General features: G+C 34.8%; 17 protein-coding genes and 1 non-coding gene across 21 annotated transcripts in view; 9 read left to right on the top strand and 9 right to left on the bottom strand.

Moving 5' to 3' along the window:
• LOC125202921 overlaps positions 1-23 on the top strand; it is a 118-nt gene extending 95 nt beyond the window's left edge. The window contains exon 1 of the small nuclear RNA XR_007173251.1: positions 1-23. This exon is cut by the window's left edge and continues 95 nt beyond it. This is a non-coding gene — a small nuclear RNA (U5 spliceosomal RNA).
• A 27,366-nt stretch (positions 24-27,389) lies between these two features.
• LOC125193315 (bidirectional sugar transporter SWEET13-like) lies at positions 27,390-29,040 on the top strand. Its single transcript, XM_048091085.1, has 6 exons — positions 27,390-27,475; positions 27,638-27,674; positions 27,771-27,984; positions 28,451-28,612; positions 28,693-28,812; positions 28,885-29,040. The coding sequence occupies exons 1-6, from the start codon at positions 27,427-27,429 to the stop codon at positions 29,038-29,040; spliced, it is 738 nt and encodes a 245-aa protein (XP_047947042.1). The 5' UTR covers positions 27,390-27,426.
• Positions 29,041-29,166: 126 nt separating this feature from the next.
• On the bottom strand, positions 29,167-32,163 carry LOC125204699 (probable serine/threonine-protein kinase At1g54610). Of its 2 annotated transcripts, XM_048103412.1 has the most exons (6): positions 31,631-32,163; positions 31,036-31,320; positions 30,402-30,719; positions 30,095-30,322; positions 29,773-29,997; positions 29,167-29,547 (listed from the first exon to the last, which is right to left on the bottom strand). In XM_048103412.1, exons 1-6 carry the CDS (start codon positions 31,874-31,876, stop codon positions 29,320-29,322), a joined length of 1,530 nt encoding a protein of 509 aa, XP_047959369.1. In that variant the 5' UTR covers positions 31,877-32,163; the 3' UTR covers positions 29,167-29,319. The 2 variants fall into 2 exon arrangements, with proteins under 2 accessions (XP_047959369.1, XP_047959377.1); XM_048103420.1 differs by lacking the exon at positions 31,036-31,320.
• An 8,068-nt stretch (positions 32,164-40,231) lies between these two features.
• LOC125205563 (CASP-like protein 1F2) lies at positions 40,232-41,006 on the top strand. Its single transcript, XM_048104595.1, has 3 exons — positions 40,232-40,413; positions 40,490-40,610; positions 40,685-41,006. The coding sequence occupies exons 1-3, from the start codon at positions 40,232-40,234 to the stop codon at positions 40,892-40,894; spliced, it is 513 nt and encodes a 170-aa protein (XP_047960552.1). The 3' UTR covers positions 40,895-41,006.
• A 2,858-nt stretch (positions 41,007-43,864) lies between these two features.
• On the bottom strand, positions 43,865-45,844 carry LOC125202013. The gene has a single exon (XM_048100325.1). It carries the CDS (start codon positions 45,770-45,772, stop codon positions 44,108-44,110), a length of 1,665 nt encoding a protein of 554 aa, XP_047956282.1. The 5' UTR covers positions 45,773-45,844; the 3' UTR covers positions 43,865-44,107.
• A 10,509-nt stretch (positions 45,845-56,353) lies between these two features.
• Positions 56,354-60,145, top strand: LOC125200659 (long chain base biosynthesis protein 2a-like). Its single transcript, XM_048098360.1, has 12 exons — positions 56,354-56,604; positions 56,685-56,750; positions 57,201-57,289; positions 57,519-57,664; positions 57,755-57,879; positions 57,956-58,049; positions 58,163-58,326; positions 58,670-58,831; positions 59,145-59,271; positions 59,363-59,529; positions 59,612-59,719; positions 59,826-60,145. Exons 1-12 carry the CDS (start codon positions 56,482-56,484, stop codon positions 59,922-59,924), a joined length of 1,470 nt encoding a protein of 489 aa, XP_047954317.1. The 5' UTR covers positions 56,354-56,481; the 3' UTR covers positions 59,925-60,145.
• A 1,426-nt stretch (positions 60,146-61,571) lies between these two features.
• On the bottom strand, positions 61,572-62,411 carry LOC125193323. Its single transcript, XM_048091096.1, has one exon. The coding sequence runs from the start codon at positions 62,409-62,411 to the stop codon at positions 61,572-61,574; it is 840 nt and encodes a 279-aa protein (XP_047947053.1).
• Positions 62,412-65,452: 3,041 nt separating this feature from the next.
• Positions 65,453-70,350, top strand: LOC125202023 (V-type proton ATPase subunit C-like). Its single transcript, XM_048100334.1, has 11 exons — positions 65,453-65,676; positions 65,767-65,835; positions 65,919-66,046; positions 66,136-66,235; positions 67,236-67,303; positions 68,369-68,510; positions 68,753-68,869; positions 69,048-69,173; positions 69,383-69,466; positions 69,559-69,638; positions 69,971-70,350. The coding sequence occupies exons 1-11, from the start codon at positions 65,557-65,559 to the stop codon at positions 70,068-70,070; spliced, it is 1,134 nt and encodes a 377-aa protein (XP_047956291.1). The 5' UTR covers positions 65,453-65,556; the 3' UTR covers positions 70,071-70,350.
• Positions 70,351-74,736: 4,386 nt separating this feature from the next.
• Positions 74,737-77,142, bottom strand: LOC125218741 (transcription factor bHLH137-like). The gene is made up of 8 exons (XM_048120482.1): positions 76,804-77,142; positions 76,588-76,710; positions 76,451-76,516; positions 76,241-76,309; positions 76,070-76,156; positions 75,863-75,970; positions 75,617-75,749; positions 74,737-75,117 (listed from the first exon to the last, which is right to left on the bottom strand). The coding sequence occupies exons 1-7, from the start codon at positions 76,990-76,992 to the stop codon at positions 75,657-75,659; spliced, it is 735 nt and encodes a 244-aa protein (XP_047976439.1). The 5' UTR covers positions 76,993-77,142; the 3' UTR covers positions 74,737-75,117; positions 75,617-75,656.
• A 12,436-nt stretch (positions 77,143-89,578) lies between these two features.
• LOC125201089 (poly(A) polymerase I-like) lies at positions 89,579-94,721 on the top strand. Of its 3 annotated transcripts, XR_007172842.1 has the most exons (15): positions 89,579-89,729; positions 89,812-89,878; positions 89,980-90,117; positions 90,730-90,827; positions 91,589-91,672; positions 92,050-92,183; positions 92,264-92,336; positions 92,428-92,473; positions 92,650-92,759; positions 92,854-92,961; positions 93,098-93,157; positions 93,338-93,399; positions 93,481-93,793; positions 93,983-94,352; positions 94,632-94,721. XR_007172842.1 is itself a non-coding variant. In XM_048099007.1 (14 exons), exons 1-14 carry the CDS (start codon positions 89,649-89,651, stop codon positions 94,187-94,189), a joined length of 1,581 nt encoding a protein of 526 aa, XP_047954964.1. In that variant the 5' UTR covers positions 89,579-89,648; the 3' UTR covers positions 94,190-94,423. The 3 variants fall into 3 exon arrangements, 2 of the variants coding, with proteins under 2 accessions (XP_047954964.1, XP_047954965.1); XM_048099007.1 differs by lacking the exon at positions 94,632-94,721 and having other exon boundaries at positions 93,983-94,423; XM_048099008.1 differs by lacking the exon at positions 94,632-94,721 and having other exon boundaries at positions 89,812-89,869; positions 93,983-94,423.
• LOC125201090 (mitochondrial phosphate carrier protein 3, mitochondrial-like) lies at positions 94,717-96,277 on the bottom strand. The gene is made up of 5 exons (XM_048099009.1): positions 95,980-96,277; positions 95,450-95,855; positions 95,162-95,376; positions 94,940-95,064; positions 94,717-94,854 (listed from the first exon to the last, which is right to left on the bottom strand). The coding sequence occupies exons 1-5, from the start codon at positions 96,253-96,255 to the stop codon at positions 94,815-94,817; spliced, it is 1,062 nt and encodes a 353-aa protein (XP_047954966.1). The 5' UTR covers positions 96,256-96,277; the 3' UTR covers positions 94,717-94,814.
• Positions 96,278-98,375: 2,098 nt separating this feature from the next.
• LOC125202542 (protein transport protein Sec24-like At4g32640) lies at positions 98,376-108,393 on the top strand. The gene is made up of 26 exons (XM_048100953.1): positions 98,376-98,492; positions 98,590-98,657; positions 98,759-99,743; positions 100,121-100,333; positions 100,523-100,597; positions 100,742-100,840; positions 101,448-101,559; positions 101,806-101,933; positions 102,702-102,821; positions 103,637-103,717; positions 103,983-104,060; positions 104,147-104,239; positions 104,344-104,398; positions 104,676-104,752; positions 105,037-105,108; positions 105,233-105,316; positions 105,534-105,653; positions 105,741-105,809; positions 106,160-106,237; positions 106,325-106,463; positions 106,675-106,836; positions 107,184-107,329; positions 107,426-107,605; positions 107,721-107,809; positions 107,898-107,929; positions 108,081-108,393. Exons 3-26 carry the CDS (start codon positions 98,841-98,843, stop codon positions 108,185-108,187), a joined length of 3,312 nt encoding a protein of 1,103 aa, XP_047956910.1. The 5' UTR covers positions 98,376-98,492; positions 98,590-98,657; positions 98,759-98,840; the 3' UTR covers positions 108,188-108,393.
• A 1,137-nt stretch (positions 108,394-109,530) lies between these two features.
• On the top strand, positions 109,531-113,592 carry LOC125200981 (potassium transporter 25-like). The gene is made up of 10 exons (XM_048098835.1): positions 109,531-109,707; positions 110,349-110,574; positions 110,646-110,900; positions 110,983-111,033; positions 111,112-111,162; positions 111,254-111,514; positions 111,600-111,652; positions 111,718-111,838; positions 111,918-112,172; positions 112,246-113,592. The coding sequence occupies exons 1-10, from the start codon at positions 109,660-109,662 to the stop codon at positions 113,304-113,306; spliced, it is 2,382 nt and encodes a 793-aa protein (XP_047954792.1). The 5' UTR covers positions 109,531-109,659; the 3' UTR covers positions 113,307-113,592.
• A 110-nt stretch (positions 113,593-113,702) lies between these two features.
• LOC125200982 (dihydropyrimidine dehydrogenase (NADP(+)), chloroplastic-like) lies at positions 113,703-116,309 on the bottom strand. Its single transcript, XM_048098836.1, has 7 exons — positions 115,845-116,309; positions 115,237-115,500; positions 114,988-115,158; positions 114,502-114,614; positions 114,223-114,409; positions 114,044-114,153; positions 113,703-113,941 (listed from the first exon to the last, which is right to left on the bottom strand). Exons 1-7 carry the CDS (start codon positions 116,106-116,108, stop codon positions 113,785-113,787), a joined length of 1,266 nt encoding a protein of 421 aa, XP_047954793.1. The 5' UTR covers positions 116,109-116,309; the 3' UTR covers positions 113,703-113,784.
• Positions 116,310-118,745: 2,436 nt separating this feature from the next.
• LOC125219203 (glucuronoxylan 4-O-methyltransferase 1-like) lies at positions 118,746-120,508 on the bottom strand. The gene is made up of 2 exons (XM_048121120.1): positions 119,951-120,508; positions 118,746-119,208 (listed from the first exon to the last, which is right to left on the bottom strand). The coding sequence occupies exons 1-2, from the start codon at positions 120,460-120,462 to the stop codon at positions 118,863-118,865; spliced, it is 858 nt and encodes a 285-aa protein (XP_047977077.1). The 5' UTR covers positions 120,463-120,508; the 3' UTR covers positions 118,746-118,862.
• A 3,475-nt stretch (positions 120,509-123,983) lies between these two features.
• LOC125219582 lies at positions 123,984-125,180 on the top strand. The gene is made up of 4 exons (XM_048121604.1): positions 123,984-124,263; positions 124,354-124,436; positions 124,792-124,847; positions 124,940-125,180. Exons 1-4 carry the CDS (start codon positions 124,092-124,094, stop codon positions 125,016-125,018), a joined length of 390 nt encoding a protein of 129 aa, XP_047977561.1. The 5' UTR covers positions 123,984-124,091; the 3' UTR covers positions 125,019-125,180.
• Positions 125,181-125,529: 349 nt separating this feature from the next.
• Positions 125,530-127,759, bottom strand: LOC125219566 (loganic acid O-methyltransferase-like). Its single transcript, XM_048121581.1, has 3 exons — positions 127,682-127,759; positions 126,666-126,768; positions 125,530-126,588 (listed from the first exon to the last, which is right to left on the bottom strand). Exons 1-3 carry the CDS (start codon positions 127,711-127,713, stop codon positions 125,635-125,637), a joined length of 1,089 nt encoding a protein of 362 aa, XP_047977538.1. The 5' UTR covers positions 127,714-127,759; the 3' UTR covers positions 125,530-125,634.
• Positions 127,760-127,896: 137 nt separating this feature from the next.
• LOC125219573 (loganic acid O-methyltransferase-like) lies at positions 127,897-129,350 on the bottom strand. The gene is made up of 2 exons (XM_048121593.1): positions 129,163-129,350; positions 127,897-129,083 (listed from the first exon to the last, which is right to left on the bottom strand). The coding sequence occupies exons 1-2, from the start codon at positions 129,229-129,231 to the stop codon at positions 128,127-128,129; spliced, it is 1,026 nt and encodes a 341-aa protein (XP_047977550.1). The 5' UTR covers positions 129,232-129,350; the 3' UTR covers positions 127,897-128,126.
• Positions 129,351-140,672: the final 11,322 nt, after the last annotated feature.

A 140,672-nucleotide genomic window follows, 5' to 3' on the forward strand; every position in this document is an offset into this window, starting at 1 on the left:
AGGGGTGTTTCTGTTAAGGAACTCTCCAGCAATACTAGTTCAAATTTACACAAAAATATACAAACTCGAAAAAAAGAATACTTTTGGAAACTTCAGTTTCACGTCGTTCATGTTCTGATATCTTTGCATCGATTTGCTTGACTAGCTTCTTCATTGTTTGAAGAGTGTTGAAGACCTATTTCATAATTTCCCTTTTCCTGAAACAACACAAAAACAAAATACACTGTTTTTGGCTTTAGTGCTAGTATGTTTCTCGAGTACAAACATAAATATTCTCAAAACTTTTGTCAATGGTTCTTATATCCCCATACATCATCCCTCTTCTCTGTTGGACTGAAGAGCGAGCGCCGGTTGTGAATTGGTTTGTGGAGTGTAATGTCCCACACTGGAAGCGAGAGACACAAGACTAAAAGCTATATATGTAATCATCCTCCATAATCGAACAGTTATGTTGACAAAAATATTGATTTTATAACAAGAAGAGGAAATGCAAGGTAAAAGCTATATTATGTTTGGCAGTTAGAAATATATGTTACTAGAAGTTTAAAAATGCATTACACGATTTAACAGTTTTAATGCTTACGGGTTATGCAAATAATTAAAGGGGCGGTGTTGTTGAGGAGGTTGGATTTTTTGGCCATCTTTGGATTTCAAAGTGTTGGTAACACATGGGTTATTTCCAAACCCAAGATGTAATGGCAACAAGAATCCTAAATTTTTGCAACCACCTTTTCATTATGTATTGGTGTTTGTTTTGGGATATGCACAAGTATTTATCTTTTTTTGGGGAAGTTTGTGCAGCCTATATGAATCCTTTGTATTGGCATCTTGATATAATGCGAAATACCTATTTAATACTCCCTCCGTCCCGCTTTAGCAGTCCCATTGACTTTTCTGTCCTCCTTTTGTAAAAATGATAAAAAATAGTTAAAGTGGAGAAATGGTAAAGTAAGAGATACAATAATGTAGATAAGACTCTTCTCTATATTATTCTCTCTCTTAATTTACCATTTCTCCTTTTTAATTATTTTTTATTATTTTTACAAAAAGATGACAGAAAAGTCAATGGGACTGCTGAAGCGGGACAGAGGGAGTAGTAACTTTGGATTTAAAAGCACCATGATTTAGAGTTTCTTTCTTTAATAAGTGTGAATTTTATATGTTCTAATTATATAATTTTAGATATGTAATTATATATTTTGTGAAATGTGAAAAATAATCATGTAAGTCGTACTTTATGAGGTCTTTAACTTTTTTGAAATTTCGAAGTAATTATCGGTAGAATTTTCGTTTGATACGAGGTGCTTTTTGAACATATTGTTAAGTAGTGTGTAAATTAGGTAGAACTTACTTGAGAGCCAACCTTATAACAGGATTCTTTGCTTGTTTGTACGTCAATCACTTTTGTGAGAAAGTACAAAAGATAGAAAGAATGTAACAATTAGTGGGGGGAAAGAATGGCGAGTGAAACTCTACAATGCTGCATCAAAAGGGGATGTAACAACACTTGTACAGCTACTTGAACAAGATCCATTTCTTATTCATGGAGTCTCGTTTCCATGTTCATGAAATCTTCTGCACATCGCAGCAATGCATGGACAAACCGCCATTGTTGAAGAATTGCTAAAGCTTAGTCCGAGGCTAGCGCGAAGAAGGGCATGTTGAGATCTCACAAAAGTTGTTATCAGTAGCCCCCGAGGCTTGCTGGTGGCGTGACAACCATGATATGAACCCGCTTCATATTGCTGCCATGAAAGGGCATGTTGAGACCATGGAACATCTCCTTCAAGTGAGTTATTTGCCCGCTATGGAGAGGTTGCGTCGTAGAGAGACTGTGCTGCACTTGTGCGTCAAACACGGTCAGCTTATGGTGTTGAAGGTTTTGGTGGACAAGTTGGGAAAGGATATTGTGAATGCAATTGATGAGGATGGGGTAACTATACTACATTTTGCAGTGAGGTGCAGGTAACCATCAATTTGCTTTAACCATTTCACTAATTAATCATACATTATATAATTAAGTACAAGGTTCAATTATATTGATGAAGATACTAATGAGTTACTATTAAATTAAATCACAGATTTTACAGTATTTGGTGGAAAGCAACCACATAAAGAGGCGCACATTTAATTCCACGTACAAAACAGAGCTAGATATCTTGAATGAGAGCCCTCCAAACACTACTACATATATTGTTGGGAGGAATGGCCTAATTCTGAGGCGCAGCAGATAAACAAACCTCCTCAATTGCAAGAATATGATATGAGCACAATATAATAGCAACTAATGTGGACGAATCAATAATATGATAATGAGAAACGATAATGAAAATATCAACACCAAGATTTTACGTGGAAAACTCTCTTCAATGTGAAGAGATAAAAACCACGAGACCCACCGGTCTACCAAATCCACTAACACCAAGGAGAGAATACAACCAAGAAGTTTACAATGATATTTAATCCTTAACAACACAACGAAGGCACTAGATAATCGATATAACTTCAAAATAGATGAAATAAACATTTCAAAAAACTGCAGTCACGTTCAGAAATTTATAACCGGAGATCTAACCGTTCAAATTCAATTTCCTTGGGTCATAATGAAGAACCACGAGTCTTATACCTCCAGTTAAAATTTCAAATTGATCGGACAACGTTTGGACCCCCGATCGAGACAAAACCCGAGACTGTGCAGTGCAGAAACTTGGAGAACACTCTTTTCCCCCTTCTTTCCTTCTACATGTTTTTCTCTCTCTCTCTTCTCTCAATTGTTGCGGCTCCGTGAAAAGAGTCTTGTTACGTTTGTCGCTACCATCAATAAACAAAGTCAAGCCATACATTACCAACTCGACGATGGTGGTGGCGGTTCTGATAGCAACAATGGCATTCCAGAGCACTGTCAACCCAGCAGGCGGCGTGTAGCAGGATGACATGTCACCACACAAGGCTGGTGAAGCCGTGATCGCATATACTCATCCACATATGTACAAAATTATGGTACGTGCAAACATCGTAGCATTCTTTTCATCCATCTTCACAATCCTCTTCATCGCGTTTGGAGGGCCAGCCAGACACACTTGTCTGTTGAGCATCACCTTTCTTGCCATGTGCGTGTCGCTGGCATCTATCATGGTGAGCTATGGAGCATCAATATTGGCGACCAGTCCCAATTCCAAAATAAAATCACGCAACCTTATTGCTCTTATGTTAATCATGGTGTCCATTGCCATCGCTATAGTCATGGTGGTCTCTCTTATTATAGGAATACTTAGTTTTTCGCAAATAGGAAAGATAAACAGGCGAAATCGGGAAGATCTTAGAATCAATCATCTACCCTAACCTATACCATTAGCATCCTCTATTGGATTTTCAAATATTGGAGATCTTCAAGTTCAAGACCATTTCTGAATTTCTTATTATGAATGTTCCATATAGTATGTGCAAGCATGAATCAATGTTTTATTTTATTCAAGATCTTTTATTTGCGAGTGTTATGGATGAATAACTGACATTGATTTATTTGTGTAATAAAACCATATTAGTGGGCTGTCCTGACAAATGTTACATGGCATTTATACAATGTTGAATAGTTGCATAATGATAATTTGAACCTACCTTCTATTAGTCTACACCTAATTTGATAGTAATATTCAATGGTTTATATATCTACTCTTCGAAAACTAAGATTTTTAAACTAACATTTGTAAACAAATATGGCCCCACATATTTAAAAAAAAAATAATAATAGGAAGAGGTACCATATTAGTAATAAACTACAGTACATAATAGTAGAATAAATAAAAAAAAGACAATGTTCATTAAAAAATAGCTAAAATTACTCTGTCTCTCGGGATTATACATCATACCACTACATGTAAGCTTCATCAATAAACTACATTAATTTGCACTACATTCTTTTAGCTATCTTTTCTTCCAAATCAATTTTCTAGAAATTAAAATAGACGTTTATAACATATAGTAGTATCCAGCACGTCATCACAAAAAAATGTTTATTATCCAGACAAACAATTGAAATATTTATTATTGGCAAGCAACAACCATGCAGTTTGTCATTAATAACAATCAAAATTGAGCATTGACCTCTTTGCAACTGAGAATGGAGAGCTTCAGATTGGAGGTGCGCTAGCTCTCTTGTGGTGTCGGACGTGGCACGCGCCACCTCATACGAGAGGCTCTCGCAGTCTATGCGACTCGTGGACGAGAGCGAAGTCAAGGCCGGGAACCATCGTTGCAAGAGAAACAGGTCAGGGTGGAGATCTCTTCTCAAACTCTTTTCTCACAAGAAGAAACAAGAAACCGTGGAGACGAAGCTGCCGAACAAAGGGAAGGTTTGTTGGGTTGCAGATCCTCATCGTCGTTGGCCCGTCCAAGGATGGTAGATGTTTTAATTAATTGATACTACTATCATTCTTGTATACACCATAAATCTCATACTAATAAATATTTTGAGACTATGAAGATTCAATTTGAATTGCCTTTCTCTGTTTACACGCTCTGAAAGCTTTCAAAATGTAATCGCTCAGAACTCGCTCTGATACCATGATAGAAAAGCATTAAAACACTCGAAAAAGGTAATCATATAGTATAATGGAACATTAATTTGGAAGAGTAAAATCAACTATATATCTCGAATCAACGATCGGTTGCTCCACAAATCACTTCTAGAATAAGCGTCTTACCAACTGAGATTTGAGAATAAGACCTAGTTTAGTATTTACTATAAATCCTTAATCCACAGTGTCTACATTACTAATAGTAACCAAGTTCTACTATAAAATAAGGAGGCAGATGGCTTAGTAAAATCACGCATCCACGCGTTGAGCACATAGAGAACTATTCTCGCCTTTTACTAAAGAATGCTCGTCGCTTATAAGTGGCATACGCCATTTTTTGGAGGGTCTTTCTTTATAAGGAAGGCCCCAAACAAAATTAGTCAGAATTGGTTAAATATGGAGGGTGGGTCCAACTCTTCATGAAACGTTCCAACTCAAATATATCTGAAATTTAATTGCAAATATCTCCAGCAATACTAGTTCAAATTTTAATCTCGTTGTCGTTTTGTTATCTTATTCAATCATTTTGTTTCCATTTAGTATGATTAATGTTCTAGTTAAAATACAAAAATTAATATTTTTGTTGTTGTTGTGCTTGTAATAGATTTACCAGAAAAATTTACATTTATATTCATCTTGTAATTTGGGTTTATGGCAGTGTTGATTTTGGACAGAAGTTATTATGTTGGGGTAATTTTGGGCCTGTTTTTTGGGCCCATATGTGGAATAACTAAAGGCCCAATTCCAGCTTCGCATTAGGCCCAACCAGTTTTTTAAAGAAAATCCAATTTGTTACTCTACTTAGATTACGAAGACTTACGCCTAACGTGTTTGACAAAACAGTACTCCTTCCGTCCCGCTTAAGATGACACATTTTTCTTTTTAGTTTGTCCCAACTAAGATGACATATTTTTTTTTTTGGTAACTTTCTCTCTCCAATTAATACACTCAACCACTTTTTCTCACTCATATTAAAATATTCATCTTTCTTTATCTCTCTACTTTAATACTTCCATCTACCTTCTCTCTCTCCAATTAAACACTTTAACCAAAAACTCCTAAAATCTCGTGCCGGCTAAGCAATGTGTCATCTTAGCCGGGACGGAGGGAGTAATATACGAATAGAGAATTAGAGAAATGATCAAGGTCTAACTAATTTTAAGTATATAATTAGAGAACAAATCTCAGCCATACATCTCGTTACTCCAAACTAATCCTATGGTTTAAATAAACTTTCAGATTTTTATGAAAAAATACTTGTCCAAGGGCATTTTGGGAATTCAATATCTCAACATGAATGAATGAATGAATAACATAGAATCATCATTGTGAATTCAATCTTCCCAAATCATGCGCAAATCTGAACCAAATTTAGCTTAGGATTTCTTCCAAAAATATGAGATTCCCAATCAAATTCATTCACGATAATCAAGCATGAATTACTGCGAGATTTCTGAACCAAATTCATGCGCGATTTCTCAAATCTGAACCAAATTCAGCTTCCCGATCCAATTCGTTCACGATTGATCAGCTACGTTTTATTCATCGCGAATTCGTTCAGGATCGATCAGCGTGATCGGTCAGGATCGATCAGCGTGGCAAACCAAAGGTATCAAATTCGCTCACGATTGATCAACACAATTTTACTCATTCTTCACGTTCATTCCTTCATCGCGACGTTTGGATTCCTTATCATATGGATTCAATTCTGATACATTCATCGGAAGATTATTTCGATTCCAATTCCTCTTCATCGGGAGAGGAAGGAGAAACTGAATCTAAAGGTAATTATCAATTATTATTATCAATTAAGTGTTGTTGCTCAGCATGATTAGATTGTGTATGATGTGAAAAACGTTAGAATGAACTATATGTGACGAACAGTGAAGTAAATATGCTCAATATGCGTTGTAGTGTAGAAATATGCTTTTTAGTGAGTAAATATGTACTATCGTGTATTAAATATAGTTTATAGTGAAGTAAATATTGTTTGTAGTGAAGTATATTATGCATTTAGTGAACTGTTTTCATTTTTGTGAAGTGTATTATGCATTAGAATGAAGTAAAATATAATTAAAGTGAAGTATTCCAGTGCTAGAGTGAAATATGAGTGATTTATGGTTAGAGTGAAGTAAAACATGATTAAAGTGAAGTATTCCATGGTTAGAGTGAAGTGTCTGTGATTCATGCTTTAAGTGTTCTATTTTTTCATTTTAGTGAAGTAAAACATGATTAAAGTGAAGTATTCGAGTGTTATAGTGAATTGTTTGTGATCTATGCTTTTAGTGCTCTGTTTTATCATTTCAGGGAAGTATATTATGCATTAAGTGAACTATTTTATGCTCACAGTGGTTAGAGTGAAGTTTTTGTGATTTATGCTTAAAGTGCTCTAGTTTTTCATTTAGTGAAGTAAAACATGATTAAAGTGAAGTATTTTATGCTTACAGTGAAATATATTTTTCTTACAGTGGTTTACGTACCAAAATGTCCCGATGATTTGAAACCAAAAATTGGACAAAGTTTCATGACCCTTGATCGTGCATTGGACTTCTACAACAATTATGCTCGATATGTTGGGTTTGACACCCGTAAGAAGGGATCGAAAAAGGAAAAAGATGTCATTACTTGGATTTATGTGGTGTGTAGCCGAGAAGGTACAAAGCAAAGAAAAAATGAACAACATGAGATGAAACGCAAGCGTTCTTCTATTAAGTGCTTTTGTAATGCTAAAGTGTCTTGGAAGTTATTTATGGGTATTGGTTATGTTATACAAAGTTTTGTTGAAGAACATAATCACGAGATGGTTGAGGAACGCCATAAGCGTTTTATGAAGTTGAACCGCAATTTGAATTTAGTCCATCAGAAATTCATACTTGATTGCGCTAACGCAAATATCCGTCCAATTTTAAGTTTTAGCTTACTCAAGGAAGTTCTTGGTGGATCAGATTATGTAGGGTGTACTGTTTTAGAAGTGCGCAACTACATACGCGACCTTAGATCATACGTGGAATGAGCTGATGCACAAATGCTATTAAATGAGATGCGCAGGAAGAAGAAACTTTGTGCAGCATTTACCTATGAATTTGAGGTCAACTCAAAGGATAGACTGACACGTTTGTTTTGGTGTGATCCAAATGCCAAGAGAAATTATCATTTGTATGGTGATATTGTTTCTTTTGATACGACATACTCAACAAATAGGTACGTGCACACTAATTATATTCATATGCCTCATAGTTTACTGTCTTTCACTTCAATGAAGTATATTGAGCGTATAATGATATATATTGTTCATATAGTGAACTAGTATATGATTATAGTGTATTGTTTATTTCTGCATGCTTACAGTGTATTGTTTTTCAATTCAGTGAAGTATATTGAGCATTTAGTGAACTACAATAAGCTTACAATGAAGTATATTGAGCATGGCTCATATTGTACTGTTTTTATTCATTTTAGTGAAGTATATTGAGCATTTAGTGAACTAAAATATGCTTACAGTGAAGTGTATTGAGTATGCTTATATTGCTCTGTTTTTTCGTTTTAGTGAAGTAAAATGTGCTTAGAGTGAAGTATTCCTTGATTATAGTGAAGTGTTTGTGATCCATGCTTAAAGTGCTTTGTTTTTCCATTTCAGTGAAGTAAAACATGCTTAGAATGAAGTATTTCGTGCTTAAAGTGAAGTGTTTGTGATTAAAGTATATTCTGCATGTCTTATAGTGATTTTAACATGTAGGTACTGCATGATATTTGCTCCTTTTACGGGCAAGGATAATCATGGTCGCCCTGTGACATTTGCTGCTGGCCTTTTGTCCAAGGAAAATGCCGACTCCTTTTCATGGTTATTTAAACAATTTGTGAAATGTATGGGTGTGGCTCCCAAGCTAATCGTAACCGACCAAGACTTAGGAATGAAAGTTGCTATTGCAGAGGTGACTCAACTTATTTTTAACAAAAGTATACCCGCAAGTGTACGGGGCTAATGTAGCAAATAGTAAGCAAAGAGTATCGTATCCACAGAGACAATGAGTGTCAACCTAATTACCACGAACCAACCTCAACTACTATCTAGATGAATCGGAATTTTGGTTTTTCTAAATCTATTTAAAAGCAAGGTAAAAACAATTAAAAACAAATAGAGAACTAAAGCAAATAAGAGAAAACGAATGTAGATCAAGGATGAGAAGAGTAGAATCCTACGGGATCGATAACAACTATCCTATGCTCAACTAACTTCCTAACTATGCCAACAAAGGGTCTCAAGGGTTATTAAGCTATCACTAAGGTAAAACTATATCTTTTCTCAAAGCATATAATTTGTAGATTACTACCTAGAACCGAAGTCTCCTTCCTAGAACTAAGGCAACAACTCCTAATAGCTCCTAAGATACTTAGCTTCATTCAAAGGCTCAAATCTCTCGATTATGTTGGCAAAGACGTCAATTTCTTCTCTTTCAAATTAAACTACTCACTTCTCAGTTCTTGTAGTAAAATCCACATGCATTTATAAGGTGATCAGTCAAATAAATGTATAAGCACAGAAGAAATCAAAATAACCACATGAGCCAAGGCATAGAAAAAGGAAATCAATTAAACATAAGAATCATTGTATCTCCCCCGTAGAACTCTACGAAGGATTTAGCTACTCATGTTCAACACAAAAGTCAAAGAAATATTCAAAGAAATATTCAAAAACATTGTTTGAACAAGAATAAAACTAAAGGTAGAAACTCCTAGAATTGGATTGGGCGGATTGGAGGCCTCGTCTTCAATCTTGCGATGAATACTCGTCCTCTGCTCGTTCTTCTCTTCTTTCTAGGTGAAAAAGTGGTATTTTTGGGGTAGGAGGCGTGTATGTTGTGTTTGGAGGCGTTTCCTAGGCATATATATACCTAGGGTTGACTTTGGGCCCGAAATAAACTGTCGAACGAAGCTGGCGGGTCGCCAGGTTGGGTGTGCGTTGAAGCTGGCGAGTCGCCAGCTGCTTACGGCGTTTTTTTTTCGTGTTTTGCTGGCGGGTCGCCACGTTCGTTTGCATGTGAACCTGGCGGGTCGCCAGCTATGTCACTGCTCTGCGCAGTCTTGGTAAAACGGCCATAACTTTTTCTACCGAACTCCGATTGAGACATTTAAGATATCCACGCGAAGATCTTTCGAAGACGAAGAGAATGGTATGCATTACATGCGAATCGGACTTCAAAATCTCCAGATAAGCTGTCTCGAACATTGAGCAGCTGCACATCCACATATTTTGTACATTTTTCTACACATTCTTCACAAAATGGTCAAAATACCAACATAATAGAGAAGTAGCTATAACCATGTCTTAAAGTACACAATATATGATCAAAACCAAGTAAAACTACCCTCTAAAATCATGTAAAATCCAAGTGAATCAAGAGGTTCTTCTTAATACAAGACACAGGTGGTGCATGTGGCATATAATGAATAAAGTTGCTGACAAATTGCCAAAGAACATGCTTGGTAGTGAAGAACTAAAGAAGGAATTGAATACATGTGTTTGGTCGGAGTTGATAGAGCCCGATGCATTTGAAGAATCTTGGCATGCTATAATGGAAAGATATGGGCTGGCCAATAATGACTGGTTTTCATCAATGTTTGCATCTAGAAAGTTTTGGGTTCCAGCCTTTTTCCGTGATTTTCCGATGAGCTCGTTGATAAAGACAACATCTTTGTCCGAATCACAGAATAGCTTCTTTAAAAGGTACTCAAAGTGTCGGGCTAACCTTATGCTATTTTATATGAACTATAACCATGCTTTGGAGGCTCAAAGAAGTAATAGCGCAAAGCTTGAATACTATGATTCAACAAAAGTTTCTATTTTGCGAACAAAATTGGAAATCGAGAAACATGCATCAACAATATATAGTGGTAGTGCTTTTAATGCAATTCAAGAGGAGATAGTTTATGCATGTTTCTCTTTGTCTTGTGCAACTCTAGGAGTGTCTACCAATAGAGAGAATGAAGTATATAACATAAATGACAAGGATTCAAACTCATGGACAGTGACTTACTCCATTGGCGATGACACCTATTTGTGTGGATGTAAAAAGTTTGAGAGACTTGGTCTATTGTGCAGCCATATATTTTGTGTGTTGAAATATAAGTTTGTTAAGTTGATACCCGAGAAGTTGCGTGGATGGAGATGGTTGAAGTCACAGTTTGTGAAGCCAATACATGGAGATTTTTGTGATGATTTCATGAAATATTCTCTGCTATAGACGAGAAGAAGATTACATTTAAAAACATGTATGCATTATTCTTTGAAATGGCACAAAGTATTGAAGGGAATATTGACCAAATCAATGCACTTTACTGCAATTATTGAAGAAGGTAAGAAGCAGCTTCTTGGAGAAGGTGTTGTTCTGTCTTCAATAGAGAAGAGAGCATTGATTGAAAACTTCTATGGCTCACAAGTTCCAAACTTTATTGAAGTTCATCCTCCTAATGTTGTCAGTACAAAGGGAAGTGGAAGTAGGAGGAAATCAAAGAAGGAGGCAACAATCAAGTTAGCAAAGAAACCAGGCCGAAAGTGTGGAAACTGTCATGTGATTGGACACCATGATTCGAGGAACTGCAAAAAGGTGAATGAGAAGACAAAACAGAGGCAGTGAGGATTTGGAAAGAAATAGTTCACTTTGGTTTTAGGAGGAGAAGAACAAGAAAAAGAGGAGAAACCAATGTTGAAGCTGGTTAGTTTGTTCTGTTCCAATAGTTCTGTTCCAAAATTTATTACTTCATTCGGATATTTCTGTTCTTCATTCCTTTAGTTCTGTACTTCAGTCTTGTAGTTTCTTCATTTACATATTGAATTTGAATTTGTTTAAACTTTTTGCAAGCTTAAAGAGAATAGACTGAAGTGTTTTTATAATGACTTATTTGTTCTTTATTATGACGTTTATCTTAATCTTACTTTGATATATTTTCCATTTGTCAATCACTTATCAATAATCAATAGATCTCAGAAATGAACTAAATATGGTACCCAATGCAGTATTTCAGGCTAACACTGAACAACATTTAAAGAGGAAAAACCAATGTTGAGGCTGGTTGTTCTATTCTGTTCCAGTAGCTCTGTTCCAAATGTTACTTTATTCGGATATTTCTGTTCTTCATTCCCTTACTTTTGTACTTCAATCATGTAGTTTCTTACTTCATTTACATTTTTGAATTTGAACTTGTTTAGACTTTTTGCAAGCTTAAAGAGAATAGACTGAAGTGTTTTTATAATGTCTTATTAATCTTAAAGAGAATAGACAAAATATATAGTAGGAGTAGATTATTAATCTTACTTTATATTTTCCATTTGTCAATAGATCTTTGAAATGAACTAAGATTTCTGAAATGAACTAAATCGGTTACCCAATCCATTATTATAGGCTAATAATGAACAACATTACAAAGTGTGGTATTTTATTCAAAATTGCTCATAACAGATGTATGTAAAATACAAAATTTGATTCATTATTTCTTCTTTAAATATGCCGCAATCATTTTCTCAACATCAATTTCAATGTGTTTGCTTTCCTCTTTGTAATACGCTGATGTAACAATTTTGTTGTTGAAGCTTTCGTGGCTGTTTTCGGCTAACAGCAGCGTCGAACAATATTTGGCCCTCAAGCTCTGAAGCACACCTGAACTTGATTTCTTCAAGCCGCAATTCCAGCAACCTTCACGTTCACCCTTGTACGTTACCATATGCCGCATCATAAATACTCCAAAGTCTTCAACGTTATCAACTGTCCTCCATGGCATTTTCAATCTCTCCATTTTGGCGTTGGAAACGATCTTGCAATATGCGTGGAGACCATTCTTGGTGAGGAAGTGACAAAAATATGACCCCTTCATGTACAAAACAAATACATGGCATTTGTAGTTGTGTGTATTCATATGTATGTGCTATAAAATTCAATCATAAGAGAAGAATACGAACCAATGTTTCTGGAATGTGACCATAATTAATTGTGAGGTCGTTGTCATCCCCGTTTGCAGAATTGTCTATTATAGCAATAGCATTTCTCTTGAAGCAAAAACAAACAGCATAATAATGTTGATTTGCACATATGGGGAAGAAGACCTAGAAGTAACATGCAATATGAATGAAGTAATAAAGTATACAAATGAAGTACTGAACAATCTGAAAAATGAAGTAACATGAAAAATGAATGAAGTAATAAAATGTATGAATGAAGTAATATAGTGTAAAAATGAAGTAATATAGTGTAAAAATGAAGTACTAATGAAGTAATGATGCTTGTACCGTGTTCACATCTTTCCATTTGAAATATGGAATTTCCTTCACCTCTCTGTCCAAGTTGTTACAAAAGTTTGCAATAATTGTGTTGACATCCATGGATTGAGGCTTTGTCACAATGGTGTACAACTGCATATTAATATTAATGTAGTTAGGATCTTCATAACATACAATCTTATTATATTTCAATAATTTGTACTTACACATGGATAAGTGGTGAAGAATAGCCGCCTTGATGAGTATGGTGATCAGATTTCTTCCATGTTGTTGAGGTAGGAAGCCCATGCATCTATAACACCAACCACAATCAATTTCCGAGGTATCAAATAACACATTTTCATCTTTGTAACTTTCACAACATCGTCGTCATAAACAAGTACAAATCTGCACATTATATAAAACATGTTAGAATTTCACATTCTATTGTTGGATATGTTAATGGTGTGATATACTATTAGAAAACAATATTAGAAATCATACCCGTCTCTTTCATGTGTTACAAGAATCCAGTAATATGATTCTTTCTCATCTTTACTGAGCTTGTTTGTAATCTTAACTGGTCTGTTAGCGAATGGAGATCGCAATGCATGAGAAACAGTTTTCTCTGCTCTAGTACGTACCTCCATTCGACCCTTCAAAGTTTTGATCTATTGTTTGCAATAAATAAATCACTTGTAACACATTATATATTAACCACAAGACAAACTTCAGATTATATATTATTATATTCTTAATTTGCACATGATTACCTTGTTAGCATTGTAAACAATGATCTCAGTCCCCACCGGCTTACCAACTAGAGGACCATTATCCATGAAATCATCATCAATGTCTATATCCTTGTAAGCATCAATAACTGAATGTATTTCCGTAGCGACATTAACATTCTATTCACCAAAATATAGATATAAGTTTTTCCATGATGTAGTGTATCATATTAATAATGAAGTATTATGTAATTAGATAGTTCATTCAGTGATATTTTTACTTCATCACAACTAAATATTACTTCATCCAGAATAAATAAATTTATACCTTTCCTCCATCATCTGTATGCAATCTCATATTTGCTTCATGTTGAACTACACACAGTGTATTAAAATCGTGGTAGTGGCAATACGTCCATTCAAAAAATGATTCATTTCAAGGACAATTTACTTCATCATATATGAGGCATACTTCTAGCTATTGTAATATTACCTTTGTCACTAGATTAGCTTCTAAGTTTCCCCTAAGTCCAGCATCAACATTGAAGATTGATGGTGGAATATTCTGCCAGTAGTATTATATAATCAGATAGTTCATTCAGTAAGATGTTTACTTCATCACAACTAAATATTACTTCATGCAGAATGAATAATTATATAATTAGATAGTTCATTCAGTGAGATTTTTACTTCATCACAATTAAGTATTACTTCATCCAGAATAAATTTATACCTTTGCTCCATCTTTTGGCTCATTATCTTTATGCGATCTCATATTTGCTCCATGTTGAACTACACACGGCGCATTAAAATCCTGGTAGTTGCAATACGTCCATTCAAAAAATGATTCATTCAAGGACAATTTACTTCATCATATAGGAGGCATACTTCTAACTATTGTAGTATTACCTCTGCCACTAGATTAACTTCTAAGTTTCCTCTAAGTCCAGCATCAAGATTGAAGATTAATGGTGGAATATTCTGCCATTAGTATTATATAATCAGATAGTTCATTCATTAAGATGTTTACTTCATCACAACTAAATATTACTTCATCCAGAATGAATAATTATATAATTAAATAGTTCATTTAGTGAGATTTTTACTTCATCCAGAATAAATTTATACCTTTGCTCCATCATCTTTTAGCTCATCATCTGTATACGATCTCATATTTTCTCCATGTTGAACTACACACGGCGTATTAAAATCCTGATAGTTGCAATACGTCCATTCATAAAATGATTCATTTCAAGGACAATTTACTTCATCATATAGGAGGCATACTTCTAGCTATTGTAATATTACCTCTGCCACTAGATTAGCTTCTAAGTTTAAGTCCAGCATCAACATTGAAGATTGATGGTGGAATATTCTGCCAGTAATATTATATAATTAGATAGTCATTCAATGAGATGTTTACTTTATCACAACTAAATATTACTTCATGCAGAATCAATAAGAGACAGCTTCTTACCTTGTCCAAATCTTGGACATGCATGAATTGCACAACCTCAAAGATGTAGCTTCCGGGATCTATGTCCCTTGTTGGTGTAGTATTAACCTGTATATAATAAACATCAATACAAACAAAACCCAATGAACAAGTACTCTTCATTTTAAAACCCCAAAATGGAGAAAGTCAGTTAGTTACAAAAACCATATAATACAACAAAAAAGTTTAGTTCATCCCAAATATATGTCATACTAATGTGTTTTATAAATTACATCCCAATAACACAAAACTCCAAGCACAACATCACGACGCAACCCATCATCAACTTACGTTTCTTTCATGAAACTCTAATCCTAGATCAAACGATGGCCCTTCTGTTTGCCATTTCTTTCTTTGTTCAACCACCCTCATTACTTTTTCTACAGCCTCAAGAAACTCGGGATTGTCGAGGTCATCTTCTTCCATTGCTTGAGACATGGACTGGACATCATTGGCATCTTCTTCCGGCTCCGTCTCATTCAACCCCATCATCTTCATTGTGCATTTGGCTGCAACTTTAGAGCACCCATCATTCTTTAGCTCATCTGCACTATCTTTCAACTCCTTCATCAGTTCCCCGAGGACATCAGCAGCCTTTCCCATAAGTGTGATAACGGTAGTTCTACGTTGGGTTGTCTTAAAGATATCTTTGGGCTTTGCCCCAGAGGAGGACGCAATATTGACCTTGACAACCTCTTCAGACAGGTAGCTTCTTCGGGGGTCAAAGATTGGCTCCTCAATGCCTCTACCGAACGACCCGGGCTCAAGCTCCATTTTTTGGCGTTGGTGGATTAACGTGCTTGTCCAGCCCTTAATGGTTGGGAATGTTCGGGTAACATGCCTCGATCGAAGCATAATCCTATCAATATAACATGGCTACAAAATGAAAGCTATCATTAGTAAAGTTCATATTTAAAACATATTTATTCAAGATTAATAAATTTTTGAATTTAAAACTTACCACCAGAAATGAAATTGGGTCAGTGAATGGTGTGTCCTTGTTTTGAGCCCAGGTATTATAGGCCTTGAGTAAGCTATCAATGACATAGCCACACCAGTTGTATTCCTTGATAATGTCATGGATGACCCCTTCAATTTGCGTGCGCAAGTATCCATCTCCCTTAGGGTTGATCAAGATTGTATCAACCAAAATCAGGAATATCTTCCTGAACTTCTCCCCTCCATGGACATCGCTTAACATCTTTTCTGTAAGCATATCTGCACCCATTGTAGACCTCTTTCGACCGCCAGATTCTGCAATCTCGTTTATGAACTTGTTGGTTGTTTGACGTCCATTATGCTCTAACCTCAAACTAGGGGTGTGCATTCGGGTTTCGGTTCGGTTTTTCGCCCAAACCGAACCGAACTCGAAAAACCGAATTTAGGCTAAAATTGAAACCGAACCGAACCGAAAAACCGAAAACCGAACTTAAAAAACTGAACCAAACCGAAAAAACCAAAATTTCAAAACAAAACCGAAAAACCGAAAAAAATAGTATATTTTAATACATCTAATTTATTTTATTTTATATAATAGAATATAAATATATATAATATAAAATTAATATAATATATATAATATTTATTATATAAAAGAGCGAACTGCATAAAAGGACCCTAACTTTTCGGCTTGTTGCACCGGTGACCTCTAACAAAAAAAAATCTCACCACAGGGGTCTAACAAAGTATACAATCACAAACCTTGCATATTTTGCCATTTTTCGGACGAAAATGTCCTAATGGCTTGAAGGACAATTTTGTCTCTTTATCCCTCAAACCTGCAGAACTCTGCCCACCTACTCTATAACTACAGGCTAGTGTGCAAGAGATGTCAAAAATCATACAGCTATATATAGTAAATTTTCTATCTAATAAGAAAAGTTCTTTTAAATAATTTCTCTCTGTTTTTGTGTTTTACATTTGATGCAACATTGGATTTATGTCTATTGAATCACAATACGTATTTTACCTGTATACACCACCCTTTAGTGTATATGCTTAAAAATAAATCGTACTTTCACCAACAAATTTGGACGTCCACCCACTAATCTAGATTAGCCTTATCCATTTTATTATAATGCTCGTAATTATTCATCATAATAATCATATCAACATAAAGTAATGGTATAGATATTAGAATAATTGTGCGTTAGCATACATTACCCAGCCATTAAGATTTACAAGGTGGAGCTCTAATTATGCCACTGACAATGGCAGTAGCATTTCTCTTTTTTTAGGACCTACAAATGCATAATATATTGATAAAGATTGTATTGATTGTAACTCAACTCTCCCCATATTTATTTTTTTACTACTGTACTTGTTTTGGCGCTACTTATTATCAATAAATATAATTAGATGGAGTAAGAAATATTCATCATAATACCAAATACTATATATTCCATATAACTACTCGCTCAGTAGCTCGCTTACTTTATGATTCTAATACTATTTTTCATCTTTTTATTTACATAAATTTTAATAATTCAATTAACATAACTAGTGGAAAAGTTAATTACTAGTGGAAAAGTTAATTGTGAGTGGAATAAAGATGCCACTTAATTCTCAAACTATATGGTAGGTAGATAGTTCAATTTTAAAATTTGTAAATTGAAACAAAAAAAAGGTTTAAAATCATGGAAAATCTGTTGTGGTGAGACTAGATTATTACGACAAGTGCATAATAAATAGGTGTACAAATCTAGATTAAATAATTAATCAATTGATGTAATAAAAATTGTCTACACATGTCAACACATAGAAGCCTATATCTTCTAGAAGAGAAGAGAGAAGACATGACATTTCAATCACATAATTGGTAGGATGTCAGGTGCATGCAGACCATCTGCAGAGGCGACATCAGTAAATAGGCGAGAATGCCCTTTTAGGGCCTGAGAGTGTTATCGTCCAGAAAAACCTGATTTGTGATTGTATATTTTGTTAGACCCCTGTGGTGGGATTTTTTTTTGTTAGGGGTCACCGGTGCAACAAGCCGAAAAGTTAGGGCCCTTTTATGCAGTTCACTCTATATAAAAATATATTAAAAGAATATATATTATATACTCCCTCCGGCCCATTAAAAATGAAACGTTTTCCTTTTTTTTTGTCCCATTAAAAATGAAACGTTTCCTAAAATGGAAATAACTCTATCTCTACTTTTTCATCTCTCTTACTTTACTTTCCCTTCTTTAACTCACAAAACAACACTACATAAAATCTCGTGCCGATTTCCAAATGTTTCATTTTAAGTGGGACGGAGGATATAATACTAAATTAATAGGATAAAAATATATAATAATATATTTTAAATATAATTCGGTTTTTCAGTTTTTTTTTCGCCCAAACCGAACCGAACCGAAAAACCAAAATTTTTGTATTTTTAAAACCGAACCGAACCGAACCGAAAAACCGAAAAAACCGAACCGAATTTCAAAATTTCGGTTTGGTTCGGTTCGGATATTCGGTTTTCGGTTATTTTTCTCACCCCTACCTCAAACCACCATTTGGCAACCCCAAGGTAGCCCGCACATCATCATGCCCAATATGTAGTATACCACGTTGGTATACTACACCGCATGTATCTTGATCAAAATGATCAAGAATCTCAAATGCGAGCTTCGCTGGGATATAGTTCAAGTTGAAGTGCAAAAGACTTCCAAACCCCATATCTTCTACAACATCTCTTTGATCATCATTAAGCGATTCAATCGCTTCAACAAATTTCCTAAGTCTTCTCTTAAGACATAGGACTCTCTGGACAGAAGGTCTACTGGCATCTTCTTTAGCATCATTACGAGCAAACTTTTTACCTTTCTCTTGTCCCTTTTTAGCATCATTCCCTTCTATATTTGCCGATTCTGCAACTTTGTTAACAATCTTCTTTCTTCGTTTCTCCTTATTCTTATCTGTCTGTACCCCACCAGGTAAAGCACCTTTTGTTTCCCTGATTCTCTTTGTGCCTAACATATGCAAGTAAAATTATTTAGTTCATCAGTTAACTTATTTAGGTCATTGCAACTAAAATTTATTTTAAAACGAACCTTGGTTCTCTGTATTTGACAGCTTATCATGCTTATCTTTTGTCCTCCTTTCATCAATACAGTCATTACCACCATATGCTTGCTTCAGATTCATCATTTCTGAAAAAAGTGGACTATTTTAGTCAATGAATTAAATTACATGTTGTATTACATCAAACCATAATGGCACTTTTGGAATTTAACCTTGAAGCTTCTCAATGGGCGTAATGATTTCCTCTATAGCCTTCAATTTCTTGTCCCCTGCATCAGCATCATCATTAATAAATACAATTAATAATACTAGTTAACTACACCATGTCAATTTATTATTTCAAAACAAAAATAGCTTAGACTTCACTTTTTACCTTCCAGAACAGAATTTTTGAGGCCTTTAGCTGCATCCAATTTCTCTACAGATGAACCTTTGGCTATATAAAAAGTACACAACACATTAAAAATTAGATAATGATCAAGATCTTACTTAATCATATGAATTCAATACTTCATTCATCTATGCTTTAATTTCATTTTTTACTTTTGGTAGCAGGGATTTCAGAACTACTTGCATTCTTGCTAGTTGCAGAGGAATTTTTATCTATACATAACAAACACAGAATTAATATACAACATATCATCCACAATTATAGATAATTCACTTGGAATACTATGTTACCTCATTTATTATGATTTTCACTTTATATTACTTCATTTTTAGAGTCTGATACTTCATTATAATGTTATATTACTTCATTTTAGTAATAAACCCTATTGTATTAACATAGCATTTATATTACTTGAATACAGTAAATAGGTAGTTCATAATTAGAGTCTGTTACTTCATTATAATGTTCTATTACTTCATTAGAGTCTGTAACAGGGAACATGAATAAAGTAATAAAGTGTATGAATGAAGTACTTGCCTAAGTAATTTGCAACATATCATATACAATTATAGATAGTTCACTTAGAATAAAGTGTGTGAATACATAAGACACAACTAACTTCATTATATCAATTTACTACTTCATATATAATTATAGATAGTTCACTTGGAATACTCTGTTACCTCATTTAATATGATTTTTCACTTTATATTACTTAATTATCATAACTTATTACTTCATTATATGAATTCAATACTACACAACAACTAGATTATACTCCCTCCGTCCCAATAAATATGAAACGTTTGCTTTTCGGCACAGGATTTTATGTAGTATTTTGTGAGTTAAAGAAGAGAGAGTAAAGTAAGAAAGAGGGAAAAGTAGAGATAGAGTTATTTCTATTTTAAGAAACGTTTCATTTTTAATGGGACAATCCAAAAAGGAAAACGTTTCATTTCTGGTGGGACAGAGGGAGTAGTTAATAGGAAAACATATCAGTTGCATTACCTCATCACATAAAATATGTAGTTCATTTGAATATGCAAACAATGCAGCAGTTAATTTTAGTTCTAAATCCTAAACTCATACAAAACAGTAAACATATACTTACTTCATTTTTAGAGTCATTTACTTCATTGTAATGTTTTATTACTTCATTTTAGTAATAAAACCTACTGTATAACTTATTACTTCATTATATGAATTCAATACTTCACAACAACTAATATACAACATATCATCCACAATTATAGATAGTTCACTTGGAAGAATACTATGTTAATTCATTAAGTACACATTAAATATCAATTAATTTTTAACCTATTGCAACAGGGATTTCAGTAGGGATTTGAAGAGAACTACTTGTTTTCTTCCTAGTTGAAGAGGAAGTTTTACCTATACATAACAAACACAGAATTAATACACAATATATCATCCACAATTATAGATAGTTCACTTGGAATACTCTGTTACCTCATTTAATATGATTTTTCACTTTATATTACTTCATTATCATAACTTATTACTTCATTATATGAATTCAATACTTCACAACAACTAGATTATAGTTAATAGGAAAACAGATCAGTTGCATTACCTCATCACATAAAATATGTAGTTCATTTGAATATGCAAACAATGCCAGTTAATTTAAATTCTAAATCCTAAACTCATACAAAACAGTAAACATATAATTCATATTTATAGACTATTACTTCATTTTAGTAATAAAACCTACTGTATAACTTATTACTTCATTATATGAATTCAATACTTCACAACAACTAATATACAACATATCATCCACAATTATAGATAGTTCACTTGGAATACTATGTTAATTCATTAAGTACACATTAAATATCAATTCATTTTTTACCTTTTGTAGTAGGGATTTCAGTAGGGATTTGAGGAGAACTACTTGCTTTTTTCCTAGTTGGAGAGGAATTTTTACCTATACATAACAAACACATAATTAATATACAACATATCATCCACAATTATAGATTGTTCACTTGGAATACTCTGTTGCCTCATTTAATATAATTATAGATAGTTTAATATGATACTTCTGTTAGGTTTGTTATACTGAAAAGCATGTTTCGAGCAAGTTTCGCACGAATAGAATCTTGCTTGTATACGTAAAACTCTACAATCCACTTTTAAACCCGATTCAGTATTATTCGAGCAGTTCCGCACGAATAGAATCACTATTATTATTACATTGTGTTTGCTTGTGCATTTATAAGATGTTTTACAAACATTTAAATGCATAAGAAGTAAACAAAATCTAAGTCTTTTGCTTAGTAGACCGGTTGTGGGCGTCGTCCACTTTAAGGTAACATGGTCAGATCTATGCAATGCTTTGCAAAAGAAAAAAAAGAATTTCACAACCTAGATAGGCTTTGGCTACCTATCGTGAAAGGTTGCAATGTCAGTCCGCATATTTCTAAGCCTTACTGAAATAAGATGACATTGGTGTGATATAGCACTGAATGGATCTAACAACAAGACGTGTCTTTGTGCTATCTACTGAAAGACTAGGTCTTGATAAAATACTATTTCTTAATCTACATATGTTAGCATTGATCATACGGTATTGATTATGCACTACTTTGACTTATCAAATGGTGCGGGTTTTTCGCAACCCAATAATCCTGATATATTGGGTAGTGGTGATTAATATCTAGCGATGCTAGGATTGCTATTATGTTGAAACGTGCGTGAGGTGAGTCTCATTTGATAATGTCCTCAAGAGGAGCTCGAACAAGGTTTTATTATTTGGAAAACTGGACCAGTTGGAGTTTTATTACTCTATGAATAATAAATAAATGTTTCTTGCTAAGTCCACTCTTGGAATTAATAAGATATTAATTAATTAAGTCCATAGCAGACATTAATTAATTAATGGACATTTATATCTTAAGCGCGGGAAATAAATAATAAAAGTGGAAACCCGGATTACTTGTAATTTCGGATTTGGATGGGGAGAGTTCAATATTACTTCTGTAGTGGCTGCTCGTAATATTCCAATATAAGCTTGTATTAAATTGTGGGTTCAATTTAATTAGTAAAAAGCTAATTGGGCGAGCCCATATCCAAAACCTTCCATAGATCCCTGTCTGGGCCCAAAAGGAACTTAATATAAATAGGAGAATAAAGGAGACAGAATAATCACAATTTTTATTCTCAAAATTTTCGAAAATTTTGAACTCTCCAGCTGTGGAGGATTTCAAATTCTTCACCTTTTCCCAAAAGGATTTCTTCTGTCTTCTTTATTTAAGTCCTAGTATTTTGATAAGATCAGCCCACCCTGATATCGAGATACAGTTCGGGAACCAGAGAGAAGATCTCTGGTCTAGTATTGAAGATCATCACGTGGAGAAGGCGCGAGCAATCGACGATTCTTTGGAGAATCAAATCGGTAACTCTAAACCGTAGAAATCATGTTTAAGATTTACTTTCCATGAGCATGAATTATTTGCGTTCTAGTATGCAATTATTTGTTTAACATGTGAATTGATTAATCGCATAATCGGTCAAATAGATCCCACGTCTGATTTATTTATTTTGTACAAGTCTTCCACTGTACAAGGGGCTCCAAACCCCAGCAACTTCATTATCATAACTTATTACTTCATTATATGAATTCAATACTCCATAACAACTATATTATAGTTAATAGGAAAACAGATCAGTTGCATTACCTCATCATATAAAATATGTAGTTCATTTGAATATGCAAACAATGCAACAGTTAATTTTAATTATAAATCCTAAATTCATACAAAACAGTAAACATATACTTCATATTTATAGACTATTACTTCATTATCATGTTTTATTACTTCATTTTAGTAATAAACCTTACTGTATAAACAAATCATTTATATTACTTCATTATCATAATGTATTACTTCATCTTATCAATTTACTACTTCATTAAAAAGAATATGTAGTTCATTTTAATGAAGAACACAACAATTATGTTTAATCCAAAAATCCTAAACACATTAATAAGAAACACAATATCAATATACAACATATCATCTACAATTATAGAAAGTTCACTTGGAATACTCTGTTACCTCATTATCATAATTTATTTCTTCATTTTACAAATTTAATTCCTAGGTTTTACCATCAGGATCTGGAATTTTGTTTCCAGCATCTGCATCGAGGTTCCGAGTTGCTTGTTTGATAGCCGGCTGCTTGCGAGTCGATTTTTGTACTATTTTGACAAAAATCAGAATCGAAGTTAGGAATGAGATGAACTTAATGAAATAAATTAAGAGTAAGAACTTTGAAAAGCTTCAGATGTGTATTACCTTCACCAGAATTTTGGCCAGAACGCAAATGGCGGCTAGAATTTTCCGTTGAAGATTTTCGAGTATCAACCATTTTGTAAATGTGGATTCGATGTAGATGCTTAATGGTACAAATGCTGAACAGATGTCGTCGATTTCAGTCGTAGATGGCTGGAGATGAGTGGTGAAGATGAAGATTTGTCGTCGGTCGTAGGGTTTTGTGAGAGAAATTTTGAGAGAGAAGTAGCTTACAGCGGAAGACTCAAAGCGGGAGAGTAAAATTTTGGGAATTTTGATTTTTTACCCTAATTATGAAATTACATAAATACCCCCGCTGAAGTAAATTGTGTATATAATGAACTACGAAAAATAACCCTTGCTTATTTAATCTAGCCCTTGATTTTCTTGATCTTGTGGCTATAATTTGTTCTCTAGTTATGTACTTAATGGGCACTTGCCCTATATCACTACTCTAGAGAATTATGCAATTTTACCAAAGTTAATATTAACTTTAACCATGTTTATGTAACCCACCAATTTATCAAGTTAAGCCACTGTTATTTAATAAGTACTACTATATAAATTTAGATAATTTCTTTTCTATCAAACAATAACGAAAAAATCTTATCACTGCTTATCTTGACATGAAGCTCGTATTTCTTATCTTGTTTTACATATCTTTTCATGTCCCACCTTTCTTATCAAACGGTTAATAATATAATTGAATGAATATAATTATTATAAGCGAAACATAATAGGAAGTGACGAACTTCGAAAACATGTAATATAATTATAATTTATTCACATATAATATTAGTTGATGTTGTAATGTGAATATTGAAGTGAAAGTTAATTAACCAAATATTAAAGAAAAAAACGAATCATATTGTTTTGCAATTCCAATACTCCACTTTAATGGGGGAATAGTAGTAGGAATCTTAACTGTGAAGTCTGTATTGAATCTATTGTAGTACTCCCTATATTTTAATGGGGGAAAAGTATTATACTAGAATCTTTCCAATCCTACAAGTTGTATACGAAATTTTCACCGCCTGTTTTTAATTTTATAAGTATTAAGTGTTCTTTATGTAAGCTATTTTAAAAAAATATCATAACACTCCTTTGATAGCCTGTCTAGTTATACCTTTTGAAAGAGTTAAAATCTCAATTAATCTTTATTAATTACTACTCTCACCTTGTCTTCCATTTATTGACCAATTTGAGATTAACATGAGTTTTAAGAAAAGTGAATAAACACAAGTAAAATTATTAAAATGTAAATTTTATTTTTATATGTTACTTAATAATAAAATCGTAAGTGAACTAAATTATTAGAAGATGAGATTCACTTATTAAATATAATAAAAATCAAATACGTATAATACTATGTTGCATGTAGGTCATCTTTTAAAAAAAAGCAGTCAAACCTACACTTTTTTAAAAATCACCCAAATTGTACCAAATTTATTGCGTTTACCAGAGTTATTGCGTTTATTAATTGCTGAAGAAAAGATTTAATGATCAGTCAAACTTACAAAATTATACAAAGAAAATATCAATATACACACTATTTTTGGACATTCACGCATTCTTGATTTGTAGTTTAGGTGGTAGGTACCATAACATATACTCCTATAATGAAAATAATTCAAATTAATTTATTATTTACTTTAAATGAATGAATAAATTTCGAGCATGTTTGATTGTTTTATTTTCTAAAATTTATATTTAATCAATTTATTATATTTAAAAGGGATTAATTGTCTACCAATCATCAAAATAACATAATAAGTGAGCGAAACTCGAATTGAAATTGACAAGCCTATTGTCTAAATATAGATACAACGTGGAGGCTCAACCTGTAATAATTTAGAATAGTAAATTGACGAATAACACTAATACATCATTCCCTGCGCCACATATCATTCATCCCATCTTACACCAAATATTGTCCTTCTTTATTTTATTTTAGTAGTATATTTTATAGTTGAGTGCATAAGATTTGTCCATCACTAACTATGGTTCGGGGATTGATCCATATTTTTAGTAGCAAATCTTAAATTTTTGGATCAATTCTCTTATTTTTCATTTCAAGATACAAATAAATCAGTATGAGAAACAATTATTTGGTCTGCTGGTAAATATTAAGAAGAAGAAGAAGAACTAGTGTCTTGCTAGATTCCACAATAAGAGCAAACATACAAAATACGGGTAAATTGGGAAAGAGATTTTGCAAAATCGGATAGCACCAATTTATATCTATTCAAACATCTCTATGGTCAAAGATCGAATCTATGAATCTATCTAAGTTTTAATAATTTATTTTCAATTTAGAAGTGTATTAGTAATTTATTTCTAATTTTAGCAATTGTATCAATTATATTCCATATTTTTAACGTACTAATTAATTCATAGTAATAACTTTTGTTTTTGGGAAGAAGTCGTCACGCTTCCATTGTTTGAAGTTAAATTTCGCTAATATGTTGATACAAGTTGAAAAAGTGAAATAGAAATAGCACGTTAAAAAATTTGATTATTAACGCATCAAAATATTGGCATCTTTACAAGTAAAAAAGAAAAGAAAAACATTGATGTAAGTCGTTTAATAAAAACATTTTAAAATAAATACATATAAGAAGAGTATTTAATAGAAGATGGTATAAATAAAATAAGCCGCTATTACATTGTTCTTTACAAAAATAACATTTGTAGGTACAAATTATAAATTTATACTGTCAAGGAATGATTGAGATATAATTAGATTATAATGCAATGACATTGCAGATGCAGTACTATAAATTATTGAAATTAAGATATATACAGCACACACGTACAAGGGAAGCTACCAACCAATAAAATACAAAATTCGCCGCAAAAGTCAAATTTATACTTATATCTAGCCCAAGAAAATAAGATAGATTACAAATTTCATCTCTCAGACTAAAACAAAACTTAATTATATAGTAGTAGATGATACATATCCAAAACCAAAGTAAAACTTAGCTAGTCACATTTCTAAACACAAAACACATACTAGTATATTCCATAATAACATTCGAAAAGTTTAGCTATTCTTGAAATTAAATTATCGATCCGAAATTAGAGCTCATTTAATTGTGAAAATTCAAGTAGTAATTAATTAATTATGAAACAAACCAATCCTAGATAAGATATATCCTCCTCTCTTTCCTTTTTTATTGAAAAAATGATTTTTCCCTAATTTTGGAGCATTTCTACTACACTAGGTGATCATTCAAGAGCAAGACGACATCTCCCTTTTGAGAGTATTTTATTTTTATTTCATAGAGACAATTGGGTATTACTGCTGAGACTGATGAGACAAATTATTAATCCACTTTTTTCTGATTGCACCAGAAAATAAATTCTATAAATTATTGCAAAGGTTAATTAATTGCAGCTCTAGAAAATTATACTAATATCTCAAGGAAAGTTGGTTGTCATTATCACTTAATCGCTTCACTTTACAATTATATATAAAAATAATCCCATTTGGCTAAGCTTCAAGAATTTTGGAACTTGTGTCCTGTGTATAATTTAATTCTAGGCTTATAAATAGGTGTTGAAATAATTCATATGTATGTATAAGATAGCTACAAAATATTTCTTTTTAGATTTGCATCATAATTTTCAAGACAGATATATATGATGGCAGGTTTCTCTTGGCAATGGGCTTTAGCATTTGGACTACTTGGTATATATATCTGTGTTTTATCTCTTTGATTATATAATAGTAGTACTATTTAGGGTAATGAACCAAGAAAGTTATAAGAATGGAAAGCCAAGAAAATCATCCATGGTTCATTAAGTGGATATTGATTAATTACTTAGATCAATCACTTTTTGTCATTTTCAGGTAATATTGTGTCGTTCATGGTGTTTCTTTCTCCAATGTAAGTTTATTATACTAACTTGATTTTTATTATTTTGTAGTAATTGTTAGTTAATAGATATATGTTGAATTAATATTAAGCAATGGTGAATTGCAGACCAACATTCTATTCAATTTACAAGAAGAAAACAAGTGAAGGATATCAATCACTCCCTTATGTGGTGGCATTGTTTAGCTCGATGCTGTGGATTTTCTATGCACTTCTCAAGTCATCCAATGCCACTCTTATCCTTACCATAAATGCATTTGGCTGTTTCATTGAGACAATTTATGTTTGCTTCTATCTCTTCTACGCCCCGAACAAGGCCAGGGTAATTTTTCTATTTGTTTCGATTCTCCAATAATGATATATATAGTGGGAAAATTGTCGAAAAAATCATCAAATTTGGCCACATTCTGGTCTTTCCAGCAACTTTAAAAATCGTCCGGAAAAAAAATCATAAAGTCATTATTCGCAGTTATCTTATGTTGAGATATTAGGTCTCTTGCATGTATTGATGTCGCTCATAAGTGTCTCCAATTGATGATGTGGCTGAGTGTTGTTAAACTGATGAAGATTCTAAATACAAAAATTCTTCAGTTGGAGATAAAAACCCAATTTTTTTCATCTATCGCAGATATGATTTTCATCAAAATCAAATTTTGTGGGACAGTTGTGAACAATGTTAAAACTTCATAATTTTTTTTCTAGTCAAATGGATCAAAATTGGCCGAATTTTATGATTTTTCCGACAATTTGCCTTATTATGTAGAGTCATATTTACAATTGAAATGCAGGTACAAACCCTAAAGATGCTCGTGCTCCTTATAATTTGTGGATTCGGATTCATCGTCGCGTTGACCATTTACCTGGTGAAGCCGCCTCAGCGTGCCCCGGTGGTTGGGTGGATTTGCCTGGTCTTCTCCCTGTGTGTGTTCGTTGCCCCATTGTGTATTCTGGTCAGCATATTTACATAAATAGTCTGAATATATTTAATTAATTAATTTGATGTATAAATAATTAATGTTTGCAATTGCAGAAAAAGGTGATACAAAGCAAGAGTGTTGAATACATGCCATTTCTTCTCTCACTATTCCTTACACTTAGCGCCGTCATGTGGTTTTTTTATGGGCTTCTAATCAATGATTACAACGTTGCAGTAAGCTCATATCCATATCTATTTATAGTAATATTTATATTTGCAAATATTTTAATGTTTATATATGTATAGGTTCCAAATGTGGTAGGGTTCAGTTTTGGAGTGATTCAAATGGGAGTGTATGTAAAGTACAAATATGCGGAGAAAATGAGCAGCAAGCAGAAGCTTCCAGAAGCTGCAGTTGTAGTAACTCAAATTGTAATATTAGATCATGAGCCAATAATTTAGGTAATTCTACATCGGAAGCAAATTATTTTGGTATATTAATATCTAAGGTTTATTAATTTTGTTTTGAAATTATTAATGTACAGTGTAAAATGGAAGTCAAGTAATAAACCCAAAATACCCTACCTACCAAAATTTGCTTATTTCTCTTAATAAAATTGATTATAAATTTCTGTATAAACCTCATCGTCTATAACTGTACACAAAAATATGACCTTTACATTTGATAAGCAGCATTGATTCTTGAAGATATGGTTACAGTTATACCTATGTCGAAAGCGTTCATCTGCGACCGAACCGGAAGTCCACGGAGCAAACAGCAGTGGACTGATATAAGGCGTTGATGAAGCAACGAGGAGGTGCACTATGAGGCTCTTTGTCACCATTCCTCCTCCTCATCGAGGAAGCGAACAAAGCATCATCAGCAAACGACGACATTGTGTGGCCAACTGCGCCATCTTGGTGTGGTGGTGGGAACTTCTCGCCCCTCCCTCTCCCGACTCTTAGCCTCTGCACGATATAGACAAGTATCGTTTGATCATCAATATACTCAATCACGTGTAAGGAGATGGTTCAGTTCAAAACTTTTCTTAAAGTCAGAACTCATAATTATATCAGTTCAATATGTTATGAGAGAAGAAAACTGCAATTTTCAATTCTCAAAGTTCTCATTTTAAAAACGTTCGCATAATTTCTATTTACTGGTAAAATTGAAAGAAGAAATTGACGACATACGCTTAAATTCATTTGGAGTTCTGTGTTGGCTTCGAGAACCGGATTTGCACGGATGGCCTTGTTGTGCACACGAGCTCTTCTAAGTCCATTGTTGATGTTCGATTTTCTGCCTATACCGTGTTTCCTTCTGGCTGCTTCATCTCTCAGTTTCAAATCCATTTCTTTGGTAGGAGGAAATTTAGGCAAACTTGATGGTTCACAAGCAAATGGTTCAGTAGTAAAAAACTGGCCAAAAACAGCATATCAAGATCAGGTAAAAACACTCAAAATCATCACCAGAAGCAACGAGTATTGATTGGACCGCGCACGCCTGCTTACTTACCTTACTCTTCAATGCTGCAGCAGCAGTGCCTCGTGCACGAGGATCGACTTCAAGAAGAGTTTCTATCAGAGCAAGAGACGACAGCGGGAAATCCTTAAACGTCTCCCTTATGCAACATTTATACGGATGCTGCGGTTTATAGAGAGTTGTATCAGGCAGACTTGATTGCTTCCAGAATTCCTCAGGAGGAGAGCCACATAGCTTGAATATCTTGTGCAGCTGCTCGACCTAATACGCGAAAGCATCCATAAATCGACGTTATAAAGTTATCCCTTTCATTAAACAAGTAAGACTAGTCACCAATTACCTCTGTTCGCCCGCGCAGTATTGGCTTTCCAGCGAGAAGCTCTGCCAGAACACAGCCGACACTCCATAAATCGACACCAACGCCATAGTGTGTGGCGCCTAGCAGCAGTTCAGGAGGGCGATACCAGAGGGTGACTACACGGTTCGTCATAGGTTTCTTGCTCTCGGGATTGAAAAAAGAAGCAAGGCCAAAATCGGCTATTTTAAGTATTCCTTCGTTGTCAATCAGCAGATTCGAGCACTTGATGTCACGATGCAAGACACCATTGCTGTGGCAATGCTCCAAACCCGAGATCAGCTGTTTCATATAGCACTTGACCTGCATATCGAGAAGCAAATGACGACTAGCTACTGTAAGAAGACGGAGCAGTACACGAATCAATCCAACGCAACAGAACAGATCATGACGATTCAGATGATCAATAAGCTTAAGCTTCGGATATTAGAAATGCATCATCAGTTGCCTACAAACAACAACATCCAAAAAAATTGCATAATTCGATGAAATATAAACGCGAAAGAGCCACATGTACCACAACGAAAGCCTTGAATCAAACACACATCAAGTAGATAAAACTGCTCGAATACAAAAGTGAAAACCGGTATGGTTTCGTTCTATAGTACAACTTACTTACCCGGTCCTCGGTGAAGTTAGCAGATTGAGCAGCAGAAAGGCCAGCAAGATCATGCTCCATGTACTCAAACACGAGGTAAAGGCTGCTTGACATCCGCGAAATAACAAGACCTTCGAGCTTGATAACGTTCGGATGGTTTAGTCGTCTCAACACGAGTATCTCCCTTGCCATGAACCTCAGAGCCTCCGGGTCAAAGCTATCGAACCTCACTTTCTTCAACGCCACCACCTTCCCCGTCACCAAATCCCTAGCTTTATACACATTGCTATACGCTCCTTGCCCAATCTGTGCAACATTATTCCCCAATCCCACAATTTGTTCAAAATCAACTCTAGTTAAAAAACACAATTACTAAATCGTATCGTCCACCAAAATTAGTCTCTATCTATTTATAACTAATTTTATCATTTTCCACTAATAACACTTCAACCATGCCTAGAATCTCTGTATTGGCTGTACCTAACGTATAGAAAGTGGTACCTTTACAGTGAGCAAAAGGTGATTCTAAAAACAGAGGAATACAACAAAACAGAGAAGCAGTAACTGATCAAAACTAACAAACTAACGCCGTGAATTGACGGAGTTATTTTAATACCTTAGCAATTTTGTCGAAGGTGTTAGCCAGCCGCGGTTTCCAACCCTTGATCTCGTCTCCGGCGACGGCGACGAGCCACGGCGGCCACGATTCCGTTGCGGCAGCGTCGGCGCCTATTCTCAGCCTGAATTCCGGCACCACCACCGGTCTGTCAGCGGCAGCGGCAGCGGGAGCCTCTTCGATCGTCAGCTCCTCCCGATTCCGGCGACTATTGCTGGCGGCTCCTTTTCCGTGAACACACCCCATAATCGAGCTCTCTCAACCTCCCATTGCGTCTGAAAAAAATTCAAATTTGTGAGAAAAAAAATGATCGTTTTTTCAATGGAATCATGGAATGAATTAATTAGCAGGGTATTTATATGGTTATGACCGAAAAACTCCATTAAATTCAGATAAATTCCGTTGACCCCAAAATTATATAGAATTTGGGCGGCAGACAAAGAATTGAGCTAAGATTGCTAAAATAGGTCACTGAATTATGAAATTTTGATGTATAAATGTTGTGTATTTGAATTGTGATTGCTTGAAATGTGGTAATGCATTTAATGGAAGTTAAATTGAATTCGGTATGTTTAGGGAAGGCTAGTTAATGTGTTTTGATAGCTAGTGTTTGTGTATGTGACAACTTTTTAAATATTATATTTATTTTTAATTTATTCAAAAATATGCTGATTATTATCTGGATCGTCATTTATACAAGTACAAGACTACAAGAGTGAAGGTGATAGAGTACTAATGAGTGTGTGTGGTCCTATTAAAGCATATAAGTCATATAATATCATACGCATATTATTGAGAAGGCTAATCATTTTAGCAACTAAAGTTTCAATTGCTTTCAACTTTCAAGTACTACTATTAATCATGCCACAAGTGTAGGTCATATACAATTATTGACAAATTGAAAATTTGGGATCATATTTTTGATGATTTGTAAAAATTATACTAACTACTAATGTAGTCAAAGACAATCAAGAATATGGCTTTCATTTTAGTAATGATGATACTGAAGTTTTTTATGCATATTAAAGTTTCTTATTGTAATTAACTAATTATATATAGACTTGGAAGTTCGACTTAATTTGATCATAGTGAGAAAAATCAAAACCCATTATTCTGATTCATAACTCTATTTCCCAATCGTAATTAGTTCAACTTTCACATTGATATCGACATGTTTTTAAACAACATTAAAAAATTAAACTGAATTCAAAAATATTGGTAGAAAATATCCGCCAATTATTGTTCTTATTTTTTTTTAAGTATTATAGCCACGCTTTTGAGTATTTTCATGCTGATTGAAAAATAAAAAAAGCTCACAATACTCAGATATTCATTGAAATAGTGATTTTTCCATGCGCAGAAAAACGAAGAGTTCAAATGTGGATTTATTGGAGGACTTGACTTGACTGGAATGGATGAATGAGTAAGTCCAATTGACTGCAGAGAGATTTAATTAATGTAATACCGATTTTAATTAGGTGGAAATAATTATCTTCTGAAGCATAATATTATACTGTAATTTAAAAATAGTAGTCGTATGAGATTGAACTCAAGGACCATTAGTAGACGTGAGAGTTGAAAATTTGAAATTTGACCAAGTCAATCATGTGAATTATTTGAGTACTGTATATTCATAGTTGTTGGCTCCAAATATTATGTTAATAGACGATTCATTGTGGTGACCATAAATATTTTTCTCTTTCTATATTCATAAGAATAAGAATCTACAAGAGATACATAAAAATTGAATTAGTGAATTCATTAATATATTACATTAGTACCCCAATATGTACTACTCCATAATTATCTTGTTAATGATTAGTTTTTTCTAGATGTGAATATCGGCACTGAAATATGAAGTGATAGTTCTGTTTTACTCCAATTTTCATCAGATAATAATTGTTAAAAACAGCAGGAAAAAATCCCAATTTTCTTTGAAAATTTGATTACATATCTTGTTACTACATTAATTTTGACTCGTCGAAATATTTTTTGTCTTTTTCAATGATTACATATGCAAGAGACCCAGGGCCCATGGCCCTTCTATATAAAAAATGCTGTTTGGTATTCAACACACATCATTTTCCTATAATCAAATGAAAAATAAAATTAAAATTAAAATTAAAATTAAAATTAAAAATACCTAATATCTCAACCCCATATCTTACATAATTGGGAAGAAAAATAGCGATGTTGATGTGAGAGTATAATGAATATTATAGTCTATAGATTAAAATTATATTCAACGCTTGTTACATAGTCTTGGCGAAATACTTCTTCGAAATTGGGCTATTTGTTTAATTGGGTTTTGATCACTTTCTCTAAACAGTATTACGGTTGGATGGTATTTGGGCCATAATTTGGGCCACCAAAATTTTGAATCATGAGAGTGAGAAAGCCAAGAAAAAGCCCACAATTTATACATTTGCAACTGTTTGATACCCAAGCAAATAATGTAGGGCCCGCATAAAAGGTCTGGATTCCTACTTTTGTAGTGGGATTTATATTTTAATAGTATCATCCCTCGTGCTATGCACAGATTATATAATTTTCAAGTATTAGTCACACATTTTCGATAAGTCAATAAAAATAAGAACCAATAACCTTGCGTACATAAATTTAAAAATAAGAAATGAACAATAACATTTATTAGATGAATAAAACTGTGTCAGTTAATTAAATTGATTATTAGGAACTCTCTTTTTATACATGTATAAAATATTAATATTATGTATAGATGGAATAGAGTGAACTTCTAAAAGTAGGAGTATTCTAATTAATTAAAAGAGAGTTACATTTTTAGTTCCGGTACATTGCAGTAATATTATCCGCAGTCTCTATTCATTGAAAATATCACTAAACATCCATGGATATCGGTATAATCTCGTTAAAAGGACTTTTGGAGTTTTTATACTCTTTGAACCATAGTACCCTAAACTTTTATTTTGGAAGATATTCTGATTAAAAAAAATGCAAAATTCCATACAACGATATTATATCAATGTCCAGATACATTGAGTAATATTATGATATAAGTGCAATTATGTGCATAGAATAAACATGTTCTTTTTTAATTTAATAGTACTATAATTTCTCCTCTAATTTATTGTCTTGAATATTACTCCCATTTTTTAACATGTCCTTTCTTAAAAAGATTTTATTGGCTTCTTAGCATAATATAAATTCTCCTCTAATTTCTTGTCTTGCCTGTTACACTATCTTTTTAGCGTCTATTTTAAAAAGAGTTTATTGACTATAAAAGCATAAAGTTTGACAAATTCTGATTATCCCATTTTTAAATTTGAATAACAAACCATGATATTTAAAAAATTCTTAATAGTCACATTTGATCAAATTTATGACATAATGTTTAGCTTTTGTAGCTCAAAATAAAGGTGTTTAGTCCGTGTTATAATAAGGGTGCGTTATATTATTAATTATTTAATTTGCTAACTTTGCTAACTCATCAATACGGTGTATTAAAAATGTCATGGTGATATCAAAATGTCAACACATAATATCAACACATTACATTGAAGTTCAACAAAATTATGTGTTGACATTTTAATGTCATCGTGTTGATATTTTTAATACACTGCATTGATGAGTTAGCAAGTTAGCAACTTAAAAAGTTAGTAATTGATCACTCCCCGTTGTAATATATATGCATGTTATGTAACTATTTATTGTTAACACAAAAATTTCACATGTGTGCACTAATTTAAATCTTAAAAAGTTATTATAGAATAATTGAGAAATTTTTGTAACTTTATAATTTAGCATTCAAAATTTAACAGGTGCAAGGTAAATTAGAATTTGATCCAACTTTAAACTAATTTTTATAGATAATTAATTTGTTTAAAATTTTTATTCAGAATCATGTTTTATGGAGTACTACTCCACTATTTAAGAAAATATAAAAGGGACTTAATTAATTGTTAGAATAGTGGTAGATTTGATTATCATGCAACTTTATTATTAATCAAAAGTATTATAAAAAAATTTAAATCATGTAAAGCCTATTAAATATTGGGCTTTGAAATACATGAAGCCCTACTTCATGTTACCAATACAATATTAGTAGAGAAAGATGCACTGAAATTGAGGTGGTGCTTAAAAAAAAAAAAAAGAATTGTAGCTGGATGCTCTGGCGAGTGGAATCCCCATTTCTTTGACCTTGGAGATTCAAAACCGGCGACAGCGGATCAGAGAGAGGCCGACGGCCTTCTTTATAGAGTGGAGTGGAGTGGTGATACGATGCGTCTTCGTTGAGGAAGCTGCAACGTTTCCGGCATAGAGTCAGAGTCAGTGAGGGAGAAATTTAGCGATTGCAACAATAAAAAATCTAAATTTGGAGGTAAAATCTAATGCTGGCAACAAAATCTTATCTTTCTTATGAATAATTTTTTTCCAGTTGATGTTTAAGCTGACATTGTTCATCTCTCCATCGACCTTTGTTCTGTCTCCCCGTTTTCGCTCTGCCATGGTCGATGCTGCCATTGTTGTCGTGCTTTCCTTGTCCAACCCCCCTGCAACACCTATATATATTCATAGCCCCCCTATACACATATACGTACAGATAGATAAAAGATAGGACAAAAAGAGCATAATGTAGTTCATTTCGGTTTGTCGGAAACTGCCATCGGACATTGCTCTATTAATCACTCATTTAAGATCTCGTACACTATTTTTGCAGGACTTTTATAATAGTAGTTCAAAACTTCTGGTGAAAGCTAGTTTCAATATATAATTTCTTATTAATATATCTCTTCTTCACTTTTCTCAAGATTTTGAGATAGGCGAATTTGACAGATTATACTCAGTCTAGATACAACTTTCTTATTTCTTGTACAGCAGAATAACTACACGCCTACACCCACTTGACCACTTCTCTATTCTATCGTTTTCCCCCCAAAAGTGGTCATAATGGCATTTCTGTGATTTTCTCAACAACTCCCACTTTATATATTGATAGATTTTGTTTTAGTAATTCACGGAAAATGGACAAATTATGCAAAATCCACATAATTTAGGAGATAAATATGCTTATTTTATGATTCCCACTTCGATGTAGAAGATTCAGAACCACACCTCAATCCTAGCTGACCTTGTTGGGTCGTCAATTGTTGGGTCGTCAATAGCTAGGTCATCAATTGTTGGGTCGAAGCTGACCTTGTTATGTACCCCAAAAAAGAATATCGCTCCTCCGTCCACAAAAGATGTCACACTTGTGAGACGACACGAGATTTTAGGAGGTTTTGTTTTGTGTATTAAATGGAGAGAGAAAATATAATTTTTATATTTATGTGAGAGAAAAAAAAATTCAAAAAGGAAATTGTGACATCTTTTGTGGGACAAACTAAAAAGAAAAGTGTGGCATCTTTTGTGGGATAGAGAGAGTATTAAAAATAAAATATCTTTATTTTTGGATGACCAAATCTAGTTTTGTCAATTGACAAGGCAATTAGTACCTATCACAAGTGTCTTAATTAAATACTACTTCAGACCCTACGTAATTGCTCATTTAAATGAGTAAAGATAAATTAACGAAAATTGTATATACAATACCCTTACATTTTAAATCGATTTTTATTTAAACCGGTTTTTTATTAGCTAGTATTATTTTCTTTACCTAATTACCCTTTTGTTATATATTTGTAAAGTCTAATCACTATTAAATTTCATTGATAAAAATGTGAACATATGGAATATCACTACAATAAAAATATGGAAATAGTGCTGCATCAAATAGTTTGCTTAGCCATTAAGATCCCTCTACTTCGTGTTCTTTCTTATTTAGGTTTGAATCATATCAGGCTGCAATTATTTCTTATTCTTAGATGACACTCCAACAATTCAAAAAGCGAATATAAATAGTATTATTTAATAATTTTAACTTGGATTTTACAGAAATTTATGAAAAAAACAAAAACAAACAAAATTATTTTTTATTATAAATTTACGAAAAGAACAAGACATAAAGTACATAATTTCCCACTTGGCCACTTATTATCATTGAAATTTACAAAATTATAAGAATATAACAAAAGTGAACATATGAACAAAAAACAATGTTACTTTATAATTTAAATTAATATAATTTCATATACTCCTATAAATTAACAAAAAAAAGTTAAAATGAGAAAATGGACACCCCAGGCTACAACATGACTTATGCTATTACATTACTATATGTCAATTCTAAATTATATGAATAATATAGTAAAGACTTAAAAAGGTTGCTAACGATTATGTTTATGATGTTAGTACTAAGAAATAAGAATGAAGTATATATGCATGAATTTATTTTTATAATTTGGAATTCTAAAATAATTGGATGTGAATGACTATTATTATTTTGTATTTCATGCTAATACTAAGAAATTAATTATATACGTATGTAGTCGTTAATTATATACCTATGTAGTCGTTTTTATAACTTAGAAATGTAAAGATCGTTTAATAATAAAATAAATAGTGCGAAAGATAATTTAAAAGATAATTTAGTTTGTAGTGGAGAGTTTATATTTAGTTTAAATTACTTAAGAAGAAATTATGCAACTAATGTATATTATCTACATAATTTACATATTTAGTGTGTTGGGTAGAGTTTAAATATCGAGAATAATGTATATATCTACATGATTTAGTTTGTATGGGGGGAGTTTAAATATCGACAATAATGTATATATCTACATGATTTAGTTTGTATTGGGGGAGTTTAAATTTTGAGAAATATCCTCTTTCTTGTTAACGGAAGAAGAAATTATGCCACTGATATATACTAGCATTATTTACCTAATTGAAGTATGAACTTGATTACAAAGACTTAACTAATCTTTCCTAAATGATCATAGAAGGCTAACTCGGTAATACATGAAATTAATTAATAATTATAACTTTATTTTATATGTAAAATACCTAAAATGTCCAATTTTGTATATACAATTTTTGTTAATTTATGACTACCCCATTTAAATTGCAACTCATGGGTATTAAATTGATTAATGCTGTTGAGTTGACCTCCACATGATATTTAGGCTTAATTATCCATGAAATCTAATCAATAATGTAGAATGCACCATTTGTTTCTATAAAATTCAACGATCACAAATTGGAGTCATATTTGTAAGGCACTTTATACGAACGATATAGAATAGAAGATGTTGTGTACAGTTGATACATAATAAACAAAATTTGAATTGAAATTGATGTGTGTATATATTTTACTCACGCATACACAAATTTTGGAAACCTAGTGGTTAATTTATTGCATCAAAAATTGATAGTGTCGACTTGGATTCGAAAAAAAAAAAAAAAAAAAAGATTTATTTAGAATTAATATTCCACCAACTGATATGTCAAAATGCATAGAATTAGGTGCCACTAATACTTCAAGCACTGTACAATTTAATATACTATATATGTCTCAGCCCAAATTATCTTTTTAATATGTTTAATAATTAATTTAAATTATTAGCTTGGACAATGTAAGCCAATTATGACAAATGTTATAGTACATGTCCAACCGACACTTAGTTAACTAATTAAGCACTCTATAAATAACAAAAGCATTCTATAAAATATTACTCCTATAATAATTAAATAGTTTCACACTCACATGAGTATTAAGCACTCTATAAATAACAAAAGCATTCTATAAAATATTACTCCTATAATAATTAAATAGTTTCACACTCACATGAGTATATGTAGAAAGAAAAATCCCTTCTTAGAGGTTGTTATTGCAAAGCCCCAAAAGAGGTGACAAATGCACGAAAATATAGTTATGAATTATAAAACCCATAGATTTAATACTACAAGTAGAGGAACACCCCTTCACCACCTGCACACCTTTACTTACAAAAAAAATGAACCACGATCATTTCCTTATTATGCGATGAATCGAATCTTCAACCTATTAATCAGATATGGTTATCGAATTGCGATTAGAGATGAATCGTTTTACAATTAAGCCGAGTCTCGTTATCGAACCTTGATCAGAGATTAGTTAATCATCTTAACAGCACAACCAAACAACCTGGACTGACTCTCGTCATCTTTATCAAATCGTGATTAGAGATGAAGCGTCTTAACAACTGAACTAAATCTCTTTGTCTTTATCAAATCTTGAATAAAGATGAACCGTATTAACAACTGAATTAAGTCTAGTCATCTCTACATAATATCTCCACTTGATGCATTCTTCAAAGCTACTTCCTCTGTCCACGATTAAAAGTCTCTAAATGGCGCGGGTTTTAAGAAATGTTAAGAAGAGTGGGTGGAAGAAAGTTAGTGGAATAGGGGTCTCACTTGTATATATTAGTTTTAAATGATATGTGAGTTGGATGAGTTAGTGGAATGTGGGGTCTATTTACCATTTATGGTAATTATGAACCGAGACTCTTATTCGCGGACGGACGAAAATAGAAAAACGGGACTCTTATTCGTGGATGGAGGGAGTACTTTTTTTTAAGGAATTCAAGTAATCTTACCACGTTTGCAATTCGATCTTAACTCCTCCCTCCCTCTCTCTATAAACTACCCACCACCATCGTCACTCCTTGCTTTGCAAGAGAGAGAGAGAGAGCTTCATCAATAATGGAAACATCAGCAGAGAAATCCCTCCACCTCCCCGCCCGCAAAACTCACATACACTTCTTCGCATCACAGTTTTCCCTCCGGATTTTCGCCGCCGCATGGATCATGCTCACCGCCAAACAAACCTCCGTCGTCTTCGGCATCCAAGTCGACGCCCGATACAGCTACTCCCCCGCCTTGAAGTAAGAAATATACATACATTATACTCACACACTTCAATTTCCATTCAATTTCCCATTTTTTTCAAAATTAATTTAGGTTTTTCGCATATACGAATCTAATCGTCTTCGCATTGACGATCCTGTCGCTGTTCCTCGCCTACGTCGGCAAAAAGGCGGTGGATCCGGCCTACTTCTTCTACCTCTTCCTGCATGATTTGGTAAAATTAGTCTCGATCGTGTGTGTTTGAATAATTGTCGAAATTGAGTTTGATTTGAGGGAAATTTGGGGCAGATCGTGACGGTGCTGCTGATGGCGGCGACGGCGGTGGGGTACGTGGGGAAATACGGCAACAGCCTCGCCGGATGGGTGGCGATTTGCGGCTACTTGGGCGAATTCTGCAGAAAGGCGACTGCTGCTTCGTCGATTTCGTATTTTGCTCTGCTTGTTTACCTCATTCTCACCGTCATCTCCGCCAACAAGTCGCGCCAAATCTTCATGTGATCAAAGCGAATTGCAGAGCTACTGATATATTTATATATCCTATACAATAATGTTTGTTTATTATGCTAATTGAAGTTCGTTTAGGAGATAATTATGATATACATGTAGTTCGTTTAGAAGAAATATGAGATGTTATTATTTTGGTCTATAAATTAGTGTGATGCTAAATGATGATAAATTTATGTGGTGAGATTGATTATTAGATCATGATACAAGTTATGTATCCGTTTAAATGATAAAGAAAGATGGGAAATTATTAAGAATAGTGATTTAGAGTCTCCATTATACCTTTATGTTTTTTTTTGCCATAATTTCATTTCATATTATGACTAATTTACCCTAATGTCAGATTAAGGCTATATATCTAGTTTAGGAAAATTAAATCAAATTAAATTCCTATACCTAAATGCATGTTTATTAATTAGAGATAAACTTGAATTCAAAGTCATAAATGAATTTTAAAAAAAATTTAGTGTAACGTACGTAACACTTAATTAAAAAATCATTATTTTTTATTATAAATATTATTATAGTAGTATCAATTAACACACTATATAAACAAATTATTATATTAATTATAAAATAATTTGATAACTTATGTGTTTTCAAACAAATTTCTATTTAATTATTTGATATTTTAAGTTTAAATTTCCCTTTTTCTTTGGTATTATTCTTTCATAGCTTGTTCATTTTTGTCAAATATTTTTAAATGGAGTACAAAACAATGAAATCATTTACTCCCTCCGTATTTTAGAAATAGAAACTCTTTCCATTTTAATCCGTCTCTTAAAAATAGAAACTTTTAGAATCTTTCTATTTTTAGACGTGGATCACACAATCCACTAACACTACTTTCACTACTTTTTTTTCCTCTATCTCTCTTACTTTATTAATTTTTGAGTGAATTACATATTTAGGACCTATACTTATCAAGATGCACACTTGCGGTTCCTATACTTGCAAATTATCATTTGCGATCTCTATACTTGTACTTATGCACGTTTTATATGTTTCTATTTTTTAAATACGGAGGGAGTATATAATTTGAAAAAATATACTAAAAAAATAAATATTTTTCTTATTCTAATTTGAATGGTATGATAAAATAATATAGTTATTTGATGAAGCATTTTCTTAAATTATTATTTTATTTTAATCTGTTAGTACATGATAGTATATTAAATTGAGCTAAGAAAATCAATATTGAATTGGGCTAAGAACTCTTAATATTTATAAAGAATCTTGTGAATCAAAAGTGACAAAATAAATAAGTTTATCAATATTGAAAATTAAAATTCAATTTTAAAGTAATTTTTCTTACTTATTACTACATTTTATTAAAAATAGATAATAAATTTTTAATACTTCATATAGCTAATTATTTTTATATTAAATTATTTAAATTTAAATTTGAAAATACTAGTTTAATAAGAAAAATCCATCATTATTTGTTTGCTAATAAACATTATTTGTTTTTAGACAAATGTGCACCAAATATAAATTAATAAAATTACAATATTTTAAAATTTTAAAGATAAGTGATTAAATAGATGCAATAAAAGGGGAGAGAAAAAAAATGTTAATCTTAAATTTGTGGTTACTATGATGTCCATAAATAGGTGTCTTTAATACATCATTTAATGTAAGGGTAATTAAGTATATATACAAAATATAAATTTAATTAAAAATAAAATTATAGTGTATAATTACTATTTAATCCCCATTATGGCATTGCCACTATGTCTCTAAAACATTTTTCAATTCTTAAATAGGTCTTATATAATGAAGTCGTGACCTCAAAATCAAATGACTTCATTGATTATTTTGTAGTCACGTGGTTTAACCGATTTATATATGGTCTTTTATATCATGATTTTATTACTGGTATAATATATGGAGTGATTTTTTTTATATACTCCAAGAACATATAAGATGAATAAAAATTTAGTGCTTCATGGTAAGGGTATACTGTCATCCAGTGTATCCGGCCCAATCATAATTGTAGGAAAATAGATAAAAAGATAAAGAGGAAATAGAAGATTTCTATAATTATGGTTGATTGAACATATCACGTGGCAATATGTTTGGACCGTAAGACATGCCACTTGAATTCCAACGTCACGCGTCATTGTAGAAGCTCCAAAATATTTTTGTTGGGACACAAACATAGATTATGGTTTTTTTTGTGCAACTATACTTATTTTAGGACTTGTGATATGTATATATCTTAATTTTAATACGGAGTAATAAAAATACAATGTAACAAACCAAATAAGGGAGTAATATGGGCCTTCAAAATAATGCACCACCCCATAACTCCAAAAGTAATGTGGGCTTTAAAGAAAACAAGAAGAATTATGATTCTATTTCTATTCATACGGCCTATCCTATGACGTCGTATTGATGAAAATGATGTCGTTTCATTACCAGCAAACATTTAAAAATTAAAAATCATCATCACAAGTCACAACTCAACCTCTGACCTCTCCTCTCTCACTTTGCTTCTTTTTAGCTTCAATTATACCATATATTATTTGAACTAATAAAATACCACCATATCTCCTATAATAAAATCTCAGTAGATGAGCAATCATCATGGAATTATTGCAATGCAACATATAAAATCCACAGCCTGCCCTGGTCCACATCACACAACTAATCTCAATTAACATTGTCACAGCCAACAACACCCCATAACCGAAACTGACATCACATAACCAATTCATTTTATAAACTAATGCTTCAACACTGTCAAGTTGAAGCATACATATCAACAAACATCCCAATTATTTCCATCACAGAATAACAACACATGATGGAATTTCCAGACTGGGAATGTGAAAGAAAACTCACCTCCCAACTCAAGAAATGCGCAGATACAACTACTGCTTACTAGAGAGCAAGTTCCCGAGTAAAACAAAGGCGAAGCAAACGAACCCGAACAGCAAAGGGATTGCAGAACACTACTGCTTCATGTCAATTTAGTTTATTGCATTTCATTGTGATGAACACAAATAACTAATCATGTTAGTTATACACCACAAACTTTCATCAGCTAACTGCTACCACATTTACTTTCCTACCACAAACTTTAACCACAGTTTATACACAACGTGTAACAAAACAACCAAAAAAATCACAGAGCAAAAACAACAGATAAATTATGTTACACAGAGACTGAGACACAATCACCTCGTGTGGGTGGTGGTGTTGTCAAGAGCGGGCAAAGACGCCCCACAGCTTCCCCCGTCCAAGGCTGTCGAGGAGCTTCTTAGCACCATCAACCTCAGCCTCCACGAGCTTCTGCAAGTGAGCAGAGGCACCAGCCGCCACTATTTGTTTCTGGCATTTCTTGCTCTGCAGCAGCGATCCTAATATCGACATGGCATGCTTCTTATTATCCAAGGTGTCTAGTGAAGGATTCAATAGCTGAACTGCACACACAATCCCCTTGTCTTCCTTGCTGAAAACCCTCCTATTTCCGGGATAATTCATGAGATTCGACAGCAATTCAGCCGCGGCTTCCTTCTCCTCGACCGCCTTACCATCCAACATGCTCACAAGGTGAGGAATGCACCCCATTTCCCCCAATTCCTTCCTTATTTTGGTGTTGTAAGCCAAATGAGACAGAGCTTTGGCAGCTGCGATCCTAACGCCTAAAACGCCACAGCTTAGTACGCTAACTAAGCGGCTTAGGAAGCCGTTTGCAACGAGGAATTCAGCGATGTTCGGGCAGGAAGCCATTGCTCTCACCATCTCCACAACCACCTCCAGAGTCTGAGCAGTTGGAGAAGAATTCCAGATATCAATGAGCGTTTGAATTCCACCTTCCCTTGCAACAAGCAGCTTCAAACCATCGTCTTCAGCCACCAAATTGCACAAGCATCCAATCGCATTCTCCTGCGCCAACGCTGTGCCTGAATCGCACAATGCTAGCAGTATCAATACTGTGTTTTCCTCGATGAAATTCTCCCTCACATCTTCGAAAACGGCGAGATTCCGCAAAACCCCAGCCGCCAGCGCCTGCGAATTGGGGGAACCTTCTCGGCAAATGTCCAGCAGCGACGAGATTCCTCCTCTCGATCCAATCGCCCTCGCGTTTTCCTTCGAATTGCTCAAAACCCTAAGCGCGATGCACGATTTCTCCTTGGCGAATACGCTCCCGGATTCGAGCACACGCATCAAATTGTTCAGCAATACCAAACCCTCCGCCATCAAAACGTGCTTGCTCGAGTCCTCGGTAGAGATTTTCGCGATCGCGCTGACCGATTTCTCCTTCAATTCGGGTGAATTACTGCAGTCGAGAAGGTGCACCAGCACCGGAACTATCCCCTGCGCCACCGCAATCAGTAAATTCTTCCCGTCCTCCTGCAATAAACCGTTGAGAGATTCTAGGGCGGAGCTCTTCGATTCGGTCGAACCGATCTGCAGCCGAGTAATCAAGTACCGGATTTCTCCCCGCGCGGATTCTCTCCTGCTGATAACCGCATCGGCGTTCTCCGCGAGCACGCCGCTGCGGACGATGACCTCGAGATCGCTGGTGTGCGCGTCCAGCTTCGCCGACAAGGAGTCGATGTCGCTCTGCGTTTTGAGCTTTCCCGCGGGGGGAGTGGGGGAGTGGCAGAGCGCGGAGAGGGAGGCGGCGGATGAACACGTGGAGGAGACGGAGCGGAGGAGGTCGGAGGAGAGGGGGTTATTGGCTGCGGCAGCGGCGGCGGAGGTGGATAGATTGGAAAGGCGGTTGTTTAATGTAGTGAGCTTCGTGGCTATGAGCGACCATTTGCCCTTGAGGATTTGAACGCGGGAGACGGAGTCTAAGAGAGAGTGGAGCTGCTGCTGTACGTCGGCGACGGCGGAATTGATCGGCTCTTCCTTCATGGCGTCGGCGCGGCGGAGGAAGGGCGTAGTGTGGAAATGCAAACGCTCGATTTCCAATTATGGTAATATTCTAAATCATTATATAATCAATACTCCATTATTTTAATTTAGTGATTTATTGATTAATCATAGAAAGAGCTAATCCGAGTGTAATTAAATAAATGACGCAACACGGCAACTGTTGCTACTTTAATATATAACATTACATTATGATCAAGTAAATAAATTATTACTCTACTATTGTTATATTAAAATGTTGATTAAGACGTACACTTAACGAATGAAAAAGTCTCCCCTTAACAGCAATAAAACAAGAGAAAAAGTCAGAATTGACAATAACATCTTGGTATATTTATTTTGTTTTGGTATGCAATAGTATAATCTATAGCATGCCATAAGTAGACAAGTAGCTACAAATGAAATCATACTCGTATTTAAATTATTTCAATTTCCAAACACTGAAACCCAATACTACTAAATTGACAGTGAGGAAAAGAGGTTTTGGAAAGACTTGTACAAAAGGTATTAAAGGGTCTACTACAAAAGATACAGGCATGTGAATATGTACTATTCCCTCAGTGGACACATATTTTTGGCCACAGAAATTAAGAAAACTTGTTTTGAGTGAGTTAAGTAAATAGTAAAATAAAGTAAGAAATGAAAAGATAAAGAGATGGAGAAAGAGTAAAGTAGTTGAAAAGAAATAGGTTATTTTTATTAAAAAAGAAAATATTGTACTTACTATGTAACATACCAAAATGACTCTATTATTATAGAACGGAACGAATAAAGTAAGTATAAAATATGAAATTTTATTAATGGGATCATTATTTTATTTAATCGGAGTTGCCTACTATGTACTCCTACTAGGTCCTATATTTGGTAAATCAAAACTAAATTGAAGATTAAAAAAATAAAGTGAAAAGGGAGGGAAATTACGGAGGGAAAGGGGTGCTAAACCAAAAAGGTGGGGAGAAAAGTGCAAAATGACAAAATATTATAGGGCGAAAAGATGGAGGTGCAGTGCCAGGCATGAGAACAAAGATTTCCATACCAAACCCTCGTTCATTCGGTGTATTACTTTTTTAACTTTTAAGAGTAGTATTTTGTAAAAAGACTTTATTCTATCTATTTTTTATCTACTATATATTTTAATTTTTAAAGAGATATTTTCTTTGTCAACAAACCTTACCAAAGTATAAATTTTTTTTATCTGTAATACTTGTAAATATCTTTTGAGATTTATTACTTTTAATGTATTATTATTTGAATTACTTCTTCACTATTTTGATTTTTTTTTTAAATATCTTCGAGCCCAAGAAGAATATTTCAGTCCTTTTAATCACTTCTTTATTAAAATATTTAATTTCTTTATTGATTGGTTTGCGGACGTTGTCTATGATACTTCCTCCGTCCGCAATTAGAAGTCTCATTCCATAGTGACATGAGTTTTAAGAAATGTTAAGAAAAGTGAGTGAAAAAAATTAGTGTAATATGAGTTCCACTTATATATATTAATTTTAAATGAAATGCGAGTGGAATGAGTTAGTAGAATGTGAGACTCTATTACTATTTATAGTAAAAGTGAATCGGGAGTCCTATCCGTGGATAGAGGGAGTATATTTTATGAAGTCTATTAACTACGATATAAAAAAATGTTAATTAAAATATATGTTCAATTTATAAACATAACAATAAAGTAAATTTAACAAACATTATTAAGTGGCTATTATAGTATGGGTATGCGGCATGGTCCCCGGTCAGCTGGTATACAGTGTACAAAGCTTGTATATTTATGAGGAAGCACCTCAGTAGCCACAAATGGCAGCGATTGATTATTATAATATTTATGAGAGTTACACCTCACTACTATTTCTACGCAATTTATTTATATTATTAATCACTAATCGGACAGTCTAGAGCAAGAACGGGACCGTGCCCACAGCCACTTCATCGATAAAACAACCTTATTTAACTAATTTCACAAAGTTTTGGTAATTTTATATTGTATCTTTATTATAGTTATATCATTTTTTGTATGGGTAAAGGTGCACCGCACCATTACAGTAGTTATTTAATTTCTTAATATATGGAGTATTCATTACACTAGTTAAAGTGCATAATTTTATAAATCCTGAGTTTGTATGTGATAAAAAATGTGCAAATGGGTTTGATTGTGGCAAGAAGAAGTAAGAGACACACGTTTTCATGTATAAATGTATAGGGGTAAAGAAAAAGAAAAGAATCGCTGATTGCGATAAATTTCTCCTAAAAATTGCACTCTTAATTGGCATCAGTTGGATTTTGGAATCAAAGCTCATTTCCTTTTCTCATGAGATTTCATAATCTTGATTTGAAATTAATTAAAAAACTGAAGGGGTTATGTAGTGAGGAATTTCTGATCGGCAAAGAGATATAGAAAATGTGAGATGCGATAATTTCACATACTAAAAAGAGAAGTGAGGTGAGGTGGCGTAGAAGAGAGGCGCTCAATTGCCGCTCACAAAATGTTCGATCAATATAACAAATCTCTTTATATATAAACACTTTATATAACTATTCAGTATAACAAATCTCTTTTAAGTGAAATCATTTATTTACTTTTTACGTGTATAATTTATGATTTCAATCCAATGCCGTTATAATTACGTGTAAATAGCAACAATATCATGTGTTTCTAATATAGACCATACAACCATGCATATATATGCAATTTTCAATGGTCAACACTTCACATAATTAATCGACCTAGTATTTATTAGGTTAATCATTAATTCGTTAACATTTCAATTGGCAAGTTAGAATTAGTTTCTTCTTGCTGGTCCATTTGCACGGCCTAAACATGATCCTCTCTCAAAGGCGAAATTTGTGTAACTATCTGTGAGTCTTGGCGTGATGGACCAATTATGAAGACTTGAATAATGTGGAAGTTAAGTCGTTGACGTTGACCTATTAATCAATAATTAATACTACTGCTATTACTAAATAAAGTTCTTATATCTATTTAGTGTGATCATTAGGGATGGATAATGGAATAATTACAATAATTAATCATATGACCTTGATAATGTCGACGAATACCATATGTTTTATTATTTTTTAACCGTGCTCCATTAGATTATAAAATTGGAAAATTTATAATTATTGTACTTGAATGAAAGGAAAAGAGTTTAGTTTATCAATACTAGATGTAAGTAAACTACGTCTATTGACAACCCTAAATTTTTCATTGTAATAGGCATAGTTAAAAAAATGACTTAAATTCTTGTTTGATATTAAAAAAAATACAAGTAGTATTATTCAAATGACGACTATGCATTGGATTATAAACTAGGCTGAAAATTATGGGCTTAAAATATTTGGGCTAAGAAGATGTATAAAGTACTACTAACTAGCTTTTACTGTATTATAATTAGAGAATAAATTTCAACAACAAAATATTTGGGCTAAGAAGTGAATTTCAAAACTTATAGATTGTTCAGATACTTACACTGAAAACTAAAACTGGGCTTGCATTTAATAGATGTATAAAGTACAACTAACTAGCTTTTACTGTATTATAATTAGAGAATAAATTTCAACAACAAAATAAAAAATGGACAGATAAGATTAAAACACAAAGGTTTCATGTTTATATACTAGGTCATTGTAAGTCATTTTAGTTCATATTAGAGATATAAACTCATATGAACTAAAATAATTTAATAATAACCTTTATGTTATGAACTAAATTGATTTAAACATGACTTCCGCATTTGGGTATTTGATTATGCATTGGGACGAGAAAAATATAAATGTAGTATTCCATGGAATATTTATCCTAAAAACCAATAAATATGTGTCGCACTATAAACGTTTATAACTTTAATATATGTGCAAATCATACGATTAACAAGTAATGGGCTTTAATTCAATTTCAAAAAAGAATAATTCTTGAAGTAAAGTGATAAAAGAATAAAATAAAATTGAGCCATTCAGAGTTGACAATTGACATTGTTTTCTAATAAGTGGAAATAAGGATTGATTTGGGTATATATACTGCAGGAATATATGAAATACGTAAATAGGTCAAATGAAAATGATTTATATGGTTTGGGGAATTGATAAATGAGATCGGCTAGACTTTTGAATCAATTCCTTTGCATGCATTGACGTTTACAATAATTCATGCACGACACCTGGTGATGTTGATGGAGAAAATCAATATAGTCAACATTCATACATTGCTATTTAATTTATATACCTAAGTCAGTATTTAATAGTAATTTAATAGTGATGTTGTGTGTCTTGTCTAAAAAAAACAGTAATTAAGTACTATAATTCAAATTCATAAGAGCATCCATTATAATCGGCGAGCGACCGGCTAGCTGATTCCAGGCGCTAGTCGGACCGCTCGCCGAACCATTGCAACCGACGAGCGCGGAATTGGCGAGAAATTCGGCGAGCGCTGGCCGATGCACTCGCCGATCCGCTCGCCGCCATTGTAGGCTGGCGATCGGCTAGCGATCGGCCAATGCAATTTTTTTAATTAAATTTTCGAAACACTATATATACGCGATTTTCACGTCATTTTCATTTGCACCACTTGTTTTAACGAGTTTTCTCTCTCTTAATTTCTGCACAAGAGAAATAACGCGAAATGGATCACAACAACGAGTCTACTCCAGCGACGAGCGGGAATCAAACTCCCACGGTACCCGCGGGAGCGAGATGGGGGCAGATGGGCGGCGGGTACTACAGCATGTACCCTTGGCAGCAGATGATGCCGCAGGGCGGCGGGCAGGTGGTACCGGGCATGCAACCCGATATGCAGATGATGCCCGGTTGGGGAGCCGGGATGCAGTTGATGCCACAGATGATGCCGGGGTGGTAGACGGGGGTGCAGCCCGTGACGCGCGAGGGGGGGGGGGACAATGTCTATCGCCCCACTCTTGATTTTTTGACTGCGTCTTCCCACACATCGATGAAAGTGGAGACTCAATTCACTGGAGATGACACTTTCTCCATAGAGGAGTTGTTGGTACCAATCGATACGGAGACACTCTCATTCAGACAGAGGGAGTAGGTCAGGGGCGGGGGCAGGACCGGGGCGCACCAAAGAAGAAGAAGAAGGGCAAAAAGGTGGTAGGCGAGTCGTCGCAGCCGGCTGATGACGACAGTGTACGGAGGAAGTGGACGGATGATGAGAACGTCGCGCTGTCCAAGGCTTGGGTGTCTGTTTGTGATGATCCCCTTGTTTCAAACAATCAGAGCATCGTCAACATGTGGGCTAAAATTGCAGCAGCCTACAAGAGGAATTGCCCGCATGGGAAGGCATACACCGGAGAGGAGTGCCGGAAGGGGTGGGAGCGAATCAGGGCTGCGGTCTCCCGATTTGCGGGCTTGTACACCAACGCCCTCGCGCATGAAGACCGTGGCCAGACTAACGAGGATTGCAGGAGGATAGCGGAGAAAGCCTTCCCCGTGCCGGGGCTGTATAAGGAATTCACCTACTGGAACTGCTATCTGGTGCTGATGGATTCCGAGAAGTTCCGGCGGGTGTCGATGCTGGCTGGCCGAAGAAGCAGCGGCTGAACTATGCCGGTGATTACAGCGGCAGCAGCGGCGGTTCCCACGACCTCCCCGAGGATGTTCCAGAGGAGTCGTCCCCTCCATCCTTCGCTCGCCGCACTCGCCCGATTGGTCAGAGGAGGGCGCAACGGGCAGCGAGGGGAGTCGCCCAGGGGTCCCAGGAGGTCCATTCGGCATCCCCCCTGTTAGCAAGTCGGCAGTCGAACTCGCCTTCTACGCGCGTCAACAAACGCGCAAACAAATGCACAAGATCTTCCACGAATGGAAGGAGGCAACTGACCCCGAGGAGAAGAAGTTTCTTCACTCAATGCTCGAGAGTATGCGGGTCGAGTTGGGGGGATCGAGACGCGGGCTCGCCGATGCCGAGGGTGCAGCCGGTGGCGGCGAGGACGGCGGCGACGACGATGAGGAGTAGAGTGGGGAGGGGGCTCGTGTGTGGATTCCCGGATATTTGCAGTCGGCCAGCGGCGAATCGGCCAGAAAAAATCGGCGTGGGCTAGCCGATTCAGGGGCGCTGGCCGCCATTGTGGCGTTCCGATCGGCCAGCGCCTATTTTCGTTTTTTTTTAAATTTTTTTTGAAAACCTATATATACGCGATTTTAGTTTCATTTTCATTTGCACCACTTGTTTTAACGAGTTTTCTCTCTCTCTAACTTTCTGTACAAGAGCATCATCGAGCGATGGACAACAACAACGAGTCCAGTCTGGCGACGAGCGACTCTCATACGCCCACGGTACCCTTGGGATCTGCATGGGCCAGATGGGCGGCAGATGGGCCCAGGGTTTAACGTCCCTTGGGGGCGGTTGATGGGGATGATGGATGGAGCGCCGGGGGCCACGGAGGATGCACGGGGGAACCAGGGGGTATGCCGGGAGGCAGGGAAGCGAGCGAAACAGCGCGGCCGATCGGCCCAGGGGTGGGGAGGTATGCCCCAGATGCAGTGGCAGATGATGGGGATGATGTGGCAGGGAGGGATGCGGCCGCGGTATGCATCCCGGGATGTAGGGGCCCCTGGGGGAGGACACGGTCTATCGTCCCTCTCTTGATTTTTTTACGGCTTCGTCTCACACGTCGACCCCCAATAAAGACGCAGCTCACTGGCGATGACCTTTTGTCATTGCATGATATGGGGATCGATCTCGGGGATCCGGACACTCCTGTTCCAGCGGGTCGGGCCGCGCCGAAGAAGAAGAAGGGGCAAGGGGAAGGGCAAGGCGGTCGGCGAGTCCTCGCAGCCCGGTGTTGACGACACCCCCCACGGAGGAAGTGGACGGAGGATGAGTATGCCGGCGTGGCCAAGGCGTGGTTGTCGGTGCTGCGACAATCCGCTAGTTGCGAACAACGGCAGGTGCGTCAACATGTGGGCGAAGATTAGAGCAGCCTACGGGAGGAACTGCCCTGCCCAGCATGGGAAGGACTACGGCGGGGAGGAGTGCCGGAAGGGGTGGGAACGGATCAGGGCCGCGGTCGGCCGATTTTCGGGTTGTACGCCAACGCCCTCCGCCAAGCTGACTAGTGGGCAGAATGAGGAGGACGCCCGGAGGATAGCGGAGAGTCAGTTCCCCTTGCCGGGGAAGTATAAGGAGTTCCTCTTCTGGGAATGCTATGTGTTGTTGAAGGACTCCGAGAAGTTCCGGGCGGGTGCGGCGTCCCAGGTGGCCGAAGAAGCAGAGGCCGAACTATTCCGGCGACTACAGCGGCGGCAGCGGCCGGCGGATCCCACGACCTCCCCCCGGATGCTGAGGAGTTTTCGTCCCCTCCATCCGCTACTTGTCGCCCTCGCCCGGTTGGCCAAAAGCGGGCGCAACGGGCAGCGAGGGGAGGATCCCCCTATCGCCCCAGGAGGTCATCTCGGCCCCCCCACCCCCACGCGCGTACACGTTATTCTCGCGTGCAAAGACGGAGGAACGTATGTTCGCGGTCTTCCAAGAGGGGAAGGCCGCAACCGACCCCACGGAGAAGAGGTTCCTCTACTCGATGCTCGAGAACATGCGGGTGGATTTGGATGCCTCGAGGGCACTGGTGGGGGGTTCAGACGCGGGCTCAGATACCCCGGGTGGCGGCGGCGACGACGAGGAGTAGAGAGTGGCGGGGCTCGTGTGTGGAAGCCCTTTTTTTTCAAAAAAAAAATCATGTATTTTTTTTTATCTATGTGCTTTTTTTTTTTAATGAAATGAATGAATTTTCCCATATATGTCTCGTAAATTTAATTCCGTAATTTAATCAAAAATTTTATTCCGTAAAATGTAGTTGTTTTTGAATTATTTTTATTGCGGCTGGCCTATGGCTAATGTGGCAGGTAGATTTTTAGTGCTGCTGACGTGGCAGGGAGAGAGAGTGGTTGGCCTATTACCACTGAGGAGGCTCTAATACCACTTCCCAAATTAAGTGTGTCCATTTATGATTTTATGACAAGTGATCAGTTTTGTTCTTGACTGAAAATATGCATCGGATTATATTATAATTAGAGTGTCCTAATTAATAATTATTTTTCTTGAAATGAATGAAATAGATGTGGAAATGGTAGAGGTCCCCCTCACAGTGGGAATATCTTTATCAATTCTTTGTAAGGATGAGAATATTTGTGGTTTATGATTTAATCAAAATTGAGCTATATATGTAGTTTCATGCTGTAATTATTAATTACTCTAAAATAATTTAAATAGGTGGAACAAATGTGTGTCGATATTTGCTATCGAACACAAAAATGTCTTAATGTAACTATGTATGCATAATTACAGTATCATCATTCCTATGTTTATGACCGAATAAAGTATTACATCGCCCAAATAATGATGTTGCACGTTGAAATTCACATATGTGTCTACATATATGACATGTAATTATTTGACAAAAAATGTATAGTATAAATATTATTTACACTTTAGAACTGAGATTATATATGAGATGTTGAATTGAAATGTCACATTTGAACTCCAATATGGTACTATTAGTCTGGAGTCGACACGTAAAGTGATTAATACAAATCTGTATCAATAAGAAAATAATACCCCTCTGTCATAATACTCAACGATTAGGAATTTTATAATCCTTACACAAACACAAATTTCATTAAGAGCCCACAGAGATTAATATAGGAGTAATGGGGTGTTTTGACCTAATAATTCATTGCTATAATTATATGCCTCAATGGCATCGATTCATCGAGACTCGAGATTTTAAACTGTGAAAAAAATTTAAGATAAAATTAATATTGATTATATTATAAGCTATAATTATAAAATTATTTTTAACCTGAAAAAATAAATATGTATTTCATTTTTATTGAATATGTCACACTCCCACTAAAGAATCGTCAAAGCCAAATCGTTTTGGAATGTCAAGAGTAGGGCTGGGGAAAAATACCGAAAAAATGATATATCGCTCGTATCGTATTGAAAAATATCGAAAAATTGTCGAATTTTCGATATATCGTAATTTTCGATATGATACGATATCGTATCGTAAGTTTTCGATACGATAACGATATGAATTTTCTTATATCGCGATACATCGTTTTATATCGAAAATACGATATATATCGAAAATTTTTGATATATCGATATTTTCGATATATATCGATATTTTATTTTCGATATATATCGAAATTTTCGATATATATCGATATTTAACGATATATCGAATTTCGGTACGATATATCGAAATATCGATACGATAACGATATGAAAATTTTTTATATCGAAACTTTCGAAATTCGATATATCGAAACTTTCGATACGATAACGATATGAAATTCTTTCATATCGATATTTTTGATATGATACACGATACGACGTTTTCGATATGATATATCGTATCGACCCACCCCTGGTCAAGAGCATGATTTCGAATTTCCCCTCAATTTATATCATTACTATTTCTTTATTATTTATGCATTATTACATGAATTGAATGCAAATCAAAGTTGATGGAAAAAAGGGTATGGTCCATTGGTCCCTCTCTGATGCTGCAAGATTCTATTCCCTCGAAAAGATGAAAATCCGATTGAAATCATGTCTAAGGGTGGCTCAATTTTGCACCCATTACCTTCTATAAATACTTGTTGGTTTGCAATGGAATTCATCATCAGACCAAGATGAATAGAACAGGGAAGAGCGGAGTTGCATGAAATAGCAGAGCGAAGTTCGGTAGCCAAGGATGACTTGCCTATATTCTTTATAGGTTTCATAATTTATACTATGAAACTAATATGGTTTTTAGGCATCATCCTGTGGCTATCCAAACTCCCTCTCTTTTATCATGCTAGGCCGTCTTCTTCCTTCTCCTTCTCCTGTTAGTAATGATGGATTCAAGAAGAAACAGATATCAGTGTCATGACGTCCAACAAAGCAAAGATGGATGTTGAAGGCAGGTGATATAGCATCCATCTTAGTGATGAATGACGAAGTGAACTCTAACCTCGATGTAGTTGTGGTAAAATTATTATATTGTGGGTCGATGCAATTTCATTGCAAATATAATAGAGTTTTTTAACCCTTACATGATAGGTAGTGGGGACAATCTACTTCAATTAATGATTAATGAATCATTAATTGTATAGGTGATATGAATATTTCCATATGTTTACGGAAGACCCCAGAGGATCGATCCAAATATACTAGCAAGTTCACAATCTCTCCCCATCACCCCTCCGGACCGGCAATGTCAAATGCATTTGTGCTATTTTTGTTTGATATGTGTCCTTGTGTGTAACTCGCTTATAATTGGATCAATCCTTTCGATCTGTCTTGCAAAGGAATAAGAGAAAATAAGGTAAGAAATAGTTTGGTCAATTTATGTATTTTGAGAGTAAAAAGAATTCTCTATAATAATAAAAAAAAATTACATGCTTTTATCCCATATTTTAAAAAAATACGAATTAAATCCCAGAGAAACCATTCAATTTAATTCCAAAAAGTTAAAATCTTTCATAAAATGACAGCAAAAGTAGTGGAAGAATAAAATTTACATTTTAACAAATATAAAGCTTCACTTTATTTCGAAAAGTTCAGAAAAAAAAATTGAAAAAAAAGTGAGGAAGAGAGAGGGGAGCGAGTCAAACTGAATCTGCTTCCTTCCACCATTCTCTCTCTCACCATAGGGATCTCCTCTCCGGCGTGTTCGGATTAGATCAAGATGATCATCCCCTATCTCACCGCCTTAACCACCTACTTCAGCTACGGCCTACTCTTCGCCTTCGGCCAGCTGCGTGATTTTTTCCGCAAGTCTCTCGATTGGTGCTCTGCTAGCACCCTTCAGGTACGAGCTGAATTATTCTTCGATTTCTTTCTCCTGTAGGCGCTGAATCTGATTATCAATGCGTTTTTGTGCTATGGAAGGGCTATGCGCCGATCTGTTTGGGGCTTGAAGATTTCTACATTCGCCGCCTCTATTTGAGAATTCAGGTTCGTGTTTTGCATCCGCATTTCCTCCTTACTTTTGTTGGCTTCGTCGTCAATGTTTTAAGTATTTTGTGATTTATTATGATTTATCAACGGATTGCATTTTCCTCGTATTTTATGTCAATTGGTGTCATTTTCGTATGCTTAGTGAGCTTCGTATTGAATTTGGGAATGACTTGTTTCTGCTAAAGTTGAAAAGGTTGCCTGTATGCTGTATGTAAAGTTGATTGTATTGATAGTAAGGAAAGAGCTAATGATGCCCTTTCGTCTATGATATAATGTAATCAGTGTAAACACAGTTGGTCTTGAATCTTAAACAGACGAGCTAGATTGGATTCCGTTAATCGTATATAGTGGTTGGATAGCCGTGATTTCACTATGTTGGATTCTGTAATAGTCTCTCTACATTGTCAGAGGAATGAACTTGCTTTGTAAATCATATGTGATTTTCAGGATTGCTTCAACAGACCAATATCAAGCCCTCCGGATGCTTGGTTTGATGTGGTGGAGCGTGTCTCCAATGATAACAACAAAACACTAAAGTAAGAATCTACCTCCTAATTTTATTTTATCTCACTAATCACAACCAAAGTCCCTAATCGCTTAGTTATAAATCTGTTTTGATTATATACTTTAGCACTATAAGAGACCAATCACCATATATTCAGGTAGAATGGAAAGTTCTAGCTTCCATATGAATTCAGGACCATGGTCCTTCAGCATGGAACTCACTTTGAATTCAACCCTTACTTAATTGGTATTTTTCTGTAGGCGAACAACAAAAGTAAATAGGTGTCTGAACTTGGGATCTTATAACTATCTAGGATTTGCTGCAGCAGATGAATACTGCACACCTCGTGTAATCGAGTGCCTGAAGAAATATACCCCAAGCACCTGTAGTACTCGTGTTGATGGAGGTAAGTGTGTTTCCTCATTATATTGCCCGTTGCCACACTGAAGCATGTATCCGCTTATGTGTATTTTGATGAATAAAACGCTTTGATCAGGCACAACAATATTGCATACTGAAATGGAGGAGTGTGTTGCCAATTTTGTGGGAAAGCCAGCTGCTATTGTATTTGGGATGGGTTATGTAACAAATTCGGCCATTCTTCCCGTGCTAATTGGAAAGGTACAGAGAATTAGTTGGCTAACTCAACTTTGAAATTTTGTTATTTTGTATAGTCCTCACTTTGGGAATTTTTCAGGGAGGCCTGATCATTAGTGACTCTCTGAACCATAACTCAATAGTCAATGGTGCCCGTGGATCTGGGGCTACTGTTCGAGTTTTCCAGCATAACAGTATGTTCTAATGTTTAGATAATTAATAATAATATTAATAATAAGAAGAATAACAATAATAACAACAATAATATCTTTATGCCATCATTTGATTCTCTGGATATCCTTTGCAGCACCATCCCATTTGGAGAGTGTTCTGAGGGAGCAAATTGCAGATGGTCAACCTAGAACACACAGGCCCTGGAAAAAGATAATTGTTGTGGTGGAGGGAATCTACAGTATGGAAGGTGAACTTTGCAAGCTCCCTGAAATTGTTTCCATCTGCAAGAAATACAAGGTAGATATCAGTACAAGATATTGCTAACCTCCATATTTGCTGATTGCTAGCATTCTCCACTCTTTTCTTTTGTAAAGTTTGTGCATTAATCGGTTCAGAATCTTCAGATGAATTTTCAGTCTCTCTTTGTCTAGCTTCTCTTTATAAAGAGTGTATATGACTAAATACACATGCCCATGTGGTGTAATTATTTCAAAACAAAACTCTGGGATCTGCTTTTCAAGCCCTCTAAATATTAATTTTTGGTACTTTTATTTTTGTTATTTTCCCCCACGTGTTCTGGCTTTTTCATGAGATCCAATTTGATCCTTGTTACCCGTTCCCATTTTTTCCTTTTGAACAGGCATTTGTTTATCTTGATGAAGCTCACAGCATTGGGGCTGTTGGGAAAAGTGGAAGAGGTGTTTGTGAACTCCTAGGAGTTGATACTGCTGATGTGGACATAATGATGGGAACTTTCACTAAATCATTTGGATCTAGTGGTGGTTATATTGCAGGATCCAAGGTGCGTCCCATAAGTACTCTGTCAAGATTTTAAATATTTCGTTAGAACAACTAAAGATATGGCAAAGCTTTTGGGCTCTATGCCCTCTTTTTCGACATCTAACTATGCTAGTGAGCAAAATTAGCTCCGAGAATGGCATGCCATCTCATAAGTAGTACTATCAATTGATTGGCATGAATAATGCATTTGTTTGCCAAGGGTGATGTTCGTAAGGGTGGTTTCTTTACTTTATTTTACATGTCATGCTGACATGGAGATGCCTGTTAATTTTCTTGATCTTGTAATGGTGCATGCTGACATTTTCTTCCCCCAGGAACTTATTCAATACCTGAAATACACATGCCCTGCTCATCTTTATGCCACGTCTATATCAGCACCGGCTGCTCAGCAAATTATTTCTTCCATCAAGGTTGTTCTTGGAGAAGATGGTTCTAGCAGAGGTCAGACTTTTCTGTCCCTCGTTGCAACTCAACTTTTCAGCTTCATGTATCTTCCAATAGTTTTACAACTTCGGGCATTTTGTCAAAACAGGGGCTCAGAAACTAGCTAGGATTCGTGAGAACAGCAATTTTTTCAGGTCTGAATTGCAGAAAATGGGTTTTGAGGTTCTAGGTGATAATGATTCCCCTGTAATGCCTATTATGCTCTACAATCCGGCAAAAATTCCTGCCTTTTCACGAGAGTGCCTCAAACGGAATGTAAGCATTGTTTTCTTCTCATATGCTGTTTCTTCCATGTTTCTCATCATTAGCACAATCTAATTCGATCATGGAATTATAGGTTGCTGTGGTGACGGTTGCTTTCCCAGCCACCCCATTACTGCTGGCCCGTGCTCGCATTTGCATTTCTGCTTCTCATTCAAGAGAAGACCTTCTCAAAGCTTTAGAGGTTAGTCTTACTGTCGTTTGCACGTGCTCGCATTGGCATTGCATTGCATGATTTGTTTGTAAGGGAAATGTTGGGTGATCAATATCTAACTGCGTGAGACTGGCAGGTTATCGGCACGGTAGGGGATATGGTGGGTGTAAAATACTTTCCCGCCGAGCCGAATAAGCAACAAGTGGAGGTAGGACAGGTTAAGAAGGTAGATTGAAGAAACATGATTGTGACAGTTTCTCAGCCAATTTAGAATGGTTATATAGGAATATCGTTGCCGCTGCTTTTATGGAAGTGGTGTTGTAATTTATGCAAGTGGCGTCGTAAGTTGCATAACTTTAGTTGTTTGTTGTGATATTCACCCCCCAATTCTGGGATTAATATCTTCTTGCAATTGTAAATGTTATCAACTTTGGTATTCATCTCCTAATTGTGTTTGATCTGGGACTGCTTTTTTTGTCCAAAGTCTCATACACAGTTTGCTACCTTGTGTTAATATTTAGTTTTGCTGTCCATTTCGAACAATTAATATGCACATTTGATGAAAAAGCCAATGGCTCAATAGAACATAACCTCATATTTCATAGGCCCCAAAAATCTTGTAATCAAAACACATGAACAGAAGGAATGCCATAAAAGGATCTAAACTGAGAAGTGTGAGTTCCGATTTGAACAAGAAGACGACGAAGAGGCTAATACATAATATCACTGCATAAGTCGCAAGGAATTTCTGGTTATATCACATGATAGACAATCCTAATCTCTGCATCACATTATGCTTCCTAATCTATCATGCCAAATTCACATCTAAATTGTCGAAAGAACAGTCCCAAGAACAAACACTTCAGTAATCGCACATCCATTCTGGCATTTAGAGCCAGACAAGTATAAAAGTTATACTGATACTTAGGATGGAAGATGAGAATCACCTGCATAACTATTTTAAATTCAACGTACTCAATCCTAAAACTAAGATGATTCCCACAGTTAAATTAGCAGCAGCAGATCATAGCAAATCGTTCCATCAGAAGATAGAACATAGAACATAAATGTTCAATCACCCAGTTTCATCTCTGTTTTGATAGCTCCTGAGATGTGCCGCCAACAAAAACTTGGAGATAACAGAACTGAGGAAGGAACACAAAGCAATCAATAAGAGGGCATAAAAAACCTACGATGGGAATCAGAAAAAGATCGATTCTTCAAGAATCTGTGCATCCTACTCATAAATAGAGGTGGTCACCAGGTTCACCTTTGTAATAAGGCTATCATAAAGAACCAATCTTGAAAATGATCACCATGGCACCTTTGTCTATGCTAAATGCTTTTCATCACTAGCTATCACTTCACCCCTATGTTTTATACCCTCAGGAGTCAGGCCTCATGAATTTCCTAATAGACAATTCCTACAACTTCAGACAAATGGCATAGAGTTCACCTAGATTATAATGAAAAGGATAACGAGGCAGAGTTTTCACAAGGCCGGGCACAGAATTTACCAACTAGACCAACATAAAACAAGCCATTTACAATAAGACATGGAATAACAACAAACACCAAGCATTCTCAGTGACACCGAACTCATGTCATTTCAAAAAGAGATCCAAAAGTTGTTATTCACACTGTAACCACAGCTGCATCATACGATAGTAACTGCCACAATCAGAGCAAAAGTGTACATCTAGTAGGTTATGATCAATCAGCTACCTGACAGACCATCTATGCAAAGAGTACAAGTTTACCGAACTAAAAGCAGCAAGAAAACTATTCAACATATCCTAAACTACACATATAGACCAGTTCGTATATGCACTGCAATTTTCAGCAAAATGAGCATCCAAACAAGTCTTGCCATCAACAAAGCTCACGGGAACGATCTATCGAGTTTCTGGATTGACGAATACAGTTTCCTTCGTATCCCAACCTCATTAATCCCCATATCCTTAAGATCTTCAAGAGTCAGCAATGGTAGCACCTCATCGTCCACCCCATGAACCTCAAACAGTGTCACATACTTCCCTAACCCCAAATCATTAAGCCACATCCTCACACCACTACTATCCCCATCTTCTCCCATTTCACGGGAACGTCGATCATCACTCAATCCCCTCTGCTTTCCACCTACATTGTCATGATCTCCACTCAATTTACGATTCTCGTTATCATCGTCATCAAACGAATGATTAGGGCTAGACGGATCAGAATCCTCGACTATTAAATCGGCACTAATCTGATTACCATTCAAATCCCCCTCTCCCTCGCCTACTATGTGTTGATTTTGGTCGTGTTCCCCACTCTCAGCATCACTAGGCAATCCAAGATCCCCAATTTCCTGGTCCCCAAGCCTCCGAGATTTCTCCATAACCCCACTCTTCAAATTGGATGACCTAACCCTCTTTCTCTGGAAATCCCTATCCCGATTGGCGGCACTGAAACTCCTCCAGCTCCCAATCGCCACATCTTCTTCCAAATCAGATTTCCCCACTCCTTCGCCCTTGCCACGCTCATCGCTCTTGGTGAATTTGGAATTCGCGGTTTTGGCGGTTCGAGGCTTTCTGGGTGTGGGCGCGCCCTTCCCTGGCTTCCACTGCTGCTGTATCTTGCGGGGGGCGGGGTTTTCGTAGTAGGGCTGGTGCAATCTCACGCTTGGGCGGCGCATCCGCTTGCCGTTCTCCTGCGGCGCCTCATCGCCGTTGAGCTGCATTGCTCTCCGCTACGCACCAGCTGCTTTTCTGTGTGGAGAAAATTGAACAATTCAGTGGGTTTCAGCAATAAAGAGTAAGAATCGTGGATCAATTGAGACGGTTCAATGAGAGTGAGAGAGAAAGAGAGAGAGAGAGAGAGAGAGAGTTCAGTGTGTATGATGAATGTGGACTGAGTGTGAACTCTATTTATAAATATATTTAATACAGGGGATATTTTTAGAGAAATAAATAAATTGTGGAATGTTTATGAAACAGTATTAATTAGGGGAATTCAAATTATCAGTAGTCAGTACTTCTATTTTTGCTAAAATCATCAAGTCAACTTATTTAAATTATATTCATGTATGGTTTAGGAAAAGGAAAACAAGTTATAGTAGTAGATAGTAGTACTTCCTCCGTTCCACAATAATAGAGGCATTTATTTTGCATACTCATTTTGAAAAAATAATTATAAATAGTTAAAAGTGGAAAAAAAGTAAAGTAAGAAAAAGAATATTATAAATAAGATTCTTCTCTATATTATTCTCTCTTACTTTATTTTCTCCCCACTTTAACTATTTAATATCATTTTTTTAAAACGAGTGCAGAAAATGAAATGCCTCTATTATTGTGGAACGGAGAGAGTATTAATTAAGGCAAACAAGTGAATATAGGAAAAGGGAAAAAGGTTGGATTCATTGAATATTTAGGCAAACAAGTCAACTTATTTAAATTATATTCATGTTTGGGAAAGGATAAGAGTTACATTCATTATACGTTGATTTAGGGGCAAACAAAAGTGTATATCTATTGCCATTAATATAATAGGAAAGTTATCATTAATATTATAACTTTTTGGCCATTAGTTTTTAAAAATAGTGAACTAAATTTTAACTTTTGCAAAATTTTGATTATATTTATTACGACTTTTGTGCCTTTTGTTATTTTGATATTTTTATCATAATAAAAAACTATACCAAATTTATATAGAAGTCAACTAAAGTGATTTTGAATCGCATGACAATTGTGAAATATACAAAAGTTATTGTATAATATGCTACTTTTGAATTTTACAATCAACTAAAAATTATAATTTAAATAACAATTTTTTGTATATAAATCTTGATTTTTGAATGATTGGATTATACGAAAATAAAAAATCACTGTAATACCATATACTTATAAAAAATATTAACGCATGTATTACAAATCTTCAGCACACCCAAAAGGAGGTAAGATTCATTATTTTTCCGTTTTTTTTTTCTATTATAACCACATTATATATATAGAAATAACGCACACTATCATGCGCATATTGCAACCATGTGCGCTGGTCAAACCTCACCCAAAACTTGGCTTCAATCGACATCAATTTTGAAGTGATGGGGCTGGAAGAGCGAGAGCTACCTCAAGTTACAGCGCACAGTAAGCGGTGTGGTGGTGGCTTCATTGGGGGGGGGGGTGGTTGCGATTGGGGGGGGGGGTGGTTGCGAGGAAGCGGTGTGCTTGTGCAATGAGGAAGACCTGTGCGCATAGTAAGTTCGTGCAAGTATGTATTTTCTTCTAAAAGATACTAATATTTCATCGGTCTTAAGAGAGTAGAGTTAGGGGGTGTTTGGTAGGCATTATTAATTAACATAAGATAACTAATTAATATGGGCAGAAGATAAAAATTGAGATTAAATTCAAGATAAATAATTTAGTCATCTTGTTTGTTACACAAAGATAAAACTCAAGATAGAAACCTAAAATGACTTATCTAACCCTGTGAATTAATATTATTCCAGATCTATCCCTCTAACACACATGTTCAATTTCTTTCCCATTTCTCACAAGCCCAAAAAATTAGGGCTCTCGATTCAGCGATCCAGCGCTAGCGCGTCTCTCCGATCCGACGCCTCTTCTCCCACCCATTTCTCTTGTTGCAACGTCTCTTCCTCACTCATTCCTCTGCATATCTTCCCCTCAATCAAGCAAGGTAGTTTCCATCGATTACTTTTTTGAATTACTTTTGGTTTCGGAAAATTGGTTGGGAAAAGTCGTAGGAACTGCAATGTCATTATTCACTGTGTGTTGTGAGATCTTAGATTTTCTGTTTTACCAATTTATTAGGCTTGAATTTGAAATTTTTGATATTTTCTCATTTTTTGGTTGGAGCTACAGCTGCTAATTTTCCAGGCATGCGATTGTTTTCTTTGACCTTGTATGATTATATGAAAAAATTACTGATACTTTATATTTTTTACTTGGATAGATTGGATCAATTATTGTGCAGCTATTTTCGTCATTTCATTTCTTATATGGCTGATTAATATGTTATCTTCACTATTTTGGGCTGATAAATAATCAACCCTTTTGAACTAAATCATTTCGGGCCTGACCGGGCCGAGATGGGCTTGGATGACTTAACATGGACCTCGTTTTATCTACCAAACAACCAAATAAGCCATATAACTCATATATCATGGCTTTATCTAGACTACCAAACACCCCCTTACCCCCTTATAGTAGTATTCATTTTCGGCTATCCTAAGAACTTGAATTAATTCATTTTTTTTTCAAATTATTCTCTTCTTAGTTACTCTCTTTCTAGTTCTTAATAATTTTTATATATCATAAAAAGAATATTTCAAGTCACTTAGAATGAAGAGAGTATATATTTTATAGTAGTATAATATTATTTTCTTCTAACTCTCTTTCTATTTCTTAAAAATTTGTTAAATATCATAAAAATTAAAAAGAATGTTTCAACCTACTTTGGATGAAGAGTGTATATTTTATGTATGTAAAAATTGTGTATTAAAATTTATTTTTCTTACAACATTTCTATTGAGATGAGTCGAACCTTCAACAATTTAGTGGTTGAAAGAAAAATGTTTTATCGAAGATAATTAAGTTTGAATCATATAGTTGCATTTTTAATAATAGATTAGATTATAAACTTATTAAAATCGCGTATTATGCATTATTTTTGTAATCACAAATTTTGGATTATGATTATCGTGGATCAGATTTTAATAGTATATCGTGTCAACATGTCGAGACATTGTCAAATCGACAATAATAGCAAATGTGACACGTAGGAAAGGAGGAAAGAAAGATCACGAAGAGGAATCACAAGCTTAATCGAATTCGAATCGCTCGATCAATCTCTAATCGGCGGCAATGGCGACTCGTTACTGGGTAGCGTCTCTCCCCGTCGGCCAAGGCGCCTCCGCCTCCTCCCTATGGACTCGTCTTCAGGAATCCATCTCCAAACAAGCCTTCGACACCTCTCTCTACAGAGTATTTTCTTATTCGTCGCAGATCTCTTCCACTCGCATTTTCCCCCAATCCTGATTCGCCAATTGTGTTGTTTTTGTTTGAATTCCGCAGTTCAACATTCCGAATCTGCGAGTAGGCACTCTGGATTTGCTCTTGTCTCTCAGCGACGACCTATCGAAGGCGAGTTCTTCACAAACCTTAGCTGATTTTGTTGAAATTGTTCTCCTCATCTTTAATTGGAGTGTGATTTGTTGTTTTGGCAGGCAAACAACTTTATCGAAGGAGTGTCGCACAAAATCCGGCGTCAGATTGAGGAGTTGGAGAGGGTGTCCGGTGTTGTTAGTAGCTCGCTTACTGTGGACGGGGTTCCCGTGGACTCTTATCTTACCAGGCAAAATTAGATGCTTATTATCGAGTCTTTGTTTATGAATTGATGTTTGTTAGCGTCTGGATTTGTTTAAAGGTTTATCATTTCTTTAGATTCGTGTGGGATGAGGCAAAGTATCCAACAATGTCGCCGCTCAAGGAGATTGTGGACGGAATTCATGTACACATTGCCAAGATTGAGGATGATCTCAAGGTTCGCTCACTCAATGCCACCTTGTTTATAACTTAATATACTAGAATCCTTTTAATATTTTGTTTCAATATGGATTTTGTCAAACAAATTAGACTAGCAAAGGAAGCTTTTGCGGTACGGCGGTACCATAAATGTTTGAGAGATTAATCGTGTCATCTATCTAATCTCTGAATTGCTGATTGCGCTCAAACAACCAAAGTTGCTTGGTTACTCTCTAGTGGACAGTTATCTACCATATGCTTCTTTAGTTGTGTAACTTATGTTGGCCCCAGAAACCTATATTAATGCTTGGCAATCATAATCCACTGTTATCATAACTATTTAGAATCCTTTGGAGAGTCCTCGTCAGTTTAATGAATAATGATATATTTTATCTAGCTAAACTCCCTCTGACCCTAGCGTTTTTTAGGCACACGAAAGATTCTAAGCAGCTTTAGAGAAATATCATTAGACAAGTAAAACTGACATTATTGGTCATGTTGCGGCTTTTTCTGTTCTATTCTCGTCTTGCATGCTTACAGTAACTTAAACTGCCAAAAGTGCTCACTTCTTAATAGTAACTTTTTATTCATATACTTAGTAAAATTTCAAATAGATAATTTAATAAAATAGTAATATTAGTATAATACAATAAAAACAAAAAAAAATTTGCTATAATTTCAGAAGCAATTGTGGATCATAGTATTCCAATGCTGATGTACATGCCAGCCCCTGTACGAATATGTCAGCTACCTGGTAAAGGACAGTATGGTCAATAAGCCTAAATAATGTTTTTGTTATGGATTTTGACATGTCATGTAAAATAAAGATCTTTTAAATAGATGTTCTGTCTAGATTTGATGGCAAAGTTAATCCTTTGAGTGCATTACTAATTTAATACTGTGCTCAACCATCATTTTTTGTCTCTGCTTATGAAAACAATATATATCTACATATGGTCTTGAATGCCTTAAGTATTTGGGCTTGGAGACATTAACATGATGGTTGATTTCCTTTACAGGTCCGTGTCGCTGAATATAGCAATGTACGCAGCCAACTGAATGCAATTAACAGAAAGCAGGCTGGAAGGTATATGAGTAATTTAAGCTTTATATATCTGGGGCTTGTTTAGAATGAATTCGACTTCTGCTGGTGTCTTGATCTAATGTTGTGTGTATGGATGTTCCTTGCTTTTCATTAGTGACAAAAATAATCACTTGTGCCTAATTTAATACATACTGACACAAGTTGTGGGATAGTTCTTGCAAGTCCATTTGCTATGAACTCTATCGGGTTTTATTTTCCCAGTGAATGACTGTCTTGGTAGTTGGTACTGCTTTTGGAATTTGGATACAAATGCCTCCTTGCTCAATTTGGTGACTGTTAGGTGTGAATGGCTTGGTGTCTCACTCACGAAAAGGAATATATCTATAAAAAGTGGGAATAAATAAAGTTGCTTTGGTGTATTGAAGAACCATTTATGAAATGCACCTGGTTGAGGACTATAATTCTATAATATAACTTGTACAGATGATGCAATATCTTCTTTTGAGCTGTAGTGGCTTCACAAGCTATGGCTGTAGTTCTTTGCTTGGTATAAAGCCTTTATATTCCGAAATAAATCCACATCCAATTACAATTCTCAAAAAAGGGCAAAATGAATTCAGTTATTTTATATTCTATGTATTATCTAAATACTAGTAATTCAGTCTTCATAATTGACTTCTGGTAGGTGTTCTTCTGAATACCCTTTTATCTTAAACAAATCACTTGAGTTTTGAAATGTTTTGAAATCTAGAAGTCTATCAGTGAGGTTTCCCTTATACTTTTTTGGGTCTACCTTTGAAGACTGAGTCTAGATTTTTTAAAGAAAAATACTGCTTCCAGAATTATCATTAGATAATATTGTTAAGAGGGAACTTTGTGGTCGGAGGATTGGTGTTCATGTGTTAGCAATTTGCTAGCAACGAGAATGGTCTTCTCTGTCTCTCTTATGCACAAGCACATCCATGCCAGCACACACACACACAGTTGCTTGCATGCAGTTTGTGGGAACATGTTGAAGTTTCTTGGTGATAATAGCATTCTAAAGCATCACTTTATTCAAGTATGAGTGTATTCTAACTCACCGTCTCAAATGATTTCTGAATGCAGCTTAGCTGTTCGTGATCTCTCAAATTTAGTGAAACCGGAAGATGTTGTTAGTTCGGAACACTTGACTACCCTTCTTGCAGTTGTTTCAAAGTATTCTCAGAAAGACTGGTTATCAAGCTACGAGACTCTTACATCATATGTGGTAATCACTCTAGTTACTAGAGGGGAGATTTTCTCATTATTCATATAGACTGCAGTAGAATGCCTATCTGTCCTTTTTTTTTCATTACTGATTGTATACACTAAGTGCAACGGAATAAAGAAGCATCTCATCAAACATAAAATGAGCTTGTTTGCATTTAACAGCTTATCTTAGTTGCCTTAAATATATACATTCAGTTCTGATTTGGAAAATACTATTTCTTGATTAAACTTTTTGATTAGGTCCCCAGATCTTCGAAGAAGCTACATGAGGATAATGAATATGCTCTTTACACTGTGACATTATTCAGTCGTGATGTTGATAATTTTAAAACGAAGGCGCGTGAAAGAAATTTTCAGGTAAGTAATGGTAAACCTCATTTCTTTTACTATTTGATTGATATTCCCTAATTGGTTTAATAGTATAACTTGCAACTATTGTACAAGTGTATGTTAAAATTTGTAGTTTTCCAAAGTTTAATCTTTTATAAGACAGCCACTAATATGTTCTTTTGTCATTCACTAATTATTGATATAGGTTCGTGATTTTGAATATAATCCCGAGACCCAAGACAGTCGGAAGCAGGAGCTTGAAAAACTGATGCAAGACCAGGAGACAATGAGAAGCTCCCTTTTGCAATGGTGCTATACTAGCTATGGAGAGGTCCTTACTCCCTCTTCTTTAATTTTCTGAAATTAGTTTCCTCAGATGTATATGTGTGGCGATATGTGAATTATGTTCTCCAAGTCTCAATGAGTTAGATGGAAACAATAAAAAGTTGTCTGCAATGCATTATTAGATATGGTTTCTTAGATTGCGACTTAAGTTTACTTTGATCCATTATAATTTTCATATGCTTCATTCTATTACAGGTTTTTAGTTCCTGGATGCACTTCTGTGCGGTAAGAGTATTCAGTGAAAGCATTCTCCGATATGGCCTGCCACCATCTTTTCTGGTAGTTATCCTGCCTATCATTCTGTTGCTTTTTTTCAAATGGCTATGTAGGGACCTTGTTCTAACCATCTCTGTTTCGCCTTTTCTTCTTAGTCTGTTGTACTGTCACCTCCAGTAAAAAGTGAGAAGAAAGTTCGCTCCATTCTTGAGGGAATGTGCAGCAATTCAAACAGGTAATACACTTTTGATTTACTTTTTAGTTCTTCCTACTTCTCATGAAACTTTTATGGACTATTTTTTTGGACAAAAAACCCAAAGCCTGTGACCATGTTGGACCATAATTCCAACTAGATTTTGCTGAAGCTGTGTAGTTTTATAGGATGAATATTTTCCGAGTAGATTTATGCTCTGTCGCCTCATGAATTTGTGGATTGTCACCAATGCATCCGAAGCAGATGCATTGTTTCTGTTTAACAAAACCAAACAATTCCTTTTGAGCTTAGATATCAGTAAACTTCTCAACTAGAATTCTTCTGTTTCATCATTATCTTCTGTGTTACTGTAGCACGTTCTGGAAAACTGAGGACGACGGAGGAGTGGTTGGCCTTGGTGCAGGCGAAGCAGATGCTCATCCTTACGTCTCATTCACCATTAATCTTATTTAAGGTTAGACGCTGAAGTGTCACTGTCCCTTTTGCGATCAATTGTGCTGTTTTATTGGCTATAATAAAGACATTCTATCCTTGTATTATATACTAGAATATTGCCCTATTCTTTCCTTCCTTTAGATGGATGTGCTGCCTGTAAAACACTCCCACCTATTATTTTTCTGTATTTGCATGCCGGCTGGACTTGTGAATCCCAAACATTTGTCATCTGAACTTGTGTTTTGACAGATGTAATTGGATTTTATTAATCAGCAAGGAATAAGCTTATTGGATTTTATTTATCAGCTACAAATAAGTTATTGGTATGAAAATAAACCTCTTTGCTTGGAAGCGAACCGATTTGTCATCTTAATGTTGGGATGCTGACATCCAACAGCTTTCGTGATGAAGGATAGAACCAAAGTAGATACTGTTAGCCTTTGATTTGTTTGCTAGATTACATGAATACGGAGTTGACATGTCGCGAAAAGGGAAATGCATCATCTCTGCAAGCTGGCAAATCGACAGTAGTAGAGATGTGGAATATAGAAAGGATCAGAGTGATGCAAACTGCTCTGTGATGTTTACTTAATTTCACAGACAACATTGCACATGCTATGATTAACTTCATATTTTACGAGTTTGTTGCATAGTGCAGAGATAGAGATTTTGCCAATTTTGCACTTATCTTGACACTGTCTGAATGAGAGAAACTGATGGAGATGCTGATGAGAAGCCACAGATCACTGATCCTTCGTTGTCACTTGATCTGTGGATAACTTACAATGATGTATTTGAATAAAGAATCACCACTCACTATTTGCTTGTGAAAACTGTATTTTTTCGTGAGAACGCGAGAGCCACTCCATTGAGAGTGCAAAGTTACTGATTTCGTCGTGGAATTGGTTGCATATTTGAAGTGTTGCCCTTAAGAGATTCGAATCCATGATGCATTTGTCATTTAGTGTGTAAATTGAGGATGTGATTAAATGTGTAGTAGTAGTGTTTGTCTGGAACTGAACAGGTCGGAAAATGACAAGGTAGATGTAGCTATTGCAAGAAAAAGACGAGAGAATGGAGTGAAAACGAACTTTGTGATTTCTTCCACAAAACAACATAACTCATGGGATCTCTTGCAAGTTGCAATGAAACGTTTGTCTATGCTCAACTATTCTAATAATTACTCCATATACTATTATACTGGAAAATAACACAACAACAAAGTGGAGAGAAAAAACAATGATGAGAGACGTGAATAAATCGAACTTTTATTTTTGTGTAATTTGTAAATTGTGATGTCAGTTACCATTTTTAAGATATTAGACCAAATTAAATGTATAAATAAAATAAACTAAAATAAACTAATAATGCTATGATGGATAAACGAAGATTATGCTTATGGTGCTTAATAATGATATTTTAGGTATTTATAATAGGGTAGTGATAAAATGCAAATTTTATATATTATACAAATTCCAAACTCCTCAACACAGTGTCAACATAATGTAAAACTTCAAGAATTTTGATGTCAACACAACATAAATCGTTGACACTCTGTCGACATTTTCTTGTTGATGTTATTTTGTCATATGTTGATATTTTCTAATAGTGCAAATCATAATTTGAAGTTTGTACAATATTTAGAGTTTGCATTTGATTACATTCCTAGCATAATATTTGTCTATACAAAGATATAGAATTAACCAACCTTTACAAATTACTCCCTCTGTCTCCAAAGAATATGTACTTTGGGTTCGGTATGAGTTTTAATATAAAATTGGTAAAGTAAGAGAGAGGTAGAGAGAAAAAGTAATTAAAGTATTGTTAGTGGAAAAAGAGTCCCACCTCATTAGAGAGACAAGACTTTCCAAATTAGAAAGTGCATATTATTGTGGGACGGACTAAAAAGGAAAGAGCGCATATTTTTGTGGAACAGGTCACGGAGGGAGTAATAAATATGCAGGTCAAGATATATTGTTGAGCCTTCACTATATTTGGTCAAAAAGAGCAAAATGTAATTTTGATATGAACATAGATAGGATAGCGGTTCGTTTTAATAAGCTGCAAGGGTTGAGCAATTGAACTAATATACTGGAAATTAAGGGAAAAAAAATCAGATTTCCCTTAAAAACAAATTAAAAGAAACAAAAGATCAAATTAATGACGACAATTCTCAAATTTGTTGAGTTGATTAGAATCCCAATTATTATATACATTTAATATAAGATGATTTATCTAGCATTAGCAAATGTCTCCTAAATTCACTAGTAATAATATGTCATTGAGAGCACTACATACAACACAATTCAAGTACCAAATAAAAATACACAAAAGTTTCATATATAAACCTATATTGCATTTCACAAGTATAAAAAACGAAATATACATCAACCTAACTCTACATTACACCTAATCTTTAAATCTCCTTCCAAAATTATTGTGACAAGTGATAATTGTAGACATGTATATTAATTTGAGGAGCACATATATATGGACATAAAGGATGACAGTCTCCACTTCTAGAGAAAGCTATCCAAATTTACATAATTTATTGTCTCAAAATATGAATAAAATAGAATTCGTGGGTCATCCCACTAATTGTCTACTCTTTCTCTTTTTGGAAAGTCGAGTGGAATAAATTTAAATGTTACTGTATATGATAGGTTTTTTTTGGTATGTCCGTCTTCGCATGTCCCATTTATTTTTTTTATTACTATATTAGTAAGTCTATCCCAGATTTTATTCACATTTCATTATAAAACTAATACATAAATGTAAGATTAGTACTTCCTCCGTTCCACAGTAATAGAGGCATTTCATTTTGCGCACTTTTTTTGAAAAAATAATTATAAATAGTTAAAGTGAAGAAAAAGTAAAATAAGTGAGAGAATATTGTAGATAAGACTTTCTCTACATTATTCTCTCTTTTACTTTACCCTCTCTCCACTTTAACTATTTAATATCATTTTTTCAAAACGAGTGCAAAAAGTGAAATGACTCTATTACTATGGAACGGAGGAAGTATAATTTTTCATTATTTTTTTATACCTATATATATTCTTTCATATTCATAAAATTTGTATAGAGTCAAAGTGGCTAGAGTATTTCATATGCTTGATAAGAGACTTGTAGATGGGTATCTATTTGTTTATATTATAAGTGATAAGTTAAGTGTGGATCAATTTTCTCATAAATGCCACATGCCTTGCCTCCACATGAATGCAGCCAAACATTGGTTTTGCGTTTTTAATTCTGAGAACTTGGAGCTCTATATTTAATTATTCTAGCCCAAACTCCCATTTGGATCACGTTTTGAACACATCATGCTTCTACATAATTTCCAATATTTTTACTAGCCTGTTTATTCATTATATATAGTCCAATTCATTTTTCATTAAGTAGTTTATAATTTATTGGGTGAGTGGTGTGGGTCAGTCGGTGGGTGTGCTCGTTGTTACTTATCTTTAATTTTATTATTATTATTATTATTATTATTATTATTATTATTATTATTATTATATGAAGAGACTAACCCAAATTGATGGTTTAACCTTTTCTTTTGGAACTTTACATATCTGCTTAAAATATGTGCATGTAAATTACACTTAACTATTCTGATTTCGTAATTAAATTATTCATTGATTCTGATTTCGCAATTAATTTAAATTTTGGCGCTAATATAGTTTAATGACTCAATTATGTGGCACTATTGATCGTTAATCAAATGACATCATATTGTAGGCAGCCAAATATATAATTTAGTATATTATGATGTTGTTTCGCTGTCTAGGTGATGTTATTTTGGTTAAGATCTGATAATGTCACGCAAATAATCATCAAGTCATATAAGCATCACAGTCTTATTAGCTCCAAAAACAAATAATTGATTCTGTAATATACAAGCAGATTTTACAACTAGTATATAAAACCAGGATTTGACAAAAACTTAAAAATTTATTGACTAATACATTATCTACATTTATCCTGCAATGAAGGGACTCATTGCCCTCATGTTAAAACGGATTTGCAATTTGCCAACTGAATTCAGATTATTATACTCTATAAAATAATATTTTCAATAATTCACATTTCATCCACCCCTTATGAATACTATATGATCAGTTTACTATTTTAGCATGACTAAAAAATTGTGCACTTTTTATTTTTTGAAAATTACCAAACCTTTTTATCTCCTTACATTATATCCTTACTACATCAATTTATTTACAGAAAATTATGCATGGCACACGCATTTTCTAGCATTTATACAGTTAAATAAATTCGCTCTAACAAAAGTGTACCATTTTTGCTAGTACATCAACACACATACTACCAAATATTTACATAAAATCATGTAAATAAGTTTGAGTACATTTATAAGGGACAAATGAAGTAATGTTAATCTCTTTGTCACCTAGAATAAATTTGAAGTTCTCTAAGTCGTACTATATTTTATTTGAAAAGCTTTGTAAATTTTTGTTTTTCAGTGTAATTAAATTTAACTACCATATGGTAAACGAATGAGATTTTTTTACTCTATAAAATCCCTCTACATATAGTATAACCTATCAAGTCATGTCAGTTGTAGTATAGTAAAATATCAAATCATAGTTAAAAGGTTAAATCAGTTAGTCGACAAGGACAAGAAAGTAAGTCACTGTAGAATTAACTGAATATGACCAAGTGTCGGTAAAAATAAAATATATAGTGAATTACAATGCACTAATTTAAACTTTAAATTCACAACATTCAATACATATATATTCTCAACACATGGAAATTTATGCTAATTAATCTTTTCCTTCTACATAATTTGTGCCTAAATTTACAAGCACTAGAAAATGCGCTCCCATATTTGAGAGTCAAATCTGATAAAGATGGAGTACTATAATCTGTCAACAGATTAGTTATATCCACCTATTTTTGAAGCCCTTTTTTGTGCTCATCAAATCTATCGAAGCAACTTGAATTTCCCCCTCAATTTCTTTAATTAGAAATATTATGAGCATTGGCTTTCCTTTGCACTGTCTTCTTCCTCCATCAATATCAAATTATTTCAACATACCTGATAATGATTCATGGGAGACAAAGAAATTGTTGTTTATATGTTGGGTAAAATAAAGAAACTAAAATTTTAGCATGAATAAAGAAATACTATCAATTTATAAGTTAATTGGTTATAAATTGATTCATGCACGTTTTTATGATTAACCACAACTAGCTTAGAAAACTAATTTTGTAATATACATAAATGAAAACCATTATTTTATAATTCATCTATCCCACGTTACTTGAAGCACTCCTTTTTGGGTTTAATTAGTATATCATTTTCTTTTGATTATTTTAATTAATCCGCAAACGATGTTGTTCGTTAATTTTCTTTACCAATGGTAACTATTAATTAAACATGATTCTTTGAAAAGGTAAAGCAAGCAGAATTAAAAGACATTAATGAATGAGAAATTATAAAATCTTTCAAATCCATTGTATGCATTAAAATGGAGTAATTTTTAATTATTAACATAATAATAAAAATATTTTTCAGACAGTGAATGAGTGCTAACCAGATGGTTGTAGGGCAGATGCTGGAATTTATACTATTAATTAATGGAATGAAAACAGGCTGTGGTTGAGTCCTGACTGATTGAAATTTTTTTGTCTATGCTCATCCACTTCCCACAAGCTCTGGCTGCTTCCCTGAAAATGATAAGTATATTTTGTCCATCTTCCATTAAAATATAGGAGTAAAATTTTATATACATATCTATTGAAAAAAATAATAAAAAAAATAAAGTTGATGTATAATTTACCTGTGGAAGTTGGGCTTGTTGAAACACAATAGGATTTTCAACAAAATTAGTGTTATTGGCTGGTGTGGGACTGCATTCTGGCATTGGGGATGGCAAGTCAATAAGATCCTGCATGTAAATTTCATTATCAAATTTTTGATTTTATTTATAAAAAAATGTGACAAATCAACTCAATAGTTTTTGGATTAAAGAAAACTGTATGTGTACCTGATTAGGCCTAGCCATGAGTGATTCTAAGTCCACCCCAAAGTCATAGAACATAGGATTCACAGAGGCAAGCTTCATTGAGAGAAACTGCAGAAAATGAACTATTTAGCATGGTAATATACATACATAAATTGAAAAGAAAAATTTGAAAATTAATAAATAAATATTCACCTCAACTTGATTTTGGAGGGATTGGACATAATTAATAATTTCATCCAACATGAGGGCCTTTCCGGTGACCTGTTTTGTCACACAAAACCACATGAGCTGTCACACAAAATACATCTAAACAAACAATATTATCCCAAACCAAATCAAAACTGGCCAATTAGATTTATATATAATTGGGACAAATTAAATTATTGAAGTTGAAGAATTCACCTTGTCACAGCCAGGAACAAGAGTCTGTAGCAGTTTCATTCTCTCACTTATTCTCTCTCTCCTCACCTATAACACAACAAATAATAGTCATTTCACAAAGTAAAAAAAAAAATTAGAAAAAAAAAGAAGGTATATACCCTTTCAGCAAGACTGTGACTATCAGTAGCTTGGCCCCTCCTTGCCCTTACATGTATGTAGCCTTTCTTTTCTTCATCATCTTTTAATTTCTTCTGCTTCTTTCCCTTCACTTCTCTCTTATCCTATATAAAAAATTAATTAGCACTAATATAAATTTTTTTGGATGTGATTAATGTAAAGGAAAATAATAGTACATGTGAATAGACAATAGTAACCTTGGATTGAGCAGAATTTGGAGAACATTTCCTCTTTTTATCCATGGTTTCTTGTTTATCAGTGACAATTGAGGAGGAATTGTTGTCTATTGTGGTGGTGGTGGTGGTGGCATCAATGGTGGTGGAAACAGGGAGGAAGAGGGGGAAAGGGTGGTGGTGGTGAAAGGAGGTTGAGGAAAAGGCTGCCATGTAATGTTTGCAAAGGAAATTGTGAGAAAGTGATGGGAGAGAGATTGTGCAGAATTGGGGTCTGATTTATTATGATGATGATGATTAGGGTGGAGGGAGAAAATAAACTTATATAATATCAGAATAATGTGGGTCTGTTTCTGCTACAATGTCGAGAGGCCTTACTTATATTTATATACTTATAACCTCTGGGGACCAGAAGAGAGAAAGAGAGATATAACAATTTAATTACAATGTATGCATGCAGTAAGAAATATTAATTAAAAATAATTTAGATGATGGCTCGAAATGAAAAAAGAAATTGACTGAGGAAGTACTATCCAATAGTCCTTTTTTTATTTTGATATATGTTCATAAAAATTAATTTTTTCATTTTTAGTGTATCACATCCCATCATTTTTTTCGTTCTCTCTTATTTTTATCTTTCTACTTTTTTCATCCACCAAAAATATTCGGCACAGGTTTAAATGTGAAATCAATAATGTAAGAAAGAAAAGAAGAAGAAAAAATTGATAAAGTACAAGAGAAAAACAGAATATATGGATTGAATAATTAGAGAAAAACTTTCATTTTTGGATGAAACTGTTTCTTTTGAATATTCCAAAATTAAAAAGAAAAATGACTATTTTTTCTGGGGACAGAATGAGTACTATTTATCCATCTTACAATTGATAATATTTTAATCAATATTTTATTCTATTAGTTAAAATGTGTACTCCTATCATTTATTACTAATATTGAATCACCTAGCCAAAAATTTGCAATATAAATTGGAGAAAACTCCTAAACCCTAAAATACCAACTAAAAATCCAACGAAGTGACTCGTCATTTCGATCAAACATTTCCAAAATTGAAGAATTCTTGTAAACAAAACATTAGTTTAAGATATTTTTGGAAAATATTGAAAATGGAGACACAAATTGTGATTAAAATTAAACATAATTGGTAGTACAAAACATATTTAATGTTGCTAGTCATTATAAATAGAAGAATCATATGTAAATCAATGGACATGACATGATCATTATTATCTCCCCCTCCATCATTTCCAATTTGAAATCAAACAAAACATTCCCCAAATTGTATCTTTATTATTTTATTATGGATTATTTCATTAATTCATTGAACTTTAAATATTTTGGACCAAGAATCTACAAATATATTCATTTTATTTCATCATATATTTTCTGATTATAATAAATATGTATGTGAAATAATTTGATTGGGGGGCCATGGGTTAGATCCGTAGATGAGTCAATGTGAGTAATCAGTTGGTCCAAATGTGATGAACAGTTAAACAGTTGAATGTCAGTTTGCTTTTTTCATAACCTTTAATTCAGTGAATCCGATTGAGCATTGTGCATACGATTCTGCTCTAATATTAATCATTACAACCCAACAAAATTAAGCAATTATTCCTTCTCTTTTTTCGAAATATACACCAAAATTAATCATTTTAATAGAGTTTCGTTGTTCTTCTTTATTTTACCTTTTATAGTTGCATTTCTAAATATTCTCAATTAAAATTTGCTTCCTTTTTTTATATAGAAGCAAAATACTCAAAAAAAACCATCAGCGCTAAAGCAAGAACACCCTATAACCATCCAAGAACAACGAGACCGGAGGCACCTGGGCAAGCCCAAGGCACGCCGAAAGAAGAGGAAAATAGGTAAACAACCAAGTGACAACATAAAGAAACAACAAATCATATTCCAATTAACAACCTGGACTCGTAAGTCCCCTAGATGAAGAGAACATACTCGTGAGGACATACTTGCCATAGTCAACCCCATCTAAAATTGTGTTGTAGCAAAATTCGACAAAGACAAAAGATCCATATTTAAACTCCCCTTCTTCCTCTTATGATTCTCAGGTCCTTTGCATTTTCTTATGCTTTTTAAATTTTCAATCATTTGTCCTGGTGGAAAGGGAAAGTTTGGGCTCTAGCCACATATCCTAATTTTAAAATTTTCTTATATACTGAGAATTTTTTATTGTACAATCATTTTCGATTACTGGATTATTAATATCTGCGATGGATATAATGTGTCACTTGCTCGATGAGTGAAGTGCTCAGCTTGAATCTTCAATAAAGCGAAAAATTCCTATATCTTTTTCAATGCAGAATTTTTACTGCAAAAAAACTTCTTGATAAATTATGTTACTCAAATATAAATTAAAAAAAAGCACAGGTAAAACAAAAATAAATAAAAGAATCACAATCTAAGAATCACTCATAAAGGGGTAAAACAAGCATAGCTAGGTAAAACTTTGCATGTAAAAAACCCATGAACAGGAAAACCCTACTGCACCATCTAAATTGCTCAGCATCTAGAACTAGCTAAGAACACACAATCTAATAGCATGATTTTTTGATTAAATTATGCAAATATATGTAGTGGAAAAAGATGTCGCATGATTGGAGGAGTATCTAGCTATCTAGCTAGCTAGCTATGTAAGATATTACATCTGTCAATCTAAGACTAGTTTATCCTCGGCCAATTATAAGCCAATTTCGATTCCATGTTTAGGTTGAATTAACATCGTCAAAAGGCCATATAAAGACAAGAAATCAGATAAACTAAAATGATCAGAAAGATATTAATTAGTACCATTTTTTATTTATGTCAAATATATGTATGTGTAATGTGTTTACAAACCAAGACACATGGCCGGTTACAAACATTAATGCATGTAGTACCTTGCTTTGCAACGTGTTTTGAAACTGTGTGATTTGATATTTATGTCTTGGTTTAAATCGATGTATATTAATGGCATATATACACTTGTAATTTTATTAATGTATGATTACAAAATAAATGTGGAAATTAAGTAACGAAGGACCTAGCTCAATTAATATTATGGGGTCGTTCATACCATTTCTTCTTCATGTCAATTGGCATGCAATCAATGATTGAATCATACAAAAATTCAAACGCACCCTAGTTTCTTGAAAATTAATTTAATAAGTATAAAAAAACTGACTGCAAACACAATGTTTCCTGAGGCCTTAATCCTAAAACGAATAGGAAATTAATAAAATGGAAATAGAAAAAAGAATCAAATACAACAAATATCCGGACTTTAGGAAAATGACATTTTTGCCCCTCAAACGATCTCCGATTTCTTAGCATTTTTCACAAATTATGAGCAAATTTCAAGTAATTATGAGATTGTGACTTTTCAGTTTCGTCGGCTGAAATTTTTATTCTGATTAGATATCGTGTATATTCGCATCCCTAGTTCGGCTATCATTTTTCTTAAAAGTCATGGCTCGTGACGATGTATCTAAGCTTGTCTCTTTTGCACTGTCAATATTACATTGTGTTTCACGATTATCGTTTCACTTCACACTTGCGACTAATTTAATCTTGGACAAAAATTGATCTTGGTTTATACGATATTTTCAGAGTATCTCGCTATTATCTTGTCTAACAATGGATCGTCTCGAAATGAATTTCGGTTTTACTCCCTCCGTTCCCCAAATTTTGTCACAGTTTGACCGGGTACAAGTTTTAAGAAATACTCCCTCCGTCCCCCATTAGGAGTAGCACTTTGACCGGGTACGGGTTTTAAGAAATATAAAGAAAAGTTGGTTGAAAAAGTTAGTGGAATGTGGGACCCACTTTTTTATATTGGTTTTATAATAAAATGTGAGTGAAATGAGTTAGTGGAATGTGGGACCTACTTACCATTTATGGTAAAAATGAAGTGCTACTCTTAATTGGGGACGGACCAAAATGGAAATTAATTAGTAACTCTTATTCGGGGACGGAGGGAGTATAATGAAAAGTGAGTTGAAAAAGTTGGAAGGACGTGAGTCCTACTTTTAAAGTATTAGTTTTATAATAATATGTGAGTGAGAATAAGTTAGTGGAATGTGGGATCCACTATAAAAAATGGTAAAATGTGAAATGTGACAAATTTTATAGGACGGACGGAAATGGAAAAATGTGACAAAATTTCAGGGACGGAGGGAGTACATTGTATGCTTAATTATAGAACCTTTATAGAAAAAATGTCTCCGAAAAGGAGCAAATTAAACCAAACAAAACTTGATATTATCAACTAGTTTACATAAAAATGGAAGTGGAGTCATTGTCCATTGACGAAGGGGAGCTTCAAGATTTTTGCCACATATGATGGAGACACCAATATTATAAAGAAAAGAGACGAATGAACTGCGATAAAAAAGTAGTAGTAGTGTTATTGCTGTTCTACATATGTCAAATCACACACACACACACATGCAAGAAGAAGGAAAAAAACACACACAAATACACACACACATATGTATATATGTATGTGGCGTTATTACATAACTAACACAACCCAGAAGCACCTGGAGAAACATGAATAGTGTTGATTGAAAAGAAAAGAAAAAAAGGCACAACTTGTGGCTCCTATCTTGCCATTTAATTCAACAAGTAATAAGAAATTCATTTATGGTTTAATTGGTGATGAATAAACAGTGAAATTTCACTATTTAGTTTAGCTAGCTAGGTAGTTGCTCTTGTGTATATGGACGATCGACAGTGACGATGAGCCCACTTTTGATTAAGATGACACATTGAAATTTAAAGAAAAAAGTAAAATGAAAATAATTGTGGAAGACAGGAAGAGTCTTGAACGTCTTTGTGATTTTATGCATTAATTCAATCACATGCACAATATTTTTTTTTTAATTTACTGTAGTATAGTAGCATTCATTTACTTTCTCTTTGCATCTTTGTACAATAGTGGTAATGACACATATTAGCACATTTAGATAGTAAAAAATAGTTAACCACCATCTTTGAACCAAAGAGGCATATATAAATGTCTTTTATTTAAGTCAAGCATATTTATCTATATGTTTATCTTATCTCTCTTCAACATTGTCTAGCTATCGCCAGCGTCGATGTCAAAGTTATACTCTAGTCTCCCGGCAGTCGTTAATTTATTTCACTCCATCGATGAAACTTCGGTTATATGCACCATGTAAACCCTCTTTTTATTAGTTCAAACCACGCAAACCAATCAAGCGCGTCCATCCTCGTCTCTATGAGCCCTAGGTTTAGTGTGCATGGTTTGAATTCTTTCTTCTATATTATGTACTCCCTTCATCCCACTTTAAGTGACTATTTTCCTTTTGAGAAGCCCCATTTTGAATGACACTTCTTAGAACAGAAATATCATTGTCGCTTCACTTAATTAATAAAGCAACGCTGTATAAAATTATGTCCCGAATAAGAAATATTCATACTTAGAGTGAGACAAAAGGGTATATGAATGTTGATTAAGAAATTGTCCAGCCATGCATCTCATGAAAAAACATTTTAAATTCTCCTATCCCATTAAAAATAAAACATATTTTTGGGGTTGTCTCATTAAAAATAAAACATTTTCTAAAATGGAAATACCATCATATCTACTTTTTCCTTCTCTTTTCATTAACTCACAAAACAACACTAATTAACATCACGTATCGTAAAACAAACATTTCATATTTAGTGGGACGGAGGGAGTAATTTTTATGTTGGAGTTATATAGCCTTTTTGAAATCAACTCTTGTTTTCATGAGTAAATTTACTAACAATGAATTATCTTGCTCTTAAATAGAACTACAACTCCATGATTTACTAATGGGATTAATTAATTTCAAGGCCATTGCAATTATAAATCGACACACATCGACAAAATCAATGGGAGAAAAGAAAAAAAAAGTACTGTATATATTGGTGTGTGTAACGTAGCTTTCAAATTGAATGGAATTCTTTGCTAAAGTGAAACACACATGTATGAGAACTGTCATTGCGTAACGATTTAATTGTGTTTCATTGAAACATCGAAGTCATGCGCCTAGCTTAACCTAGCTAGATTCATAGATATCTAGGGTTTCTTTTATATATTGGTCCTTTTTCTTGGTACACTAGATTTCACAATTATTCCAATGTTTATATGCCAATGTACACCATATTTGCGTGACATAATTGAATAATTTCTATGATTCGAACACGACGAATTGTACTAAATGACCAGCAATACAACGACTTAATGACGATTTTTGAAGTTTGATTGAATTTGCATTGTGTTGTTGTGTGTTTATGATACATCACTCCATTTCCACAATTTAATGTTAATGACATCTATTTAGTTTTGAATTAGTAGTTAATGATGATCGATAATTTCACTAAGTAATGTATTACTACTATTATTGTTTTACTACTAAGTGCACAATATATGAAATGAACGACATATGGAGGATACGATCGAGTGAGTAAAATTAATTATCACTAGCTAGCTATACAGATACATGACCTGCGCACCATCAAACATTCATACTATGTTAAATAACTTCATTAGTTGTATTTTCTCCTATCTTCTTTCTTGTTTTCTCCATTCCATCACATTCTTCTTCACTACCTACGGTGTGATATTGTTTTAGTTGCTATCTGATAGTGACACGTAAGTACGTCATCAAGCCATGTGCCATTATATTGATTAGTTGTAAAATAATTATAAATTGATAATTCGACCAGTAATTTACAGCCTGATTTAATTAAAGCTGCTACACAAAATCACAATTTGGCGACAATTTAGGACTTTACAAGAAAATCATCCAATAGTTAGCATGTATGTGTGTGTGTGTGTATAATGGCGGATTCGGGTAGGGTCAAGGGTCTACCGACTCCTTCGTCGGCCATGAGGGTGAAAAATACTCCATCAGTTTGTCTTTGTATATCGTCACGGACCCATAGTGTGTGGCCACATCATTCTCTGTTTTGGGGTTCACTTTCATTCTTCGTCCTTTATTCACTGTGGCCACCGACTCTGCCTCCCGACATTGACGACAACCTTTTTCACTATCTAACCCCACGAGTTTCGTTTCGAGTGGTAAAGTAGTGTAGTAGGTCGTGTATATTAGATGCAATGAGTTAGGTGGTGTGGTTCAAATTTAAAGAGACTAATTGAAACGAAGAGTTACATATCAATCCAAATTCTAATGGACGTAGCAGTTTTTGTTGCTACCTAAACGACATTTCTCTGGTGAAGAAATCACCATACACGCATCCCTAACTTACAAGCCCCATCTATTCTCAAAATCGTCCATTTACCATACTCCATATTTTAATTTTAATCTAGATTTACTTAATCCTTAAATTCGATTTAGCTAGTGATTCAAAAACATATATTCCACTACAAAATTTGTAAACGTGAGATTTGATAAAATTTGATTTATAAATCTATCTCTTCACGCGTAAATCTTAGGAGTAATTGCTAGAGTGAATCACAATCACGCATGACATATTGTCATCTCAAATCATATATGTCAGTTTCAAAAAATAAAATAAAAATCAGAAAATGTGTCGGTTTCGATGTGTCACAAAATAGAGGATAGCAATGTTCCGTGCTGCAAAGTACCACCGTCGATCCATATTGTACAAGTTCACATCAACCCTATATAGAAACTATGTCAACAAAAGTAGTGTCCCTATTGCATTAAATCAATGTTTATCTTTACTCTATTTTCTTACAAGCCAAGGAGAACTCACGATCACTCTTGCAATATCAATGTTTTAAGAATGGTTAAAACGACTAACAATATTGAGAATGATGTATCAGTGTTTAAAGAAAATAAAAGGACATAAACATCAAATTCGAGAATCTATTTCAAAATATTATTAGTAGAGAGAGAACTTATTTGGTGTAACGTCGGTATTAGTCACATTTAACTCCTTCCCTAGGCTATTATCTCATCTCATGAGCTACCGCTCTAAGTTGTCGGGCTCTCGATGAAAATACTAATGCTCCCCCCGTTTCACAAAAGATATCATACTTATGGAATGACATATGATTTTAGGAGGTTTTGTTTTGTATGTTGAGTGAAAAAAAAATATTTTTGTATAATGATGAGAGAGTAGATTTTTTCCAAAAAAAAGAAATATGACATCTTTTTTAGGATAAATCAAAAAGAAAAGTGAGAGTACGTACTTATTTGGTACTCCGTCCTCCAAATGTTGTCCACTTTGACCCGACACGAGTTTTAAGAAATGTAATGAAAAGTGAGTTGAAAAAGTTAGTGGAATGTGATTATTACTTTTATATATTAGTTTTATGGAGTAATAAAATGTGAGTAGGAAAGAGTTAGTAGAGGATGTGGATCCTCTGCTAGCTGTGCACAAATGCACAGCAGCCCCTGCTGTTCCACACAAGTGATTAAAATAATTAAATATATACTCCATCCGTTCCATAGTAATAGGGGCGTTTTTTCATTTTCGTCTGTTCCATAGTAATAGAGTCATTTCCCTTTTTAGTAAAAGTCAACACATTTTTCCACACCTACTTTACTCTCTTTACTTTTTTCTATCTTCATCTCTCTACCTTTTTCATTTTCCACTTTATTCTCTCTTTACTTAACTCACATAACACAATTTTTCTTAATCTCCGTGCCGAAAAGTTTTGCCTCGATTACTATGGAACACAGGGAGTATTATTTTATTGAATTGTGAAAAACAGCAGGAGCTGCTGTGCATTTGTGCACAACAGATGATCCCATCCCCTTAGTGGAATATAGGGTACACTACCAAAAATGGTAAAAAGTGAAATGAGACAAATTTTGTGAGACGGACGAAAATGGAAAAATGAGACAATCTTTGTGGGATGGAGGAAGTATATAAAACCCATATCTATTACTCCCTCCGTTCCACAATAATTGTCACTCTTTTTCATTTCGGTCCGTCTCACAATAATTGTCACACTTCATTTTTACCATATATAAATAGTAAGGCGGTCTCACATTTCACTAACTCACTTCACTCACATTTTATTATAAAATCAATATAAAAGTGAGTCTAATATATTTCACTAACTTTTTTCAATCAATATTTTTTTACATTTCTTAAAACTCTATAGGACGGAAGGAGTACTTTACATAGTAGACGCAAGACACATTTTCTTGCACTCAAGTTTATAACAAAATATATGAGAAATATTCCAATATATTGAAAGTGATTAATATATATAGTTTAGATTACTTAGAGGAATTATGTGTTTCTTATTCAAGGAGAGTGGTGACACACCACTTCTAGTACCTTGCCTTAAAATATATTTTATAAATTATAAATAAAAGTTGCATCATCGATTTTTTCAATATAGAAAAGGAGATTGACACATTTAGAAATTTGATTTATTCACCATGCACATATTCATATTTTTCTCAACGTTTTCTGAATATAAATATGTCTTAATGTACGCATCTATATACATATATAAAAGGCAAATTTTAGCCTTAATATTGAATATTTATTAGTTTTTAGGTTTAAATTTAAATATTTAGAACTTTTGGGCAAATCTAGATATTTGCAGTAAGTATAATGAATATAATGTGTAATGAATGTCATGAAATAATTTAGCCATAGCAGTTACACATATTTAATTTTTAGTTTAAATACTAGGAGTATGAATTTTGGGTCACTAATTAAATCATAATGTGATACCTTTTGAAACGTTTTTCTTCTATAAACTATTTACACATTTTTAAAAAACTATAGCCAATTTCACTAAATAATGATTAATGATATGATTAATGATTTATGCGTTTTTTACAAAACCACTTAGGCGTTTCCTAATTGATACTATTTGTATTAATTGTTAGGAGTATTGATTAACTATATAAATGAGGGATTTTTTTTGTGAGGTATGATGGAATTTGAAAGGTTTAAAATATTGATGTTGTCTTTGGTTTGTATCTATAAATACATGTTCTTTAGTTGTGAAATTATCTTCTCAGTGTGGTTTTGTATTCTTTTTTTGTTTGCGTTTCTCGACGGCATATTGTATTAGGGAATGGGGTGGAGGGGTCGTAGACGAGGGACGGTTGATGATGTGGTGGCCTTTATATGTAGCATCATTTTTATGTCGGCAGACGCGTGCCCAATTTGCATTTTTTAGTTTAATCTTTTTCGATATTTTTATGATTATTAGTTTGGTTAATTGTATATTATATTTATTCTATGTTTGAGATTAAATGTGTAATATGTAAATAGTCATAACCTACAAATGTTAATCTTATCTGCTAGAAGAATATTGATATTGACAACATTTACATGCATTGTTTTCTCTGCAGGTGTTTAGTCGAAAATAATACCAAGAGCAACCCATTGGCAGAACCCGTAATGCTTCGCATATTTTCTAAGAAACAACATTGTTCCTGGTTTTCCAAGCAACAATTTACATGCTTATTTTTTTCCAATTAATTATGTTTTCGTTCCGTTTCATTTTATTAATTATATTTTTTGTTTCTTAACATTTTTTAATTATATTTTTTGTTTTTTCCATTCATTTTTATATATCAATTTTGATAAAACATCATATTTGTTTTTAATATTATATGAACTTATTGGTATTTTTTTTCTTTTTAGTTATATTTTTCATTTCTTTCCATCCACTTTCATTCATTACTATATTTTTCTTTTTTAGATTGATGTTACCACCATTTTCTTTATTTTTGTATTTTAATAATTATAATTTTAATTTAGCAATAATTAGATTTCTAGTCTATCTATGTTACTTTATAATTGATCCATATTAAAAAATTTATGTTGAAATTATAATTGCCTAATTTTTTTATACATATCTATAAGTAGGTTGAGCCATATGAAAGTATTGTTCCTAACTTCCTATTGGTAAATAGAATGTATAATTTAATTTTTCTTTAATTTTATTGAAAGCTATACAAATTGTTGGACGAAACTAGCTATACATATTGATTATTGATTTTATGTATTGCAAATTGATTTTGTTCCTTTTTAAAGTTATGGTATTTTATGGTAGTTTTAGGTGAGGCGGGGGACTTTGGAGATGACAAACGAGTTATTTACCTATGGGTTCTGTTGGAGAGTGACGAGTTGTGAAGAATTGAAGGTTTTACTTTATAATGATGAGGTTGTTTTTAATTTTAAAGTTAATGTAGTGTATAAAGAAGTTTTTAAAAATTATGAGTAATTATCCATTGTTTAATTTTTTATTGTGACAGCTTTTTATCTTCTTACTCCATGATTTAATGTTTAAAACATTATATTATGTGATTTGTTTCACTGTATTATGCTTTAATATAGATTTGTATAGATTTTTAATTCTCATATAACTAAAATTGTAACTCATTTTTTTCATTGTTAATATTGATTCTAATTTTATTTAATTAATTTAAAATTGAAAATTAATATTTTAAAATATTGTTCATTGTTAATATTGATTCTAATTTTGTTTAATTAATTTAAAATTAAAAATTAATATTTTAAAATATACTCCCTCTGTCCCGCTTTAGCAGTCCCATTGACTCTTCTCTATATTATTCTCTCTCTTAACTTACCATTTCTTCTCTTTAACTATTTTTTATCATTTTTATAAAAAAATGACAGAAAAGTCAATGGGACTGCTAAAGCGGGACGAAGGGAGTAATAATCTGTGCGTAGCACAGGTGCTACACTAGTTGTTAAAAAAACTAACTTTCAAAAATATTAAGCTCTCAAATGATCACGTTTTACGTTAAAATTCACATGTGACATTTCTTAATTATGTGTCCACAATATATGTAGCAACCATCACTACTTTTATATTAGAATCTCACGCATAAATTATCAAGTGTAAATAATATACTATATTTTTAAATTAAATCGTACGAATTTTTGCAAGAACTCCACGTTATATATTGCCGACATATGCACGGGAAATTAATTTCACGTGCATGCTACATCGATCATCGTATGGGTGCCAATGTATTTTTATCGTGACACAAACGTAATTTTTTTTCAAAATATTGGATACTAGTACATTTTTTTGTAAGTACTTCAATAATTTCAAGTTATCTTATCAGTTTCTTGTCATGAATGACTACACACCTGCGCCCTAAATTGTTGGAGTCCGATTCTGATAAATGAAATGAAATGAAAGAACAAGTTGTGCTGCACGGATTTTAAATTAATTGTCGTTATTTTTGCAGAACTGCACGAGTCAGTCATTTTTACTCAATGTTATATGTTACTCCCTCATTATTTAAACAATAGTTACTCTTTTTTTTTTTACCATTCAGTACTCCTTCTCAATTTTCATTTGTTATATTTCTCTCATTAAATAAATTTTGTTATTACATGATCCACCATTTTCTAACAACACTATATTCATTAATTATTACTAGTATTACGTTAAGTTGAGACCCTTTTCACGCTCACAATGCATCAATATTTTTTTATTAAAATTTTCATGATGGGATTTTTGCAAAATAAAAGAATTTTTTTTATTGGAATTAGTGCAAAATAATCATTTTGAAGTCGATGCTATGGATTTGATATGAGTGGTGTTTTAAATGGGCCCAATTTGGCCCTCTTCTTATTGGGCCACTTGAAGCCCATTGTCGTGACACCGCAAAAGTAAGTGATCCAATCTTGCTAAAAAAGGAAAAATTTAAAATCGCTGATCCAATCAAACTGCATAATTTAATTTTAGCAATTAGAAGCGCGCTTTAGTTGAAAAAGCGTGTAGCAACCAGAAGCGCGCTTTAGTTGAGATGATTGGTCTCATCTCCTTAAACCCCAGTGATTTTAAGGTCTATATTCCTTTCCATGTCAAAAAATTGAAGTGATAAACCCTAATTTCCCATGTGATTCAGCTTCCAATGGCCATTTCAACCGGCCTCGGCATATCTCGACTTCCATCGCTATCTCTCCGTTATCCTCTCCGCCACTGTGCTCTTCAGGTTTGCTCATCTGGTTTCATTTTTTGATTTTTCAATTTATCCACTAACTCTTAGTTTATTTTCTTAATTTAACCATTTTTAGGTTAGGCTTGGCTTTGCTGCTTCGGTTGAAGCATTTGACGATACGGAGAACGACAAAGGCACTGAAAGTATTTAATCTCTAGTTATCTAATTTGGGGATTCTGGTTCGATAGTTTAATTTGTTCCATTTTTTGAGTTATTCATTTGTTTTTTCGGTGGTGGGGTGAAGATGCAGCATTTGATAATTTGAGTGGCGGTGATGGACGTCGAAAGAATTGGAAAAAGTTGAAGTCTGAAGACCTTGGAGTTAGTACTTCAAAAATTTCGAGGCCCACAAGAGTGGTTCTTAATGGTCTTCGAAAAAGAGGTACTCGATTCACGCTTTACGTATTGCATTTTGGCTATTATTGCTGTATTTTTGGGGGGAGTGCTATAATAGTTGCCTGCAATGCTGTATGTGTTTGTTTATGTCTGTTAGAATCATTGTGGGCAAAGAAACCATTGTGTAGTTTTCTTACTAACTGTGGATGCCATTAATTTTTTTTTTCCAAAAATTATAACACATGCAAACCTTAGCTTGCCCTCATGTCCTACTGTGACGGCCAACTTCATGCATAAGAGCTTATCAAATGAATTTATTTGTGTGGTCATATACTGATATTCTCCCATTGAGTCAGTTTGGCCAGTTTAAGTACTAGCAACATGAATCCTACTGGTCTGCCACTTTGTGGCATTTCAGTAAATAATTGTTCATAAAGGGTTCATTTCTGTTCTGATATCATGTTTTTGCTTATATAATTGCTATCCTTGCTTGAACTTACTATCAACGTCTCACTAAATATTGTACTAGTTTTCCGATTCAAAGATCTACCATGCCCCTAAAACTTAACTTAGTATTGATTCCATGGGCTTTCCTGCCTCTTTACTTGAAGCTCGTTTAATCTCTCAAATTTTGGCCACACTCTTTTATCTTGTGCAGGCTTTGAAGTATATCTTGTTGGAGGATGTGTAAGGGATCTAATATTGAAACGGGTTCCTAAAGATTTTGATGTAATAACCTCAGCTGAACTTAAAGACGTAAGTCTACATTGTACCCCCCATTTGTTCTAAAGGTATTAAATTTGTGGTCTGGATAACCAGTCTCTTGCAACATTACCCACCAAGCTAAATAATTGTTGCCCTTTGCAGTTTTTATGGTTTACAGCATTGTTGAGAGTTTAAGGAAAAGAACTTTGGGGGAATAAATAATGTTAAAAATCCCAAATTTCCACTGAATTTTAAAGTTTAGCATACCTTATTATAGCTTGCCAATCAGTTAAATTAATTATTTGTTCAACTTTTTGCATAAACAGATAAACTACGAACATAGAATCTTGTGGAGGTAGATAAACTGTTGCAAGTAATTATAAGAATACAATCATATCTTGATTAGTTTAGAAATCATTCATTTAAAACAAATATAATGTAGTACATATAATAAGAATAAATATCTTGATACCATATATAAGTATGATATATGCAGATATTGTTACATGGCTATGATGACATGCTTATGCAATGTAATGAGATTCGTTGATTAATCGCATACATAGACTATAATAAATTTCCATATTCACGTTTTAATAAGCATCTTTGTGCATGCAAATTTTTGGATGTTATTATATTTATACTATAAATATAAGATAAGTGTCCGGTGGACCTCGACACCAAGCTAGGAAAACCACATGCTCAGAACTTCAAAAGTTACACTAACAAGAGCATCTTTGCTTCTGAATACCCCCCACAATAAGAATCTAAGAATCTCGGCATCACACATCACTGACTAATTTAATTTACAGGTGATGAGGACTTTTTCTCGATGTGAGATGATTGGGAGGCGGTTTCCTATCTGTCATGTGCACATTGATGATACTATTGTGGAGGTTTGTTAGCTTTATGTCATATTCAAACTTCAAAGATCTCTAGATGATTAGATTCTTATTTTGTCGTATGTATTGCACTTTATACCCTAATACTAAGTTTGTATTAGTTTCTGTCTGTGATCTGTCTCTCGGATTAGTTATGGTTTCATATGAGAGGGCTTGATTTCTCTTATGCGTGTCGATTTCTCTAATGTCTGGAATTTCCTTTTGGTTTGCTGCTGATTAAACACTAGTCATTCCTTTGTTCCCTTCCTTGACTTCTTGTGTCATTTTATTTGTCCACTCCTTACCTCCTTTTGGTTCAACTTTATTTGCCGAAGTTCAACTGATATGTTGGATTTTGGATACCACTTTGATAAGGTTCTGAAATGTTTTAGGTTTCAAGCTTTAGCACCCGTGCGACAAGGTTTGGGAGGTTCTTGAGTTTGGAACCTGAGAAGCCTGTTGGCTGTGATGAGCAGGACTATATTCGCTGGAGAAACTGCCTTCAGAGGGATTTCACGATAAATGGGTCTCCACTTGACCCCATAAGCTTGATAGCCATTTTCTTTTTAACTGGTCAAAACTTCATTTGCTTTTTCTTTTTTTCAGATTGATGTTTGACCCATATGCAAAGTTGATATATGACTACACTGGTGGAGTAAATGACATCCGGAAAGCTAAAGTGAGCATGTATCTCTAAGCTATTGGAACCATTAAATAAATTATCTTTTACTGCTAAATGACACATTTACAGATTTATTTTTTATATGAAGATCCGGACCATCAAACCTGCGAATCTTTCCTTGACCGAGGATTGTGGTAAGTTGTATTTGTTACTTCCTTTCCAGTAACTCTACTTCAAATGGATTATTCCTTTGTTTTTATGTCAGTGATTGCATCCGGTGTCTTTATTTCTGACATAGTCAGTTATTGCCATTTGCCACTTTACTGGTTAATTTATTGCTTACTAATTGTTTCTCCTTTTATTTTTACAGCACGTATTCTTCGTGGTGTCAGAATTGCTGCTCGGTTGGATTTTAGATTTTCAAGGGAGACTGCTCTAGCAGTGAGAAAGTTATCTGCTACAGTTTTAAGGCTCGATCGGGTATCCAGAAGGCTTTTATCCATTCATGAATATGTTCAACTGTTCTGGATGATGTACTGAGTGTTCCTTGTGCTTCAATCAACTATGGTTTTAGGGAAGGCTTCTCATGGAAGTCAACTACATGCTGGCATATGGTTCCGCGGAAGCCTCATTAAGATCTTTGTGGAAGCTTGGTCTTTTGGAAATACTTCTGCCTATTCAGGTAGGCGCCAGCAAACATTCATCTCCTTTTTATATCCTAGTTAAAGAATGTCAATAGATTAGGCGCAATATTACCTCATGGCATGCTATGTATTTCTGCCATTTTTTGGAAATAAAAAAGTAGCTTTATTTTGCAGGCGGCCTATTTTGTCAGAACTGGTTTTCGCAGACGTGACAAGCGCTGTAACATGCTTTTGGTAATTATGGCAGTACTCTGCAGTCTTGTTATATATTTGATGGGTGCTGTTTGTTCTTTATTTTTACAGACTTATAGGTGCTGAGGCATTAGATTTGTCAGATGTCTTATCTGTTGTGTTATCTTTAACTTGGTGGTTAAATGTCTCAGTGTGAAAAGTATCTGACCCTTTATTTTGCAGTCTTTATTCTCCAACCTCGATAAACTTCTTGCCCCTGACAGACCATGTCACAGTAGCTTATGGTAAGATCCCATTTCTGAGAAAAAGACAAATGTGGCCACATAGTTTGACATCTGATGCCATCAGAATCTTGTGGTTATCAGGTTTGCTATTCTAGCATTTCATGAAGCACTCTCCGCACAACCAAGGGACCCTCTTGTGGTTGCTGCATTCAGCCTTGCAGTCCACAATGGTGGAGACCTATCAGAAGCTTTAAGCATTGCTAGACGTATCAGTAAAAAACATGAAATAAGTTTTGATGAACTATTGGAACCAAAATACATGAAATCTAGAGAGTTGTTGGATGAGGTTAAAGATTTAGCGGCTTCTGTCCAAAGTTCCCTTCGCCATATGACAGACGATTACTTTGTCTCCCAGGCAATGGCCAAATATCCAAAAGCTCCGTATTCAGATGTCGTAAGCACTCGGTCCTTATAATTTTTTTTCTTTTTGTTTTTTTCCCTTTCAGTGAAAGCTACAGTAGGCAATTTTCTGTGCTCAACCATGCCTTTACAGTTTGCCCCTCTTAATCTTGTTTCTTCAATTTCATCGTTATTTCTCTTAATCTGGAAAATGGTGTTAATACCGTTGTCTTTGTTTTTGTAGGTGTTTTTCCCTGTGGCACTTTACTTGAAGGTTTGCAAGATGTTTGAATGTGTTGGAGGTGGGGCGGAGCAGGGATTTGTACCCAAAAATGGTAGTAAGATCGACTATGAGTTGTTAGCTATGGGAAGTCTAAAGGAAGTTAGACACACATTTGCAAGAGTAGTATTTGATACCATATACCCAATTGATAAGTACATAGATGACTAACCTAGACCCAAAAATGAGTGAAGAGTAAGCAACAGTAGCACATCAAATAGCCCGACACAACAAGGAAGTTGTTGAATATCTGCATTTGAGGATTGTGACGCAACAAAAGGCTATCCTGATCCTGGTTCGGGTGTTCATTAATTGGGTTCCGAGTTCCTTTTATGTATTATTCTTGTTACTTGTAACTCAATTCTTTGCTTCAAAGCAAATAAAAGTATTATATTCACCAGCGCAGGAATTGTTTGTTTTCAATTTTCTAGAATGTTGGTTTGGTTGTATTGTCGCGCACACCCTGAATCATTCGTCTCTCTCGTGTTTTGCAATGTTGTTTCAGATCTGTCTTGTAATCTTTTTGATTGAGTTTTTGTACACATGGTTAAGAACAGAGAATTGTAACTCAATACATTAATACTAACAGAAAATTGGCTTTTGGTGGTCTCAGAGAAGCAGCAATAATCAAGGTTGCCTGCTTGTAAGTGCCAAAATTATTCAGAATCTATCTATCCATCCATCTACTACTACTACTACTCGGTTGCTTCAAGAAAGACTGGTAGTGCCTCCGGAAAATAATAAGTCAAGATGAAAAAAGTGTTTTTTTTTTAATTCCATCTATTTTAAATTGCCCTCAATTTTTTGCAGGAGCTGGACTGCCACCGGTAGTAGGCCTGAAATGAGAAACCATGTATCGTTTATCGGATGTTTTGAGAAAAAAGGGTATCACGATGGGGAACGAAGGATAGGGAGACTTACAGGCCAACAAAGACTTTGAACGCGTCATAGATGCCCCACTGCGCCCCAGTGAGGGTACCGATCATGACAATACGGAGAGGGAGGCCTCGTGTGCACAGACCCATTATCCCGAGTTTATTCACAGCCTGCAGGCAGGGAATAGAATACCATGCTCAAAACTAATGCAACAGAAGTAATATATGATGATGTGGTTTGGTTGGGATAATGAAAGTAGCGTCTCACATCGCCTACTGTTGCTCCTTTGGCATTGTTGAGGAAGGAGACTAAGTTATCAGCAGGGTGTGAAACGATAGCACATAATACTCCTGCAATGTATCCACCTGCGAAGCTGACTCCAAGCTGCGTCTTCTTGCTGCACTGGTCCTTGGGCAGCGGAATGGCATTCTTGTAGATGGCCTCAACAATGTTCTCGAAGGTGGAGAACTTCATCATCGTATCTGCAGTTTTGATCGATTTAAAATGGGAGAGGCTCGACATGTCTAATGATGATGATGATGATGAGACACTTACATGGAATCTGGCGACCCCAGAGTGGAACGAGCCCCTTGTAAAGGCCCGAGGCTCCTTCAGCGCGGATGAACTTGGGGAGGCCATCGGAGAGGCCCTTGGCGAAGCCGGGCTGAGTCTGGACGCGGACCTTGACAGCCTCAAAGGGGCAGAGGGCAATGTCAGCGATGACTTCAGCGGAGGCAGAGCCTGCGAGGAAGATGAAGGTCTTGTACTTGGCAGCATTTTCCGGGCCAGCAATGTCAGAGTAGTACTTCTTGAAGAATTCGTAGAAGCCGAACTTGCAGGCTCCCTGCGCGCTGTATCCGAGCAGCGTCGGCACCCATCCCCTGAAGAAGCCTTTCACTCCTTGCTCCCTTAGTAGAACTCCAAATCCTGAGCCTATGCCCTTGTATTTTGCAGGATTTATCTGCAAATGAAATTTCGTTAGAGATAACTCCATCTGCCTCATTTAAAGTGACTCGTTTTCCTTTCTGGGATGTCTCACTTAAAATGACACGTTTTCACAAAACAAGATCGATTGGATGATGGACCTGCATATTGCACTTGACGAGATCGAGTGGGGTGACGGCCATGTGAGTGAGGCCGCAGCTGAAAATGCCGCCGGCTGTGCACGCGGCGTAGTATTGGGGCGAGAACATGGCTATCCTTTTGTCGCTGGGCGCCTGGATCATGAAGCTCGGGCTCTTCTCGGGGGTTGTCGTTTTCTTGGTCTCCACCGAACTTGGCGGCATCGGCGTGTGCGTGTGCGTGTGGTAAAGGAAACTGGGGATCGATGGTTGCCGAGATGGGATATCTGGGAACACCATTTTTGATTTATCGTTGAGAATTAAGAATGATAATTGAGGAAAATGTTGGTTAATATATGCATGGATAGGTGGTAATAAATGGTTGCAATATCAAGGGTGATAACTGTTTATCTCCTCAATTTGCGCCTTAGCTCACTAATTCTACCATTCAAACTAATTTACCCTATAATTTGGACTGCTATTTTTGACTTTGAGCTACAAACCTAAATTGCAACGTGAAAATTAAGCATAATAACGGAATGGGTAAAATAAAAATAGCTTTATAATAGTATAAACAAAAATCATGGTTCGGATCATAAAATTTTACGATGAAGTCATACGTTGCATGCTTGAAAAATAATTATACACTCATTTAAGTACTCCAAATTCAAGCACTTGTTTAACATAATCAGATCAATAGTCGTGTAACAATTTACAATAAACATCCCATATGTGCTCTTATTTAAGAGTACGGAAGTGGGTCCGGACCCACTTTTACTTCCTGTTCTTAGGCAAGGGCACAACACTCACATCCATACTTTTCTGCAAGGACAAGCTCAAGGGTCCGACCATTCTATTATTCAATTTAAATAAAAATATTTCCACAATATTAAATGCATTAAAAATACTCGGAATACTATTATAAATTACCAAAAAATAAAAATTACATAATTCAAATCCTAAAAATTAAAAATTACATTAATTAAAATCCTAAAAAATAAAAATTACATAATTTAAAACAAATATGAATGAGAGATAATTTGATGTGAAATGTGGATGATGAATGTGTGTATTTATAGGTGATTTTGGGATTAAAAAAAATTAAAAATATTTCAAAAAAGGGTAATAAACGGTTCTATTTTTTGGGAATCCAATTTTTTTTGGTATTATTTTCGTATTTTATAAAAAAATAAAATAAAATAAGAAATTACCAATGGTTATGTCGTTGGCCAATCGCGTGCCGCCACGTCAGCATGCTCAGCGGCACGGACGTGCTCTTATTTAAGAGCACCGCCCTGCCGTCGGCACAGACGGACAGTGCTCGCCGCGCCGCTGGCAGCCTGGCACAGACGGCGTCCGTCGGTAGGGACTATCGCTGCTGATGCTCAAGATCTAGTACATATTTAATTATTTAATCAAAAATTGATTCATAATCTATTAATTAAATAAGTTAAAATCCTGTTGTTCCTTTATTAAGATAGAGAATTTGGAAAAGAAACAAATTTAACATAAAATTGTTAAAGTTAGGAAGTCGAGAATGAGGTACATGTACTAAAATGATAAAAATAAACTATTTTCGATCGACGGAGCATTATTTATAAAATTATAATAATGTAATACTACTATTTTTCAAGAAAAAATGTGGTATGTATATAATTTCAAATAAATTTTCTATATCTATTGAATACTTCAAAGAATAATATTCTCTCAGTCCCAGCTAAAAAGTACTCTCTTTCCTCCTTTTGTTTATTCAAATAATATATATATTTCTAGTTCGATTAACTTTATCTCTCCACTAATACACCCAATCTATTTTCTCATCCCAATTAAAATATTTAACTTTCTTTTCCTTTCCCTTTAATATTTACGCTCACCTTTTTCTCTCTCCACCCAAATACATTAACCAATACCAGTGAATGAAAAAGTGTTGCATATCCACCGGCATATTCCACGTTGTGACTCTGGTTATAATTAAATATTGGTCACTATAGTCCATCATCTCACTTTCTATTGGGTCAACACTAGATCTCGAATTTCATGTGAATATTTTTGTTAAGCCTGCTATGCAAATATCTGACGACAAAAACAAATAAAATAACACTATTGTCTATCGTAAATTAATTATGATTAATTATTTATTACACATTTTGTTAAAAAAAAAAACAATACAAGGCGTCGTTGAGATTAACTTAGAAAATATCTTACAAATCCAATTACTTGTATTACGCAATTTCAAAAAGGGAAAGAAGACTTAAATTAGTAGTACTACTAGTATTTGATATTATTCGAATTTTATTTATAAATATATATTTCGAGGTCAGAGGGCTTTCCTCCACCAATCAGAGACCCACACGTCATGAATTTAGTTGAAATATATAGCAGTAATCAATTTCGTTGAAATATTTCTTCATGTTTCAGGAAAATATATTACTAGCGCTGTCGCATTTCCGTTGTCTGTCCGTAACGCGCTGCGATTCATCAATATTCATTCCAAACCCTTCTCCGGCGAACAGACAGCTGCTGCACTTCATACTCCGGTAACTACTTGATGGAAGCTAATTACATTGTTTTTCAGTTGGATTTTTAGTTGATGCTGCAAATTTCAATCATTCTGTTTTGTTTTGAGTTTGGTAGATCGATTTTTGGGGGGAGAAGCTGTTGTTTCTGTTTGCAACGGCTAGAATTTCGGTTTCCTGTCTCAGGTTTGGCTATTTTGGTGGTACATTGTTTGATTTTATTGTGAATTGCTGTGGAGATTGTTTCTTAATCTAGCTGCTTTTTGTCGGTTGTTTTTGGTGTGTAGAGCTGGATTGGATTCGGATTTCAGTTGGTGTGAGATAGTAACGCTTTGTTACTGATTATCGTTTTAGGATATTGCTGAATTGATGGCAACTCCGAGAGGGCCGAGACCGGGGGCTTTTCCTCCCAATCATAACCCTAATACACTTGCTAATAACCTACAAAACCTACAGATTAATCAGTTTAATCGCCAGGAATTGAGTAATGCCGGCAGCGGTGGTCAACAGCCACTGCCTTTTGCTGCTGGCCAACCGCGCCCACCCCCATATGGCGCGTTTCAGAGGGGTTTGGCACCTCCTGTGGGCCCTGGTCAAAGCACATTGCCTCCAGATGCGATGCCTGCTAGACCGGCTGGCCCTGCTCTGGTATCTCAGCCTCTTCCTTTTTCTTCAAGACCTCCTCCACCTGGGGTGTTATCGATGGGTTCAGCACCTCCTGTGGCTCCAGGACAGAGTACATTGCGTCCAGATGCGATGCCTGCTAGACCGAATGGCCCTACACTAGCATCTCAGCCTCCTCCTTTTGCTTCAAGACCTCCCCCGCCTGGGGTGTTGCAATCTTCCATTGGAGGACCTGCTGCTCCTCGTCCCGGACCATTGGGTCCTCCAACTCCACCCCAAATGATCTCCAATGGACCAGTTGGTAACGGACCACCTGCATTTGCCCCTGGGATGATGCAAAGTGGGTCAAGGCCTCCTCCTCCAGTGAGTAATCTGCAAAGGCCTCCTCCTCCCACTATGCTGTCATCTCAGGCGCCTTCTCAGCCTCTACAAACTCGTCCTGGGTTCGGTGGTCCACCCACTTTTGTATCGTCTTCTGTAGGTCAACCAGGTCCCCCGTTTTCAACCTTCTTGCAGGGTCCTACGTTTCCAGGTTCATCAAACATGCCACCTCCTCCAGGTCCATTGACTCCACCACCAGTTCAGGGAACAGTGCAATCTTCAGGTCATCTTCATGGCATGCAGTCGTGGCCGCAGCAACCGCTACAGGTGACCTTTTGAATTATACATTGGTTGTATTTTGATACTCTTGTCCTTTCAAGAAGATTTATTATTTATCATTCTTTCAATATTCTTTATTTTATGTATTATAGCCTGAAGAGTCATACTTCGGTAAGCTGATGCTGATTAAATGTGTTGTATGAGCACTTATGTGACTTAATAAAGCTTTTCAGTTCTCACAATATAGTGTCTCAATGTGACCATTATATCAGTTCTTCATTGTACGATAAAACTAAAGACAGGTTTACCATATATAATGTGATTGTCTATTTCAACTAAATTATAGTAGTACTTATGCTACCTACAATGTACAATTAAATTACTAAATATTGCTTAAGTTGTCCCTTAAATTAAGTCTTTTGTAGGTGGGTCTATCTCGTCCCACCCATGGTGCTATGCAGCAGCAGCAGCAAATGTTTGGGATGCCACCAGGCCCACCACCATTTCCAAATCAATCTATGGCCTTGGGTCAAACAGATCCATCACAAGTTGATGCCAATCACATTCCTCCCTATAGCTCAAGTTCTGCTGTTATACAACATGAGACTCATATGGATAATCACGCAAATCCTCCTCCGGTATGTTGTAATTTGTTATCTATGCATACCTAGCAATTTCTTGTTAAACTCTTCTATACTTTTTAGGTCTAGTATTACTGTCCAAGCTGGCAATTTGACATCTCTTGATTTAAGTGATAATAACTTATTTGTTTACCCATGATATAATTAGTTTTATCTAATCCTATATTTGATCCTTTCTTTGTCAAGCCCGCAACAAGTACTTACATTGTCAAAGACAATGGGAATTGCAGCCCACGTTACATGAGATGTACTTTAAATCAGGTATTGAAATGAATTATTAGTTGTATATCTTATTATTAGTTTCTTCACTACTAGTTTCCCTTCATGACTGGTTGTTATAGTTGGTCCTCTATCCTTGTTATTGTATTGCACATAAAAAGGTTGCCTGTGTTTTCTGCTTATTAGGTTCCATGTACTGTAGATCTTCTGTCCACGTCTAAAATGCAGTTGGCTTTATTGGTCCAGCCCCTAGCTCTTCCACATCCGTCTGAGGAGCCCATCCATGTAAGAAAAAATTCTTACCCTATCTAATAATATTTGGCGCTTCTTTCTTGTTTTCTTTGTAGTGGATGGTGGCAAAAAGATTAGTTTTCTTGTGTGAGTTTATTTATTTAAAAAATGAGTTCTTTGTCAATTGCAACAATCGCATCATGTAACGAACAAAGTATGTTTTAGAACTGGCCTGCCATAGAAACCATCATTAGACATTAACTTTCACCAATGTAGCTTTTAACTTATCATCTTACTGAGCTTCCAAAGAGTAACCGTCTCAAAATCTCATATAAAAGGGGCCCAGTAAGATGTTCATTCACACGTTCCATGTGGCGTTTGAGGTTTTAGACTGGAGATCTAAGAACAAATGCATTCACATCTAGATTCGTACATACCAGTTGGTTTGGAAGTGTGTTGATTATTTTCCTCATTGTTTTCAGGGATTATTGATGCTTGAAATTTTCTTTAATCTACCGAACTTCTATTCCCCATATTTAGTGGTTGTTGGTCTGCTTTTAATAGAACTTCTTGCGCAATTTTCTTGTCCCTACTTATTTCCAGAGCTTACCCTCTGTTAGGGTAATATCATCAGTCATTCGCTCACTGTAAGCTTTGCTAGGTTGTTGATTTTGGTGAAAGTGGCCCTGTTAGATGTTCCCGTTGCAAGGGTTACATCAATCCTTTCATGAAGTTTATCGATCAAGGGAAACGCTTCATTTGTAACTTATGTGGTAAGAAGCATGGTTGTTGAATGTCTGTTTGATACTCCTTCCGTCCCATAAAAATATGTGCAATTGTAATGGCACGATAATTAATGCACAACCGGTAAAGTAAGAGAGAGGAGAAGGGTGGTTAAAGTAGTTTTAGTGGATTGTGGGACCCACTTTATTATTATTATTATTAAGAGTATAATTTAATGGGCTGTAATGGTGGGCCTTAATGGATCTACACTGTTACAATATCTTTTTTTTTGGCAGGATTCACTGGTGAAACTCCACATGAGTATCAATGCAACTTGGGTCCAGATGGTCGTCGGAGAGATGCTGACGAAAGACCCGAATTATGCAGGGGAACTGTTGAATTCATTGCTCCTAAGGAATACATGGTTAGACATATGAGACCTGTACTTTTGTTTAGCAAGATATTTGATATGGATGCGATAAAAAATGTACTCCTACTTAACTAGTTATACATTGGCCATAGAATCATTGGTGTCACCCTTGACAGAGAAATTGTTCTGGACTAAATAGGTAACAGTTGGGACACACTGGTGCTAAGAGAGCATTTCTGATCTTGATAATATTCCTGTCAACTACCTTCTGCTTGTGCTACATCAGCAATAGGGCTAGTGTGTAGATCGGTTAGTACATGGAAAATTGCAAAAATAATTTGGAAGGTCCTTCTCATGGTACAAGTCATTTTAGAGAAGTATTTCCATTATAATACCTGATACTTAAAATAACTATTTTGTTGTTCTGTGTGAAATTATGAATGTCCAAGTCAAAAGCTCCTTCAGATGCGCCTGAGTTTTTTGCACATCTTTCTCAAGTTGTAATGAAGCATTAATTTTGGTCATCAAACTTGAGCTACATATTTCCGTAGTGAGATGTGATATGACAGTGGGCTGGATGCTTCTCAAGTAGAGAAATTTTGAAGAACATGCATATATAAGTTAAAACTATAGAATTTACATTGTACGGCCACCGTTTCCTTTGCAACTTCAAAATTGTGACATTTTTAACCCTATAATGCTCCATCTACTTGGTTTTGTGGCAATTACTTCATCATTCTATTTAACTTTGCTGAGATCCTGAAAACCACTTCTCCTGAGCCACTAATTTTTTCGCCTCTTGCATTTTTCCGACGTATTTAGGTGCGAGATCCAATGCCTGCAGTGTTTTTCTTCCTTGTTGACGTATCAATGCATGCCATACAGACTGGTGCTACTGCAGCGGCTTGCAGTGCAATTAGCCAAGTTATACCCAACCTTCCTGTAAGTTCACTCTTATACATTCTCGAACTGGCATCTAACGTTTGATGAGTCTAATATGTATTGTTTCATTCTAACTAGACATAAGTTTTGCGTTTACGGTTTTATCTGAAATTCATGAAACTGGTAGTTACAATTCTAAATGGGAAAGGAATAGTACACTATAGAAATTGGCTGCCCCCAACAAAATTACCATGATCCTGTCATCTTGTCTTTTGGATTTATAATTAACTCTGAAACCTCAAATTTTTTTTTCATGAATTCTGGACTCAGTAAAGTTATCATTTGATTAATTTTGTTTTGTTTTGCCTTGTTATGAAGGATATATAAGTGAGTACCAAGACACAAATATTTAATAGTTGTTGCATTACTGATTAAAACTAACATTTGAAGTAACATTGCGCTTTAAAATTTGGAAGTAACTTAAACACATTGGCCAAGGGAACAAGGCTCACCCAGTTTGGTGCCTATGTGCTATTTTAGTCTCCAAGCTGTCTTAATACCTTGCAAATTCTGCAACAGCCTTTTTGCTAGGGAGTATGTGGTTAGTTGCCGTTGGTAGTTATCCAAATGTTCCCTTTAGAAATTGAAGTGGTTGCCAGGGCATGACAGTGTGAAACTTACAAACTCCAATCAAATAGTTTCTTTGCCATCTCACTACATTACCAGTTAACCATCCCAAGATATTGTGGTGGCTAAGATAGAACTTAATTTTGAACTGAGAAATAAGAAGACTACTTGGGTTTGTTACATTTTGGCTTCCCAAAGAAAGAGAATAACGAGCATGGTTTGGCATTAATTAGCCTTCTTTCTTGCAGGAGGGTCCTCGAACCATGGTGGCCATTGCTACATTTGACTCCACGATCCACTTTTACAAATTAAAATGTGCACAACAGCAGGTTTGTTAAGAGCTATCAGCCTTTACCTATCAGTTGAATATACTACTTTTTTCTTAAAAACCTTCATGCCTGTTTATCTTGGAGGTTTGCTTTATAAATAATTGGCAAGTGTTATATGGTCTATCACTTTTCCGGTTTTGAAATCCCCTAGGCTTACTTAATTGGTTTACTTAACCATTGAGCCAGATAAGTGGTTTTTATCACTATTGAATTAATAGCTTCTGCTAAATATGCTAACAGTTTTATCTGTTCTATTTCCGTGCAGCCATCTATACTCATAGTTCCTGATGTACAAGATGTATATACTCCTCTTACAAGTGATATCGTTGTTCAACTTACTGAGGTTGGTTCCTTTTCAAATTTGTGTGGATTACATGTGGCCAAAAAAGCTGCCCGCTCTCAGCTTCTTATTATCTCTCTATAAATCAGTGCCGTGAACATTTGGAGATATTGTTGGATAGCATACCTGGAATGTTTCAGGATAATAGAACTACTGAATCAGCATTTGGGGCTGCAGCGAAGGTAAGAGAAGGTTATATATCATAATTCAGTTTTTGTATGTGGCAGATGATATCTATTCAGAGTGTGGCCACAAAAATGAACCTTGTTGTTTTGTCTTACCATAGGCTGCTTTCCTGGCAATTAAAAGTACTGGAGGCAAACTTCTTGTTTTCCAATCAAGTAAGCTTATATTCATGAATACAAACATTAGGTGAAGATGTGTTAAATATTGTCTTCTACTCATGTTCTACTTTACTATTGCTTTTAATAATTTTATATTGTTAGACTCTTGTATGCATTTTATTATTGTTAATACATAGACGTGTGTGTCTGTATTTTCATTATAGCATTACTAGTGCTCTGCTCAATTTCTCGTGTCTTGGTTCATTTGAGGGTTCCAATATGTTGAATCAGTAATTTCTAACTTCGGTTAATATAATTGTTCATTATGCTGCAGTCTTGCCATCAATTGGTATTGGATCCCTTTTTGCAAGAGATGCTGAAGGCAAAAGTAATACATCAGCTGGAGAAAAGGTAATGCCGTAATAAAGTTTTCATTAGCACTCTGTTCTCTCATTCATGTACTGATACATACTCCTGCACTTGCGCAGACATCTACACATTAATGTTCACAAGTTTTAGCATTCTGTATGTTGTTTTAGGCAACTCAACTGCCGCTTAATTCATAAAAACATGCATTGGTGTTTTGTTCATATCTGTCGGTTGGCTTTCTATCTGTCTGGGTGGATTGCAAAGTACATATGTGGTGCATCCACTTGCTAATTGATTTATGACTTGCATTCCTCTTCCAATATCAGGAACCTCACAAGTTACTCCAGCCAATGGACAAAACTCTCCAAAACATGGCCACTGAATTTGCAGAGTTCCAGGTAACTTTGAACTATTTGTCAAGAACAAAAACGATGTCAGCAAAATACTACCATAGAATTCGTTTGGCAATTGTAACCAATTACATCTTTGTCCTTATCATGCATTTAACACTTACATTTTCAGGTCTGTGTTGACTTGTTCATCACAACTCAAACATATGTAGATGTTGCTTCTCTCTCTGTTGTTCCAAGAACCACCGGAGGGCAGGTATGTTACTAGATATTTGGATTCAAAACATATTGTATTTGTATAAGAGTACCTTGAGTATCATTCTATATATAAATAATATAATCTATAAACCCAGTATAAAACTCATAGGTCCTCACAAGTCACAACCATTTTGTTTGCAATACTGAAGACTGAGATGCGCTTCTTCAGAAGTTACAGAGATGCAAATATTTAATGGATATTTTTACCTCTCCAGGTGTACTACTATTATCCTTTCTCGGCTCTTTCTGACCTTGCTAAGCTTTCTAATGATCTTCGGTGGAATGTCACAAGGCCTCAAGGATTTGAAGCAGTAATGCGTTTGAGATGCAGTGAGGTTAGTTTCTAGTAGGTTTGAACTTTGATCTGTATATTTCTCATACAAAAGTTTCTGAGGAAACACAAATTTGTATTTTCCGAGTAGGGTATTCAAGTTCAGGAATATTCTGGAAATTACTACAATCGCAACCCAGCTGATGTGGATTTTCCTGCTGTATGTCTCTCTCTCTACATGTAGATAAATTGTGTATATAATATCCATCTCTCTTTCTTTACTGGTCCTGGTGGTGATTAACAAGTAAGATCAGAAATTCGTTGCATGTCCTGGCTTATCCAACTGAAAATTGAAAAAACATAATATCAACATTCCATCTCCATCTCAATTTCCAGTGTCTGCTTATTCATTCTTCGCATATTGGATGGGATAGGCATGATAAATTGACAATTCTATCATGTATACATTCTATTTTAGAGGATTGTGTTTTAAATACATAGAGATTCTGTTTACTGCTACAGTGTCACACAAATTCTCAGCGACTTCGACTCATCAATTTATTTTTGCAGATTGACTGTGACAAAACTATAATGGTTTCCCTAAAACACAATGACAAATTGCGGGAAGAATCAGGGTGTTCTTTTCAGGTATTTTAATCCCACTTAGATTTCTCTTTTTGTTCTTGGTTGGAAAAGCTATGCTCATCTAATCACTATATCATTTTGATTTTTAAGTGTGCTCTTCTTTACACCACCATTTATGGCCAAAGACGAATTCGAGTTTCAACTTTGTATCTGCCATGCACCAACAACCTCACTAGTCTGTTCGTAGCTCCCGACTTGGACACCCTATTTTCTTGCATCTTGAAACAAGGTAATTTATTTATTTCTTTTGTGTTTGCAAGAATCTCGTGTTCTGCTTGTTTGTCTCTTGAGTATCAACTAAGTGCCTGCTCTTTCCTTTCATCCTTCCGTATGGTACATTAAACTACTATGCACTTTGTAAATCTTTGGTTCTCACAGATTATACACAACCATCAACATATTTTGCTGACTTTTATATTCTTATTCTTCTAATATGACAGCGGCCAAGGAAATGACTTCAGCTCCTCTATCTCGAGTTAAAGATATAGCAACAAAAGCTTGTATCAATATTTTGCATTCCTACAGCAAGTTTTGCGCTACCAAATCATCTTCTGCACTACTTATGCCAGAAGCACTCAAATTTCTGCCGCTTTATACCCTAGGTAAGATTCCTGTCATCCAGGACTACAACTAGCAAATATTTATCCTAAAAACCTCAGATACATCTGAGAAAAGTAAGATGTCAAAGAAGATATACTGCTAATAATGGATAATAGTTTATAAAATATAGATGAATGGTATAAATTTGAAGAATATAATATGAATGAGGATACTACTGAATACATACCAATCGATGACGGCATAAAAATGTGGACATAATCACTATATTATTGTTGCTTGCTTAAATTTGACCATGTATATATGCTATCAAAGTCTTCTCTTCTGATTCCTTTCCCAACCATTTGTGTGAGAGTACGATGTATAATATTTTTATTGTGTCTTTTTCCAGCTTTACTCAAAAGCCATGGATTGAGCTCTGATGGAAGAATTGATGAGAGATCGTTTTGGTTAAATTACGTTTCACCTCTACCTACTCCCTCTGTCATTCCATTGATTTACCCTAGGATGATAGCCATTCATGACCTTGATGAAAAGGTTTGTATTTACCTTATTTTGTATCATTATGTTTTCACATATATATATGTAGGTATAATTTGTTTCATGTTTCACTTCTTAATGATTGAATGTCAGGAATCGGAGGATTCTATTATTCCAGCTGTTATCCCACTCTCCAGCATTCACATATCCGATGAGGGAATATATCTTCTTGAGAATGGGATAGACTGTTTAGTATATGTTGGCGCTTCCGTTCAGCAAAATGTTTTGACACAGCTTTTTGGTGTATCATCAGTTGAAGAAATCTCAAACCAGGTGTTCTTTACATGCTTAATAGCTGAACATACATTTTTGCATATGTACATTATTATACTGTTAAAATCCTCATTTATTTGCTAGAAATTTATGTCTTCTCTTTTCCCCTTTTCAGTTCATGTTACAGCAATATGACAATCCGTTGTCAAAGAAGCTAAATGATGTTCTAAACGAAATCAGGCGGCAAAGGTGTTCCTACCTCCGGTACGAACATGTCTTATCTTTGTCTGAGTGAATTGATAAGTTATTTCATTTTGATGCACTTTTTTCACTTTTCTTCTCTGACTTGCAGATTGAAGTTCTGCAAAAAGGGGGATTCATCAGGTTAGCGAACGCAAACTCATCCTCCCGAAATGCTCAGCTGCCTTTGTTCAATGACCTTTTTTCTTACCAGAAAACAACACTGCTTTATTTTGTGGAATTATAAGACAGCTTCATCTTAGGAGATTTATATGTTTGTTTTATTTCTTTGCAGAGGCGATGTTTTTGTCGAACATGGTGGAAGATCGTATGCCAAGCGGAGCTGCATATGCAGACTTTGTAGCACTTATTCGCAGCGAAGTCCAAAAGAAAAAGGCTTGAAAGTTCTGATCACCTCTGAGTAGAGAAACACACTTGCCGGAAACTGACAAACTATAAAATTTCATTGGTAGAGTCCTTTTTTGGCTGAAATAAGTTACATATAACTGAGGTCTGAGATGAGTATGTTTTGCTGATCTTCACATCATCCATTTTTACTGTATAGAGATGGCATTTTTGGTAATATAATATTGAAGTTGATTGTTATAGCCGTAAATTTAAAATTTAATCTAACTTATAATTTGCATATAGTCTAAACTTATTTGGATGTGTGAGAGAGAGATTGTACAATAAATGGAATTAGATATATTTGAAATGCATGTCACGTGGCTTTACAGTATCTCTTATATCTTGTCTTATAACATCAATTTTTAAGCTAAAAATATTAAATTTCAACTGTGACCTAAATCGTATGATTAATGCTAAATTAAAGCCTCCATCATCACAATGTATTTTAATTTTTGTTAAATGGTTATGGTTTTGCCAACCATATAATAAAATTTTTGTTCTTAATATTTAAATGGTACGAATGGAACAATGCCTATCAGAAGTTAAAAGTGGAAATTCACAATAAACACAAAGCAAGTGAAATGAATAGAGAAAGAAAACAAAAAAAAGGGAAAGAATATAAAGCAAACAAAGCAATCCACGGCATAGATATAGTAGTAATAAATTCTAAATGTAGATAATTTTTTATTAAAAATTCATACTATAGATATAGTAATAAATTCTAAATGTAGATAATTCTTATTAAGAAAATATGCTACACAATTCGAGTTGCATGTATATTTGAAGGTTGTTAATCGCTACTTTATTCTCCAATATAATATTCGAAACTTATCTCAAATCGTGCAAAATTATTGCACTACCTCTTGTTCTTTAAATTCGTTCTTAATCCCAATTAATAGTACTAATGAACCTAATGAGTAATGACTACGCATTTTCTTAATAGTGAAAAAATAGTTCAATTTTCGTCAAACAATTCTTGTATCCCAACACCTCAAATTTTGTAGATTTAATTAAATTTAATTTTTAGACTGTAAATTAGGTAAATTACTAGACAGTAATTATTGAATTTTTCCCTCAAATCAATTTTGTCACTTTCAAATAAAGACTATTTGCCGTTCTAATAAAAGAGTGTGAACATAGAAGCCCAAATTTGTGTATACAGATATGCACTATCTGGTTACATTTAATATTCTTCTTTAGTCAACCTTACACTATAGTCATGCATGCACATATAGGTACAACAAAAAATTGTCCAAAATCTAAACATAACGCATATATAAATATATATATATTCGTCTAAACCTCCCACCCTCCCTTTAAAAAGCATAAGCATTTTAGCTCAATAAGCAAACATTTGATGTCAGATCAAAAATTCAAAATAGTTGGATGAAGAAAGTTGGCTGAATTGTTTTCTGGGCTTTTCTCTTTTGCAATAAAGTTCCATTCTTTATTGTCTATGTGATTAAATGGATGCTATGGCAATAAGTTCTGCGCCCATTTCTGTTGATTCTATAGTAAGTTTGCTGAACCCTTTTCCAATTTTCAAGATTTTATTTTTGCAACAAATTCCAGATGTGTGTGCATATGCAAGCATAGATATCCTTTTTTATTGTGGATGATTATTGATTATGAATTGCCAAAGTTATTGTATAGTAGTAATAGTTAACTGCTGGGAAAATCAGAGTAGATATAGTGTTAATTTACTTCATTGCTGATTTGTTAGAGCCATGAGATTGATATATGTAGTCAATTTAATTTTCTGCCTCAATTAGTACTAAATTTTGGCTCAGCTTAGGATCATAGGTTTCATCTCTAGGTATAGAAATTTCAAGTATGCCTAAATCCCCGGGCGTTGACGAAGGAGACAATCAAATATCTACTGGAGTTGAGAAAGGCTTTACTTATATATATAGCTGAATGATGTATACAATGTTTCCTATGTTACATATTTGAATGAGTCTTTTAAGATAAATGGGAAGGAGCTACCTTCAAGTATCTGTAAGTACGAATCATACGACATATTTTCACATAAATAGTTTATAATGTCATGCATATTATACAAAACTTGCTGTTTCTGCTATTAGGATGGTGTGATACTTAGATTTGTAATAGTATTGGACTTTTAACTATCGATCTGTTTATCGTGGATATGCAGAAAGAAACATGGATGCAGACATTCATTTTGTCGTTTCAGAGCCTTGGTGTAATATATGGCCGCTTGAGCACGGCTCCCCTGTATGTATTCGAAACAATTGACGCAGGGGACATTTCATCGCCAGAAGAGATACACGAACTCTTCTCGTTTATTTTCTGGACCCTCACCCTCATTCCCTTGCTGAAGTATTCTTTCATCGTATTGAAGGCCGATGACGATGGAGAAGGTAACGATGTTGATTCTCTTGTGAGCTGCGGGATAGAGCTTTTGAAACTCAGACTTCATTGATCCTTGCAGGTGGTCCATTTTCGTTATATTCATTGCTCTGTAGGCATGCTAAAGTGGGGTTGATTCCATCCAATAGCGGATCGAGCAAGATGTTGTATCATGAAGAAGACGAGATCTCTTCATCACCATCCCAAGGCAAACCAGAAAACAAAGCTAGAAAGGCTATAGAGAAATATAAAAGCTGTCACTATTTGCTGTTATTCCTTGCTCTGCTCGGTGCTTGCATGATATTAAGTGATGCAGTTCTTCGACCATCAATTTCTGGTTGGCCTTTGTTCGATAAAGTCATTGAAATACTACTACTGATAAGACAGGAAAACTAATCTTAATCCGTGTGCAAGTGCAGTGTTATCAGCAACGTCTGGTCTTGGACGTTCATTGGCGGAAATATCACAAGGTAAGAGTTCGATGCATACAAAGGAAGAAGGAAGAAATTTATAATTTTGAACTAAAAGCTTTTAGCTGTTTTCACCAGTTTTCTATTCAGACCATAGGAAGGACCATGTGGCCAATGTCTTTCAGAAATGTAAGTCGTTGCATGCTTCGATTCGAACATTAGTAGCCTCAACTTTGTAAGATATCCATTCAACATCCTGATTTTCTCCGTATGTATCCAGATTTGCCAGCTCCTGTGGCATGTGCCATATTGGTTGGCCTTTTCACGTTACAGCATCACGGAACGAAGAGAATTGGGTGCTTTTTTGCCCCAATCATCATCACATGGCTTCTCTTCATCAGCGGGTCCGGCCTCTATAACATTATTCATTACGATGCCCAGATCCTCCGTGCTGTCTCCCCAGTGTACATGCTAAGGTTCTTGAGGAAATTTAATCTCCGACACGGGAAACTCCTAAGCAGCACTGTCTTATGCATTGCAGGTTCGATCAGTACTACTGAAACCATTCTATTTCCATTCGATAATCCCTTTTGAAGTAATTATTCCTTTTGATCACGTGTTATCAGGGTCAGAGGCGATGTTTGCTGATCTAGGCCACTTTTCCAAGAAATCTATCAAGGTAGGTGTAACTTATATACATACTGGTCTCTTGTAGTTGAACAACGAACTCTTCCACTGATGCAGATAACGTTCATCTGCTTCGTATATCCTGTCCTTTTGTTAACATATGCTGGACAAGCTGCATATATCTCGAAGAATCTTCATGGTGATGGTGCATTTCATCTAAGTGAATCTATACCTAATAGTAAGATTTATTTTTCCTCATATCTCCTTCTGTGATAGCTGGATAGTCGCTTCTTATTATTGAAACGATCGTTTTTCAGAGGATCTTGAGCATATATTTGCTGTGTTGTCGCTGTTTGCTTCGGCTGTCGGAAGCCAAGCTACCATTACAGCCGGATTCTCCATCATACACCAGTGTCAGGCGCTAGATTGTTTCCCCAGAGTGAAAGTTGTTCACACGTCGAATAAAATCTCTGGGCAAGTCTATGTTCCCGACGCAAACTGGCTGTTTATGGTTTTGAGCATAGCATTCACCATTGGCTTGCATGATACATCAAAGCTTGCAAAAGCAACAGGTATGGCTCTTGTAGCACTTTTGCATGATACTGACCTTTTCTTAGCCGTTGTTCTCGTCGTTTCTGATGGCAGGATTGTCTGTTACTACGTGCTTGTTGGTAACGACTTGCTTGATGTCGCTCGTGATTGCTCTGTACTGGGAGAAGCATCTGTTTGCATCAGTATATTTTCTGCTCTTCTTTGGCTCCGTTGAGGCGATATATCTTACGTCAACATTGACGAGTTTCTTTCATGGCGCGTGGTGCTTGTTCATCCTATTTGTATTCTTTATAACGATCATGGCCGCCTGGCACTACGGCACTCTCAAGAAGTATGAATCCGATGTAGAGAACAAGGTATCGATCGAGTGGCTAACGGATTACAGTCCTAGCCTCGGTGTTTCCAGGGTGCCGGGTATTGGCTTCGTCTACTCCGATGTCGACACGGGAATCCCTGCCTTCTTCACTCATTTCATCTCAAATATTGCTGCATTTCATCAAGTTGTGGTGTTTGTGACCTTCAAGGCTTCTCCCGTGCCGTACGTCCACGAGAGCAGGCGGTATCTCATAGGCCGAGTCGGCCCGAAAGAGTACAAAATGTACCGCTGCATAGTGCGATACGGATACCACGACAACGTCAGGGACACGGATGACTTCGAGGACGATATAATCCACTCGATCGGAGAGTTCATCGTGAGGGAGGAATACGACCACGAAGCATTAAATTCGCCAGAAGGTAGGATGATCGTTCTTGGTACCCTGTCAAACGACGGGAACGTTCTGATCACCGACACAGATATGAGCTCGAGTGAATGCTCTTCGACCGTGGGAGTAGGCGAGTCTCGACGTGGTCTTCTGGATGCTCCATCGAGCAGCGGGAACAGGAAGCGGGTTCGATTCATGCTTCCCCCGGAGAGCCCTAAAATTCGAATGTCGGTTTCGCAGGAGCTAGGGGAAATGCTCGACGCTCGGGAAAACGGGACGACATATTTCTTGGGGCAGTCCCATTTGATGGCGAGGCAGGGCTCAAATTTGTTCAAGAGGCTGCTGGTAATGACTTATGTTTTTCTTGGTAAGAACTGTAGGGAGCCTCCAGTTGCACTCAACATTCCTAATGCTGCTCTTTTGGAAGTTGGAACAGTTTATAAAATATGATACTCTTGTAATCTTGTTTTCTCGAAATCCGCATGGGCTGGGGCCGACCGACTCCACCACCAGTCCATGACGGTCGAAACCTCCATTTTGTGAAGCTGTCACGGGCCTCACTGTGCGGCAGCTTTGCCCTAATCCTTCGGGATTGGGGTTCACTTACCGCCTCTGACTTCTGATGCCGTTGGCGACATTCTTTACTATATCTGATCCGAGTTCTATTTCTTGGATCCACAACCAACTTGTTTTCATGTAACAACTTATCTAAATAAAGTACAATTAGGATTTCTAATGTCTTCATCTTTATGTAACAATTCAAATGTTTGAAAACACCAAATCCATTTTCAAATGTCCCATTTGCTTGATGTATAGTAGTGTACAAGACAAAACAAAACAAGGAGATTAAAAAACAACTTGAGCTCTCCATTGTTGAATTTTGTGTTGGTACAGATTGAACAGAAATATCACATTTGAACAAGAGTCATCAGTTTGATACCATACTCTCTGATTCTTTCACGAAGCCATCGCCCGTCCAGTCTCTATCAGATTGCAACCCCTTCTTGGTGGCCTTCCTTTCGCGAATCGCCTCTTGCTGCCTTGCCACCAGATCCATGTGGGTCGTGAAATAGTCGAGAGAAGCTCTGATTGTACGCATAAAAGAGTGAAAGAGAAGAACATCGTCACAACAAATACCAAGGTTCCTGCATATTTATGAAGCTGTTGAGAAAGTTCTGAGTTCATACCCCCTGAAATCTTCAATGGATGAAAAGTTGTGCTTTTTCATGAATTCCTGCAGCTCAGAACAAAGCGTCTTCACGAGACCATATCCATGCATCATCACGCCCGTGCAGACCTAGAAAAAAAAATCATAAATCGTTTTAGCTACTGATCTGCTTTTTCCCTTTATTCTGTAGTGACAAACCTGAACTGTATTGGCTCCAAGAAGTATGAACTCGGCTGCATCATTCCCTGTCTCAACTCCTCCAATAGCAGAAAGCGAGAGATCTTTATCAGCAAATTCCTTCTTCATCATCTGTGCAATACTCATCACTTTTGCAAGTGCAATAGGATGGACTGCCTTGGCTGAATAGCCTCCCGGAGTCGAATATCTAAAGTTCACATACGATGCGATAATTAAGAAGATGTGGGGAGAGTTTACATCGAGAAAAGGTTGAAACATGTTAAAAAGTGTAGATTTTACCCCTCCACACAAGGCTCTGGGCGCAAGGTGTCAAGATTAATCCCCATGACGCTCATGATTGTGTTGATTGCAGCAACCCCTTCGCATCCGGCTTGCAGAGACACTCTAGCTGGCTGTACAAAGAAAGAAGATTGCAGCAAAAAACGAAGGAAAGTTAACATCACATTACATTTTTTAGTTAAACATAATCTTCCAATGTCAGGAATATGATTCAAGAAATCGCGACACAGATAACCAGCAATTATATATGCAGATTTAGATAACAATCGCAATGCTGATACTAGAGCTCATGTATGCAGATCACCCCACATAATGCTAAAAATTCTAGTCTACCAAGAAACTAAAGCTTTTGTTCTTAAATATATTGAGCAACAGATTCCCAAGAATAAACATTGTGCATATTTGTTCGTTTTCAACAAACCAGCAGAGATCGTTTTCTAAGAAGTACAAAATTGGCCATAATTTGCAGTAGCGAAAACACAAAACCTGCGTGATGTCTGTGATGTTTGGAGTCATCTTTGCCCAAACAGGGACAGTTGCTTTCGCATTAATCCATCCACAAACTTCTTCCAAAAGTGCGCAATCTTGGCCAACAGCAGCGCCCATTTTACGCTCTGGCATTCCATGAGGACACGAAAAGTTGATTTCAAAAGCATCCTGCAAAAGAAACATCACGTTTGAGAAAGCTATCCAAACTGCTAACAAGATCAAATTGAGAGATGAGCAGTGGCTTACAATTCCAGTTTGCTCAACTCGGTCAATGAGCTCCTCCCACGCAGCTTTGTTGTATTCTTCCATGATAGAAGCAATGAGTATCCTGTCCGGATACTCTTCCTTCAACTGTTTAAATTCCTTCAACATAGTCTCTAGAGGCCGGTCGCTTATCAGCTCAATATTTTGCCACCCTATGATTTGCCCTTTAGGAGATCCATTCGCTCCAGCCCGTAATCTAGCATACCGAGGGGTTACATTCACAACTTTCGAAGAATCCAGTGACACCTACACACACACATGTCCATGATCAAGCCTTTTTTCCATCTTCACCAATTCATGATCATACCAGAAACACACATTTTACACACAATATTGGTCCAAATCTAATGATTGACGCAGCAGCCGTAGTACTTTTAGAAAACAAAATCTAGATGACCTAATTTCAATCAATTCCAACTACCATCCAGATTTAGCTATTTCAACTTGTTATCCCAATTTAATCGGAGCATTATCACTTCTCTCAATAAAATCACTCACACAGCTCACAAAATCAGCAAAAAAAATCAATGAATTTTCACATCACACTTGAAATCGAAAAGCAAAAGTTAGCAATTAGTGAAAAACGGTACCGTTTTGGCGATAACCGCGCCCCAGCCTTCGTTGAAGGCGCGCTTCATGACGGTGTAGTTGGTTCCGGGCGGACCCGACCCGATGACGAAGGGATTCGGCATTTTGAGCCCGTTTACCGTCACGCTAAGATCAGGCTCTGCAGCAGCCTCGCTCTGCGCGGATACTCTGAACCCGATCCGGTTCGGAGCGAGCACGGCCCTGCGAGTGACCGGAAAGTCCGGCGCCGGAGTGCTGACGTGAGCAGAAAATCGGAGAGATTCCATTTTTGTTTAGGTTGGAAGAGTGAAGATGGAGAGATGGCGATCAAGATGAATATCCTGGAATCGGAGTTGTGATTATAGAAAGCTAATTGTTTTGGACTGTATTGAATTGAATAATCTTATAAGAGATTAATTTGTGAGAATTTTGATGTGAAGATTACGTGTTGATAATGATTTTGTGATAATGTCAACAACGAAGCTGCAACAGCTTACAGCTCACATCATGCTTCTGTTATCGATTTTTTTATGTATATATATTTACGTAAAATCTTCAATAAAAGATTACCGGAGACGAGGAGGCGCACGTTAATCAATACAGTGTTTATCCATGACGAGGCGCACGTTAGTAAAAATATCCACTGTATTTTGCTATTTTCTTTTTCTTTTATTTTTTCCTTCTTTTTTTTGTATTCTATTTACTAAGTCCTATATTTATGATTAGATCGAAGTTCGGTTTCCAAATCTTTAATTCAATAATAATAATAATAATTATAATTATATTAGCTGTTATAAATGTGTACGTAATAATGACCTGCTTTTAGGACAAGAAAAAGTGAGAAAATTTTATGCATCAAACCAGCAAGACAAGAGTAAACAGACAAATAAAGGATCAAATGCCAAAATATATATGGATTAGCGCAGAATTTTAGAATTGCTACTCATGACGTGTTCATTTCCAAACAAAACACTTAGGAAAGTGATGTGATTTCTCATTTTTTTCCACATCAACAAAGTTTGCAATATTGAATGGTTTTAGATACCCGCTAATATTATACTCCATTTACGATTATGTTATTAAAATATTTATATTTTTTTTTGCCATTAAAAATGAAACGTTTTTATCTCTCTTACTTTATTTTTTTTAACTCACAATATCACTATATAAAATTTCATGCCGAAAAATAAACGTTTCATATTTATTAGGATGGGAAGAGTATTATTTTCAACTCCTGTACAAATAATATAGTGTATGTAACAACTTTCCTTGCTGTGGCTGAATGTACAACAGGGGATCCAAACCCATATTGAATACACTAAGAGCACTCCCAATGGTCCGGCTAAAAACTCCCTTATTTCTCCCTAACTCCTGCCACATCAGCGCCACATCAGCACTAAAATTTATCTCCCAGTTTTTAGCCAACTTTTAGCCAATTGCTCCAATGGTTTCTCCCTTATTTCTCCCTTATTTTTCCCTAACTCAACATTTCATTTTTACATCATCATTTTTAATATTGTTTAATTTTCCCTACAAATGTGTTTAATAAATAGATTTATAATGAACAATTCATCGTTGTATTAATCATTGGAAAATATAATACAACGAGAAAAAAAAAACTACAAATAAAAAACCATAAAAAATAAATATTTAAAAAACTAAGAGGGAGGGGGACGGACCCACATATGGATATTGGCCGGGAGGAGAACCCATCGACAACAATGAGTTCATCCACTGCTGATTTGCTTCATCGTGGGAATTTGCGTACTCGGCTCTTTGCCCTTACCTTTTCGGGAATTTTTCCTACTTGAACTAATAATTTTGAAGATTGAAGATTGAGATAATGAGATTGAAAAATTGAGAGAATGAAGATTGTGTGATGAATGGAGGAGGATGAATTATATATAGTGTAGGAATTATAGCCGTTGGTTGCAAAAAAAAAAAAAAAAAAAAAAAAAATCACAAATCGCCGAAAATCGCCGAATCGCGCTACAGTGGGCGCCGATGATTCGGCGATAAATCGGCGATGAATCGGGAGTTGGCGATGAATCGGTAGAATTAACGCCGATTTTTCGCCGAAATCACCCCAACACCCGGCGAAAATCCGGCGATTTCCGGCGATTTTTCGCCGACGGTAAAGCCTAACCACTGGGAGTGCTCTAATATGGCTGATAATTTTTTATACGAACAGATTCTCACGAAATAAAATGACTCAATAAGAACATGATGATTACTGCTAGATTCAGGTTATCCAATAAGAAATAAAACTATGGGGTATTATTTATATTAATTAAAAATATTATTCCCTTGTCTACGAAAATTGGTCTCATTTGTGGATTACACAAATTTTAATGAGAAATTCGTAAAGTAAGATGGTTAAACTTTCCATTTTTAGAAATGAGACTATTTTACGTGAACATCTCAAATGACAAAATGAGACTTTTTCGTGAATGGTGGAAGTATATTTTAATTTTATTATTTATATTTTAATCATAATAAAGTTTTAATTATGTTATAACAAGTTTTAATCATGTAATATCATTTATCTGGTCATTATCGTGTCGTGTTAAGCTAATTTGTACAATGACTTACTAACATTAACGGTAAGACTAAGGCTGACAATTTTCGAATGACACGATAATCCGCACAAGTCCGAGGCAACAACGAGCCGCGTTGTTGTTGCCCTTATACTCCATTCGATCCGAATTACGAGTGTTAATACCCAAATTACAGTTTAAAGTTGTGAAGTCTAATCCAACTAACAGCGAGTTGTAAATGTTGCGAGTTGAAACTGTGAGCCCCAAATAGCGAAATGCTAAAATACAAGCATTAATGTCGCAAATTAATTAAAAAAATTAAAAATAATTAAATTAATGAAAACGACGTTGTATAAAATTTACCTAAACGATAACCTTTATACGCAATTCACCCATCTATCTTATTCTTTATTCATCTCCCATTATATATCAAAATTTATCAACAAATTCAATTCCTTCTACATAGAGCCACAAAACCAAAAAAGAAGAAAAAAAATGATAAAATCAAGCGGCTGTTCGAACTAAAGGGCAAAACGGTCTATTGGGATCATCCCTGTGGCTGGGTACAAGAAAATGCCTCAACCTCCCCTGTTGTTTCCTCATATACCCCTCACAAAGAAACTCCCGCGAAAATTGATCCTCCACCTCCCTATTCACATCATGCACAAACACATGCGTCTCGGCCCCACCGTGGCGGTTCCTAGCCATCATCCCGGCTGTGTAGATGGCCGACATCCTCCCCGGTGCCTCATCGTAGTACCCTGTGGGCGCGTCCACCATGATCACGTCCCACTCCACGCCGTAGACAATGCTGGGCAACCCCTTGAGCGCCAACTGACACATCGAGTACCTGAAATATATATGGAATGAATAAGATACCCCCTCCGTCCCATTTTTATTTGTCGCAATCAAGATGACTACTTTCTAATTTTGGAAATAACCTCATCTCACCTCTCTTCTCATTAAAATATTCAACTACCTTTTTCCTCTCTACTTTATTCCACCTAACAACACTTCCTAAAATCTCATGCCACTCAAGAATGTGGTCATCTTGAGTAGGACGGAGGGAGTATATGGCTTTAATTAATTATAATTGGACTTTAATTAACTAACATAGACAAAAGGATACAAATTCATAACCCAAAATCTATGATGATCTTAATAAAAGGATGCAAGTTCATAGCCCAAAGCCTATAATGTTGTTACTTTATTAATATATACTCCGTCCATTCGTCCCCACTATGTGGCTTAGTTTTTCATTTTGGATGTCATATTAAATGTTCCATTTCACTTTTATCATTTTTTATAGTGGACCTTACATTCTACCAACTCATTTTCACTCGTATTTTATAAAACTAATACCCCCTCTATCACATTCTAAGCAAACGTTTCATTTTTTGCCCTGTTTTAAAAAAATGATGATAAATAGTTAAAGTTGAGATAAAATTCAGTAAGAGAGACAATAATATAAATCTCAAAACAGGGCAAAAAATGAAATGTCTCGCTTAGGCTGAAATGGAGGGAATATATAAAAGTATGACTCACATTTCAGCAACTTTATCGACACACTTTCTATAACAAATAAGTACTACCTCGGATCAGCGACGGCCGTGCACTCGGGCCCCCTCCCCGCCTCCATGAGTCCGCGCGCCTCGCTCACCCTGCTCCCGTACGCCACGTGGTACGACTCCAGCATGGGGAATCTCCGGCTGATCTGCTCTATCCAGGCCGCGTCCTCCTCCAGGAACACGGTCCGTCCCCCGTGGTTGAGCGAGTGCCACATGAGGCTGTCGTGGCCGAGGCCGAACACGAGGAAGTTGCACGGCGACGCCCGGTCGAGGACCCTCGCCGTCACCGAGATCTCCTTGAGCGTCTGCTGCGGGGTGATGCTCGACGTCGTGTAGTGGACCAGCGCCTCCGCCACCGACGTCGGCAGCTTCCCTGGCGAGCACCCCGCGCCGCCTTTCGCCTTCCTAGACAGGAAACCGGCCGGAGACGAGGATGATGGTAAGGTTGATTTGAGAGTGAATAGGAGGAGAGATGATGTGGTGACTATAATGAGGAGGAGCTTCAGATTTAGAGGGTTCTGAGCTCTGACCCTCATTTTTGAAGGAAACAAAATTTGAACAAAGGCTAATAATGAACCTACAAAATGTGCGTGTGTAGATATATGATTGTGGTGAAAAAGGCAGCACAACAACTGGAAATATTTTGTATGAAGCAATATGGTTTGCTGGTGGATCAGATGTAAGAAACCCACCCTTCAGTAGGTGATGCGTTACATGAATCACAACTGAAATTAGTTAAAAAGAAGGTTGAAGCAAATGTAATGTTATGATTCTTTTTTTTTTTTTTGTGTTAAAATGAGAAGTGACTTTAGACATTTGAGTTAAGTCAATACCAAGCAATTTGTTTTGGCTTTCTTTAAAAAAATGAATTTTCTTCTCCAACCTTCCATATGTGAAAAGCTATACTCACTCCGTCCCTGAAAAGTATGAACTAGTTCCTTTTTAGTTCGTCCCTAAAAAGTATCAACTTTATAATTTTGAAAGCTCATTTCTCACTAATGAGGTGTGACTCATTCTCCACTAACAATACTTTAAAAACTTGTTCTTTCTATCTCTCTATTACTTTTCTAATTATGAATTAAAACTCATACCGAACCAAATGTTCATACTCTTTAGGGACGGAAGGGAGTATAATAGCATCGCGTTTGAAATTAGTATCTCTATTCTCATAGCATCTACTCCTATATAGGTTTGAAATACATTTTAGGATAAATTGCAAAACAAATCACGAGAGATGATCGGAGTCTGGTCAGTCCCACATTTTTCAAAACTTGAACAATAAATCACAAAAGATGTAATTATCGCAATTATCTCATCCTTCGATTTTCTATCATATTACGCGTTGATGTGACATCCGATTTAAAACATGTTATTTCATACAGGTTATCACATCAGCTCGTGATTGTCGGAAAAGTGAAAGATGATATAATTGCAAAAATTTCATCTTTCATGATTTACTTTTCAGATTTTGATAAGTGTGGGACGGACCAAAATTTGACCATTTTTTCATAATCTAAAAATTTAATCTTAGATGGATTATCATAGGATACTTAGTCATGAAAATTGAACTAACACCCATGAAGATTGTTTGTGTTTGAACCTATGCGTAGCGTTCGAAGAAGGAATTGGGTGGAATTTGATTCATATAGTGTTAGGAAGTAAAAGGCTATCTATCTAACTTGGAAAATAGAACACCAGTCGTTGCTTAGAGAAATATGCAAAATATATGAACTTTACGATAAAGATGGAGGCTATAGTATTATAAATGCTATCTTTGATTATTGCACTTTGGAAAAGGTGATGTAACATGTGTGATTATTCACTTTTAATGACTAATTCTATGTTCCATGTGGTGTACTTTTCTTAAGTAGCACACGTATGAATTTTGTCCAATTTTAGTTATTTTATAATTTAGTTGGGATTTAAAATGAAGAGTACTAGCTTTTTTTATTGGTAAATAAATTGAAAATTTAAAGGCAGCGTTTGAGTAGACCCGAAGGTGCTCAATCGAGTTTTAAAATTCTTGATTATTTTTAACAGTAATAATAATAATGATAATTTTACTAACATCATATAACAATCTTGATGAGATTTTAGGGCCTAATTATGTGTGAATAATTTAGCCAGTAAACAGCATATTACTGGTGAGAAAACGACGACAACAATATTAATAATGACGCTGACATTGCATGATTATATTAATGGCGAGGACATATTTCAGTACAATATCAATAACATTGAATTTTTTTTGACTTTTTTTCGTAAAAACTTACCAAATAATTTGTGATATACTGTAATTTAATAAACCTCCATTTGATAATTAAGATAATTCTTTACACTACAACAAAATGTCTTGCAGTAACACATTTTTAGTGACGCAATGAGAAATGTCCAAATTTGCTGCATCTACAATACATAAAAAGGAAAGTAAAATTGTTAAACTAAAATATGTAACAAATTTTGTAACTATATGACAGATTAATATTGTCCATCTTGAAATTATTAAGAATCCTTAAAATTTGAGTAGAATCTTATCCACTAAATCACTTTAGTAATTAATATAGGAGAGTAGATGGGTGCAATTGTATCAAGTGGATTCCTCTTTTTTCTTGTGTGTGACGTGCTAGTTGTCTTGCTACATAGCACTTGATGATTACGCGCGCATGCAGTGTTTCTCCACGAAATATTTAATCTCACCTAATTAAATAATCGTTTCACTAAGTTAAGACTTCCAAGCTACAACAAAGATACAAGGTGTCACAATAGTCAAATTAAATATCTTGTCCAGTTTAGCTCAATGGTGGCGGAGTGGTTGCCCCCGACTAATTTCCTTTCATCCGGATGTAAATTTACCATATCTGCCCCCGACTAATTTCCTTTCATCCGGATGTAAATTTACCATATCTGCCCCCTCCATTTGCCCTGAAAATAAAATTGTCATTTTCGCCCTAAACCAACCTACTAATATATATTTCGCCCCCTCCGTTTATAAATCCTAGATCCGCCACTACATTTAGGGTGCCGGAGGGGTGGTGGTCGACCCCGAAGAGCTTAATTGTCCCATATATATATTATCGAGCCAAAAAATACTATGATAGTCATCAGAAAAATAGCAATTTATTTAATAGAAAGAATATAAATTGGATAATAACATAGTTTGGATTGTGTAATATTCCCGATTCGATATTTATTAAAATAAAATAAAAGATTTATTCAGATTTAAAAATACTCGTGTAATGCAAGAAATCCTCTCTCACTTTTTTGGATCTCAAATAGATTTCAAATTTGTTTGTTTATGGGCCTCAAACATATTCAAATCTAAAGAATTTTCAGTAGAAAACCTAGACAACGAGTATCAAATTTGTAAAGAACTCCATTACTTAATTTTTTAAATAACAAGTTCATCTTCCACTAATTAAATAGAACTCCATCAAATGTCCAACCAAAGCCTCCCCTCACCTTAAAGCACAAATTTGAATTCGGTAGGCCCAAAACAATACTCCATTTGATTGCAATTTAAAATAATTTAGCTTCTAATTTATTAGAAAGAGTGTAAAGGCTAAACTCATCAACATATGCTATTTTATAATTTTGGTCATATATTTTATCTTTTAAATTTTTGCATCCTGAATATTTCAACTCAGATCACAATTATTCCCATACTAACAATTCCATCAATTTTTAAACGATTTTAACCCGATTTTGACTAATTTTTAAACAATATTAACTCAAATGGGACTGTTAAAACCATCAAAATCGGATGAAAACCGTTTGAAAATTGACGGAATTATTAGTGTAGGATCAATTGTGATCGGAGTTAAAATATTCAGGATGCAAAAATTCAAAAATAAAATATAGGACCAAAATCATAAAATGAGCATAAATTCATGACTAGTTTTGACATTTACTCTATAGAAGATCCCAACCTTACTACTTTTATAATTATAATACTTTTACGCTGACAAACTCACAAACTTTGTGAAGCTTATCCAATTATTCATTTCACATTTATAGGTCGAAAAAACTTAATAAGACAAACTCGAGGGGTCAAATTAATATTTATATCTCACTTCCATACATAACCGACTCAACGCACCGAAAAAGCATCGAAGATCGTCGAGAAGTTTGGCTAATACAACACGAAGAATTGAATACCAGAGAAGAAATGGCATTGCAGTGGATGATTATGGCGTATCTGGTGGCAGCGGAGGCCGCGCTGGCCGTTGTCCTCACTCTTCCCTCGCCCAAAGCCATACGATCTCGGATTGTGGCAGCCGTCTCGCTAATTCTCAAGCCAGCACTCTTTATCGTACCATTTGCCGGATTCCAGCTTCTCGGTATGCTCCTCTTCCCCTTCACCCCGATTGATTCTCGATTTTCGTGATCGAATTCAATTGCGTGTTTATTTTCATTGCAATTTTTGTTAGATATATACTGGAAGAATGAGCATCGGTTGATGTGCACTGGAGAGGTCTGCACCGCCGCGGAGAGGAATCGCTATGAGAAATCGGTATTGGCTTCCACATTAGTTTTTGTCGCTGAATTTTTTTGATTGTGCGCTGGTTAATCAGTGTTTTTATCAGGAAATTACGGAATTAGTAATTTATTTATGTGAGATTAAGCCGTTGTTATTTGATAATATCTCTCACTTTTCGTCTTGGAATGAATCTATGCTTGTTCTGGAAATTGCAATTTAGGTGGAAACTTCGTTTTTGGTTGATGTGGTTGTTACATTGTTGAATACGCTTATTGATGTTCATGTATGTTGATTTCTATAGACTATAGTCCTCTGTTGAAGCAGGAATTTATTCAAATATGGATTTGGTAAAAAACTCAAGTGTGTTTATCAATGTGACTGATTACAGATGTACAAGTCTCAGAGGAATGGAGTGCTGTGCGTTGCGGCTTGCCTCCTTTACTGGTAAACTCTCAACTTCATGGCCCTGAGTTTGTTCTCTTGAGTCTTGCATGATATTGTTACATTTACATCTTGCCTTTGAATTGTTGGTGCAGGTGCATCTTCCGCATTTGCTGTTATAATAAACAGATCGAACGCATTGAGGAAGTCGAGAAGAGGAACAAGGAACACTAGTACATATCTTTCTCCATCCATTTTGTTTTTGTCAAATGCGGGTAGATGCGAGGCTGCAAATGTCTCTATGCTAGTTTTTCATATATTTGTGTCTGTTGTTTAGCTCTATAGTTTGTCTGACTCGTGGATTCTGCAAATAAATATAGTTGTTATGTTAGCTCATTTATACGTACAGTTTACTTTGCTCCTGTTGTGTAGGTTTTTATCTTACTCTCTCTCATGAATTGTGGGTTCTGCAAATGCATATAGTTGTTAAGTTATGCTCATTTAGGTGTACAGTGTACAGTTTGTTTTGCTCGTGTCCGATAGGTTCCATCTTACTCCGGTATGGATTTAGGAATCTATAGAATAGACAGCAGACACTGCAACACTTTTTGCAGTAGATGAAGAAACTGCACCAGATAGGATTATGAGTTACTTATTCCCCCGATTTGAAAATGAATTGAATACGCATTAGGTAAATGACTTAGCTCACCTAACCGGAAAATCAAAGCCACAAAATAACAGCAGCTCAAATAAAAAATAGTAAGTAATTTATAATATAAAACGACAGCTGAATTGTTATTAACAGTGCAGAAGATGAACCAAAAGCTGATTCAACATGAACCAGAATACCTCACTTGCGCTTGAGCACAACAAGCAGTTGAGTAGACTTAATATACCCAGATTCAAAAACGTGCGACATTTCTTGAGCTTTGTCTGAAACCTTAGCGAACATTTTCTCAACAACAGAATCTCCAAAGTGAGCTAGAAAGACCCCTTCCAGTGAAGCTCTCATGTGCATTATGGAACTAGCTACATCAATGGGTCCATCAACCTTGGACCTTGGATCTGTGAGCTCCATTTTCTCAATGCTAAAACATCCATTATTTTCTATCACCCTCTTCATCTCCCCCATTTCTGGAGCATAGACCGGCAAGTTGAACTTGTCTATTTTATCTTTATCTACAACTCCCTCATTAGCTAACTCCATTAGGCTATATCCAAAGTAACTGAACAGGACACCAGCAGGGTGGTTGGAATGGGAGACTCCATCAGGAGTTCCCGGCACGACCAGAACCAAAACTCCTCCTTTTACAATCTCCTCAGCTCTCGCACTCATAAAACATGATAAATCCTTTTCGTACTGATCAGAGTAGGCCTTGACGACCTCTTCGGGCGCTCCGGGGTAGTGGATTCTGCCCTCGTTATGCACCCCTTGTGGCTGCTTGGAGAGCCACTGGAGAGCGTAGGAGGAGTGCGCCACGGTGATGGATCTGTGGGGAAAGAGGCGGCCGTGGAATGAGCCCGCCACCGCGGCAGCGTAGTACTGCCTCTCCAGTGGGAGGGAGGCAAAGAGGGTGTTGAAATCATTGCCGAGGTGGTCGTTGAAGAATACTTGGAATTCTAGGGTTTCGGAAGGCCATTTCTTCTGCACTGCTTCTATTAGATTTTGAACTGTGAAGAACGTGTTTGGCCCGACCGAACACCCTAAATCTGCTATTGCCACTTTGGTCGACATCGACTCAACATCCAGGCTCCTGACCACTGCTTCTTCTATCATTTCCTTCACTGCATCCGACGCTAGTTTCTGCGCCAGAATGTAATGAGATTAGAGATTCGATATTACTAATTTAGTGCAAAATGATATGAAAATCTGTGGTGAACCTGGTATTTGGAGTTTTTGGTGTAGCTGTATTCAGAATCACCACCTTTCATTGGAAAAGTTTCACCCATTTCTGCACTTATCTTTACTTTGACAATATCTAAACTGTAAGATTATGATATATCTTTCATATGATGAGTAATTAAGAATCAGAGGCAGTTAGTAATGAAGTACTAGTTATTGTGTGAAGGAACCAAAAGTCAGACTTGTCTGCTTAACATATCTTCCAACTTTGGCCGGTCAGATTCAGTATATCATCAATAGAAAATAGAACAGATTTGGAGGTTGCACCATAATTATATAGAAAATAGTAGAATGACATATGCCATGAGGCCCATGACAAATAAGTATTTACTTGTAAACAATACTACAATACCTCAGATCCAATCAAACCCAGTTTAATAATCTTTCATTAGCTAGTCGGTTCTAACTTCTAACTAAGTTCATTTATCAAACTCATACAATTGAGCTCCAATCAGCAGCATATCTGTTATTCTTTACGTCCCACTTAAGATGTCCATTTTTTATATTTAGAAATAAATATATCTTTTCTCTCTTCATTAAAATGTGCAATCACAATTTTCACTCTAATTTATCACACTTAACAGGGTTCCAGTCTACTTTATCACACTCTACTTTGACACACTTAAGAGGGGTGGATCCTCTGTTGTTCCGCAACACACCAAATTATGCTGTTCTCTAAACGCATAAAACAAAGAATGAGACGACATATCATATTCATCTCTTTTCCTCTTAATATTTTATTAATTATGGTTATGATTTTCCCTTTAAATACTAAATCAACTAAATTTATAAATTAGCATACTCCTTCCGCCCCAAGGAAGATGACCCCTTCCTTGGTCGGGATGGGATTTTATGCAGCTTATTTTGTGTGTTATGCTAATTTAAACCAACTGTTTGTTTTGCTCGTGTCACATAGGTTCCATCTTTCTCTCTCTCTTGAATTGTGGATTCTGCAAATAAATATAGTTGTTATATTATGCTAATTTAGACATACTGTTTGTTTTGCTCGTGTCGTATAGATTCCATCTTACTCTCTCTCTGTCATGAAATGTGGATTCTGCACATAAATAGAGTTGTTGAGTTATGCTCATTTAGACGTACGGTTTGTTTTGGTCGTGTTGTATAGGTTCCATCTTACTCCGGTATGGAAGTAGGAAACTACATAGACTAAGACAGCAGATATGCAACATATTTTTTTACTAGAATCACTAGATGAAGGAAACTGCACCAAATAGAATAATGAGTTATCTTGTTCAATGAATGATTACACATTAGGTGAATGACTTAGCTTCACCTAATCAGAAAATTAAAGCCACAAAATAACAACAGCTCAAATCAAAACTAGCAAGTAATTTATAGTAATATAAAACAACAGATGAATCCTTATTAATAGTGAAGAAGATGGACCAAAAGCTGATTCAACATGAACTGAGAATACCTCATTTGCGCTTGAGCACAACAAGCAGTTGAGTAGACTTATTATACCCAGATTCAAAAAAGTGTGACATTTCTTGAGCTTTGTCTGAAACCTTAGCGAACATTTTCTCAACGACAGAATCTCCAAAGTGAGCTGAGAAGACCCCCTCCATTCCAGCTCTCATGTGCATTATCAGTTTAGCTACATCAATGGGTCCATCAACCTTGGACCTTGGATCTGTCAGCTCCATTTTCTCAATGCTAAAACACCCATTGTTTTCTATCACCCTCCTCATCTCCCCCATCGCGGGAGCATAGATTGGCAAGTTGAAATTGTCTATTTTATCTTTATCCACAACTCCCTCATTAGCTAACTCCATTAGGCTATTTCCGAAGTAATTGAACAGGACACCAGCAGGGTGGTCGGAATGGGAGATTCCGTCAGGGGTTCCCGGCACGACCAGAACCAATACTCCTCCTTTCACAATCTCCTCAGCTCTCGCGCTCATGAAACATGACAAATCCTTTTCGTATTGATCCGAGTAGGCCTTGACCACATCTGTGCCCGTGCCGGAGTAGTGGATTCTGCCCTCGTTATGCACCCCTTGAGGCTGCTTGGAGAGCCACTGGAGAGCGTATGAAGAATGCGCCACGGTGATGGAGCTGCGAGGGAAGAGGCGGCCGTGGAACGACCCTGGCACCGCAGCAGCGTGGTACTGCCTCTCCGGTGGGAGGGAGGAGAAGAGGGTGTTGAAATCGTTTCCGAGGTGGTCATTGAAGAATACTTGGAATTCTAGGAGTGTTTCGGATGGCCATTTCTTCTGCACTGCTTCTATCAGATTTTGAACGGTGAAGAACGTGTTTGGCCCAACTGAACACCCTAAATCTGCTATCGCCACTTTGGTCGACCTTGGTTCTGCATCTAGGCTCCCGATCACTGCCTCTTTTATCTCGTCCTTCACTGCATCCGACGCTAGTTTCTGCGCCGGAATTGCAATGAGATCAGAGGAATCCTCAGTTACTAATTAAGTGCAAAATGATGGCGATATAAGTATTTACCTGGTAATTGGAGTTTTTGGTGTAGCTGTATTCAGAATCACCACCTTTCATTGGAAAAGTTTCCCCCATTTCTGCACTTTGACAAGATCTAAAATGTAAGATTATGATATATTGTGTGAAGGAACCAAAAGTCAGACTTGTCTGCTTAACTCATCTTCCAACTTTGAATGGTCAAGTTCATTATATCATCTTCCCATAATAGATAATTGAACAGATCTCAAGGCTGCAGCATAATTATTTAGAAACGTAGGCCATGACAATATAAAGTACACCAATCACTGCAGCATTATTATTTTAAAAATATGCATTGTTTTATTAATTTTTTATTTTAGGTACCTGGTACTAGGGAGTTTTGTTATAACTGTATTCACAATCACCACCTTTCATTGGAAATGTTTCCCCCATTTCTGCACTTGTCTCTAATATCATACATTATTCTCTGTACTTTAATACATTATCTATTTTCTTTAATATATGTGGAAAAAAGAAATGTCTCTATTATCTAAAAGGAACGGAGGGACAACATAGTGTAGTTATTTTGAAAATAAGACATGCACCATGATGCTATCACTGCAGCATTATTATTTTAAAAATATGCCATGACAAATATTAAGAAAAAGAAATTCCAACACTTCCATATACTTTTTAATTGAAAGATACTCAACTTACCCCAGTTTTAAGAATGTGACTTATGCATTTGTTTTATCCGTCAATCGTCATAAACAAGTAAAAATGAGAGTATAACAAATACTCCACTAGAAGACAACCTAGCATTTGAATTTCAAGAGCCCGAGCATTCATGGACTTTCATTTTTTGAACATAAATGGTTGAATATCATATTGTTTTCTTATTTCTTTGATTTTTATTTGAGTTTAATTAAGGAAAGATGGTTGTGGAAGATAACAAGTCCTAGGGTTGAGTATTTAGTTTTCGGTTCTTTTTCTTTTTTTTTTTCAAACTGAACCGAAAAATCAATTTTTTGTGAAAATAAAAATTGTATCAAACCAAATTATATGTGAATTATAAGAACTGATCCTGAACCAAAAAAATCAAATGCATAGATATATCCAACAAAATACACACATACAAAAAAATCCGAAAAACCAAAATTGCACAATATATGAAAAAAGCTGTTAAAAAATTAAAAATTATTTTTCTATAATTATCACAAGAATATAGTATTGTATCGTATCGACTAAAATAAGAGAGTTGTTTTGTTTTTTGTTAAAAGAGGAAATCAATCACTTGCAGTAGGATAATCAAAAATGGAAAGTTGATCACTTAGTGTTGAACGGAAGGAGTAATAAAAGGCAATTTGATATTTTTATTTTTTTTTCGGTTATATATATCCGAGCAGAACCGGAAAACCAAAATTTGTGTTTGTTTCGAATCAGATACTCAGACATTTTTCGCATCCCACACAAGTTCTTGCCAGAATCAAAACATCTTATTGTGATTAGTGTGTGACTAGAATTACATATTAAAATCACATCACATAGACAAAAATCGATAATCATAAAATTTCAAGTTTTATTAAAATCCAAGTCACACAATACGTGCAAAGATTGGATAAGCCCAATTACTACATTTTAGAAAGATGCACAATTATATTCACAGTTACAAACTAAAGTGCCACCAACTCCATTGGAAGCACAAAATCCTTGCCCTTCTTCGAATGCAGCCATGCAATATTCTTGACAATCTGCAGGGATACAACCTCTTTTGTCAAATACTCCTATAGTCGTGCATTTTTTTGCCCATTCACTTCAAAAACTGCACTAAACACAACTGCAAAAACAAATTTTAAATTTTTTTCAATAAAAAGTACTATGTTTAAAATTCTGAAATAAAATATATCTATATATATATACATGATAAGACAAGGAAGAGAACTAGAGATAATTTAGCCATTCTATTAATTATTAATTCAACCTTTTTTTTTGCTCGCCTCTAATAATATATTTTAATGGTGTGCCATTTTCTCACTTATATAGGGCCTGTAACTAAGCTATATCCAAAATAGGAAAAGATATCACATTGTATCATATATAATAAATTCTAATTATTCACTATTATTAATTCAACCTTTTTTTTTGCTCGCCTCTAATAATATATTGTAATGGTGTGCCATTTTCTCACTTATATAGGGCCTGTAACTAAGCTATATCCAAAATAGGAAAAGATATCACATTGTATCATATATAATAAATTCTAATTATTCACTATTTTATTTCAAATATTGTTAATTTCCATGTATAGTAGCGCCAATTAAGCAAGTACTAATACACCAAAGTCAGATTTGGCTGCTTAATCAAATAGTATATTTTTATATTGGGTGGGGCATGACTTTCAAATTCTTCTCTTTATAGAAGATTTGAAGTTATCATTAATATTATTTTAGAAATGGCATGTGCCGACCTGTATCCTAGCTTATTCTCGCTGAAGAATAGTACTACTTGGTATTCTATATATTATTTCCTTTACTGCTTCTGAGATCAGAGATTCGATATTACTAATTTAGTGCAAATTTATATGATGATGTATAAGTTTCATGGTAATTGGAGTTTTTGGTATAACTGTAGTCAGAATCACCACCTTTCATTGAGTGTGATGAGTATTTAGATAATCAGCGGCAGTTACATGACGTTATGCATTAATAGAGTCGTTTTCTATTTTGAGATAATCCACATTAAAAGAGTTGTATCCATTTTTGAAAAAAATTAGCACATTTTTCTTTCTGCAATTATCTAGCTACTTTATTTTCTATCATACGTTATTCTCTCTACGTGGTGACTGATAAAAAGAAATGTCTCTATTACCTAGGAGGAACGGAGGGACGACATAGTGTAGTTATTTTGAAAATAAGCATGTGCCATGATCCTATCACCGCAGCATTTTTTTATTTAAATACTAGTAAGAAATTCCAACATATTCATGTACTTTTTAATTGAACTTACCCCAGTTTTTAAGAATGTGACTTATGCACTTGTTTTATCTGTAATTTTGTCATAAACAACAAGTAAAAATGATAGTACTCCACTAGAAATAACCTAGCATTTGAATTTCAAGAGCCTGGACATTCATGAAATTTCATTTTTTTAACATAAATGGTTGAAGATCATGATATTGTTTTCTAATTTCTTTAATTTGTTTGAGTTTAAGGTCACTTTCTAGTCCAGGTATAATTTTAAATTTTAATACCATCTGCAACAACCTGTGAATTAAATTCAAAGTCAAAAAGCATAAACATCGAACTCAAAATTACTACAACTTAGAGGTTGGAACTAATGCATTCATAATTTCAAATTATATACTACTCCATAACTATATACAATAATTAATTACTTGATATCTATTGAGATTCATTTCAAAATTGCTAATCAAATTGCAAATTGGGATGTATGATATCTCGACACAAGTTAACAATAAGTGCCAACAACTAAGGCTGAAAATTTTGAAGGAATTCGATTTTATCATACAAAATCAGAGCAACAATGTTCTTGACAATTATTGAAAATAAATGCTACATAGTTAAACGTACAGAACTTCAATACTACTGTATAAAACTTTGGCTGAACACTAAACTTGAGAGAGTGAAAATATACATCAATGACACATTTCATGAGCTATTGATATTTCTTATATCCAACTCTAAATGATATTCTTGTGAGCCGCTGTGAAATAATATGTTCTTGTATAGATGTATTTCGTTATATTTAACTAATATTACTTTGTTAAGAGGATGAAAGATGGTCGTGGAAGATAACAAGTCCTAGGGTTGGTATTTAGTTTTCGGTTCTTTTTTTTTCAAATTGAACGGTAAAATCAAAAGTTGTGAAAATAAAAATTGAACCGAACCAAACCGAACCGAATTAAATCTAAATTATAAAAATCGATCAGAACCGAAAAATTAAAATTGCATAGATATATCCAAAAAATACAAACCAAAATCCAAACTACAAAAGTCGATCCGAAAAACCAAAATTGCACAATACAAAAATAAACTGGAAAAAAAATAAAAAAATATTTTTCTATAATTATCACAAAAATATAGTCTTATCAACTAATTAAAATATCCAAAACAAGTACAAATATAAAATCTAAATATTATTACATTTATTAATTTATAAAGCAATACAAATAGAGTTTGTTTTTAGTTATAGTATATACATATATATTATACAATATAAGTAGGAGTATAATATTAAAAGGAAATTTGATTTTTTGATTTTTTTTTTCAGTTTTATATATCCAAACAAAATCGAAAAACCAAAATTTGTGTTTGGTTCGGATCGGATACTCGGCTATTTTGCCCACCCCACACTAGTCGATGCGAGAATCAAAACATATTAGTGTGATTAGTGTGACTAGAATTACACATTAAAATCACATCACATAGATAAAATACTCATAAAATTTCAAAGTCTTACTCAAATCTAAGTAACACAATGTGTGCAAAGATTGGATAAACCAATTACATTCTAGAAAGATGCACAATCATATTTGCATTTACAAACTAATATGCCACCATCTATAGAATTGGAAGCACAAAATCCTTCTCCCTTGAACTCAGCCTTGCAATTGTCTACACAATCTGTAAGGCTACAACCTCTGTTGTCAATTATAGTCGTGCATTTTTCTCCATTCACTTCAAAAACTGCACCAAACACAACTGCAAAACAAATTTTAAAATTTTTCCAACGAAAAATACTATGTTCAAAATTCTGAAATAAAATATATCTATATACCTGATAAGAGAACGAAGAGAACTAGAGATAATTTAGCCATTCTACTTAATTCAACCTTTTTTTTTTAATACTAGTAATATTATATTGTTCGCCTCAAATAATATGTTGTAATGGAGTGTCATTGTCTCATTTATATAGGGCTGTAGTTGAGCGATATCCAAAATAGGAAAAGATATCACCTTGTCGTCCCAATAAATTCCAATGACTCACTATTTTATTTCGTTTCCGTATATAGTAGCGCCAATTAAGGATGTTTTAATAATTTTGAACGAACACAAAAAGTCAGATTTGACTGCTTGATCAAATACTATGACTTTCATATTCATTTCTTTATAGAAGATTTGAAGTCTACATCATTATTTTTTTTGAAATGGCTCCTAGCTTATTGCAAGTATAGTAGTATCAATTATAGTATAACACTAATTAGGCAATCAATTTTTGTATAAATTATAACCCAGAGTCACATTTGACCGTGGCCCATGGTCTCAAGACAAATTTTAAAAATTCAGAGGTATTTTTTTTATTTATTTTAATTATAAAATTTTAAATATCAGCAGTATTAAATTAGCTATTGAGAATTTGAAATTTTGTTATTGCAAAAAAAAAAAAAAAAAAAGGTTTAGTTTCTTGTAAGTAGATAAACCTTTTTAACTAAAAAAATGAGTACCTACATAAGTTTTTAATATGGATCGAGTTTGACGTTATCCAAATCTCGCCAGCTAACATTCAATAATGTATAATCAATTTTAAATTAAAAGATATAGTTGAAAAACTTTGAAGTCTTGGTAATGTTTTCCTAAGTGTTGCGTTTCATCGAAAGTGGTCAAAGTAAGAAGTAATTAAGGTATTCCTAATCCAGAATAGTTGAACAAAATAACGTATAGTTCCACACATTACTATATAAACAAAAGCTTCACGTATCGTATCGTGTCGTATCTACTACTCCATTCATTCACTATCAATTATTTTGATAGTGGATGTTTTAAGAGAATTTTATTCATAGATAATTATCTACTATACCAAATATGCGCTAAGATTATGCATGATTAGATGTATAATACGCTCATGGAACTAGTCAGAATTTTGTGACGTCGAATGGTTGGAGCATTACTAAAATTAAACAAATATTAATTTATGATATAAATAAAAAAACGTTAGAAATCACTCATATAATCATATTCAATTCATACTCTTAATTGATTATTACTAGCTTAATTTGGCATTTAAGATATGGACTATAGTATAGAGCCATTCACTAAATTGTGAGTAAATAATTGAAATTATCTTTGACTATGTAATTGAAAATGATGCATAATTAAATTATTAGATGCAAAATTAAGGTAATTTAATGTCACACTCTAATAGGCGGTTACATCATTTGGTCAAATTCTAAAAGAATACTATTTTACCACAAAATGAAATGAATTAAAAGTAATTAATGAGAATAATCATTGTAAGTTTGTAACTGCTACGTTAAAATTTAAGTCATGATCTAAGTTGAGTATATTTTTTATTGTAGTAAGTAGACTTTTTTTTTAACTCATGATCTAACTCATGATAATTATGGTGATAAAGGTTAATAATTTTAGAAAATTTGTTCTATTTATAAACACACTATGCTTATAAACATTTAATTATAATAGATTTACTATAAACTACATTTAATAGAATATTTTGAATTTAAATGAATTAATATTTATCTACAAATATTTATATTGTGTATTTGTTATTTATGATTACATACAATTTTTACATATACTAATATTTATATGCCAATTCTTGAGTGTTTATTCTTCTTATTGTATGTAATATTACTACAATTTCTATTGATTTTATAATAATTTTTGGAACTTTTATGAGATGTTCAATTTATTTTGTAATGCATAGATAAACATTTTTATAATATATCAACAAACTTTTCAGCATGTGTAAATAAGTGTTTTGACTATTCCTATATGTTGTTTCATTACTCAAATTTCTACAGATTTCATTATGTTTTTTTGAACTTTTAAGATATTTTGTTTATTTTGTAATATATAGAGAAATATTATGATAATATACAAATAAATATTTTATTAAATAAATTTTAAATTTTCTACATTTGATGCATAATAATTTAATATTATATCATTTACAGAAACAAGTTGTAGAGCATAGTATGTTTTGCTATTTAACGACACAATACAAATTTTTTTATATTTATTTGTTCATAAATTAGTTGAAAGAAATCTTTTTTGTTAGAAATGATTTTTGTAACTAAAAATTTTCTTTACTTTTAAATTAATCATTATGTATTATTTACTAATGTATTTTATTTTTTTTAATTTTATTTTCAAATTATTACATACAATAAAAGGAATATTAGAAAAATGTGTTTGTTTAATTTTTAAAATTTGTATAAATATAATAATAAATTAAAGATCCGTACATAGCACGGGTGTTACACTAGTCTAATTAATGACGTGAATGCTGCCTACTACTATATGATAGGTATTTGGATTTTCGTTCTAGAAATACTTGATACTAGCCATTTGTACTATGATTTCCAAGTTTCTCTAGTTTTATTTGGGCAAATTGCCTAAAAAGTCATAAACTTTGGGGAAAGTTTAGTTTTTCCTCAAACTATAAAAGTCGTGCCTAAAGTCACGAACTTTATTGGATCGTGCAAATTTCTCAAACTACCCGACCTGACGACATATTTCCGTTAAAAACTTATCCCATGTGGCATGCCGGAGCTATAACTTGGCAAAATTTCCAAATTTTGCTTCTATTTTGTTGGTATACTCTATCATTTTATTGGCTACTATCAAATCTCATCATTTCTTTAAATTGGAAAGTTTAAACTATAACTCCACAGCGCACACTTATTTCTCATAGTATTATCTAATCTTGAGGTGGTCCCCTCAAAAATTCAAATCTCGTCATTTCTTTAAATTGGAAAGTTTAAACTATAAATCACAAAAAATTAAATAAATTCTTCTCTCCACATTCTCGCTATGTGTTATCTCTCTCTAACCTTCACACGTCTTTGAAAATGTGATGTTGAATTGAATATAAGAACAATCAGTTTTTTGGCACGGTGACTTGATATCCGCACGCTCCAGCATTACTTGAAATTCGCACGCTTGAATTCACATGGTGCTTTAAATTCGTACGCTCCAGCACATACTCACAGTGACTCTCACATTGTTCTATTAGGATGACTTGAAATTCGCACGGTGCTTGCGACTTAATCGCGATGATGGACGATGGGTTTTGGTCATCTGACATCGTTTGGCATTATTTAGAGGGTGAAAAAAATAATTTACTTATTTTTTAAATTTATTTTTAATTTTCTATATGTTTCACTGTGATAATAGATTATGATTTACACAAAATATTTTATACCAATAATAAGAAAAGAGATTTTAGCAAGGTAAGGGGAGCTTAACCTTTTCCTTGCTTTTATGCGTTCATGTTGGAAAGAAATGAATATATTTATGGTATTTTAAGAAGAAAAGAAAGGAGAAATTATACTCCCTCCGTCCAAACTAAGTTGGTATAAATTTTCGGGCATGAATATTAAGAAATTGCGTTGAATAGATTAGATGAAAGTGAAATACAATAGAAGAGGGATAAAAGTATGAGAGATAAGAGAAAGTAAAGTATGTGATTAAATAAAGTAAGAGTGATTGAACAATTTATTTTTTTATCAACAAATGAAATGACTCAACTTCGTTGGGATGCCCTAAAAAGGAATACGAATCAACTTAGGTGGAACGGAGGGAGTACATGAAAGAGAGAGAATTAATAATTGTATTTTTTATTATTATGGAGATGGGATAATAAGAGCTTAAATAGAAAATCAAAACTCTATGTAGTTCCGACTGTCTGTTTACAATCTTGTTATCCTGAAAGAACAGATAAAGAAAATCAATTGTGGACTTATAACACATACACTTGACTTAATTATATTCTAATATCCTATAAATTTAATTTAGATTAAATTTAGTAAAATTTCTTCAGATGTGCATTGTATTCTTTCGGGAGATAATGGCAGTAGTGGGAGTTAGGCACAGGTGGGCTGGACACCAGTTGGGCCTCTATTGGGCCCTCAATTGCAGTTTGTGGAGGATAGAAGCAATAACTTTTGTTTGCATAAATAAATTTTATTTTTTCACTTTGATTGTATCTTATTTCGTCATTTTTGGGCATCCTTCATTACGTATCTTATTTTATTTTATTATATTTAATAAATAGAACATATAATATTTATTATTGTATTTAATCAACAAATCTACTAATCTTTTTCGCCCACAATTTTTTCACATTTTTTAGAATCACGATGCCTAAAAATAAGATAGATAAAAAAATCCAATTCGATGGGATTGACAATTTTTAATTTATTAAGAAGGGTAATATGTAAATATGCAAGTATAATATTCACATTTTGGTATTAAACTATACAAAAGTATGCATTCAATATGCAAAAACCAGGGCCTTCTTAAGTAGAAAAAAAATATCATTCAATTTCATGCAAAAATAAATTCAAATCCTAAGTAGCTAAACTAAGTAAGTGAAAGCAAAAAACCTATCTAATCAAGCTATTGAAACCTAACGATGACGCAGGAGATGTCGTCCCTGCTTTTCCTCGACAGGCGCCTCATCAACAAGACGCTTCGCTGCTGCGTGTGGATCCTTGATCGCTTTGATGGAGTTGACCACATCTTGGTTTGACATTACCTGCAGAAATGTAAGGGCAAATAAATGAGCCCTCAGTTGTAAAATCGACTCAAGAATGCGTATAAGGAAAGTTTTATGGATAGTATCGCACAGTCCACACTCCATCGCTCGCTAAAATTAAGAACTCAACGTCATTGTCTATTGTCTGGACTGCTAATCTGCTATATCAGGCTCGGACGTCACATGTTTCTTCAAGCTCTTGTCCCCGAATGCTCTGGCCACCGCCAGCTGGCCATCAACGCGAGGAACGTCGCCTGTCACAATTGAGAAAAAGAGGGATTATTGGTAGAAATTAGAATCATTAATTCAGATAATGTAGATGTGTACCTGGCCAGTTTGACACGAATCCGCCCTTGCTCTCAATCAACTTCTTTTTCCTAGTAGTGTCACACCCCGTGCGATGATGCATAACCCATTTTATTTTCATTACATTTAGATATGGAAATGATGGAAACCTTAAATGGTTAATATATTCAATACTCTGCAACCACACTCATTGGCTTAGCCTCTATTGATAAATATATTGATAATAATAATTTTAGCAATAATATTTGTGCAAATGCATGTACCATTAATTTATTTTTATATTTATTTAAATCTTAAAAAAATAGGCAATATATATACATCACAAAAATAATACTATAAATATGTATACAAAACTAATTTAGTCTTGAACTAAATTAATAAAAAAAATTAAATTATTATAAATTATGTATACAATCTAGTTTAGTAAAATTATAATGCGTGATCATTATTTTTCATTATGTCCCAAATTCAAATCATAATATAATTAATTACAAAAAAGAATTTAAATCTAGTTATGTGACATAATTTTACATAATCTCACCACTTTTATGTGTAGTACTTGAGATTCTACACAGTTCACATAATCAATCTCAAAATGATACCAAGATTTAAATAAAATAATACTTGTAAACAATGCAGATAGTATTACCCTGAACACCATAACCTTAACTATCACATGTCATGATTCACACCCCTAAATATGTGTGATATGTTTCCTTAATTAATTTAAACTATTCAAGGCAATGTACCATATCACCATCAAATGTTCTTGTTTGTCTATTTGTTATAAAATAATCAATCTTCACGTAGTATAATTTTCGGCCAGTCAATTACGTATAATTCGTATATAAAAAATATCTCTAAAATTTAGCCATAAAAAATCGCTTCCAACATCACACATATATATATTTTCATTTCAAAACGGAATATATCCCTACAATCAAGCCCTAATTAAAAAATGCTTTCAACATTACATATATACTACTCTATTTCTTTAAACTAGTGTTATCACCCGTGCCATGCACGGGCCAAAATAGTTTTCACATAAAAATGAGAAACTATATTATTATGTGGGTTTTAAAAATCAGATATGTATATGATCCTTCGTCTCATAAAAGATGTCACACTTAGATAATGACATGAAATTTTAGAAAATGTATTTTGTGTATTAAGTGAAGAAATAAAATATTTATATTAATAGAAGGGGAACTTTTTCCAAAAAATAGACAACTTTTGTAATACAACTTAGAAAAAAAAGTTTGACATCTAGAGTATAAAAGGGATCCGAATCTAGTAAATTGTCACTAAAACGTAAAATGTGACATGTTACCAAACATCTAAAAATATAAAAAAAAATTAAAATAACATAGCCGGCTAGCCGCATATATTGATTGAAACATCTAACATACGAATATTATTAATTATTGAAAATTTAACATGCATACACAAATTTTTAATAAACATTATCACTAGTATAAAACAGATTATTTGCACCGATGTGCATTGTACTGCGGAAGAGAATGATGTACCTTAACTATTTATATTCACTTTCTTAAAACATATGCGTTAAAGAAATAGTATGCCACTATGCGGATGGAGTAGTAGGGATGCTGTTAAGATAACGATTTTCTTAACGAAGAATTGCTGTCACGAACCAATAACACACGATTCCGGCGTCCCTAAGCTTGGGATCGGCGGCTGAAACAAAACGGATAGGTTGCTGGCGCGGAAGA

Source organism: Salvia hispanica, chromosome 1, assembly GCF_023119035.1.
Source record: "Salvia hispanica cultivar TCC Black 2014 chromosome 1, UniMelb_Shisp_WGS_1.0, whole genome shotgun sequence".
NCBI lineage: Eukaryota > Viridiplantae > Streptophyta > Magnoliopsida > Lamiales > Lamiaceae > Salvia > Salvia hispanica.

What these genes read in the sequence shown, in the direction of transcription:
- LOC125202013 (XM_048100325.1), bottom strand. Translation starts at nt 45,772, where the DNA reads ATGAAGGAAGAGCCGATCAATTCCGCCGTCGCCGACGTACAGCAGCAG.
- LOC125219573 (XM_048121593.1), bottom strand. Translation starts at nt 129,231, where the DNA reads ATGGGGGAAACTTTTCCAATGAAAGGTGGTGATTCTGAATACAGCTAC. An exon ending in CCAAAAACTCCAATTACCAG is followed by an intron (nt 129,084 to 129,162) that starts GTAAATACTTAT and finishes ATTCCGGCGCAG; the next exon opens with AAACTAGCGTCGGATGCAGT.
- LOC125205563 (XM_048104595.1), top strand. Translation starts at nt 40,232, where the DNA reads ATGGAAACATCAGCAGAGAAATCCCTCCACCTCCCCGCCCGCAAAACT. An exon ending in AGCTACTCCCCCGCCTTGAA is followed by an intron (nt 40,414 to 40,489) that starts GTAAGAAATATA and finishes AAATTAATTTAG; the next exon opens with GTTTTTCGCATATACGAATC. An exon ending in ACCTCTTCCTGCATGATTTG is followed by an intron (nt 40,611 to 40,684) that starts GTAAAATTAGTC and finishes AATTTGGGGCAG; the next exon opens with ATCGTGACGGTGCTGCTGAT.
- LOC125200659 (XM_048098360.1), top strand. Translation starts at nt 56,482, where the DNA reads ATGATCATCCCCTATCTCACCGCCTTAACCACCTACTTCAGCTACGGC. An exon ending in GATAACAACAAAACACTAAA is followed by an intron (nt 57,290 to 57,518) that starts GTAAGAATCTAC and finishes ATTTTTCTGTAG; the next exon opens with GCGAACAACAAAAGTAAATA. An exon ending in CCATCTGCAAGAAATACAAG is followed by an intron (nt 58,327 to 58,669) that starts GTAGATATCAGT and finishes CCTTTTGAACAG; the next exon opens with GCATTTGTTTATCTTGATGA.
- LOC125201089 (XM_048099007.1), top strand. Translation starts at nt 89,649, where the DNA reads ATGGCCATTTCAACCGGCCTCGGCATATCTCGACTTCCATCGCTATCT. An exon ending in CCTCAGCTGAACTTAAAGAC is followed by an intron (nt 90,828 to 91,588) that starts GTAAGTCTACAT and finishes TTTAATTTACAG; the next exon opens with GTGATGAGGACTTTTTCTCG. An exon ending in AAATACTTCTGCCTATTCAG is followed by an intron (nt 92,962 to 93,097) that starts GTAGGCGCCAGC and finishes TTTATTTTGCAG; the next exon opens with GCGGCCTATTTTGTCAGAAC.
- LOC125201090 (XM_048099009.1), bottom strand. Translation starts at nt 96,255, where the DNA reads ATGGTGTTCCCAGATATCCCATCTCGGCAACCATCGATCCCCAGTTTC. An exon ending in AAGGAGCAACAGTAGGCGAT is followed by an intron (nt 95,065 to 95,161) that starts GTGAGACGCTAC and finishes CCCTGCCTGCAG; the next exon opens with GCTGTGAATAAACTCGGGAT. An exon ending in TTCAAAGTCTTTGTTGGCCT is followed by an intron (nt 94,855 to 94,939) that starts GTAAGTCTCCCT and finishes TTCTCATTTCAG; the next exon opens with GCCTACTACCGGTGGCAGTC.
- LOC125202023 (XM_048100334.1), top strand. Translation starts at nt 65,557, where the DNA reads ATGGCGACTCGTTACTGGGTAGCGTCTCTCCCCGTCGGCCAAGGCGCC. An exon ending in TCAGCGACGACCTATCGAAG is followed by an intron (nt 65,836 to 65,918) that starts GCGAGTTCTTCA and finishes TTGTTTTGGCAG; the next exon opens with GCAAACAACTTTATCGAAGG. An exon ending in GCCTGCCACCATCTTTTCTG is followed by an intron (nt 69,467 to 69,558) that starts GTAGTTATCCTG and finishes TTTTCTTCTTAG; the next exon opens with TCTGTTGTACTGTCACCTCC.
- LOC125219203 (XM_048121120.1), bottom strand. Translation starts at nt 120,462, where the DNA reads ATGAGGGTCAGAGCTCAGAACCCTCTAAATCTGAAGCTCCTCCTCATT. An exon ending in ACGGCCGTCGCTGATCCGAG is followed by an intron (nt 119,209 to 119,950) that starts GTAGTACTTATT and finishes TATATATTTCAG; the next exon opens with GTACTCGATGTGTCAGTTGG.
- LOC125200981 (XM_048098835.1), top strand. Translation starts at nt 109,660, where the DNA reads ATGGATGCTATGGCAATAAGTTCTGCGCCCATTTCTGTTGATTCTATA. An exon ending in GGCCAATGTCTTTCAGAAAT is followed by an intron (nt 111,163 to 111,253) that starts GTAAGTCGTTGC and finishes GTATGTATCCAG; the next exon opens with ATTTGCCAGCTCCTGTGGCA. An exon ending in CACTGTCTTATGCATTGCAG is followed by an intron (nt 111,515 to 111,599) that starts GTTCGATCAGTA and finishes ACGTGTTATCAG; the next exon opens with GGTCAGAGGCGATGTTTGCT.
- LOC125193323 (XM_048091096.1), bottom strand. Translation starts at nt 62,411, where the DNA reads ATGCAGCTCAACGGCGATGAGGCGCCGCAGGAGAACGGCAAGCGGATG.
- LOC125219566 (XM_048121581.1), bottom strand. Translation starts at nt 127,713, where the DNA reads ATGGAATCTATACGACACGAGCAAAACAAACA. An exon ending in CGACACGAGCAAAACAAACA is followed by an intron (nt 126,769 to 127,681) that starts GTATGTCTAAAT and finishes ATAATCTTACAG; the next exon opens with TTTAGATATTGTCAAAGTAA. An exon ending in CCAAAAACTCCAAATACCAG is followed by an intron (nt 126,589 to 126,665) that starts GTTCACCACAGA and finishes ATTCTGGCGCAG; the next exon opens with AAACTAGCGTCGGATGCAGT.
- LOC125200982 (XM_048098836.1), bottom strand. Translation starts at nt 116,108, where the DNA reads ATGGAATCTCTCCGATTTTCTGCTCACGTCAGCACTCCGGCGCCGGAC. An exon ending in GAGTTGAGCAAACTGGAATT is followed by an intron (nt 115,159 to 115,236) that starts GTAAGCCACTGC and finishes TTTCTTTTGCAG; the next exon opens with GATGCTTTTGAAATCAACTT. An exon ending in TTGGAGCCAATACAGTTCAG is followed by an intron (nt 114,154 to 114,222) that starts GTTTGTCACTAC and finishes TTTTTTTTCTAG; the next exon opens with GTCTGCACGGGCGTGATGAT.
- LOC125193315 (XM_048091085.1), top strand. Translation starts at nt 27,427, where the DNA reads ATGATGGCAGGTTTCTCTTGGCAATGGGCTTTAGCATTTGGACTACTT. An exon ending in TTGCCCCATTGTGTATTCTG is followed by an intron (nt 28,613 to 28,692) that starts GTCAGCATATTT and finishes TTGCAATTGCAG; the next exon opens with AAAAAGGTGATACAAAGCAA. An exon ending in TCAATGATTACAACGTTGCA is followed by an intron (nt 28,813 to 28,884) that starts GTAAGCTCATAT and finishes ATATATGTATAG; the next exon opens with GTTCCAAATGTGGTAGGGTT.
- LOC125219582 (XM_048121604.1), top strand. Translation starts at nt 124,092, where the DNA reads ATGGCATTGCAGTGGATGATTATGGCGTATCTGGTGGCAGCGGAGGCC. An exon ending in TGCCGGATTCCAGCTTCTCG is followed by an intron (nt 124,264 to 124,353) that starts GTATGCTCCTCT and finishes AATTTTTGTTAG; the next exon opens with ATATATACTGGAAGAATGAG. An exon ending in GCGGCTTGCCTCCTTTACTG is followed by an intron (nt 124,848 to 124,939) that starts GTAAACTCTCAA and finishes TTGTTGGTGCAG; the next exon opens with GTGCATCTTCCGCATTTGCT.
- LOC125218741 (XM_048120482.1), bottom strand. Translation starts at nt 76,992, where the DNA reads ATGGCAGCCTTTTCCTCAACCTCCTTTCACCACCACCACCCTTTCCCC. An exon ending in CAAATTCTGCTCAATCCAAG is followed by an intron (nt 76,711 to 76,803) that starts GTTACTATTGTC and finishes TTTTTTATATAG; the next exon opens with GATAAGAGAGAAGTGAAGGG. An exon ending in CCCTCCAAAATCAAGTTGAG is followed by an intron (nt 76,157 to 76,240) that starts GTGAATATTTAT and finishes CATTTTCTGCAG; the next exon opens with TTTCTCTCAATGAAGCTTGC.
- LOC125202542 (XM_048100953.1), top strand. Translation starts at nt 98,841, where the DNA reads ATGGCAACTCCGAGAGGGCCGAGACCGGGGGCTTTTCCTCCCAATCAT. An exon ending in ATCACGCAAATCCTCCTCCG is followed by an intron (nt 100,334 to 100,522) that starts GTATGTTGTAAT and finishes TTCTTTGTCAAG; the next exon opens with CCCGCAACAAGTACTTACAT. An exon ending in ATACATCAGCTGGAGAAAAG is followed by an intron (nt 104,753 to 105,036) that starts GTAATGCCGTAA and finishes TTCCAATATCAG; the next exon opens with GAACCTCACAAGTTACTCCA.
- LOC125204699 (XM_048103412.1), bottom strand. Translation starts at nt 31,876, where the DNA reads ATGGGGTGTGTTCACGGAAAAGGAGCCGCCAGCAATAGTCGCCGGAAT. An exon ending in CTAACTTCACCGAGGACCGG is followed by an intron (nt 30,720 to 31,035) that starts GTAAGTAAGTTG and finishes CTCGATATGCAG; the next exon opens with GTCAAGTGCTATATGAAACA. An exon ending in TACTGCGCGGGCGAACAGAG is followed by an intron (nt 30,323 to 30,401) that starts GTAATTGGTGAC and finishes TTCGCGTATTAG; the next exon opens with GTCGAGCAGCTGCACAAGAT.